Genomic DNA, 144,179 nt, shown 5'->3' with positions numbered 1-144,179 from the left:
TGTTTTATTTTTTAAATTGCTTTATCATTAACTGTACCGTTAAGAGCGGCATCTTTTGCTTTAGTTCAAATACTATCTCTGAATCGCTTTCTTTAGCAGGAACATGATACTAGCAGTAGTTTCATTTTACTTTTACAAGTTTCTTAAAACAATTGTTGAGTTGTCTAAAGTGCTTATTTCTAAATTCAATTTCTTGTTCTAGCTTTCTGTTATGTTTCGTAAAAAAGTAGTCTTGATTATCCCGACCTGTCAATCAGACGTAGAATGGTCGATAGACTGGTTAAGCGAGACTAATTTCAAAACAAGGGCACGTAACCTATCTTTTACTCTAAAGTGTCTGGATGTTATGGACGCAACTTGGAACCAGTTTTCAGTCTATTATTTATAGATGATTAATGGTCATAGCTTATTAAGTACAACATGATCGTTTATTTAGTGACTATAATTGTGTGAAACCGATTTGAGGCTTGGCATATATATAAATATTGTGGCGTAATTGTCGAGATATTTGGAGATATTTATTTATGGTAGGTCACCCTAAAAGTGGTTAATATTGATATGAAAAAGACTATAGTTTTAACACCATTGTTACCCTAATTAGTACTGGTCCAATGATTTTACCTGGAAAACAATAGCTGCTGGGAAAGTGAGAACACCCCAAAAAACACAACACAGTTCATAAAGAAAACAATCACTGGTTTGTACACGTATATCACAACGTTTCGGTAAGTGTTCTCGTATCGTTATCAAGCACAATTAACGACAATAGAACACTTGTCGAAACGTCGTGCTCTATTTTTTAAAAAAAATCCCAAAATCAACAGTGACTGTTTTCCATATAAATAATGTTGTACTTTTATTGTACTCATTCTCTAAATACTACTGAAGGATTAAAAATGGATATGAACCCTGTGTGTGTTGACCCAGTCTTTCATTGACTGACGTTCATGATCAGGTAAATAATATTAATGACTGATAGTTTTATCGTATTAACATGGCCTTATGTTGACATGCGATATTAAATCACAAATCATTTAAAGATACACTATGGGAGATTAGATAAAGAGCTGACAGTTCTCGCTATAATAGTTACAACATAGATAACATAAAGAGAATATGCTGAAAATTGCAGTCAAATTGCTTCACTCTGAACCGAGATACTAGCGATTGAATTTCAGGCTTAGCCCCGATCATCATTACTAAAGTCTGTACGATATAAACATAAAGTCTCGATTATCCATTTTGACGTTAAACCATCCATCACAAAATGTATTCAAATCCACTAAAGATCGCAGGCTAAAGATGCCATCGAGAGTTGATTATGGTCTGGATAGGTTAATAAATTTCTAATTAATAATTTATATAACATTTCAAACCTAAAGAAAGACCTGCAATAGACAGATTTACCGCTTTCATAATGCATGTTTAAAGATGGGTTCCCAGAAAAGTATTTATCGGGTGGTTATTTCCAATAAAAGTATGGCAATTTTGGTATATATGGAACGTAGAGATATACTAGAAAAATACTGGATTCCCCGAAAAACACTCATGGGGCGTATAGAGGACAAAAATGTAAAGGTTCCCCTAATCGACGGCCCGACGATTATGAATTTCTGCACGCGTGATGTCAAAGGTCACACGCGAACATTGAGCGCTTGATAAACATCATGAAGAGTTAGACGTACAACACGTTCAGAGATAAAAATGACGGAAAAAGACACGGGTTGTGGATAATCCGAGAATTTAATTAGGATTCGATATTTGTAATAAATAGTAAGCGATTAAAGACAACATCGTCTTATGTATGCAATAATTTCTCCTCTGACTTCCAAGAGAGGTAAGTCACGTGACGTAAACATGACCTGGTTCGATTGAATTTTTATAGCAGGGCATTCCTTCGCAATTACAATGTTTGACAAAGATATGAAACAAAATTATGACAAATCAATTAGTTTGAATATGTTTTTAGTCCATATATACCATTAAAATCACCCAGTTTGTACGCGGGATTGTTTCTTTAAACTAATGCACATAATTGTTTACGGTTGGCCCTGGATCGTGTTTGATAATCTGTGGTGCCGGATTTACCATTGTGCTTAGTTGTGCTTATGCACATGGCCCCGTTGATCGGGGGGGGGGGGGCACCTTCTCCGATAATTAAAAAAATTACCTAAAACGTGTTGAAGATTATGAATGATCATGTAACATGTAATAATTTTACTACTCCTAAATTTTCTGACCACGTATGTCGGACTGCCTGTGTAGGCATACCGGGCCTATCTCCTTCAGGGCCCAAGTAAGGAGCCCAGAACCTCATTTGTCCTTAATCCGGCACTGAAGATCCATTCTCCCACAATAATTATGAAGACCCTGTCGAAGAGGGGCGTGATTGTTGACAAACTTGTCGGTGATTGTATAAGGACTGTCTAGTCAAAATTTCAATTTTCCATATTTTTCAATCTGATTAAAGTACAGATCTATATTTCGTTTCGTTTTTTATACTTTCGATGGCCTACACTACATGAAGATCTGACCAGTTGTAGTGGAAAGTAGCGTCAGACATTTGATTAACCAATCAGCGTTGATGTTTCTAGTGGATTACCCACTGTTCCGTGCGCCGTACGCCATTTTACGACGGGACTAACGTGTTTTATTTCTAATAGATGACCTTAAACGGACACCTATGCAAATTTTAGTGCTTTTATTCAGATTTAAACGATTGTTACACTTATATGCTTCACAAATCGTCTGACTGGTGGGAAGAAAGGAACACTTGTAAGCACGCATGCACAACATCTCGAATATTGACAACTCTGTTCCTGTTCACGCAAATAAAAGTAATTACATTGGGCCAGTTTTTAAAGGCCAAATTTATTGTTTTGACAGCATGCTTAACTAATTACGTTCATTTATTTTCGGGTTTTATCAAGTAGGAAACGAAACCAGGATAAGACCAAACTAATTTAATTTTAGTTTAGTTTGATCGATAAATAATCCACTCAATTCATGTGTACGATGTTTTCCAAACTTAAATATTTGGAAATGAAATGAAATGGGGTTTAACGTCCTACTGTTCTACTCCGACTGGGCTAATAAAGACGGGCATACGCCTTACAGTGTGCTATGAGGGAAATTTTACCCGGGCAGGGGCACTATGGCCTACTCTTATATCGAATTCCAACTGCCAAGGGATCTTTTACGTGCACGCCAATGTATACAAGAGTCCTCGCTTTTTTGTTCCACCCGAATGACTAGACAGCTTTCCGTGTCAGGCCCTCCGTCCTGCACAACTGACAAAGGGAAACCACGTCAGGAAATCCCGATGAACTTTCCCGGCCAATGAAGGTATCGAACTAAATATATGGAATTTAATGTTTTCGAGAAGAGCGCCTACTTGTTTAAATATTTTCCTAAAGTAATATGAGGCAGCATTTTTCTGCTCGGACTGGGCTAATAAAAATGGGTATAAGCAATGCAGGGTTCTACTGTCAATGCATGCACGGGACTTGGGTTTTTCTTCCCACCCGAACGACTAGACAGCTGTCAGACAACCACACCCGCCATTCCTGCACCCTTGACAAGGTGGAACCACGACGGAAAATTCCGAAGAAATGACTCGGCCTACACCGGAGACTTCAAGACTAGCTTGTCAGCATCTTACACACTGAGCCACCGCGGACCCCTCAGTGCTAAATACATTTCGCCTAAAGGTTAGTTGTTTTGAAAATAAGCCGAATTTCTCTTACATTAGTTGGGAGTTGATTGACGGGGTCTTCCTACGAGCTACATTAATAAAGTTCGATCGATAACCCTGTTGATGTATTAACTGGTGAACATGTCACAGTTGTAGACAATATCAGGTTGGATTTCACAGACAGGCACACCAATATTACATAAAACAAACATCACATTACATAATATACATGGGGTTTAACGTCCTACTTTTCTGCACCGATTGGCCTTATAAAGAGTGAGGGGGTGCGCGTTGTAATATAATGTCTGTCATTGAGTCAACTGGCGTGGTTTTGATTCCCCGGTTGTACGTGACAAGAAGTAGGGTCGCCCTCCAACCTCGTGGGTTTTTTCTCCGGGTCATCCAGTTTCCTCCCACTGCTAAAGACCCCTACGCGCAAGCGAATTATTGAAAGAAAATTGAACCATGTGTTAGTCCCGAACTGATCTAGTTTGTGTCGAGTGGACGTTAAACCCTCTCTCTCTCTCTCTCTTTTATAAAGAGTGTGCTATTAGGGTAATTTTATATCGAATTCCAACGGTCAATAGTTCTTTGACGTACAAGGACGACTAGACATGGATGACCAGGCCCTTCATTCTACACCACTGACAAGGCGAAACCACACTGGACAATTCACAGGATGTTTCGCGACTAACACCGGGATCCAAAAGAGAAATTGGACATTAAAAGGTCCAACTGAAAATTCGATTAGGACTTCCATAGAAAAATTTTGTCAAGTTGCTGGCATTGTGGACTTCCACACTCCTGTGGTGCTTACAGGAACACCATACCCAGTTATGTGTCACAATACCCAGGTGTACCAGTGGAACTTTTGACAATTCAAAGATTCACAAATTCCACAAGTTTCTCGCACTTCATAGTAAAATATATTTGTTTATTCTCCAAAAGAACTCGTAATATGTCGATTAGACGAACCTCCTGCCATATTCCTTAAATGTATATCGGCTTATTGAAAGAAACAATTATTTCTTTTTATTAATGGGGGTCGTGATTGTCGAGGCATAAGGGCACTGGACCATCGACTACGTGCACTCCACCGTGTACATTGGAAACGTGTTTTGTCCTATACGAATGACTGGGCGATATTGTAAACGGGACCTCGTTTGTTCGTCCCATCCCAATGACTAGGCAACACTTTACAGTCCCGAAAGCGTTACCCCTGGAAAGTGGGACCCGGCTTAAAAAAAACGTGGAATTCCTTTCGGCCCCTATCGGGATTTCAAGTCCGCGACATTAAAGTCGAAATGTTCTAGAAAGATTAAAGTCGCAAAGCTAAATGGAAATAAAATAGGGCTTAACGTCCTACTGTTCTGCTCCAACTGCGTTCATGATAGTTACTATACTTGTAACGTTAAACTCTGTGTTTAACGCTACAATTGATACAGTCTAAGACTCCTTACGCAAGTTCAAATAGGTTCAAACGCACAATAGTCAACACAGATCATTACAGTTTCTATTGAAATAAGTAATTCTATGACAAATAGTGAAGACTGGACCACTAAAATAGTTACCGAACAGTTTTTCTTTGTGGTTATGCGTTCTACATTTGCATAGCGATGTTTCTTGTAATGACGTATTACGCAAGCCGCCATGACACCGGCCAGTTGAAATTTCGCGTAGCAGTTGGGTTTCATCAAATCATATAATTATGCGGTAAGGCTTCCCCTTTATTTCACAGGGAATTGATTTATTATATGTTAAGCTATGTGCAGTACTGTTTTGGGTCAGTTTATGTGTAAATTAAGGGAACTATAGGCCAGTAACCCTTTTGTAGTCATTTGACTAAAAAACTTGCGCAAAGGAACTCTGTAGGACGAGACACTACTGTGGCTGGAGTAAGGCGGAAGACATCAGTAGTGGAACCATTTCTAGATTCATGAAGGCGTATGCCATAGTGCGTGCTATGGTGGTAATTTTGCCCGAACAGTGGCACTAAGGCCTACTCTTCTATCTAATTCCAGCTGACAAGGGATCTTTTATGTGCACGCCAATGTGTACACGTGACCCATCCCAACAACTAGAAGCTGTTCTTGTCAGGAATCCCCGGTTGTACGTGACAAGAAGTAGGGTCGCCTGTCCAACCTCGTGGGTTTTCTCCGGTTCCTCCGGTTTCCTCCCACTGCTAAAGACCCCTATGCGCAAGCGAATTATTGAAATAAAATTAAACCATATGTTAGTCCCGAAATGACATAGTTGTGTCGAGTGGACGTTAAACCCAAGTTCTCTCTCTCTTTTGTTCTTGTCAGGCCCCTTACAGCTGTAAGGTGAGATAGTTTGGACATGAATTAAGGCATGGCACCACTGATACAATGCGGAAACCATATTGAGAAAGCCCGTAGACTCATGCCCAGATTCCCTGTTCCCGGTTCTGAAGTATATTCCCACCTGTAACGTTTGTCGCCTGTTGGACCAAGGATTGTAGTCTAGTCGTTCGATCGTTCGGTACGGAAAGTTGAACGTTCGTCTCAAACGTTTTGTTTTCGCGAGACGTTCAACTCCATGCCTGTTGGATACAGCCTGGCGGTCACCCACCCACTCATGAGAGAGCGAGAGAGAGCGAAGAGAGAGAGAGAGAGAGATGGGGTTTAACATCCACTCGACACAAACTAGGTTATTACGGGACTAACATATGGTTCAATTTTATTTCCATAATTCGCTTAAGCGTAGGGGTCTTTAGCAGTGGGAGGAAACCGGAAGACCCGGAAATACCCCACGAGGTTGGACAGGTGACCCTACTCCTTGTCACGTACAACCGCGGAATCCGCCCACTCATGATCAATCATTGCCAATAAATTCCATCATCCTTCTGTCGGGGGAGAAGTCACACGACATTGCTTAGAACTATCGGTAAACAATTTATCTAAATTGAACAACTTTCATTGTAAATAATATCGTTATTTCGAATTCACTTCAAAGGAGTTAAAAGGATTTTTTAAAACCCAGAAAAAAGGCAACTTTAGAAAAAGAGTCTGCTCGGTTTGTTTCCCTAAGAACCTTTGTTCCTGCACGAACCTTACGTCGGCAGTCATTGTATTACGTAAGGTTTATATATATTTCTGAGGTTGTCCGTCTCGACTTATTTATCAAACTGTATATCTAAAACAGAGGAACTCGTTACTCCCGGGATTAAACTCTGGAATACTTGTCAGAAATCGGATAGCGGGAGTAAAAATGTTCATTATGTAATAGACAGAAGACGGTTCCGTTTTAACCAAAATTCTGAAATCGAAGTTGATTGCATGTCTCTAGAAGAATGATTCCTGGAACTCTTGTATTTGATCCGATCGATATATCTTCTGAATGCGGTTTCAGGTAGCTTACAAGCATGATTCCAATCTGCGATTCAATTCACGACAACTTCTTTGACATACAGACAAAAAAGGCAAGAATCTAAAACCACGTTGATCTCTTGCTTCCCCCGCAATAATCAACTCGATATATAAATAGGCCTTTATATCATCCCAATCCCCCGAGGAGCATCTAAATCAAGCTAGGAGTCGGTGGCTGATAATTACAGTCTCTCGTTATAATAGTCTAGGATGTATCCATGACACGGAACGGCTCTCATAAGACTTGGATAAAATTCTACCAGTTTCAGCAAAATGCAATTAAAATGGAAATGTGGCGATAGAATATGGTAGTCTTTATTATTAACCACTGTTTCTGTATCCATGCTGGTGACTAGACCGATGTTACAAGTTGTTGAGAAGATAACATTGCTCAATTCGTGGCAACCCTTATGTCGTTGACTAATCAACGCTTACGAATGGGTTATCTTGCTGAAAACAATGTGGGTGTCATCATTGATAAAGAATAATTCTGAATAAGTTACTATATCTGTATTATTATGAATTCATTGAATAATGACAAATCACATTTTCAAGAGAGAGAGAAATAAGCAAGCTTGTTATTCTGTGTTCTGACAGATAACGCGTGTTGTTTTGTACAGCCAGTACAACCAGTGTGTCAAATGTATACGATAAACCATAGAGACATTGACAAAAATAATCTGAACGGCCAGTTGTTTGATTATAGGTGTTATTTGGTAACACGTGCCGTCATTCGAATCGGAAATCACATTGTGATTTTGAAACAGAATTATAAATTTTAATTTTAAAGTAATAATGTACTTTTAAAAAAAAGGAATTGTGGTAATTTTATCATCGGTTTTTATTGTATCTAAAATCTGATAATTGTGTTATCAGAGTAACGGATTAAAAGGTACAGTTATTATTGTGTTTTACCATAGTAACAGATGAAAAGGTACAGTTATTATTGTGTTTTACCATAGTAACAGATGAAAAGGTACAGTTATTATTGTGTTTTACCATAGTAACAGATGAAAAGGTACAGTAATTATTGCGTTTTACCATAGTAACAGATTAAAAGGTACAGTTATTATTGTGTTTTACCATAGTAACAAATTCAAAGGTACAGTTATTATTGTGTTTTACCGTAGTAACCAATTAAAAGGTACAGTTATTATTGTGTTTTACCATAGTAACAAATTAAAAGGTACAGTTATTACCATAGTAATGGATGTAAAAGGTACAATTATTATTTGTGTTTTGCCATAGTAACAGATTAAAAGGTACAGTTATTATTGTGTTTTACCATAGTAACAGATGATAAGGTTCAGTCATTATTGTGTTTTACCATAGTAACAGATGAAAAGCTACAATTATTATTGTGTTTTACCATAGTAACGGATGATAAGGTACTATAATTATTTTGTTTTACCATAGTAACGGATGGAAAGGTGCAATTATTATTTTCACGGAATTGCATTATGCTGCTGTGAAACGTACTTTTAGACCATTTTCAGAATTAATTGTGGCACCAAAGAATATTGCTTCCAATGATCTTATTAAGCACAACTGTTAGATAATTATATAAATGTACGGGCAGACGATAAACGATACTATTACGTTATTATGGTAAAGTCCACTATAAAAGTGCTGGTAAATAAGCCATATTTGTAGATATTGACCCCAAGTCAGACACGGTTGGCCATTACTTGTCAAGATAAGTGTGTCTAATCCCCCTGATAGCTCGAGACTATTTTATTTTTGTGCAATTCTCGTATTTCTCGTATTCTTGTTCTAATCATCTTGGTGTATATATATATATATATATATATATATATAATGCGCTCTTCTGTAATACCGGCGTGACTCATTCCTAGATCGGCCACTATTCCACTTTATCCCATTTATTCAATCAGATCTTCAAATGGCGGGAACATTGCGTCTAGTCTGCACTTAACAACCCCCTTGACCTTGCTGTCATGAAGGTCGGAATGACCTGTCGTCTGCTACTAGATGTTCGATTAGAAGATAGACGCATTTTATGAGAAATGGCGGGGAAATAAAACAGTTTGGAATGATATAAGAAATATGAATTTGTCTGTGATAGACCAGTGGACAGTGTTCACCAGTTACATATATTATTAACAAGTGTAGTTTGCCGTGTTAAGTTGAGTTGTATTAACACTCCAGGCGTCCATCAACTTATAAGGATTTATGTATTAAAAATTGGTTAGTATTTTGGGAAACGAAGCTGTCATTCCTGGGACAAGAGATATTCATTCAACTGGAAGTATAACAAGTCAGCTGTCATGTGAGAATAAGGTAAGACAACTATTGATATTAGCGAAATGGCATGGTTGATCTTCTAGATTACATGTTTAGAAGCATACATTTTATTTTTCCTTAAAGTTAAAGTACATTCAAGGATTGGAGCCACGGGGCTAACATATGGTTCAATTTTATTTCGATAATTCGCTAGCGCATAGGGATCTTTAGCAGTGGGAGGAAACCGGGGGAACCGGAGAAAGCCCACGAGGTTGGACAGGCGACCCTACTCCTTGTCACGTACAACCGGGGAATCGAAACCACGCCAGTTGATTCACTGACAGACCTTATGATACAACGCGCACGCACTAACCATTCGGCCATCTACCATCACCCCCCCCCCCCCCCTACCCTTACAACTACATTTTTAAGGATTGGAGCAACAATGATTCAGGGAGTAAGGCGCTGGTTCACTATCTGGGAGGATCTAGGTTTCAACCCACTGCCTGTCAAAGCGTGCTTTGTCCTTGCCAGTGGATCAGGATGGCGGCGGGTATGGGAAGGAATAACATCCAATCGTTCGGATGGGATGATGAACCGAGTTAAATCCTTATCATGTGCCGCTTGACACTGCGAACACGTTTTGTTGAAGTTTAGACTTAAAGGAAACCCACTTCTACCAGAAACATTAACGGATAGGAGCTAGGGTAAATACATGACTTGGATTATTCCGAGACTAACATATGGTCATTCTGACGGAAATATTTGGTAACAATAAAATACCTTACAACTCTCCTCTACCATGTTCTAGCATAAATTCGGTGTATTCGTATATAATAGGAGACGTAGACTCGTATGGGATATATTAAATGGATAATGGAATGGGGTTTAACGTCCTACTTTTCTGCACCGACTGGGCTAATGAAGACGGGCATAAGCCATACAGTGGGCTATGAGAGACATTTTGTCCCGGCAGCTGCACTACGTCCTACCCATATTTCGATTTTCAACTGTCAAGGGTTCTTTTACGTGCACGCCAATGTGTAAACGGGACCCCGGCGTTTCGTCGCACTCGAACTACTGGCCCTCCGTTCTGCACCACCGACAAGGGGGAAACAGGCCCTCCGTTGTGCACCACTGATAACGGGAAACCACGCCGAAAAAATCACGAGGGGATTTCTCGGCCAGTACCGGGATCGGACACGGACTTCCGGGTTAATGAGCAAACGTCTTACATACTGAGCCTCCTCCTAAGGAAACTTACTGCTACCAGAAATATAAAAGTACACCGTAATGCCAGGCTGAGTAAACATTGTTGGGGTATAATATTATATTGTTAGAGATAGTAATAGCTTTATGTACATTTTCCTCGCTCAGTTAATCACTCCACAGCGTCCTATCTTTTTTTCAAATTTTCAGATTAATGTTATAGTTCTGCATGATAACGATAATTGTTGTTGTGGTTTGGTTGTATAACTGCTTGCCATCACGCACCCGATTGCGTATATTGTATTTACCAAAGGGTGTGTGTGTGGAGCGAGATACGGAGAGAGAGAAATGGGATTTAACGTCCACTCAACACAAACAAGGTCATATCGGGACTAACATATGGTTTAATTTTATTTCAATAATTCGCTTTCACGTAGGGCCGGGTCTTTACCAGTGGGGGGAAACCGGAGGACTCGGAGAAAACCCACGAGATTGAAAAGGCGACCCTACTCCTTGTCACGTACAACCGGGGAATCGAAACCACGCCAGTTGACTCAATGACAGAACTTATGATACAGCGCGCACGTGCTAATCATTTGGCCATCCAACCCCCGGGATACGGAGAACTCATTGGCGTAGATAGGATTTCCGAAAGGGGTGTAAGTGTGGTGGGGGGAGGGGTGCACATAGGTTTTAAGTGATTTAAACTGATTGGCATGATAGCGGGTAAGGGGGATACAAGATCACCCTGTCCCATATTGAGGTTTGGGAGTGAAATGCTCCCAAAGCATAGGAACTACGTAGATTAGAACGTAAACTGATGTGGGGTCTTAATTTAAATTTAAAATATATACTACCGTATCTGAAGTCTAGGTCTTGCAACTTAGGTACCGGTTTCCAATTCCAATCCGAGATCCCGTGCCCGCATTACCGTGGACGTATAACACCCTTGATACATTGAATTCGAAATAAGAATCAGTCGTAACGCCGCTGTCCGGACAAACGCGTCCTCACAGCACACTGTATGGCGTATGCCTATCTCCATTAGAAAATCGGAAATGAAGTGGGGTTTATCGTCCTACCGAAGACGGACATACGCCATACAGTGTGCTATGAAGGACATTTGGCGAGGACAGGGGCGCTACAGCCTACTCTTATATCAAATTCCAACTGTCAAGGGATCTTTAACGTGCACGCCAATGTGTACACGGGGCCCCGGTTTTCCGTGCCATCCGAAGAACTATACGTTGTCCCTTGCCAGACCTGCACCACTGACAAGAGGGAACCACCCCAGAAAATCTCGATGAAGCTTCTCGGCCAACGCAGGGATCGAATACGGGACCTCCAGGCTAGCGAGCCAGCGTCTTATCCACTGAGTTAAATCGATGCCGAAAAGTGTGAAGTTAAAACGCATTTCATTTGTAACCATGCCTACCATACTGAATCATAAAATTTTACTTTTAACATATAATCTTTTGGTTTTTTAAAGTTCTAACCTCGATCTAAAGGTGGTAGCTTTTATAATTTGGTTCCAAATTAATCCATTTTTTTTTTCATCTACTATTAGCTACCACAAATTAAGACTTCAACCCGCGGCGTTGAATAACCATTCTATACGGAAGCAGCAAGATCCGTCTTGACTAGACTATAGAGATGTAGCCCAATGATATATGATGTAATTTGTCGATATATTGCCAATCCGCAGCCTATTGATCTGTTGACGGTCTGACCTCGATGACTTATTACCACATCTCCAAACAAGTGATTTGATTAAATCATCTGCTTCTCTTCTTCTCTAACAATATTTGACAGATGTCTAGTGATGTTAATACTTGTTAAGGCGGCCTGAGTTGGACGAAATGTGATATTACTACGCTACTGGCAGAAGGATGTAATGGGTCTAGGTCTATGATATTAATATTAATAAAGACGGAATGGGATGAGCTGGGTGTATGATATTAATACTAATATAAAATAGGATGAGCTGGGTGTAAGATATTAATATTAATAAAGGCGGAATGGGATGAGCTGGGTGTAAGATATTAATATTAATATACGCGGAATGGGATGGGCTGGGTGTAAGATATTCATTCTAATAAAGGCGGACTGGGATGAGCTGGATGTAAGATATTAATATTAATATACGCGGAATGGGATGGGCTGGGTGTAAGATATTAATATTAATATAAGCGGAATGTGATGGGCTGGGTGTAAGATATTAATACTAATAAAGGCGGAACGAAATGAGCTGGGTGTAAGATATTAATATTAATACAGAATGAATGGGATGAACTGGGTATAAGATATTAATAACAATAAAGGTGGATTGCGATGAGCCGGGTGAAAAATATTAATACTCATACAGAATCATTGGGATGAGCTTGGTGTAAGATATTAATATTAATACAGAATCATTGGGATGAGCTTGGTGTAAGATATTAATATTAATAAAGGTGGAATGGGATGAGCTGGGTGCAAGATATTAATATTAATATAGACGGAATGAGATGAGCTGGATGAAAGATATTAATACTAATAAAGGTAGAATGGGGTGGACTGGGTGTATGATACAAATACAGAATGGGATGAGCTGGGTGTAAGATATTCATACTGAATGAATGGAATGAGCTGGGTGTAAGATATCAATATTAATAAATACGGAATGGGGTGAGCTGGGTGTAAGATATTAATATAAATAAGGGGGTAATGGGATGAACCAGTAAGATGTATTTGTTTGTTCAAAGTACCCCCTCCTCCCTCCCAACTGGAATTTGGGGTATAAGGGCAAGCCAGGGCTTACATAGGCCTGGTGGCGTTGTACTACCACTTCCGGTTTCGGAGTTTTGCTACTTCCGGTTCAGGGTTCTATCCGTGCAATGTCGGGTAAACTACCAATAGTTCTAATAACACGGATGTGATGATCTATTTTATTGATTCTTGTCCACATGTGAATTTCTTGTATTTACATTGTTTGGTTCAATCACAATATACACCTACAGATCACGTATTAATAACAGCAAAAATATTTCATAATTAATTTTTGTAACAACCTTCTTATGAAGCTATGTCTAGGTGTTAAGTTTTATAATCGAGCCGCTGTGGTCGTCGAGCGGTTAGAAAATTGAGAAACTTGACAAGATTGGGATGAAATAAAGTGACCTTTAACTCCTACTCGTGTGTACAAACCAGAGGACACCATGACGAGCTGTGCGTCACGATTTTGAGTTTGTGCGGTCGCTTGGGATTTTGTGCCCCCTCTCAAATGGAAAACATCACGTGATTTCCAACGATATAATCACAACCAATGTTAAACATAGAGATAGAGAGAAATGGGGTTTAACGTCCACTCGACACAAACTAGGTCATTTCGGGACTAACATATGGTTCAATTTTACTTCATTAATTCGCTTGAGCATAGGGGTGTTTAGCAGTGGGAGGAAACCGGGAAACCCGGAGAAAAACCAAGAGGTTGGAAGGCGATCCTACTCCTTGTCACGTACAACGTGGAATCGAAACCACGCCACTTGACTCAATATACCATGACTTAGGTGCTACAAATCAACTTGGTCCAAACAACACGCAATGTTTCGCAATATAATATTAGGACAACAGAACGGCCATTGTAGTAGATGGCCGGCGATTATTTTGGAACGATGGAGTATATACAGATTCACAGGAAAACGTGAATCATAGAGTAATAATTCCCATAATTTCTCAACTTTCTAACTACAACTCTCTATATCATCCCCTAGTTTATTAAATATAATTGATTTGGCGGATAAATTCCAGATGGCCTCAAAAAAACAATAAATTTGATATGGAGTTTATTCTCTTAAGATAAAGTTGGGTCAAGGTCAAATCAATAAGGATGACATCAGCAAAGATGTTTGGCTTGATAAGAACAAGAGAAATGAAATGGAGTTTAACGTCCTACTGTTCTGCTCATAACCTGGGCTAATGAAGACGGGCATACGCCATACGATAAGAACAAATCAGGTCATTTCGGGACTAACATATTGTCCAATTTTATTTCAATAATTCGCTTGTGCGCATGAGTCTTTAGCAATGGGGGGGGGGGGAACCGGAGAAAACCAACGAGGATGGACAGGCGACTCTTCCCCTTGTCACGTACAAGCGGGAAATCGAAACCACGCCACTTGACTCAATGACTGACCTTATGATCCAATGCACACGCGTTCACCATTGCCCCCCCACCCCCCGCCAAAAAAAAGTTGGTTTGGGATATCCTAGTCGTCTAAAGTGTCGCGCTTTGCGCTCTCACTGGCCGTTCTACTCTGGCGTTCGATTGTTTGTTTCGATCTTAGATGTGAGTGTATATGGCTTCACAGTCTCGTGGGCTTACTCCGGGTACTCCGATTCCATCCCACGGGAAACACCTCTGCGCATGTGATGCCACCTTCAGAGAACATTTTGAAAAACCGGGTTATCATCGCCATTTATGGTTCAATTATCTCAGTTTGGACCGAATATAACATTTAATTTCATCAGCAGCTACATTCTTTATACAAATATAGAACAACAGGTGATATTTTATCATTTTATTTTAGGGGATGGGGGGGGGCGACTACATTATTTTGAGGAAGACCCATTATTGACACAAAATGTAAATAAATCTATCTGCGAAATGGGAGAAGGATAGGGTTTTTGATGCGCATGTCACCTTGATGTGAAATGGTGTGTTTCCGGGTCGTGGTAGAAAGGGTTTTATGATATTTGACGGAGTAGGGTGTATTAACGCTCTGTGTGGGTATACGGAGACAAGAGTTTATAATTGGTGAATGGACAGTTAACAGTATATCTTGCAGTGTGGGGATCTTTTGTTCGCTGGTATATTATACATTCTGAGTGTATGTGTCTCTTCACATATATTGTATGGGGTTTAAAAGATACCGATCGCGTACCGTCATCGCATCGTTTTGTCAACGGCCATAATTAAAGGTGACACACACCGTGTAGTATCTTATTGTCAATAGATCTGTAATATAGGTAACACATAACTCCACCTGATATATTCAGGGATTATGCAAGACTGTGGACAAGTCGTGAACTATTTTATGGTAATTAGTTGATGACGTAATTGTGTTGTGACTGGCGACCAGTGATGTGAAATGTATCCAGAATATTTATTCGGAACACCAACATAGTATCATCAAAATATTGGAAGATCGTTCAGATGATGTCGGCGTTACCATTTGGACTTTTGAAAGCTCCGTTGTACTACTCAACGCAAGGAAAAAACAGTAAAGATCAAAAATTTTAAAATGGCACTTAGCGACCTATCCAAGTTAGAAATTAATTTTGGAGTAAAATGAAATGAAATAGGGCTTTACTACACCGACTGGGTTAATGAAGACGGGGTTTTGGAGTGAAAAAGGAATACAAGACGTATTTGTTAATTATATATGTGTGGTTTGTTTTGCGTTCTCTGAAGAACTATTTTGTATTAATTATTGTTTGATTCAGATGAAAGCCGTCTCATTTTAAAAACAATTATCTAATCCGTTTCAAAAGTCAAATAGGATTAACAGATTCAATGAATATGTTCGGAGGTGGTTTTTGTCTGTTTTAGCATGTATTTCTTCTGCTGACATTTACTAACACTAGCGAAAATTATTTGAAATTAAGAAAGACAGACGGACAATGATTAACTTTATTTCATGGTAATTAATTGAATGCAAAAATAAGTGTTTCAATATAATAAACTATACCATTACAAAGAATAAATAATAATTCATTTAGATGAATAATGACGTCATTTGTGAGGGTAGTTCTTATATCCCCCAAATATAGGTAATTTTAATTTAGTTGCATTTAATACTGAAATAATCTTTCGGTTGGAAAAGTCCGCTGTATTCTCAATTATATAACATTATATATTATTTATTCAATTTAGTAAGTATGGATAATATAAATATATCTTTGTAAATTTAAATACTAAAGTTTCAATTAAATTAAATATTATTTATTCACTTAATTAAGTGATAATATAAATAAATCTTTGTATAATTAGATACTAAAGTTTGAATTAAATTAAATATTATTTATTCACTTAATTAAATATGGAAAATATAAATAAATCGTTGTATGATTAGATACTAAAGATTCAATTAAATTAAATATAAAATTAATTTTCCTCTAAAAACATGCAATTATTTAACAAAAAAATATTAAACGTTTTGAAAGCTGCTCGTGATGTGAATAACACCTTTTGGATCAACAACCGTTTTTTATATAAAAGAAAGTTTGTGAATAAGAATCGCATTATTCGCATACCTGTATCATTTGCTTAATAAAGATGAGAGTATCCTCGTCAAAACGTCGCTTAGTATTAAACTCAGTAATTGTGTATCCATAAAATTGTACCTTGTGGTAATGTGTTTAATTACTAAATACCAATCAAAGAAGAATGACAAAGTTAATGTGTAAAGATGACATGTTAGTAATAATTTGTCTGAAAGCTATAATTGTGACAAGGATTACTCACGTTAGATTGTTTTGGAATTTAATACAAACTTTCAGGTAAGTAAGAAATAATTTTAAATTAGAATATTTTTTATAATTTTATTTCAAAACATTATAGAATGGACCTTTTGGATATATATTTATCGATTTCTGTCTATAAAGAGAGAGAGAGAGAGAGAGAGAGAGAGAGAGAGATGTGTATTTTTGTTAAATGATATTTTTGCTGTATATATATAAGTAAAGGTCCAATAGAACTGAAAGCGCTAGTTTGCATACTACTGTTTGTATATATAAATACTATATTCGCTAGGTTTTTTTTTATAATTAAGTAATGCTTCAAAATCTTAACAATCAAAGCTAATAGTATCTCAATTTGAAGCCAAAGAACTGAAATAGTCTTTCATTTAATTTTGGGGGGTAAAATATTTCACAATATTAGAGTGTTGAAAGAATAGATTTTCGAATAACACACTATTTATTGATAACAATTACTATAGTTTATTTCACTGCTATATTTCAACAAGATTTCACAAGTCGTTATCAAGCATATAACACATTTCTTGTGTATATACTTAATGACGACTTGTGAAATCTTGTTGAAACGTCATAGTGAAATAAACCATAGTAATTGTTATTCCATAAATAGTGTGTTATTTGATTATGTTCCAATTACTAAATGTCATTCAAAGAAAAGTTTAGATTTACTTGAAATATTGAGGGGAAGCCATCCCACCGCCCGAACAAGTAAAGTAACGCCTTTTCCAATCATTCCCAGGGCACTACACAGCTGGTCCCAACAGACTTTTAGTTTAAAAAAAAGGTTTGCAAGATAGAACTGAAGTACAGAATGTTGCTTGTCCAAATGGTGAAAAAACATCCCACATGAGAAGTGGTATCAAGTGTTTTAAAAAGAGTAAAGGGACACTGTCCAATACAACTAAATATTGCCAAGTGCTATAGTGGCTGGGTGACTAAGGTGCTGCCCCACTCACTATGGGGTCCCCAGCTCGAACCCGTTATTTTCCCGCGTGGATTACTCTTGTCAGTGGTGCAGATCTCATGTACACGTTGGTGTACATGTATAAAAAGCCTTGGCAGTCGGAATTCGACGAAAGGGTGTTGTACGAGAGATGATGTATGTCCACATTCATTAGCCCAATGTTTAACCCAATTTGATTTATTTCATGCGTGCTGTATCATATGGTCTGGCATTGAGTCCACTGGCGTAGGGTCGCCTGTCCAACCTCGTGGGTTTTCTCCGGGTTCTCCGGTCTCCCCCCACTGCTAAAAGACCCCTACGTGCAAGCGAATTATTAAAATAAAATTAAACCATATGTTTGTCCCGAAATGACCTAGTTTGTGTCGAGTGGACGCTAAACCCCACTCTCTCTCTCTCTCTCTCTCTCTCTCTCTCTCTCTCTCATGTCCGCGTTCATTAGCCGGACGTTTAACCCCATTTCATTTCATTTTCCACGAGACAAAGTCTACTGTTATTCGAATACATTATCACAAGAATTCCTGCAATGCTAGAACATGGTGGAGGAGAATAGGGGGGTTTATTTCCTCCAAATAAAATAGATAATTATTTGGACAGTTTGGGGTAGCTAATTAATTGTAGATCTAAGTATGTATTTAAACCGCTTTATGATAACATTCATTCAAGATGGCCGCCATGCAAAAAATCACAATGCGATCACTGGACTGTTAAAACTATCTTTAGAAATATTGAAATGAACAGACGATATTTGAACCCCGTCAGTCGACGACTGTTAATGACGTGTCTCTGTCAATTAGGCACAAAATGTCAGTGTACATAATATATAATATATTTTACTACAAAAGACCTGATCCTTCAGAACACAAATTTAATCATTTACTGCGTAATTAAGTATTTGACAAGAATGCTAGTGATGGCTGACTGGAATTCCTTTCTGTTTTAGCTTGTTTTTCGGATAGTTTTCGGAAACTACCAAATGTAATTGGTTTTAATGTCCTGCACAAACCGGGACATTAAAACCAACCGGGATAATGAAGTCGGGTTATGCCCCCTGCCAGAGCGGAGTGGCGTCCTTACTGCGCTGCTGTGATCGTACGGCGACCAGAAAATGCACAATGTCGCCGGAAAACGTGAAAAATACGTGAGAAAATGTATCAAAAAATTAAAAACTTGAAAAAAGTCGCGTTCTCACAGCTTTCCATTTCAGATCACAGAACCTTGGCGTTTGTTTTGAACATGCTGAAAACAAACGCCGTGACTCGGCGATCATTTGCGACCATGGGGACCACAGCACGATATCTGGCGTTTCCACCACGCTTTTACCACGCTTATGGCGATCTTGACGCGCTCTTAGACCATTTTCAGTCGCCGTAGCAGCGCAGTAAGGACGCCACACCGGTCTGACAAGGGTATTCCAAAGAGTGCACGTCTCCCTTTAACACTCATGCATCAAATGAATATTTACTTTGCGTTGAAATATAGTTTGAAATAAACGCCCAGAAAGTTCTTTGATAAGTTTTGGGGTCATAGTATTTCGTAACAGTATCTCAATACACCTGCAGTCCAAGGGCTATGGTGGCTTAGTGAGTAGGACGTTGGCCGAGAAAGTTCATCAAAGATCTGTCAAATTGAGATTTCTTGATCTGATCGCTACGTAATAAATCCGCCGCCATTTTGTTGCGGGCGAACATAATTAATAGGCCTATTTTAAAGCCAATTGAATCCAAGTTGGGAGGTTATCTAGCGTTGGTAGTTTGATCTTGTTTTCTTAAGTAAATGTTAAGTAATCAATCAGGGTACATATTAATTGATATTTTGTCGAAAAATGCAAATGACGCACTTTTACTTTAACCCTTGTGCGGCAAGACTCCAGACACAAATAGGTTTTTCTATACATAATTTTATTGAAATACGATCAAACTAGAGCTTTATAAAGAGCCTGAGGAATAACCGAAGTTAAAACAAATATATTTGAGGTATTAACAGGGAACATATGAATTATAAGGTATTTTTGAACCCATCAAAATCCGCAAATAACTTAATTGTCATTTCCTTGTAGAATCATCTGTTGATTGGGTTGGTAGAGTACCTATATTTGGTTTCAGATCTAGATTACTAGAATGATCAACACAATATCATCAGTAAGAATGATTTCAAATGCAAAGCCTGCACTGAGCGCAGAACAGATTAGTCACTTGAAACCAGAAAAATGTTTAAAGGAGAGGGGGGGGGGGGTCTTGTGTTTCCGATAATGTGATACTTTTAGTTCCTTGTAAAATGGTGAATGTTGCCACTGCCTCACTTCCGTTCTATTTGTAGCATTATACCCGACCCGACATTAAGTAGCTGACAATGTATTAAATTCTCGCTAGCTAATTATGAACCTGGGCTCTGTTTCTCGAAATCTTAACTAAAGATAAAATCCCAATTTTGATTGGCTAAGCGCTAAAATCAATCTAATATTATCCAATCAAATTACTAAAATTTGAGTTTGATCTCAGTTAAAATTTCGTGAAATAGGCCCCAGTTCCCCACAAATGTTTATAAGGATATGGTCGTTGGGTCCCGAAATATCCCTTGTATCCACACAAGGGTTAAGGCTTAAACGACTGACATTACAGAGGTTAAAACCGACAATATGTTTTACATCGACATTGATCGTAAACTTGGGACATTCAAAATATGTAGGCCATAAAGTGTCAACATGGTACGGTAGGCTATGAAATTTAGGAATCTGTTTCAATGCGGTTTGATTTGAGGAGTTATTTATAGGCCTAATGAAATTTTCATTTGTTCAATCGCTACATGTAAGAAAAGGGTGGTGTTACACACATCAATTGTCTGACATGCGCGTCTCGGGTTTCGTCATTTTATTAGATTTAAATCCCACTATTAACAAGTCGATTCATTAACTGAAATAAAATGGGGAAGGTGTCAACTCAAGATAGGGATGTGTTTTTGTTTTTATCTGTCAAATAAAAAGAAAGTCATATAAAGTCCCGCGGTATGGTCGAATGATCTCCTTTCACACGAGAGTTTATAGTTTTGTACGGATGGCCACAGTACACTATTAATTTCCTCGTTGACTCTATGTTAATTCTCGTTTCTTTGGCCGGCTCTAAAAAAAAAAATGACAAAATTATGGAAAACGAAATTTTGACAAAAACGGTTTTACTGATCACGGAAATGAGCGTTTTTGGTTAATTTCACTTAGCCATAACTTTGTCATTTTTTTATGAAATCTTTTAACATTTATGAGAGATTAGCAACACTTTTCAATTATCCATAATTTTGTCATTTCGTTTTATAAAATCTTTTAAAATTTGGATATGACATTTAGAATATGCATAGCTATCATATGTCACTCAATTTTTTAAAATAATTTGGACGCCATTGACCAAATATCTCTCTTGTCGGAGATTAGTAGAAAAACACTTTAAATGAAACCTGTATCGGCTTAACCCACACAATTTTTTAAAAATAATTTGGACACCATTGATCAAAAATCTTGGAGATTAGTAGGAAAGATTTTAAAAGAAGTCTGTATCGACTGAATCGACATACTTCCAGATCTGTTTACTGATTGTCGATATGACGTCACAATTCCAAGATGTCCGCGATGACGTCAGGTCCGGGACCTGAGTTCACAAAACATTCTCAGACTTAAGTTCAGAATTTAGTCAAAATTATTCGCCTGGTTTTAACTAAAATATATCCCATTATAAAACTTTTGTTGTTTTAATGTATCAAATACATCAATAAGAAACTATATGCAAACGTTTTGTGTTTCTGGATCAAAGATATTTCTCATAAACAGCGATTGAAAGTTGACTAAATTCGTAACTTGAATCTGAGAATGTTTTGTGGACTAAGATCAAGATCTATTCACATGATTTAATAGTACTTTTATTGATTATTGCTTTGGTTCCCCTGTACTCGCTGTTGGGGCCAGTAGGGGCCATCTTAAACCCCATTTCATGTCGTGGGGGGATAGCCGAATGGTTAGAGCGTGCGCGTTGTATCATACGGTCTGTCATTGAGTCTACTGCCGTGGTTTCGATTCCCCGCTTGTACGTGACAAGGAGTAGAGTCGCTTGTGCAACCTCTTGGATTTTCTCCTGGTCGTCCGGTTCCTCCTACTGCTAAAGACCCCTACGCGCATGCGAATTATTGAAATAAAATTGAACCATGTGTTAGTCCCGAAATGACCTAGTTTGTGTCAAGTGGACGTTAAACCCAATTTCTATCCCTCTCTCATTCAATTATCAGTATCACCCAGTGTTTTAATATAGCCCCCCCACCCTTCATTAAACATACATTATGCAAGAGCTAAATCTGTCTATTGCAGGTCTTTCTTTAGACCTGAATGTTATCTAAATTATTAATTAGACATTTATTAACCTATCCAGACCATAATCAACTTTAGATGGCATCGCTAGCCTGCGATATTTAGTGGATTATGAGACGATTTACTGCACAACTTTCCTTCACGATTTAACGATTAAATGGATAATCGAGATTATGCTGTTTATCGTACTGACTTTCGTAATGATGATCGAGGCTAGGCGGAAATTTCAATCGCTTAGTTCTCGGCTCACAGTGGATCAATTTGAATAACATTTTCAGCAAATTGCCTTTACATTATCTAGTTTTTAATTATTATAATGAGAACTGCCAACTCGTTTTCGAATCTCCCATAATGTATCTTTAAACCAGTATCTGTTAAAATACCCCTTTTCATTTTCCATCTCTCTCTCTCCCTCTCTCTCTCTCTCTCATTTCATATCATATCATATCATAACCATTTTAAGTTACACTCTATAATAATTGTCAAGTACTCTTTGTATTAACACACCATATAGAATATTTCCCACCAAGTTATTCTGGTGAACAAACAATGGGAAAGAGATAAACTTAGATACCATACCCCTACCGATGATATAGATCAACGTCGCCATTGTTTTAACTTACATTTCTATATTAGGTACTTAGGTCGTGCTGTAAGTCAATTAGTCCTTGACCTTTGTTTGTAGAGGTCAAGTGAGAAGATAACACGTGGTATATGATGTGATTCAAGTGGTTTAAAAGTCAGGACAGGATATCACTGTAATTACCCTTTAACCTAGACTTGTCCACCTAACACGGAAATCGACGCCTCCTTGGACTAAAATACCAAAAAGATGAAAACAAGTTTCAGATGACATGGCGAATGGCTATTTCTAATACGGTACGGGTTAAAGATGACATGGCGAATATATTAATAGCTATTTCTATAATACAGTTCAAATTAAAGAACGATGAGAGAGAGAGAGAGAGAGAGAGAGAGAGAGAGCGAGAGAGAGAGAGTGAGAGAGAGAGAGAGAGGGGGACGGCTTTATGTCCACTCGACATAAACTAGGTCATTTCAGAAACAAGCATTTCAGAGCTAACATAATATGGTTCAATTTTATTTCAATAATTCGCTTGTGCATAGGGGTCTTTAGCAATGGGAGGAAACGTTAACGATGGGTCGCATTTAAAATACTGGATTTGACAAAAATGAAATGAGGTTTAACATCCTACTTTTCTGCACCAACCGGGATAATTATGACGGGCCAAGACCGTGAAGTGTGCTATGAGGGACATTTCCGCCTACTGTCAAGGGTTACACGGAACCTTGGTTTTTTATACCATCCGAACAACTAGATACTGTTCTGTACCAAGGATTCTGTACTGCACCTCTGACAACGGGGAACCACTATTATGCAAACAATCTAGGGGTTTTTCTCAAACAACAACGGAATCGAAACCTGGAACCCCTGGTCAGTGATCCAGTGCCTACCGTGGCTCTCCGGAACTGACAACGAAAGTGCTGCTAGTCGTCCGGATGATACGAAACCACCGAAGTCCCCCAAGTGTACAGATTGGCGTGCAGGTAAAAGACCCCATGGCACTGCACATGAAACCATTAGTCAAAATGGCAATATTTTAGGTTAAAAATGACCATGGCCATATTTTAGGCTGCATATTTTAGGCTACAAATGACTATATTTGAGGTTAGAAATGACAAGGAATGAGTTGACAATGCGTTAAACCACGCCCCATTCCATTCCATTTGAAAACCTAGAAGTAGTGTGATAACAGTCTTGGGTTTAAAGCCTGTATCATTACATTTTGTTTTAAGGCTCAGTACTGTGCAGCGCGGTGGACGCTTACCACCAGTAGCCATCAGTAGTCGTACGAAACTTATTATATTCTTTATTTCCTCCAGTTATGAAGAGTACAAACAATACGGCTTATAAGATATAAGATACACACAATGCAGATAATAAATACAGAAATATACATATACAATATACAAACTAATTTGAAGTAAGGACTTAAAGATCACAGTGACGTAAAGCAAAATATACAAACATTATTGCAGCTCTCTGATAGCTGGTATCATTATCTATCACTGGTTAGACTATAGGAACAGGTGGACCATCTCCTTTAATGTACTTGACAAACCATTAGACCCCCACCCCTCCCATAGATACAGGTGGGCCATCTTCTTTAATGTACTCGACAAACCATACCCATCTCGCACCCCAATAGAAAAAGGTGGGTTATCTCCTTTATTGTACTTGATAACCATGCCCACCCCCACAAACCCCAATAGAAACAGATGGGCCATCTCCTTTAATGTACTCGACAAACCATTAGCCCCCCCCCCCCACCTGCTCTCCTATAGAAACAGGTGGACCACCTCCTTTAAATGTACCCATGAAACGTTTCAAGGCAGCAATAAAAGAGCGACTTAAAACAGAGATCCAGTTGGCATGTTCATGTTTAAAGCTTCATCAGAAAGAGAAACAAAGGAGACATGAAAACCCTGAAAGTTACACGTACTTCCGACGAGGAAAAGGATTGATGTCATTTGATAAGTTCGCCAAGCCAATAAAGTGTGTTGTACTTTTTATATCCGAAACGCTCTTTAAAAGTTCTAAACCTATATTGTTAGTGAATGATTCGCAATTATCAGATTTTCACACGACTATAACGTTATATTCAGTACCAGATTTAGATAAAGAGAGGCTCCAGGCTATTCTATATAGTTAAAGGCTCATCCCAATCACACCCTCTCACTACTAGAGTAAGATGAAAGTATGTTTTAAGCACAATTGAGCAAAGCCGGGGATGAAGACGGATATTTTAGTTTTCAGAACACCATTATGTTACATTACAATGTATTATACTAGGATCAGTCGAGATAGCGCAGTTTTCAGAACACCACAGTGATAATTATATTACGTTCCCCTCAAGGATTAGTCGAATGACGTAGTTTTCAGAACACCACAATGTTGTATTACATTCGCCACTAGGATTAGTCGAATAGCGCAGTTTTCAGAACACCACAATGCTTTATTAGGTTCCCCTTTAGGATTATTCAGAACACCTCTATGCTGTATTACATTCCCCACTAGGATTAGTCGAATGACGTAGTTTTCAGAACACCGTAATATTATTGTCTTCTTGGATTAGTCGAATAAATTTGCTTTGAGAATACTATTATGTTACATTACAATGTATGCTAGAACGAGTCGAATAACGCAGTTTTCATAACTCCATTTTGTTATGGTAGGTTGGATGGTCAAGTGGTTAGCTCGTGGACGTTGTATCATAAGGTCTGTCATTTAGTCAACTGGCGTGGTTTCGATTCCCCGGTTGTACGTGACAAGGAATATGATCCATCCTCGTGGGTTTTTTTCCCGGTCCTCCGGTTTCCTTCCACTGCTAAAGATCCCTACGCGCTAGAGAATTATTGAAATAAAATTGAACCATGTGTTAGTTCCGAAATGACCTAGTTTGTGTCGAGTGGACGTTAAACCCCATCTCTCCCTCTCTCTCTCTCTCTCTCTCTCTCTCCATTTTGCTATAGTACAATCTCTACTGTGGTTAGTCTAATAACGCAGATTTTAAGTCTCGTACGGGATAAGAAACTTATTAACTGTGTTCAATTCTCTCATATTATGAAGACAACCATTTTTACCCAAATTTCATTTTCCAGACAAAATATTCATTAAATTGGGAATACAGAAATAAATAAATAAAACTAACTCTATGGAATAACAATTACTTAGCTTTTATTACAGTCAGTTTTTATTACACATACGTTTCAACTAGGCTTCTCTAATATACATTGTCTGACTGGAGAAGACTGGAGAAGACTGGTAGAAACGTAATTTTTACTCCATACAGCTAAACAGGGGACTATTAAAATGGGTCTGCCCGTCCGTCTGTCTGTCTGTCCGTCACACTTTTTGGGACACAATAACCCTCCTTCTAATTGAATTAGAATCTTCGAACTTGGTGTAGGTGTTTATTAGCTGAATACCGTGATGGAGTTCGAAGATGAGCATTTTCTGCTTAGGCTAAGCAGAGATGAGCAATTTGAGTGGTTGATGCTTTGGGACACGATAACTTTGATTCTAATTAAGTGAGAGTGATGGAACTTGGTGTATAGTTTCATTATATTAATTCTTTGACTAAGTTCAATAATGACCATTTTCGTCTTAGAGTAAACAGAGCTATAAGCAATTTGATTAGTTCGATAACTTTGATTCTAATTGAGTGAGAGTGGTGACACTTCGTGTATAGTTTCATTACATCAATACCTTGATTAAGTTCGATGATGAGCATTTTCTGCTTAGGCTAAGAATAGAAATCAATTTGATTGGCCGAGACTTTGGAACACAATAACTCTCCTTTTAATTGAGGTAGAATATTCAAACTTGGTGTAGGTGTTTATTAGGTGAATGCCTTGACAGTGTTCGGCGATGCGCATTTTCCACTAAGGCTAAGCAGAGATAAGCAATTTGATTGGTCAAGAATTTGGAACGTAACAACTCTGCTTTTAATTGAGGTAGAATGTTCATTAGGTGAATGTTTAGACTGAGTTCAATGATTAACATTTCCCACTAAATCTAAGCAGAGACAAGCAAGTCCATTGGTCAATGCTTTGGGACAAGATAACTTTGATTCTAACTGATGGAGGGTGATGCAACCTAGTGTATAGTTTAGTGTATAGCTCCCCCATATAATTGTTATCCATATAACTATATTATAGCGATTGTTATCCATATAACTATAATATAGTGATTGTTATCCATAATATAGTGATATAGAGATGTGGCAGTTTAATTAATCAATCAGATAGAGAATTTATATATCTGTATGCTTGATAACTACCAGTGAAATCTTGTGGAAACGTCGTGTATATAAAAAAGGTGATTTTTTATCCATAGAACTGTTTAATGTTATATTATTTCAATCTCTGAATGCCATTCAAAGATTAAATTATCATTTTATTATAGTTTTGTGCTCATTTGACTTTGTTTTTATCAATATCATTTGGTATCCTAAAATATCATGCCCAATCGGAGCAGAACAGTGGGGCGTTAAACCCCCTTTCATTTCATTTCATTTTTCTTTTAACATTTTGTTATCATCATTATCACTTAATTTGTTACAATATCAGTCCATTTAGCATTTAATTAACACAGAAGGCAGTTTATATGAATCTATAATAATCCACTTCATTTCATTTCATTTATTTTATTAAAGTTTTGTTATCATCAATATCATTTCGTTTATTATAATATCAGTCCATTTATCATTTAATTAACACACAATAAAGTTTACGTAAATGCAATGCGGATACCAAGTATTGCTATTATGAATCTATAATAAGTGGTATTTTGTGAATGTAAGTAGGGGTGGGTGGTCTAATAACTGATGTAAATGATAAATTATATACTACTTAGAAACCGCTGGTGCTGATCAAGTGCTGTTTCCGATATGTATTTATTTATATAACAACACAGTTGAAATTTGCGCTATAAAAAGACACCCACGACAATGTGTTGCGTCATCTTTCAAAGAGAGTTGTACAAGTTACTTGGAGTTATCTGATCTTAGATTTAGAGGGGAAAAGAACGGTAGATATCAGATCCGTCCGATGGCTATCCATTGAATGGTATAAATAAATTTAGAACAATAATTGGCCCAATTATAATGAGGTAAATCTATAATCAATTGAAATTTGTTCAGAATTGGGATGGAGGTGGTGTGGTCTAGTGGTCTAGATCATGTGATTTGTCACTGAGTCGAGTGGCGTGGTTTCCATTCCCAGCTTGTATATGACAAGGAGTAGGGTTTCTTGCCCAACCTTGTTGAGTTTCTCGGGTTTATCCAGCTTCTTCTCACCGCTAAGGACCCCTTTAATAAAACTGGACCATATGTTAGTCCCGAAATGACCTAGTTTGTGTCGAGTGGACGTTAAACCCAAATTCTCTCTCTGCTCAAAATATATATTTTTACACAAGTTTTTGTGGAATAATTTAACGGCTTTGTATCGAATATTTACAGAGCCACGGTGACTCACAGATTACGAAGTCCTGGTGATGGCGAATAAGTTGCCAGGGGGTTTCAAGCCTTGTTCCCATTATAAGTGGTACATGACGGAGGACCTGGCTAGGAGAAGTGTCTAGTAGTTAAGAAGGGGCGAAAAACGGTTCAATGTATACCATTGATAGCACGTTAAAGATCCCGTGTCAGTTGGAAATCGGGATTACATTGCTCTCATTGTATGGCATATGCCCGTCTTCATTAGCTTATTTATGGTTGAAAAGTACGACGTAAAACCCCCTCTTGAGTCTCATTTCATAGAATGTTTAAAATATTTATGTAATAAAAAATGGTAACAATATCCCTTTTTGTTCTTTTTCAATTTCAGTGCTATTAAACTTTTAACTAACAAATTTAAAAAGAATTTAAACATACATTATGCTCATTGAAGGTCTTTCTTTAGGCCTGAAATGTTATCTAAATTATTAATTAGACATTAATTCACTTATCCAGACCATAATCAACTGTCATCGCTAACCTGCGATATTTATTGGATTAGGTTTTGATTTGCTGTTCGTCTTCCATTCATGATTTAATCATAAAATGGATAATCGAGACTGTGTTGTTTATCACACCGACTTTAGTAATGATGATCGATGCTATGCGGAAAATTCAATCGCTAAATTCTCGGTTCAGAGTGGATGAATTTGACTGAAATTTCCAGCATATTCCCTTTACATCATCTAGTTTTTAACTATTATAGTGCGAATTGCCAGCTCTCTCATAATATATCTTTAAATATTTAACTCACAAACTTAAAAAGCAATTAAACTTTTAACTCACAAATTTAAAAAGCAATTAAACTTTTAACTTACAAATTTAAAAAGCAATAAAACCTTTAACTCACAAACTTAAAAAGCAATTAAACTTTTAACTCACAAATTTAAAAAGCAATTAAACTTTTAACTTACAAATTTAAAAAGCAATTAAACCTTTAACTCACAAACTCACAAATTTAAAAAGCAATTAAACCTTTAACTCACAAATTTAAAAAGCAATTAAACTTTTAACTCACAAATTTAAAAAGCAATTAAACTTTTAACTTACAAATTTAAAAAGCAATTAAACTTTTAACTTACAAACTTAAAAAGCAATTAAACCTTTAACTCACAAATTTAAAAAGCAATTAAACTTTTAACTCACAAATTTAAAAAAATATTCTCGGATTACCTCTGCACATATCTTATGCACATATCTTACAAGTTGAAAGGTTATCAACAAGCCGTATTATTTTGCAATATAAAGATATATCTGATTGTGATCATTTTATGAAATTTATCCGTGAAGAATTCCTGTGTCATTATAGAATAATTTAGGGATAAAGTGTGAAATATCGGATACCTTTTTTGATATGAATATTAAAATATATCTTTGCATCTCGAGCCAGGCAAAACGTTGAGTCGATGAAATTATCACTATAAAGGGGGATTAGGGGAAAGTTATAAAAGATCCTTAGGAACACAAATCCTACAAAAACCTTTTAAATATGGAGATTATAATCAGATTTTTAAATTTTAACTTGATTAAGCTGGAGGGTGTCTCGTGTTGTGACCGATCTCTGGATATGGTCTGGTTCATTTCTCGATCTTGATATTATGTTAACTGTCTCTGAGTTTGAAAATCCATGGTAATGAGAGAGAGAGAGAGAGAGGGAGAGAGAAAAAGAGAGAGAGAGAGGAGTAACGTGCACTCGACACAAACTATGTCATTTCGGGACTAACATATGGTTCTATTTTATTTTAATAATTCGATTTGCGCGTGGGGGTCTTTAGAAGTGGGAGGAAACCGAAAGACCCGGAGAAAACCAACGAGGTTGGACAGGCAACCCCACTCCTTGTCATGTACAACCGTTAAATCGAAACCTGAAAGACCATGAAGTTGTTTCTAAAGTATATGTCCACGGATATTTTGCCTGAATTTTTCAACTTTCATCGAATAAAACTTGTATTTGTCTGGGTGTTAAATGAAATAGGGTTTAGCGTACTTCTTTTCTGCACCGGATGGACCGTACGCCATACAGTCTCCTATGAAATGTTGCCCAGACAGCGGCGCTATGCCTTACATCTATTTCGAATTTATACTGTCAAGGGTTCTTTTACGTGCACGCCAATGTGTAAACGGAACAACCAGGAGCTGCTCTTGTCCCCCGCCCTACATCCCCTGTCAAGGAGAAGCCACGTCACATTAACTAGGCCACTTTCCTGGACATACTCCAAAGTCCCTCAGCCACTCCCTGGACATACGCCAAACTTCAAAACCGAGGGATAATTAGTTTGAATGTTTCAGCTTGTTTCTTAAACAGAACAGGGCCGCCTCATCTAACAGAACTGATAAAATTAGTAGAGCACATTAAAGATCGAAATATTGTTGGGTAAAATTTCGCCATTGCTCACTTCACAGCTTACGCACGTCTTCATCAGCCCGGTTGGTGCAAAAATTGGGACCTTAAATTCTCTTTCATGTGCTTGTCGTAAATGGCTATACAAATGTAATGCCATCCGATCATACAACGAAAAAAACGTTCACGCTGACGAAACAATAATGTTCAATAATGATTGGAGGGGGGGGGGCGTCTCGGTAGGTAAGACGCTGGTTCGCTGGCCTGAAGGTCGGGTGTTCGATCCCTGCATTGGCCGCGAAAGTTCATCCAGATTTCCCGGCAGTGATGCTGTCTAGTCGTTCGGATGGGACGAAAAACCAAGGTCCCGTGTACACATTGGCGTGCACGTAAAAGATCCCTTGACAGTGGGAATTCGATATAATGGTAAGCCGTAGTGCCGCTGCAAAATTCCCCTCATAGCACACTGTATGGCGTATGCACGTCTCCATTAGCCCAGTTCGGAGCAGAACAGTAGGACGTTAAACCCCGTTTCATTTCATTTCATTTCAATAATAATGGAAACCCCCACTTTTTAATTGTTACTATAAATAAAAACACTACTCCAATTTGAAGTGTGACTAGAGCTGTCAGTTAGTGATATTATTCATTGGGGGAGACAACGTGTACAAGTCCTATCATATCCACTTGGGTATTGATAAAGTTGAACTTACCGCTATGAAGTGTTTATATTTCAAAATATCTGGCGTTGTGTTGTATGGAATATAGAAATAGGCAATGATACCTATTCGTACAAACTATTTATTTAACAAAAAATGATTTTATTCGTCGAACTATTTGAATTGGAACATAGAATTTGCTTAAGATAATGTCAAGAACTGGTGTTCTTTTAAAACGTCAAATTTGAGTGACAGCCTGACTATAATGAAGACTTTTTTTTGTGCCCGAAAGATTATTGTGAACAAAAATTCGATTCAGAAGATTAAATACCAAAGAATGTGTGTACTATAAGAAATACTAGAAAACTACAAAAGAAATAAAAAATTGGATACATATCCGTGACACGATTTAGATCATGTTTGTTTAATATTTACAGATAAATGCATAGGAAAAAAAAGGCTTGTTACATTTTCGTATTTTGATACATGTATATATGTTAACGATATACTGGTTACAAACTTCTGACTTGTTGGATATAAATAGTAATAGTATATTGTTGCACGGATTACTGTAGGATCACCACCAAAGGGGGATAAGGTAAGGTTACGTACTTTGTTAAATCTTCTTTTGAACTCTGATAGAAAACCTTGAAATACATAATAACATATAATATGCACCCCCTCCCCCCGCCTTGTCAGTGATGCAGAACTGAGAGTCTAACAAGGACAGCTGTCTAGTCGTTCGCATGGGACGAAAAACCGAGGTCCCTTGTACACATTGGCGTGCACGTAAAAGATCCCTTGACAGATGGAATTTGATAGTAGACCGTAGTGCCGCTGTCCGTCAAAATTTCCCTGATAGCACACTGTATGGCGCATGCCCGACTTCATTAGCCCAGTTCGGAGCAGAGCAGTAGGACGTTAAACCTCATTTCATTTTCATTTATAATATCCCCCCGCCCCTTATCAATGGAGCATGAAGGGGTGCTGGCAATGAACGGCCTCTATAATGGTTCAGATGGTATTGAAACCAAGGGCCCATGTACACAAAGAACCCTTGACAGTTGGAATTCGATATAAGAGTAGGCCGGGCTAAATTTCTCTCATAGCACACTGTATGACTTATATCCTTCATTATAAGATTAAATGAATTCATCGTTTAAAACCTTTAAAGGGGGAGGGGGGGGCGAATGGTTAGCGCGTGCGCGTTGTATCATAAGGTCTGTCATTGAGTCAACTGGCGTGGTTTAAATTCCCCGGTTGTACGCGACAAGGAGTAGGGTTGCCTGTCCGACCTCGTGGGTTTTCTCCGGGTCTTCCGGTTTCCTCCCACTGCTAATGACCCCTACGTTAAACTCATCTCTCTCTCTCTCTCTCTCTCTCTCTCTCCTCCTCTCTCTCTCTCTCTCTCTCTCTCCTCCTCTCTCTCTCTCTCTCTCTCTCCTCCTCCTCTCTCTCTCTCTCTCTCTCTCTCCTCCTCTCTCTCTCTCTCTCTCTCTCTCCTCCTCTCTCTCTCTCTCTCTCTCTCTCTCTCTCTCTCTCTCTCTCTCTCTCTCTCTCTCTCCATCTTTCTCTCTCTCTCTCTCTCCTCCTCCTCCTCCTCCTCTCTCTCTCTCCGCCTCTCTCTCTCTCTCCGCCTCTCTCTCTCTCGGTTCGGATGGTATGAAAACCGAGTGTATGTAAAAGAACCCTTGACAGTTGTAATTCGAAATAAGGTCGTAGCGCCACTGTCCGGGCAATATTTCTCTCATAAAACACTGTATGGCTTATGTCCGTCTATATGGCCCAGTCCCCCCCTCTCTCTCTCTCTCTCTCTCTGCCTCTCTCTCTATATCTATGATATTATATGTATATCTAGGTATAATGTATTTATAATGTTGCCTGTCAATCTAGATTTAGTAGATTAAGTAGATTGGCCCGGGTCTTCAAGAGATTAATCTCTATAGTCAATATTATAACATAACTAATGTCAACATCTAACTCGCGTAGCCTGGTTATCCTTAAAGTCAATTTAGATAAGATCAACACAATTATAATAATATACCTCGGTATTCGTATGGATGGTGAAATAAAATGAAATGGGGTTTAGCGTCCTACTCCTATACTGGGCTAATGACGAAATGAAATGGGGTTTAACGTCCTATACTGTTCTGCTCTTATACTGGGCTAATGAAGGAATGAAATGAAATGGGGTTTAACGTCCAATTGTTCTGCTCCTATACTGGGCTAATGAAGAAATGAAATGGGGTTTAATGGGGTGAAATAAAATGCAATGGGGTTTAACGTCCTACTCCTATACCGGGCTAATGAAGAAATGAAATAAAATGAAATGGGGTTTAAGGTCATACTGTTCTGCTCTTATACTGGGCTAAAGAAGACGGGCATACGCCATACAGTGTACTATATCGAATTCCAACTGTCAAGGGATATTTTACATGCATTCCAATGTATACACGGGGCCTCGATTTTTCGTCCCATCCGAACAACTAGACAGCACCACTGACACTAAGAAACCACGTCGGAAAATCCCGATGAACCGTATGAATGGTAGACCTCATTCTATCATAGATATTTGTTTCAATGGCATTCGGTAATGGAAATACACAAGGCACGCCTTTTGTTGTCCATGAGAGTTTGGATTTCTAACACCGTTGCTCTTGGTATCCTGTAGGCGCTAGGTGTTCATGTGATATCAGCCATTATGGCACTGCATTGGTAAAATTCTCCACTCTCCACTGAAGCAAATATCTTTTAAAAGAAAAGAGAGAAACAAACTAAAGCCAAAACACACCCAATGAAACAAAAAAACAAAACAAAAACAATCCCACACCTCACAAACAACCCAAGCCAGGATCAGAGAGAGAGAGAGAAATGGGGTTTAACGTCCACTCGACACAAACTAGGTCATTTCGGGACTAACATATGGTTTAATTTTATTTACATAATTCGCTTGCGCGTAGGGGTCTTTAGCAGTGGGAGGAAACCGGAGGACCCGGAGAAAACCCACGAGGTTGGACAGGCGACCCTACTCCTTGCCACGTAAGCCAGGATCAAGTAAGTTGTTTCAATGGCATTTATTATTAGAAATACAACAGGTCTCAATTCGATGGGATACTATTACTGGGTATTATTGTGTCAATTCTATGGGATACTAATTATTACTGAGCGATGTTTCAACTGACATGTTGTAGTCTTTCTGTTATCTCAATCAAATACATAGGACATAGTTCTGTGGAATACAATATTATTGTTTGTTAATGAGCGGTGTTTCAACTCGTCTTCTCAAGTCATTATCAAACATTTACTATATACTACTAGGCTTCTCTAGTCATTATCAAGCATTGTACAGATTGTACAGTTACTATTAGGCTTCTCTAGTCATTCTCAAGCAGTTAAGATTAAAATGTTTACTACTAGGCTTCTCTAGTCATTTTCAAAGCATTGTACAGTTACTGTTTACTACTAGGATGCCTGGTTTATACCAAGTATTGTGCCTTTACTACTAGGATGTTCTAGTCTATATCAAGCATTGTAGAGTTACTGTTTATTACTAGTATTCTCTAGTCATTATCAAACGTCATGAATCAAGTAGGAGATAAGGAAGACTAATATATAACACTTGATGTAAAATTTATTTACATGTATATAAATTATAACCGCCTTATCTTACAGAAAACATTTTTCTTTGGATTTTTTTTTTTATTGTTTGCATTTCGGGCACTTATTATTATTTTTTTTTTAAACCAAAATGAATAAAACATGTGTTGTTACAAGCATCATGCACTGTCTATCCTTACAAGTAGTCTAATCCTGAACACAATTGAAATAGTGTTTAACGTCCTACTTCTCTGCAGTAGGGGGGCTTGTATGGCTCTGTCCAACCTCGTGGATTTTCTACGGGTCCTCCGGTTTCCTCCCACTGCTAAAGACCCCTACGCGCAAGCGAATTATTGAAATAAAATTAAACCATATGTAAGTCCCGAAATGACCTAGTTTGTGTCGAGTGGACGTTAAACCCCATCTCTCTCTCTCTCTCTCTCTCTCTCTCTCTCTGCAGTAACATAAATGAAATGGGGTTTAACGTCCTACAGTTCTGTCCCGACTGCAGTAAAATGGATTAGGAGGTCGGGTATACGCCAGACACTGTGCAAAGGGCGGGGGGCAATTTTTCCCGGTCTACCCTTTTTCCGAATTTCATCTGTCAAAGGTTCATTTACGTGAACGCCAATGTGTACACGGGACATCCGTTTTTGACGCATCGGAATCATTAGACACTGTTCCTTGCCAGGACCTCCGTCCCGTACCACTGAAAACGACAAATCATGCCGGAATTTGATTTTAGGTTCATTTGGTATTACATTTATTCGATATTACTTTAACTTGATATTACATTTATTTGATATTAAGTTCATTTGGTATTACATTTATTTGATATTACATTCTTTTGGTATTACTTTTATTTGATATTACGCTCATTTGGTATTACTTTTATTTGATATTAAGTTCATTTTGCATTACATTTATTTGATATTAAGTTCATTTGGCATTACATTTATTTGATATTAAGTTCATTTGGCATTACATTTATTTGATATTAAGTTCATTTGGTATTACTTTTATTTGATATTACGCTCATTTGGTATACATTTATTTGATATTACGTTCATTTGATATTTCTTTCATTTGACGTTCATTTGTTATTACATTTCATGTGATATTACGTTCCAATTGATATTAAGTCTAATTGATATGACGTTCATTTTGTTTTACAGTAATTTAGTATTATTACATTCATTTGGTATTATATTTCATGTGATATTACGTTAATATGATTTTACGTTCCAATTGATATTACGTGCAATTGATATTTTACCTTGGGTGTGATATGATGTTCAATTGATATTACGTTCAATTGATATAGTTCATATAATAGCTGACATTTATTTGATAGCTGACATGACGTCCATGTGAAGGATGGCACTACTTTCATTTTGATACCTGTCTTGTTGCACCTGTACGTTCATTTCATACTTACGTCTATTTTGACCGGGTTAATTGTGGTATTTAATCATTGGATATATCTTTATTTTGAGTTGTACTGTTTGATTCACAGGTGCAAATAATATAATAATCTAATCTATAAAAACTCGTTAAAAAAGAATTTGGAACAGTTTTTATAGAAATATTACATGCACAATTTCTCGGATAGCCTACTGCATCACGTATGGCCGTCTTGGTTATCACAGCTGATGCAGTAATATGAGACGTTAATGAACTCCTTTATGTTACATTGTACTGTAAACATTAGACAAGGAAAAGAATGTAACGAAAATAAAATCTAAATTAACTTGAATGTTGATAAGAGAAACATAAACACCTAGCGCGGGCAACAAAAGGTGTGCCTTGTGTATTTCTATTACCGAATGCGATTGAAACAAATATCTATGATAGAATAAGGTCTTTCATTCATACTGTTCATCGGGATTTTCCGACGTGGTTTCTTCTTGTCAGTGGTGCTGTCTAGTCGTTCGGATGGGACGAAAAAGGTATTTTTGTACAGGTGGGATTTAAGGTCCACTCGAAACAAACTAGGTCATTTTGCAACTAACATATGGTTCAATTTTATTTCAATAATTCGTTTGTGTTTTTACTTAGCTGTGGGATTAAACCGGAGGATCGGGAGAAAACCGACAAGGTTGCACAGGCGAACCTCAATGACTCGGCTTGCAATCTAAAGGGCACGCGTCAAACCTATTGACCACCCTGTGATTGAGAATACGGTTATTAAATGAATGAAATGAATTGAAATGGGGTTTAACGTCCTACTGGTCTGCTCCTATACTGGGCTAATGAAGACGGATATACGCCATACAGTGTGCTATGGGGGAAATTTTGCCCTACGGTCTACTCTTATATCGAATTCCAACTGTCAAGGAACTTTTACGTGCACGCCAATGTGTCAGACCCTCCGTCCTGCATCACTGACAAGGGGGAACCACGCCGGAAAATCTGGATCAACTTTCTCGGCCAATGCCAGGGATCGAACACCCGACCTCCAAGCTAGCGAGCCAGCGTCTTACCCACTTAGCCACGCCCACCGTGACCCCCAAATACGGTTACGAATGATTAATACGGGAATATATCGTACACGGAAACACCTGTATAAAGTCGTGTATGAGTAATTCACGAATTATTGATAACGACTGAGCTTATGTCATTAAAACTAGCCAGGTGCGTATGATCTTGATTTTATCTCCTACCTGTAATCTACTCCTATATTTGTTGAATTAGTAATAAAAAAAAAAACAGGACATCAGAGATAATCTGATTGAAATACAGATCTATATTTCGTTTCGGTTTTTTTATATTTTTGATCAAAATGAAATGAAATGGGGTTAAACGTCCTATTGTTCTGCTCAGACAGGGCTAATGAAGACGGGCATACGCCATGCAGTGTGCTACGGGGTAAATTTTGCCCGTGCAGCTGGACTATGGTCTACTCTTATAGTGAATTACAGCTGCTAAGGGATCTTTTACGTGCATGCCAATGTATACACGGGACCTCAGTTTTCCGTCCCATCCGAACGACTAGACAGGTTCCCTTGTCAGGTCCTGCGTCCTGCACCACTGACACGGGGAAACCACGCCGGAAAATCCAGACGAACTTTCTCGACCAATGCAGGGATCGAACACGCGACCTCTAGCGTGCCAGCGCCTTACCCCCTTAGCCACCGTGGCTCCTACTTTCGAAGGCATCCATTACATGAAGATCTGAACGGTTGTAATGAGGAGCACGTAAGGGGTCATACTAGTGACTTTTGACCTTATGGCGTCAGTTATTCGATAAACCAATTAGAATCGGTGTTAAAAGCGGCTGTTCGGTAAAAACAACTTTGGCTTTGTTTTGTTTTCTAACGCTGCGAATATCCACCTACAGGATCCGTGCATCGCATAGTAAAATCTCGACGTAACAGAACCGACGATTGGCTAATCCCTCAAATCACCCAGAACGCGAGTTATTTAACTATCTTTCCACATCCTAGTGAAGTGAAGACAATTCTAAAATTATGAACTATAAAAAACGAAACGAAATAGGATCTGTGTTTTAACCATATTGAACATTGGATTGAGGAAATGAAATTACCTGATTTGATATTCTAAGGTTCTAGGCTAACCGGATTGATAAAGACGGTCATACGCCATGTTGGGGCGTTGGAGAAACAACACGAGATTGGACAGGCGATCCTACTCCTTGTCAACGTACAAACGCGTGATCAAAACCACGCCAGTTGACTCAATACCAGACCTTATGATACAACGCACACGCGCTAACCATTCTGCCATCCAACCCCCTAATTTCGGACGGATCAGAGTCAGCGAACCAGGGCCCTGTTTCACGAAATTTAACTAAAGATAAAATCCCAATTTTAGTTAGTGGGTACTTCAATTTTGGTTGGCTATACACTAAACCAATCTAATATTATTCAATCAAATTACTTAAATTTGGATTTTATCTTAGTTAAAATTTCGTGAAACAGGCCCCAGATTAATAATAATTAATTAATTAATAATATTGTATTTCTTGACCGGGTTGATCTGTTTTTAACAATGTAATCTATACTACGTATATCATGTAAACAAGAAAAAGGATTTCCTTCGCTTATCATTCTATATCTATATCTATGACAAGCCTATTTGTTTGAAATCGAACGCCAACACCACCACCTACACACATTCCAGATATTGGGAGTTCGAGCAATTTCTCTTTGGGGGGAAGGGGGTATTTAACAATCAGTTGCGCACTTGCATTTTCCAGAACAGGAAGAGGACAGACATTTTCTAGAACAGGAGGAGGATAGACATTTTCTAGAACAGGGGAGAACAGACATTTTCTAGAACGGGGAGGGGGGGGGGGCAGTAGGACGGACATTTTCTATAACAGGAGGACAGACATGTTCTAGAACAGGAGGAGGACAGACATTTTTCAGAAACTGCGATTTGATGTAATTCCTGGATAAAAAAAATGAAATGGGGTTTAACGTCCTACTTTCCTGCACTAACCGGCCTACACCATGCAGTATTGTTTTCGGACAGCGGCGTTTCTGTCTACGCCTCGTTAAATTCAAACGTGTACCCGGACGGCTTAGTGAGTAAGGCGCTGGCTCACTAACCTTTTCCAGGGGTGTAGGACAACGGGCCTGACAAGGAATCGCGTATAGTTGTTCGTATGGGATGAAAACCCGAGGCCCCGTGTACACATTGGCGTGCAGGCTTAACAGGGGATATAAAATAAATCGAGGTCCCGTGTACACATTGGCGTTGATCCTTGACAGTTGGAATTCGATATAAGAGTAGGACGTAGCACCGCTGTTCTGGCAAAATTGCCCTCATAGCACACTGTATGACGTATGCCCGTCTTCATTAGCTCAGAAGGTGTCGAAAAGTAGAGCGTTATGTTTTTTTTAACTGAAGATTCTGGTTCAACATACTAATATTTATTACGATAACTCGACTAATCTGTGTCTAGATTTAACACGCCATCTTGTTTATTTACTTCCTGTGATTTAGTGACGTATAAGACGCGAGTCGTGGATCTGTTTACATTTTATCGTGCATTTATCACAGTAAATCTTATCGTCCGACATAACACTACGATTGTTCATTATTTATGTTTATAGACTGTACCGTGTTTAGATTTAAAGCTGGATTACCTCGATCGTTAAAAACACTTACACGGCTCAGAAAAATTAAAACTTGGACGTGTTTAGATTTAAAGCTGGATTACCTCGATCGTTTTAAACGGTTATAAAGCTCAGAAAAATATAAAATTGAGCGTGTTTAGATTTAAAGCTGGATTACCTCGGCCGTTTAAAAGCTGTGGAAAACTGTGACGTGTTTAGATTTAAAGCTGGACTACCTCTACCATCCAGAGCTCTGACAAACTGTGCCCAAAAGCGCGAAGTCGTAGAAACCAGGCATATAAGGAAGTGACAAAATGAAACGAAAGGAAATGTGGCTTGACGTTCGGGGGATCACGGTGGCTAAGTGGGTAAGGCGCTGGCTCGCTAGCCTGGAGGTCGGGTGTTCGATCCCTGCATTGGCCGAGAAAGTTCATCCAGATTTTCCGTCGTGGTTTCCCCTTGTCAGTGATGCAGGACGGAGGGCCTGACAAGGACAGCTGTCTAGTCATTCGGATGAGACGAAAAAACCGAGGTCCCGTGTACACATTGGCGTGCACGTAAAAGATCCCTAGACAGTTGGAATTCGATATAAGAGTAGGCCGTAGTGCCGCTGTCCGGGCAAAATGTCCCTCATAGCACACTGTATGGCGTATGCCCGTCTTCATTAGCCCAGTTCGGAGCAAAACAGTAGGACGTTAAACCCCATTTCATGTCATGTCTTCACGGCTTGACGTTCTAATTTTCTACACCAAACCGGATAATGAATTCGGGTAATCTCGGTGCAGTGCGCCATGAGGGAAATTTTGCCCCGACAGTGGCACTAGGGTCTACTCTTATTTCGGTTTCCAAATGTCAGATGATCTTTAACATGCAGCCAGTAGTATAGACAGGTCCCCGGGTTTTCATAACATTCAAACAACTGAACACCCTTTATTGCCAGGAACACCAACGGTTAGACGCTGTTCCGTACCATGCCCTCCACCCTACACCACTGACTAGACGCTGTTCTGTACCACTGACAATCGGAAAACCTGGTTGGACAAGCCATGGAAACCTTCTCGAATAACACCGGAATCGAACCTGGGCCACCTGGTTTGTGAGCCAGTTGCCATACACAAAGAACCATAGTGACACCCAAATGTTTACAAACAAAATAGAAATGAAATGGGTTTTATCGTCTTAGATTTCTGCACCGACAGGTCTGATGAAGACTAGGGAAATTTTTCCCGGACAGTGGCACTACGGCCCATTCTTATTTCAAATTCCAACTGTCAAGGGATCTTTTACACAGACGCCAATGTGTACACGGGGATACTGTGGTGTTTCATCCCATTCGAAGGATTAGACACTGTTCGCTGTCAGGCCTTCCATCCCGCACCACTGACAAACGAAAGTCCCGAAGAACCAAATAAAATAGAAATCTAACTTTAATGTGAGGCTGTTGTTTACTACCATAAATATAAAATGAAATGAAATGAAATGAAATGAAATGGGGTTAAAGTTCTACTGTTCTGTTCCAAGACTGGGCTAATGAAGACGGGTATACTCCATACATTGTGCTATGAGGAAAATTGTGCCCGGGCAGTGGCACTATGGCCTACCCTTATATCGAATTTCAACTGCCAAGGGATCTTTTAGGTGCCCGCCAATGGATACATGGGATCTCGGTTTTTCTTACACCACTGACAAGGGAAAACTACGTCGGAAAATTCCGATGAACTTTCTCGGCCAATGCAGGGATCGAACTAAATATTTGGAGAAGAGTAACTAAGTACTTTTGAAAATATTATCCTGAAGAAATATGAGGCAGCATTTTTCTGCTCCGACTGGGCTAATGAAAACGGGTATACGCCATACAGGATGCTATGAGGGAAATTTTGCCCGGACAGCCAATGCAGGGATTGAACACGCGAGTAGCGTCTCACCCACTTAGCCTCCTTGACTTCCCTGATAAAATAGAAATCTAGCTTTAATGTGAAGCTGTTGTTTACTACCATAAACCCCAGGTCGTAACATAAACACCAGAAATAACTCAATACCTGATTACTGCAAGAAAAAAAACCCACAATCACGTGAATAAAAATGTCAAAAAGTTATAACTCTAACAATGGCTGCATCTTTGTACAATAAACGGAGGGGGGACGTGAGGCAATTCTATCCATCATCAAAGCCTCCCCTGTAATTTGACCCCGCCCCCATGTATTCTTTATGTGCTGTTTAAATAGAGGATTATTTCCAACCAAATGTTATAATCCGAGTGATCATGGTTGTTTGAGATTCTATTAAGATAAGGTATGGCTTGTATTTAACGGTAAATCTTGACCTTGTTAAAATTCACAACTGTGTATGAACTGGAATGTTTCGTTATTAAATGGTGGCCAATTATTTTTATGATTAGAATGTCGTCACACTGTTTTCCGGGTGTACCAGGTTCGAATCACAGCGTGGGCTTAGAAGGACCTTCGGTACCTTTCAAATTCGGTTCGCGCTGTGGAAAGGAATAGGGGAGAGAGAGAGAGAGAGAGAGAGGGGGGGGGGGGGTCTTAAGCAGTTGTAGGAAACCGGACCGGCGACCCTACTCCTTGTCACGTAGAACCGGGGAATCGAAGCCGATTCTCTTTTGGCCCACCGATTTCCTTACACTGCTAAGGACACCTACACGCAAGCGAATTATTGAATTAAAATTGAACCATATGTTAGTCCCGAAATGATCTAATTTGTGTCGAGTGGACGTTAAACTCCATATATCTCACTCTGCTCAATAAACAACCGACCAGTAAAAACCTGAGTAAATAATGATTCTAATATTAGAACTTTTTGTGAATAATACACCACGGAAAATTGGCCAGGTTATGAATGAATAATAGTCTTAGAAAAATAATAAATAAAAAATTCATCGACACAAACTGATAGTTAATCCCGCCATTTTTCTCCCGATAACTGCATCTGATTTCTGGTTGATTTGATTACGTAGGAATAATGTCAGAATCAGGCTAAAATCACCATAAATCTACGCCATATTGTATGGAAATAGAAATGACAGGTGACTGTAACAATAATTATTGAAATATTCTATCGACTAGAAAGACACCAGTCTTAGGGTGTGGGTGGTTTTAAACACCCACTCGACACAAACTAGGTCATTTCGCGACTAACTTAATAATACAATTTTATTCCAATAATTCACTCTAACAGTGGGGACCCGGAGAATACCCACGAGGTTGGGTAGGCGATCCTACTCATTGTCACGTACAAACGGGGTTTAACGTCCACTCGACACAGGCTAGTTCATTTCGGGACAAACATATGGTTCAATTTTATTTCAATAATTCGCGTATATATACGTAGGGGTCTTTAGCAGAGGGAGGAAACCGGAGGAGCCGGAGAATACCCACGAGATTGGGTAGGCGATCCTACTCCTTGTCAATTACAAGCGGGGAATTGAGACCACGTCAATTGGCAGATCTTGTGATCTAAAGCGTTAGACCACTCGACCACTTGTACATCTCGCTAGCTGATAATTCATCACCAACAAAAGGAGATTATTACTTGTCTCCCGCCTTTAGAAATGAAATGAAATGAAACAGGGTTTAACGTCCTACTGTTCTGCTTCGACTGGGCTAATAAGGACGGGCATACGCCATACAGTGTGCTATGGGGGAAAATTTGCCCGGACAGCGGCACTATGGCCTACTCTTATATCGAATTTCAAATGCTAGGGGATCTTTTACGTGCACGCCAATGTATGAACGGTACCTAGGTTGTTCGTCCCATCCGAACGACTAGTCATCTGTCCCTGTCAGGCCCTCCGTCCTGCACAATTGACAAGGGGAAACCACGTCGGAAAATTCCGATGAACTTTCTCGGCCAAAGCAGGGATCGAACATGCGACCTCCAGGCTAGCGACCCAGCGCCTTACCCACTTAACCATCGTGGTCCCCCACGCTTTTAGAAGGAAGCCAACCGATCGCCCGTCCGTCCGTCTGTCATACATTTTGGAACACCATAACTTGGCTTCTGATTGAGCTAGAATGTTCCGAGATGGCGCTGATGTTTATTAGGTGACTGTCTTGATGGATGTCATTGTAGAGCTAACGAGGTACAGGAAGAGAGAGAGGGAGGGAGAGAGAGAGGGAGAGGGAGAGGGAGATAGAGAGCGAGAGAGAGCGAGAGAGAGAGGCGTGCACACACACAAACTAGGTCGTGGTTCAATTTTAGTTAAAAAATAATTCTATGGATCTTTAGCAGTAGGAGGAAACCGGAGAACCCGGAGAAAACACACGAGGACGACTTACCCTACTCTTTGTCACGTACAAACAGGGAATCGAAACCACTCCACTTGACTCAATGACAATCTTTGTCATCTAACGCGCACGCGTTAAACCATTCGGCCATCCAACCCCCGGTTGGTGCATAAACGTAGGTCGTCGATCTTCATCCTGTTCATTTCATTATCATTTTATTAGCCCGGTTGGTGCAGAAAATTAGGACGTTAAACCCCATTTCATTTTAAACTTTTGTATTTATAAAGTACTAGAAGAATGCCCGGAACCGGAAGTGGTAGACTAACGCCACCTGGCCTATGTTACTCCCCGGTCCGAGCTACCCCTATACCCCAAATTTCAGACTCGGGGCAGACCTAGTGTAGCCGCCAACCCCGAACAGACAGACAGACAGACAAACGACAGTCACAAATACTAGTATACATTATATACTTCTGCTTGTGGCTATAACAATTTTTTCTCGTGAGATTCGTTTATAATACGTCAGTGCCCTACTGGGTTTCCCTTTATTGGTCTATAGTGGATAAGACTGGACAGAGAGAGAGAAATGGGGTTTAACGTCCACTCGACGCAAACTAGGTCATTTCGAGACTAACATATAGTTCAATTTTATTTCAGTAATTCGCTTGCGTATAGGTTTCCTTAGCAGTGGAAGGAAATCGGAGGGCCAAAAGGGAGAGAGAGAGAGAGAGAGAGAGAGAGAGAGAGGGGTGGGGTGGGTAACGTCTACTCGACACAAACTAGGTCATTTCGGGACTAACTTATTGTACAATTTTATTTCAATAATCCGCTTGCGTGTAGGTGTCCTTAGTACTGAAATAATTCGCTTGCGCGTATAGTGGTCTTTAGCAGTGGGGTAAAACCGGAGGACCTGGAGAAAATTCACGAGGTTGTCACGTACAACCGGGGAATCGAAACCCCGCTAGTTGACTCAATAACAGACCTTATGATACAACACGCACGCGCTAATCTTTCGGCTGTCCAACCCCTAAAAGACTGTACAGGCAATGATTATAATGTTGAGACTATTGTGGCTGTATTGTGTGTGATATACTAAACGAAGGGTAAAGTTCATATTATACAGGGAAACTATTTCACGAGTATTTCCGGATGGACATTGTGCTTTGAGTGATGTTGTTCTGTTGAGGTAGGAGTTTTATATTACATTATTTGTATATTAACTACAGGCATGTTTTACATCATGTTGGGGGCCACAGCGGATCAGGTGGCTCAGTGGTTAGGGTGCTGTTTCAGTAACCATGAGGTCCCGGGTTAGATCCTATTACGGTCGAAAAAGTTACTCGGAATTTTCCAGCTTGAATACACAAACTAGGTCATTTCGGGACTAAAATATGGTTCAATTTTATTTATATAATTCACTTGTGCGTAGGGGTCTTAAGCAGTGGGAGGAAACCGGAGAACCCGGAGAAAACCCACGAGATTAGACAGGCGAGCATACTCCTTGTCGAGAGTTTAGCTACCGTTGATACTTTGTTGTTTTTTGTTTTTCTTAATTAAATGTTAAGTTATCAGTTTAAGTGAATATTAAAGTGATTTTAATAAATAAAATTCTCAATTATAAAGAAAATTGTCACTAACTCTACGAGAGTTGTCTCCCTTTAATTAACGGCCACCGGTTTCTTGATTTGAAAGATATTGTGTTACGTTGATGGACAGGACAAAGGGTAAAGAACTGCCCCGTGTTATTAAACGGTCTGCTGATTAACTATAGTATCAGATGACAGACTGACGACAGTCCAACTACTTACCGTAATAAAACTAGATTAACACATAGTTATTACAGCTAGAAAAACTTACTCTAGCAAAACTTAGGCCCGTTTTCCATGTACGCAATTTCGTGGCGTTCGGGTTAATGAAAATGTAATGGGATCGTTTTCATTTAAGCGGAGAAAACGTATATATGGGAAACTTACTCGAAAAAAAAATATAAATTAAAGAACAAGGAGTGACATAATGTAAGAAAAGTATATAAAATAAATGTGCAATGATAAACTTAAAATGTGTGGTGAGTGATCATTTTTTCATATTTTATAGCCTGTGAAGGAATTTGTGCTGCAGAGACAATACATAAATTGCAACGTGATACAGTACCGAATTTATTTATTTATTTGAAAATACAAAATTTATTTATTTAAAAATACATAATTCATTTAATTTATTTAATTTATTTAATTTATTTAATTTATTTAAATATGTATTTTTTTATTTACTTATTTAAATCTATAATTTATTTACAGATTTATTTAAATTTATTATTTTTCTATTTATTTAAATATATAATCGATTTATCTATTTATTTTTTTTCTATTTATTTAAATATATAATCGATTTATCTATTTATTATTCTATTTATTTAAATATATAATCGATTTATCTATTTATTATTTTTCTATTTATTTAAATATATAATCGATTTATCTATTTATTATTTTTCTATTTATTTAAATATATAATCGATTTATCTATTTATTAAAACATATAATTTATTTATTTAAATACATAATATATTTACCAATTCATTTAAATCTATAATTTATTTATCTATTTATTTAAATACATAATTTATTTATTAAAATATACAATTCATTTATCTAAACAAAATATCATTTATTGCGAATTAAAAGCTTATTGAAAACACAACTGAGAAATAAAAACTGTCATAGCATGTAAACCATAATGTCATTAAACCATCTTCATTAGTCTAGTCCGGGTAGAACAGTAGGACGCTAAACCTCATTTTATTTCATGTATCTATACATGTATCTATAAAATTGGTTTAAACAGTATTTATTTCGAGAATATTATACAATATAAAAGCATAAAGAATAGGATTTAAAAAAACCCAAACCAAGTAGGTTTCTATTAATTTGTTTCCGTCTGGTTTGGGTGTATAATATATGTACAATGTCAAATTATAAATATGATACAGACAAAAAAACTAATTACATTATTCTAGTTATGGTACAAATAAGCAGATAAGTCATTTTGAATAAATTAATAAATAGGAAATAGATCAATAAAAATTTGTGACCCTGTCATGAGTCTGCCTATTGCACGTGATCCGCCATTACATATTAATAACCTAGATAGAACTATGGCATATGTGTAATTTGTGACGCAGAAGTCACTAAACATCCTGCCAAGCTCAAGATACTGAGTATTCCATATTTTCTAAGTGACGTCATCTTTGTTTTACACGGTGGGAGTCACGGTGGCTTTCTTGAGTATGACGTTGGCTCGCTATCAGCGCTAACCATTCGTCCACCCTATCCCCCTCAAATGGTGGGGCATAAATGAAGTGAAATGGAGTTTAACGTCCTACTGTTCTGCCCCGAACTGGCCTAATGAAGACGGACATACGCCATACAGTGTGCTACGAAATGGTGGGGTAAATTTGGTAATAGCAATACGGTGTCAAATAAAAACCCCGATACATATCTTAGTCTGGTATAAGACAACTTCTTACTAGACCGTCACAATGAGTCGGACATGAATGTCAAAAGGTATTGGACCCTAAAGGGTTGTAAAACGGAGACTGATCCAGAACAATATTTTACATCAAAGTCGATCGGTCGAGTCCAGGTGTCAATTTTAGAACCAACTCGTGAAAAGCGCCACTGTCTGGTCGTCGTTTTGTGGAAATAAAACGTCTTGTCCTGGCCTCGTCATCAAGTTGTCAGCCATATGTAATTTAAAACCAGATAAAATATTATCGCGGCCCTTTTTCTTTTCTCTCCTTTATTTTAGTGTCGTCACCTTATCGGTTTTATTAAAATAATTCTGTTTTAAGTTAGATTATGAAAGTAAAAATGGAGATACCATGCTGGGACGATATCAAAGAATACATGTTTGGAACGGTGTTCAGTTTCCTTTGGCGATTGTAGAAATTAAAAGTAGCCAAGATTCTGTCTACTGTCCTTGATCGTCTGACAATTTACAGAAAGAACCACGGTGGCTAAGTGGGTAAGACGCTGGCTCGCTAGCCTGGAGGTCGCGAGTTCGATCCCTGCATTGGCCGAGAAAGTTCATCGGGATGTTCCGACGTGGTTTCCCCTTGTCAGTGGTGCAGGACAGAGTGGGACGGAAAAACGAGGTCCCGTGTACACATTGACGTACACGTAAACAATTCATTGGCAGTTGGAATTCGATATAAGAGTAGGCCATAGTGCCGCTGCCCGGGCAAAATGTCCTCCATAGCAATAGCCCAGTTAAACCCCAATTCATTTCTGACAATTTACAAGAGTTGTCTTCCGCGCCGATGTCCGGGCAAAATTTCCCTCATAGCACACTATGGCGTATGCCTGTCTTCATTAGCCCTGTCGGTATAGAACAGTAGGACGTTAAACCCCATTTCATTTGTGTGAAAATCAATTTCTCTCACAGCCGAATATACAACGAAAAAAGATATTGTAATTATGTTCACATTCTTAATGGGCCTGGGGGTAATTTATGAAATTTGACCACAAGACACCAGTCAGTAAAGAAAACCTTTTCATGTTGGACAAATTTTGCTAACTTTCAATCGTGTCATATTGAAGTCGTGTTGTGAAGTTATAATTATATAATATTATGCTAACATTTAATCTGGGAGTTTTTTTTACGCTCAGTTTACGAGTAATAATCAGTTTATTAGGTAAATATCACGCATATCAGTTTCCTTAATTACTTATAGCCGACAGGTAAAAATAACAAACATATGTAGGCTACAACAGTTTCATTTTCTGATCTTCGAGAACACCTGTAAAAATTGTCCTGCGTATTTCTTCAGGTGAAAGAACTTGGTTGTGCTGATTAAAAGCGGGGAGTTGGATGGCCGAATGGCTAGCGCGTGCGCTTGGTATCATAAGGCCTGTCATTGAGTCAACTGGCGTGATTTCTTTTCGATTCGGTTGTACGTGACAAGAAGTAGGGTCGCCTGTCCAACCTCGTGGGTTTTCTCCGGGTCCTCCCACTGCTAAAGACCCCGACGCGCAATCGAATTATTGACATAAAATGGAACCATATGTTAGTCCCGAAATGACCTAGTCTGTGTCGAGTGGACGTTACCCCACTCTCTCTCTCTCTCTCTCTCTCTCTTAAATTAGTATGGCCTCAAGGATTTTAGATTAAGCGTTTCTAAAATTCGTACAATATTTCTACTTATTTTTAGGAAATGACATCTACATGTTGGCTTATGTATTTTAAAGACTTTTGTTGAAGATAGACAGTCTCAAATTGTTCGTGGTATTTCACAAAGGGAAACAATATAACGCAGGAAAATGTAGGCATAAGGCATGGGCTTTTGGGGCTATTAAACCCTGTAATTTTTGAATTTAAAAACATACTATACGGCAACTAGAAACACTGTACCTGTATGTCAGGGTGTGGGTATAATCAACACTGTTCAGCATAGCTAAAGGTTAGGACACGTGATTGTTGGCGAGATTGTAGGTTAGGGTTAGGGTAAGCATTAGGACTAGGTCCAAGGTTAGGGTTAGGATCGAGATTAGCCTTAGGCCTGCTTATATCTAGTGACCTTTGACCAAACCTAAAGTTGGCCTTATCAAATAGCTCTAACTGTGTTTAGAAGATACACTGTTCTGTATACCAGTAGGCCTAACGCCTGGCTTTGAGTCAGGCAAGAGAGAGAGAGAGAAATGGGGTTTAACGTCCACTCGACACAGACTAGGTCATTTCGGGACTAACACATGGTTCAATTTTATTTCAATAATTCGCTTGCGCGTAGGGGTCTTTAGCAGTGGGAGGAAACCGGAGGACCCGGAGAAAACCCACGAGGTTGGACAGGCGACCCTACTCCTTGCCACGTACAACCGGGGAATCGAAACCCCGCCAGTTGACTCAATGACCGTATGATACAGCCCGCGCGTGCTAACTATTCGGCCATCCAACCCCCCTTTGAGTCAGGCAAGCCAAATAATGAAATACAAATCATACCATCTGTTAGTACCAAAATGGCTTAGTTTTTGTTGAGTGGGCGTTACCCCGACCCACCCCACCCCTTCCCTCCCTGAAGCGAATTAGGCGATTGCATTTGATTAAGTACTATTTGAATAAGTGCACTAATACACGTCTGTTTGTCGATTTTATAAGAAATCAAGGCTTTGTTTTGGGGTGTTTTTTTTTTATCTTTACATTTGATTTCAACGATCGAAATAACAGACCCGACGACGTATGCTGGAGCATGTTTACATTGTATTATCCAGACATAAAATACAATAGACATTTATCGTAAATTATGAGTTATCACGTCTAGCCCCGTCTTACCAGGCAATTATCAGCCCATTTATAAATATGAAAGTATTTAAATGAATTACTGGAATAAAGCCGTTTATAAACAAAAATACTACCAATAGAAAAACTTGTCAATTTATCTTTTGATAAATGGACAAAATATATCTATACCTATTCAGTTTGTTATTTTCTTATCTATAGAACTCGGACTGTGACGCACCGATTTAAAGAACGGACAATCGACGAAGGGTATGACCATGTATATATAATCTATATTAAAAGTCTGTGCTGGACAATAAAAACAACACTTGTGTCGCTTGTGTGTTTGGAAAACATATTTAATCTGCGAGACAATTAAAAGGGGATTGAACACGTCCTTCTACTTAATCATGCTTTCCCACACTATAGTGATCCTAAGAGAGAGAGAGAGAGAGAGAGAGAGGGGTTTACCGTCAACTCGACACAAACTAGGTCATTTCGGGACTACCACATGGTTCAATTTTATTTCAATAATTCGCTTGTGCGTAGGGGTCTTTAGCGGTGGGAGGAAACCGGAGGATCCAAAGAAAACCCACGAGGTTGGACAGGCGACCCTACTCCTTGTTAATAACAACCGGGAAATCGAAACCACGCCAGTTGACTCAATGGCAGACCTTATGATACAGCGCGCAAGTACTAACCATTCGGCCATCCAACACCCATACAACGAGAGAGAGAGAGAGAGAGGGGGGGAGACTGGCCCAATAAAGACGGACATAAGCCATACAGTGTGTTATAAGAGAAATATTGCCCGGACAGTGGCGATACGGCCTACTCTTACTTCGAATTACAACTGGCAAGGGTTCTTTTACATACACGTGTACGTGGGACCTCGGTTTTTATCCCATCCGAACGACTAGACGCTATCCTTGCCAGACCCTCTGTCCCTCACCACCGAAGAGGGGAAGCCACGCTGGAAAATTCAGGAAAACTTTAGGATAGAACCACGAACCCCTGGGTTAACGAGAAAGCGCGTTACTCACTGATCTGCCGCGGCTCCCTTAACTTGCCATGCCATCCCGAGAGAGAGAGAGAGAGATGGGGGGACTATATCATTTTGGGACTAACCTAATGGCAATTTTATTTCAATAATTTGCTCAAGGAGGATGATGGACGGACGTACATGTGTGGATGGAATCAACGCCCCCACCCCACCCCTCCACCAGTAACAGACTATGCGTTAAGCTACATTTATTTAAGATGCCTGAGTAGTTTCCCCTTGACAGTGGTGCAGGACGTCGGGCATGACAAGGACAGGTGTCTAGTCGTTCGGATGGGACGAAAAACAGATGTCCCGTGTAGATATTGGCATGCACGTAAGATCCCTTGCCCAGGCACCAATTCCCCTCATAGCACACTGTATGGCGTATACCCGTCTTCATTAGCCAAGTATAGTAGCAGAACAGTAGGACGTTAAACCCCATTTCATTTGATTTATTTAAGAAGGGTACAATTACATTAGCCATAATAACACAACAACACTTTAATAATAGCTTATCACCTGAGAATGCTACCTACTCGCACCTGTTGATTACAATAAACAAGTTTACCTTCTCTCTGGGACCATCTTGCCTGGTTTTCATATCATTGTCTTCAGACAATTTGATTCTGATCTCTGTCTGGATTGGTTATTCCGGAAAAGTTGTTCAATTGGATTCTGATCTCTGCCTGGATTGGTTATTCTAGAAAAGTTGTTCAATTTGATTCTGATCTCTGTTTGGTTATTCTATAAAAGTTGTTCAATTTGATTCTGATTTCTGTCTGGATTGGTTGTTCTGAAAAAGTTGTCCAATTTTGTTTTTAATCTGTGCCTAAATTGGTTATTCTAGAAAAGTTGTTCAATTTGATTAAGTAATGTACACATTACGGGAAGTGGTATTAGATGTTCTGTTTAAAGCACATCCTGTCACATGCTGGAAACTAGTTAAAGATACAATATTAATCGGTAGCAGTACGTAAATTTGTCGGTCTACTGGATTAAGACTTTAGAAGCCCGGTCACTTAACAAATGTGTGGATCTTTTCTGGAGTAAGACTGGTTTGAGACTTTAGAAGACCGGGCACTTGCCAAATTTGTCGGTCATCTACGGAGTAAGACTTTATGAATTTTATTAGCCGTTTATGTTATAAATATTTATATACACCAGTTAGTGTATTTATAATTTGGTATTTACGGTACGTGGTCTATTATCCGCCATCTTGTATATCTGGGTACTGGTCAAACGGAAGTAAGGTGTGGTAATAACACTACATGCTTGTGTTTTGTTGGACGTTGTTGTACCAGTTGATGCCTTGTAACACGGTAATCAGGCTTCGAATTTGGACGTTAAATAACGGTAAATTAAAGGCTAGCCCAGAGAGACGTATAGGTAAGATTAGTTTTGAAATATACTTGTTCATTTACTGTAAACGCCCTACATAGTACATGTGTGTGTTTCGATCTCATCGTTGACGTTAAACGTCGAGCCTTGAACTGTCTTTGGTTACAAATGTATTAGTTGCAATGCTCAGACAATCAGCTGATCTGACATAGTAAATTGTGAATTAATAGATTTGATTTGAAATATTTAATAAATTAATAGGTTTGGAATCTAATCAATATAACTGGATTAATTTATCAAACTACTTCCATGTAGAATTGTCACACGGTGATCCACGTCACGATTTGTTATTAGATAAACATGTAACAAATGTATACACATTGTTGCAATTTGTGTCGATATGGACGGAATATCCTCGGAACTAGATTATCTCATCACAGGGTCTTGTATTTTAAATCAATATTTCTTGGTATTTTTAAACGGAGATTTATAGTGGCAGCATGCTTTCAACTATACTGGGGGTTCTTTAGAGCATAACATTACAGGCCCCCTGTGATTTTACAAGGAAGTTACTGTAAACTCCCAATCTGTCAGCCTATGGTTTTGCCAGGAAGTTATAAACATATTGTTGTCTAGAATCGCCCAATCGGAGCGGAACACTATGGCGTTAAACCCTGTTTCATTTGATTTACAAACGCACTGTAAACTCCCAGTCGGTAAGCAGCACTCGCCACAAACAAATATAAAACGATAAGTAAGTATACTGTTTTTTTAAATTATTTTAACCCTTTTTGAGAAAGTAATTTGATATTTGTTTATTTGGTGCAATATCTATTTTCTCTCTTGTCCGCAGGTTTATCTTGTAGATTTTTGTTTTGCGTGTAGTGCGGTCCTCCTGCACTTAATATTAGCCTATACCAAATTTATCTATTCGACTTTTTATTATGAGTGTATAGCCGAAATAAGCAGGGTGTGGGAAGGGGGTGGCCGAATGGTAGCGGGTGCTGAGCCAGCTGGCGTGGTTTCAATTCTCCGGTTGTGCGTGACAAGGAGCAGGGTTGCCTGACCATCCTCGTGGGTTTTCTCCGGGTCCTCCGGTTAACCCTCACTGCTAAAGACTCCCACACGTAAGTGAATTATTGACCATGTGTTAGTTCCGAAATGGCCTTGTTTTTGCCGAGTGGACGTTAAACCACGTAGCTAAGTGGGTAAGACGCTGGCTCGCTAGCCTGGAGGTCGGGTGTTCGATCCCTGCATTGGCCGAGAAAGTTCATCCAGATTTTCCGGCGTGGTTTCCCCTTGTCAGTGATGCAGGACGGAGGGCCTGACAAGGACAGCTGTCTAGTCGTTCGGATGGGACGAAAAACCGAGGTCCCGTGTACACATTGGCGTGCACGTAAAAAATCCCTTGACAGTTGAAATTCGATATAAGACTAGGCCGTAGTGCCGCCTCTCGGACAAAATTTCCCTCATAGCAACCGAGGTCTCGTGTACACATTGGCGTGCACGTAAAAGATCCCTTGGCAGTAGGCCGTAGTGCCGCTGTCCGGGCAAACTTCCCCTCATAGCACACTGTATGGCGTATGCCCGTCATCATTAGCCCAGTTTGGAGTAAAACAGTAGGACGTTAAACCCCATTTCATTTCATTTCATTTCATAGCACACTGTATGGCGTATGCCCGTCTTCATTAGCCCAGTCGGAGCAGAACAATATAACGTTACACCCTATTTCATTTCATTTCATTTCTCTCTCTGAACTAATCAGTTTTTAAGTTTAAGTTTGGTGATGGACCTATCAATTAATTTTATTTTATTTATTTTTTTTTGGGGGGGGGGGGCAGTAGCGCAAAATATTGCAAAAATCATAAGCAAGAAACGATATGTTATAATATAGACATGCACATTCTACACAACAATTCATAAAAAAAATTGACAAAATTATTGATAATTGAAATATACTGACAAAAATGGTCTTGTTGCTCGTCAACCACTACAGCGGATTTCGACCGGTAGCGCCCAATGTATTGTACATATCATGCCCACAATTGAAATGAATTCAATATTATGCATGATTGAAATTTTTTACAAAACAAAACTGCATTGCCAATCACCGACAACAACAAACAGGAATGATTTTTTTGTTACTTTTACTTATCCACTTTATTCGAATTTTGGACAGTGGCAAGAACAGTGTCTAGTCGTTCGGATGGGGCAAAATAAAACGAGGTTCCGTGTACATATTGCTGTGCACGTAAAAGAATCCTTGACCGTATCATACGGTCTGTCATTGAGTCAACTGGCGTGGTTTCGACTCCCCGGTTGTACGTGACAAGGAGTAGGGTCGCGTGTCTAACCTCGTGGGTTTTCTCCAGGTCCTACGGTTACCTCCTACTGCCAAAGACCCCTACGCGCAAGCGAATTGTTGAAATAAAATTGAACCATGTGTTAGTCCCGAGTGGACGTTAAATCCCATCTCTCTCTCTCTCTCTCTCTCTCTCTCTCTGGGGGGTGGATGGCTTAGTGGTTAGCACGTGGGTTTTCTCCGGGTCCTCCGGTTTCCTCCCACTGCTAAAGACCCCTACGCGCAAGCGAATTATGGAAATAAAATTGAACCATATGTTAGTCCCGAAATTACCTAGTTTGTGCCGAGTGGACGTTAAACCCCATCTCTCTCTCTCTCTCTCTCTCCAATCAGCAGCGGGTATGACGAATGTGACGACAAATTTTGGTAACGTGCTAGACCATTGAATACTTTAAGTACATTTTCCGTAGCGTGTCGATGTTTTTGCTGTGTTTTATTTGAGTTTTTAGGTTCTAGCATATCGTTTGTCTGACATGGCGTGTTGATCGTGGCGTGATCTTCTGTTTTCTCTCAAAACAAACCTATTAAGATGTTTGGAGTGGTTTCTTACAATTTATGTTCTGTGAAAACAAGCGAAACGAAAAGAGACGGTGGTATATTTCACCAAATTAACTAAACAACTACTAAAATGCTTGTTCTGGACGGCCAGTAATAACAATAACGCGATTTTCTTTTGTATTAGCAGGTTTACCTCCCTTGAGGAGAAGAAAATATAAACAAGACTTCATTCCGAAGCTATTGTCGATAAAATGGCGTATTTATTGACGGATTATGTCTAAGAGGCATCTTTTGTCATATTTTATTGGCCAAATTTATTAAAATCTGTTCAGTTCACCTGGTAAAACATCTCCGTTTCGTTTTTTATTAATTCCGATTTTTACACACAACCTGGGACTGGCGAATAATATAGCTTGTATTTGTTTTGGTACGTGAGTGGAATATTATGAGGTGTGTTTTTTAATATTATTTCGTGGGAACTAATAGTGAGGTGTTATTAAACATGCGCGAATATGTGTTCAGTTATTATACGGCCCCACTACTCACAAACAAGATCCCATAAGAGCGTTTTATTGACAGTATTTCGATTATTCATAACATTTTTTTTTTTTTATGAAATATAAATTTTGGATATGATATGTTCGGATATTATGAAACTAAGGAAACATACCAACTTTCTCACGAATATAAAGCTATATTTCCACTAAATAATGTCCCTCATAGCACATTGTATGGCGTACGTTGCACGAATATAAAGCTATATTTCCACTAAATAATTTCCCACATAGCACATTGTACGGCGTACGTCCGTTTTAATTACCCCAGTCGGAGCAAAGGAGTAGGACGTTGAACCCCCGTCCATCTTATTTTGTTATTCCTCTCTCTCCATATGTCCCCAGCTTGTACGTGACAAGGAGTAGTGTCGCCTGTCTAACCTCGTGGGTTTTCTCCGGGTCCTCCCGTTTCCGCCCACTGCTAAAGCCCCTACGCACAAGCGAATTATTAAAATAAAATTCAACACATGTTAGTCCCGAAATAACCTAGTTTGTGTCGAGTGGGCGTTACCCCACTCTCTCTCTCTCTCTCTCTCTCTCTCTCCATTTTTAAGGTCATACATTTTATGAATATACTCTAGGCCATGTTTGTAGGAAACAAATTTCATTACTTGGTGCAAAAACATGTGCAAGTGTCGTATCATATTACTGTTCAATTGACGTGATATCGTTTTACTCATGTCGTCAAATTCTTCACTCCAGACAACCAAGTGTCATCTTCTTCATTTTTCTTTTGAAAATGTCAAACGACGATCATTGAGTGGAGAAATTTTTTATGTGGAGTTCAGCGAGTTTATTGTCATTCATTGACGAAGAGCGGCAACTAACTAAAGGTCAAAACTAGAGACAACTTTAATGAGTAGGCAGTTACTGTGACAGTAGTTCGTCATGAAAAACTATCTTCACATTCTCTTATAAATTGGCAATATGATTTACCCAAGCGTCTAGTCGCGGTATGATTTAACCAAACGACTAATCGCGGTATGATTTACCCAAAACGTTAGGTCACGTTATGATTTACCCAAACGACTGGTCGCGGTATGATTTACCCAAAACTTTAGGTCGCGGTATGATGTACCCAAACGTTAGGTCGCGGTATGATTTACCCAAATCTTTAGGTCGCGGTATGATGTACCCAAACGTTAGGTCGCGGTATGATTTACCCAAAACGTTAGGTCGCGGTATGATTTACCCAAACGTTAGGTCACGGTATGATTTACCCAAACGACTAGTCGCGGTATGATTTACCCAAACGACTGGTCGCGGTATGATTTACCCAAACGTCTGGTCACGATATGATTTACCCGAACGACTGGTCGCGATATGATTTACCCAAACGTTGGGTCGCGGTATGATTTACCCAAACGACTGGTCGCAATACGATTTACCCAAACGACAGGTCGCGGCAATATTATTTTCGTACAAACATGTGAAGCACTTGCCGTTTTGCTTCCACTCAACATGTGAAGCACTATTGCCATTTTGCTTCCACCCAACTCTAATCCTAAACATATAGGCATCTACATGAGCAGAAATATTGTCTGAGTTTCTGATTTTATAAAATCCCACATCCCCTACTCCTGCTCAAATTCCGGAACACGTCCCTGGTGCATACGAAGCCCTTCTAAAAATAATATCGTCATTTTATATCGTAATTTGTTTACACTCTGTGGTAATTTACCTAATATTGACTGTCGGTCGCATCTCATATAGTACGATGGTGTTAATCCGCATTTTAACTCCCGGCCTATATTCTGATTAACTAAACAAACAGGTGTATAACGAGGTATCACTGTACATAGAGATTACTACGCCACTGTTTAGTTGAACCAGAGTCTTAACATCTTCCACTTACACCACGACCCGTTCATTTTAAACCAAGTATCATCATCACAGACCACAAGGGTGTAGAAGTCATCTAGACCGTCAATGTACACAACACAACTAAACCAAATTCTTCAAAGACAAAAAATAGTACCTTCCCGACGAGGGTAAAGGTCACTGTCTTGCTAGACATTTGGTGCGAAGGGATATCTTGGTACAACGTAATGTATGTTCGGTTATTTTATATACCGTAGTCTTGGCTTTTGAAATACTCTTTAAATCTATCGTTCCAAATGAAATTGAAGAGAGAGAGAGAGAGAGAGAGAGAGATGGGGTTAAACGACCACTCGACACAAACTAGGTCATTTCGGGACTAACATATGGTTTAATTTTATTTCAATAATTCGCTTGTGCAGAGGGGTCTTTAGCAGTGGGAAGAAACCGGAGGACCCGGAGAAAACCCACGAGGTTGGAATGAAATTGGAGGTTAGGTGGTCGAGTGGTCTAACGCGCGCGCTTTAGATCATAATGTCTGTCAGTGAGTCAATCGGCGTGACAGAAAGGGTGGCCTTCTTAAAGAGAGAGAAATGGGGTTTAACGTCCACTCGACACAAACTAGGTCATTTCGGGACTAACATATGGTTTACTTTTATTTCAATAATTCGCTTGCGCGTAGGGGTCTTTAGCAGTGGGAGGAAACCGGAGGACCCAGAGAAAACCCACGAGGTTGGACAGGCGACCCTAATCCTTGTCACGTACAACCGGGGATTCGAAACCACGCCAGTAGACTCAATGACAGGCTTTATGATACAGCGCGCACGTGCTAACCATTCAGCCATCCAACCCCCCGTGGCCTTCTTAACCTTCCTGGGTTTTCTCTTTGTCTACCGATTGCCCGCACAGCTAAAGAATCCTACTCGCATTATTGAAATAAAATAGAACCATATGTTAGTCCCGAAACCACCTAGTTTGTGTCGATCCCCCCATCTCTCTCCCCATGTGTTAGTTTTGAAATGACCTAGCTTAGGTCGAGTGGGCGTTAAGCCCCATCTCTCTCTCTCTCTCTCTCTCTCGCTCTCTGGTATTTAATTGTCAGTCATGCTGGCGCTGCCTTTGCAAATGATATCGGGCTTTTAATTTTAAAGTCCCGTGGTTCTGCCCCCCCCCCTCTCCCCACATCACTCAATGCTAGCAGGAAGAATCGTTCCAATTCTTTTATTTTTTTCAACTAGACAGACAGTCGTTTCATGTAGCTTACTGTATGTTTAGACTACACGAATCTAGATTCTAGACCAATATTTGTGTAAAGAAAAATCGAGAGAAAAATCCAGTTGTTGGTTTACACCCCAAAATCTGTTTTCTCTTGTAATTATTATTCGCCATTTCTATTTTTAAAAACAATGATTTCTCCCGGCGTGAAACAAAATGGCGGCTTAATTAAGATTAACGGTGACACTTATTACGTTACCGATTTAGCTCTTCTGTTGATATGTTTTGTGAACTTTGGTGCATATTGTTTCCCCATTAAGCGTGTCTGCGTATTTTAGTTATGTTGATCAATATAAGTTTTTTGTCAATATTTGGGTTTATAATGGCGAAGTTTGAATCTGAGATAAACCCCGTTGAATTAGTACAGTATTAACGTCACATGATTCTATAGGACATTCAACAGGTGACTACAAATATTTCCTGTAGTGGCTGTAGGTGTCGTGTTTGAGGCAGGGTATGCTTACTGTTTGGCATCTTAATTCAGAATTTTAATGTGCTTTAATTAGGGTCGATATGGTATTGCTAACTTCATATATGGAATAAAATCTTCGCCTGTATAGAATAATATCACTGTCTCTGTAGAGTAAGATCATTGTCTCTGTAGAATAAGATCACTGTCTCTGTAGAGTAAGATCATTGTCTCTGTAGAATAAGATCACTGTCTCTGTAGAATAAGTTCATTGCCTCTGTAGAATAAGATCATTGTCTCTGTAGAGTAAGATCATTGTCTCTATAGAATACGATAATTGTCTCTGTAGAATAAGATCATTGTCTGTGTTGTAGAAGATCGCTGTCTTTGTGTTACTGCTTTAAAAACATAATTTAAGCCATGTGTTTTACAGTTATCCTAAATATCCTAGCGGGTGCGCGTTGTATCATAAGGTCTATCATTGAGTCAACTGACGTGGTTTCGATTTCCCGGCTGTAGGGTCGCCTGTCCAACCTCGTGGGTTTTCTCCTGGTCCTCCCACTGCTAAAGACCCCTACGTGCAAGCGAATTATTGAAATAAAATTGAACCATATGTTAGTTCCGGACTGACCTAGTTTGTGTCGAGTGGACGTTAAACCCCATCTCTCTCTCTCTCTCTCTTTCTCTCTCTCTCTCTCTCTTTAACAGAACGCCTCAAATACAGTTGTACAATGATAATATGTGCTCTGCTTCTGTTATTACTCTAATCGCCAAACGTTTGTCCATCCTATTTTGAATTAATAGGTTTGGCAGATTATTCCACTTTAAAATATATCAGTATCTGCTCGTGAATTAACTGTTTATTTCATGTCTGGGATATTGGCGGTTACTTCTGTAAATTACACAGACGTCTGAGGTGTTTTAACTAAATACTCAACACCGGTTGTAAAAAAAAAAAAAAAACTCCCTGCAGATTTTAATTGTTTCAACTTTTTCATTACATCACTCTGTTTTGTCTAGAAATTTTTTTTTTTGTCGGACATTTTGTCATTAGCTGCATCATTTACTATTGCTTGTGTTTATTGATCTTTTTGTCTGACGAGCTAGTAAAGGGAGATAATATGTAGATTTTGTCCTCCTTGACCTGTAGTAATTACTAGTTTGTTAATTCTAGTCTCTTTGTTTATCGACTGTTTATATCTATAGGCTGCAAGGGATGGGGTGTTTATATTTCTGGAATTCTCAGTGCCAATAACTCAAGACGGTTTCGTCTATAAAATGAGGCTGATGGTCAATCGACGGGAACGGCTTAATTACTCTTAATTTACGACCAACAATTGAAATGGAATTTACCGTAGCGACGTTTAGATGTTGGGGTATATTCCACGCCTTGAATAAAACTGTTTGAAACATTAAAGGAGGGAATGTCTTTACATCTCTCCATAAATGAAGATTCGGTTATCCAGTCTACTAAACTATAGCTGCATTGATGTATAGCCTACGCGATGGCATGTATGGCGTAAGGTGAATAGGGGGGCTTCTTGAACACCGGGTATCACTTCTTATTACATAAACAAAATGAGGTTTCACTTTCTGTTCTTCTGTCCAGAAGACGGATAGTCATACTGTGGGCTTTGGGAAAAATTTTCCCAGGTCAACGGCGGTACGACCTACTCATATTTTGAATTCCAACTGTAAAGGGTTAGCCAACGTGTACACGGGACCTCAGTTTTTCGTCCCATCCGAACGACTAAGCACTGTTTCTTGCCAGGCTCGCCGTCCTACAACACTAACAAGGGGAAATCACTCTGGAAAACTTTCTTATTAAATAGGTAGACATAACTAACATTTGATTTTTTAGACAAAAGGCAAGCTTTGCCAATTTTATCATAACTTTATGGATTATGGCTCCTGATTGTACGAAAAATTGCTTTTGTTTTTAGCTTTTTCTCTATCCATCTCTTGCAAAATGTGGGCGTATCTTGCCTGGCAACCCTTGGTTTAGACAAAAAGCAAGCTTTGCCAATTTGTAGTCTAGCAAATTTACAATTGTGGAATATGATGCTTGTTCGTGACGTCGACATTAATGGGAGAGAGAGAGAGAGAGAGAGAGAGAGAGAGATGGGGTTTAAGGCCACTCAACTAGGTCATTTCGATACTAATATATGGTTCAATTTTTACTTCTATAATTTGCTTTCTCGTAGGGTTCCTTAACAGTGGTAGATAACCGGAGGACCCGGAGAAAACCAACGAGATTGAACAGGCGACCGGGGGAATCGAAACCACGCCAGTTGACTCAATGACAAACCTTATGATACAACGCGCACACGCTAACCATTCGGCCATCCAACCCCCCTAAGTATGTTATATTATGGTGGTACCACCTGTTAGTTTCTAGTAGAACAGAAGATTAGAGGATAATTTGATATATTTATTTAACCTAGACACTATTAATGAGTTCACTTAATGGCTTCTAAAGAAATCTTCTGTAACAATAACACACTTAATGTTTTTACAACCAAGTTTTCATAACGTGGTAAGAACTATACCCGAGCTTTGTTTTAATAAAATGAGAAAGGGAAGGTGGAAGATAAATGTACAGTCAGTAAATATTGACAATATTGACCACCTGATTAAGAAATGAAACGTAATGTTTAACGTCCGATCAACCGGGTTATTGGGAGAAGGGGGGGGGGGGTAACGTCCACTCGACACAAACTAGGTCATTTTTGGGACTATCATATGGTTCGATTTTATTTCAATAGTTCACTTGCGCTTAGGGGTCTTTAGCGGCGGGAGGAAACCGGGGGACCGGGAGAAAACCCACGAGTGCTATGTGCTATATGCCGTGTGCTACGAGGGCAATTTTGTCCGGGCAGGGGCTTTACGGCCTACTTATATTGTCAGGGGTTTTTTTCTCAACAACATCGGGTTTGTCTGTCTATCCGATTGAATGGAAGCTGTTCATTACCTGGGCCAATACCAGGATCGAACCCTCGCCTTCCCGGTTTATGAGTCAGCGCCTTACCCACTGAACTAAAATGACGTCATACTCTTCTGCCCCGGCTGGGCTAATGGAGACGGGCATACGCCATACAGTGTGCTATGGGGGAAATTTTGCCCAGGCAGCGCAATATGGCCTACTCTTATATCGAATTCCAACTGTCAAGGGATCTTTTCCGTGCTCGCCAATATATACACGGGACCTCGGTTTTTCGTCTCATCCGAATAACTAGACAGCTATCCTTGCCAGACCCTCCGTCCTGCACCACTGACAAGGGGAAACCACTTCGGAAAATACCCACTGAACTCTTCCGCGCACCACATGTGCAAATATCATTTGTAGGCTAATATTAATTTTGAAAACAAAACATCTTAAGAATGATCCTATTTTAGGATTCTGCTCATTTCTTAATATTTCAATGATTGACGCCATTTTTATCGCAAGTAATAAACCCCACCCACGTGACTTAATTTGGGTATTTAAACGAAATTTAATAATTTACATAGGTGTTTTCACCTGGCACATTATCCATGACAACAAAATCATATCGAAATTAAATTAGGATAAAAAAAAAAACATTTCTGATAATGTAAACAAAAATTTCTAAAAAAAAAATCAAAAAATGTCTTCCAAGATAATGAGAAAATCATATTTGACAACTGATTCGTTTCAGAATAGAGACTTTATTGCCACATGTCTGTTCGATTCATTTAAACGATTTTAAACACTCGTCTAAAGTGTAGTTAAAAAGCGAGTGGGTACAGAATAGACATTTTTATGTTGATTTGATAAAATAAACTTAGCGCCCTATTTCCATTTTCGTGCACGTACACGACCCTTGACATTAGAACTTCGATATAAGAGTAGGCCGTAGCATTTAACAGAACCGGTGTTGGGGGGGGGGATGTCACGGTGGCTAAGTTGGTAAGACGCTGGCTCGCTAGCCTGGAGGTCGGGTATTCGATCCCTGCATTGGCCGAGAAAGTTCATCCAGATTTTCCGCCGTGGTTCCCCCTTGTCAGTGATGCAGGACGGAGGGTCTGACAAGGACAGCTGTGTAGTCGTTCGGATGGGACGAAAAACCAAGGTACCGTGTACACATTGGCGTGCACGTAAAAGATCCTTTGACAGTTGGAATTCGATGTAAGAGTAGGCCATAGTACCGCTGTCCGGGCAAATTTCTCTCGTAGCACACGGTATGGCGCATGCCCGTCTTTATTAGCCCAGTTCGGAGCAGAACAGTAGGACGTTAAACCCCATTTCATTTTATTTCATTTTATTTCTTAAAGGAACGCTTGACCGGGAAAAATTTCCCTTATGGCACACTGCATGGCGTATGCCCGTCTTCATTACCCCAGTCATAACATTTTGATTTCATTTTCGTTTCCTTTGAAATTCAAGTTCATTGACTGATGGATCGTCTGTGCGTGTCATTTTCAAACGAACAAGGGAGGTAATTTATTTACAAGCCTACACAACTATAAGGCCCAATAACGTTACGCATGTAACGAGTTGTGTGGTCGACGTTAACTGTTTTTCCATCTTGTAAGCGGCGATTTAATTGGTTGATAGTTAACGAGGTGAAACAACGATAATAAACACACACCACGTGATAGGAGAAACACGTGTTTGTAAGAAAGTGTAAATAATGTATATATATAGTTTTTCATGAATTACTTGTGTATTAAGTCCTTGATTCCAGGTAGGGCCTAATTTTTATTTTTATGATTAATTCTGTGATTCTGTATAGACCTAAAATATAATTCTTATACCGGACGTTATTGAAATAATACGTCCGTCCTTCTGTCCATGTTTTTTTAGGAAGCATACCCCCGTTCAAGGTATCTTTATGAAATTATTCCCTTGGCAGTTGGAGTAGGCGATAGTGCCGCTGCCCGGGCAAAATTTCCCTCATAGCACACTGTATGGCGTATGCCCGTCTTCATTAGCCCAGTATAGGAGCAGAACAGTAGGACGTTAAACCCCATTTCATTAATTCATTTCATTTTCAACCTATTATGTATCTGTTTGCATTGCCTTTTGCCTATAAGAAATTTCCCCGGTGAATACATTGTGTTAGTTCTTGTGCTAGGGCTGGAGATTTTGTGTTAGTTTTTGCGCTAGGGCTCGAGATTTTGTGCGCTGGAGATTTTGTGTTAGTTTTTGCGCTAGGGCTCGAGATTTTGTGCGCTGGAGATTTTGTATTAGATCTTGTGCTGTGGCTAGAGAATTTTTTTTAGTTCTTGTGCGAGAGATTTTATGTTAATTTTTGAGCTATTCCTGGAGATTTTGATGATCAAGTTTTCAGAGAAATATAAGTTTGATTTTGTTTAGCATATTTAATCACGTTATCATTAATAGCTTTGGTTATTGAGATCACATTTGATATTTAATCGTTTGTTATTTATTATCTTAAAGATACATTATGTAAGATTTATATAAAGAACTAGCCATTCTTACTGTAATAGTTTGAAAATATATAATGTAAAATGAATAATTTGAAACCATTCATATTACTCTATTGCGAGCGGAGATATTAGCCTTTGAAGGTTTGACAAGACGTGTGCAATTATTTCAACCACCGTACCGGTTGTTCGAAGCTAAGTCTCGCTCCTCCAGTTTTAGCTTAAATCAAAATATGGCTGAACTGTTCTAATCTATTTAATATCGGAGAAATCCGATGTCATCGAGAGTTGATTATGGCCTGGATAGGTTAATTAATGTTTAATTAATAATTTAGATAACATTTCAGGCCTAAAGAAAGACCTGCAATAGGCAGATTTAACTCTTGCATAATGTATGTTTAAAGCCGCCAATAGACATTTAATTGAAGTATTGTTTATCCCATGTAAACTATAATACTGAATCTATAAATGAATATGGTTCAATTTCTTTCCGTGTTTACAAAGATATGACTAGAATTATTTTTTTTCGCAAAATTCAGCACTCTTCGCAGATCATATAAATCAGTCAGCGCCACCTATAATTGATGGATGAAATCCTTGGATTTGGGTCCCCTTTTGAAGATACATTAAGTATGATTTCGATAAATAGCTGGCAGTTCTTGTTATAATAGTTCGAAAATAGATAATGTAAAATGAATATATTGAAAATGTCGTTCAAATTACTTTATTCTAAGCCAAGTTATTACTGCTTGTAGTTTTGACAAGATGTGTACATTGATTGTTTATTATCGTAACAACGGTATTGTTGTTTTTTATATTTATTAAATTGTATGGTAAATAATCAATCAGTCCATTATAACGTGTGTCTAGCCTTGGATAATTACATTATCGTCTGAAATGATTTTTTAAAGGAATTTTAAATAGAAAATTTAAATAGAATTGACTATCGTTTGTCCAGAATACACTAAAAATATAATATGCCGAAAGATATGAAAATACTATGGTCTATATGCCTGTAATTTTATATTTATATAGGCGTATCAAATATCCCTTTCTGTCAATGAATTTTTTATTGCTTCGTGATATTAGATATCATACGTCAGACTACATCGCGCTAACAAACTTTCTTCTAGAAAATTTTATCACTAAAAAGATAAAAACAGTTTTATTTATTTATTTTATACGATTCTAACTTATTGATCGATGTAACATATTTACCATTAATTTCTTCTTTTTTTTTCATCCTGTCCGGGCAACATTTCCCCTCATAGCAAACTCTATGGCGTATACCCGTCTTCTTTAGCCCAGTCTGAGCAGAACAGTAAGACGTTACCCCATTTCATTTCATTTGATTTCCTTTTTCGTCAATATAAAAAACAATTCTGGATCCTCTCAATATATAATAAGTTGTAATTTTTAAAAAAGAAAACGAAAAGAATATTTTTTTGAAAAATAATCCGAATATTAAAATACTCGACAAAGTGGATATAGCGGATTTCCAGAAATAAAAAAATATAAAGTTTTAATTTTAAATATTGTTTGAAAATAATACGGCAAGATGAAGCCATGGTTATAATTGTATTCATCAAATAATAACTTTATGTAAGTAAATATATACTGATGTCCAAAAGAAAGTATACACACTAAAAATATGACTAAGTTTTGTTTAGATTAAAAACATTTGATAAAACATTACTGAGTTTGTCTCTTGAGTCCAAACTCAACATTTCTAAGCAAAATAAAAATGTGAAACAAATTAACATTCTACCCAAATACCGTATACCATGGAAAAACGACTTAGGTTGATGCAGCACAAAATGCACAGTGTATACTTTCTTTTGGACATTAGTATACTTATATTATGCATACTAAATAGTTGTTTGGATGGGACGAAAAACAGATGTCCATGTACACATTGGCGTGAACGTAAAAGAACCCCTGACAGTTGGAATTTGAAATAAGCGTAGTCTGTACCGCCACTCTCCGGTCAAAATTCCCCTCATGGCACACTGTATGCTATATGCCCGTCTTCGTTACCCGCTATATAGGCCTATATAATGAATACATAGACGCGTGATTTCCAGCGTTTGTGGGCGGTTTTATTTACAGACCTTCGGGGAAATGAAGTTCACAATGTTTGTTGTTTATTATTAGCAATGTCTGTGTAGATGGTTTGTCTTGTCTGCTGGTTTGTGTTTTGGGTTGTGTTTATCTGTGATGTGGTCATCCCGCACTTATTTCTAGCTATGGCCTCAATGTTAATATGACATGAATATTACAATGACGTCATTATTTATGTAACGTCATTATAATAAAAATGCTTAAAATACAAATATTGATATTATTAAAATTCATGAATAAATAAAAACAATAACATTAATTATATCAAATTTTATACAAATATTAATCCATTTAATATATAAATATTTTCTTTAAAAAGTAAAATGACTATATATATATACAAATAACAAAACGCCCTTTTAAAAACTATAATCTATGACTAATAATAGCATGTTAATTTTTTTTTCACATTAAAGTGACAGAGATTAAAAACATTTTTAACCTTTTTTCACTCTCTAAAATCGTTTAATAATACACACATAATATTTTCGTATACCAACCAAACTTTACACAAGTTTAGAACTGTAATCTCCGGTCGTGTTTGAAACTATTTATTTTGATAATCCGTCCAAGTTTAACCAGGATTAACCTAATCCTCGCCAAACACAGTAGTCGGGATGATATAAACAATAGTTTAAATTTTATCTTTGTCTAGTTCATAATTTATCTTATAAATTAAAATAATAAATTTAAAATTTTTAGACATTTTTCATCCCTATTTGATCCTTTATTTCATAGAGTTATGCTTTTATTATATATACTTAAATTGTTGAAATATTTTAGATGTATGTGTCGTATCCGTGGCAGGATATGTTTATTGTATTGTAATTTATTATTCTAAGAAACAGACCCATGACAAAACCAGAAATGGGGATAAAAAAAAGAAATATGAAAATGAATTAAAGTGCGGGTTTAAACTTTTCTACCAGTGCTATGGGCTACTCTTATTTTGAATTCCGACTGACATGCGTTCTTTTACGGATATACAGGACCTCGGTTTTTGATTCCATTCGAAAAACTTGACACTGTTTCCCGACAGATCCCCCGTCCCGCAATTCTGTCAAGTAGGCCGGTATATCAAGAGGAACTTAGTCACTGAGTCAACGCGGCTCCGAGAGAGAGAGAGAGAGAGATAGAGGGAGAGATGGGGTTTAGCCTCCACTCGACACAGACTAGGTCATTTCGGGAATAACATTTGGTTTAATTTTATTTCAATAATTCGCTTGCGCGTAGGGGTCTTTAGCAGTGGGAGAAAACCGGACAACCCAGAGAAAACCTACGAGGTTGGACAGGCGACCCTACTCCTTGTCACGTACACACACCACCTGACTCAATGACAGGCCTTATGATACATTATGATACAGCGCACACGTCCTAACCATTCGGTCATCCAACCTACCACCGCATCCCCAAAGAAATATGGGAAATAATGACAATAGTGCACGATGATTGAATTAACCCTGGTTAACACGGTGGCTAAGCGAGTAACACTCTGGCTTGCTAGACAGGAGGTTGCGGGTTAGATCCCCGTCTTGGCTGAGAAAGGTCATCGCGATTTTCCGGCGTGGTTTTCCCTATGTCAGTGATGCAGGACGGAGGGTCTGACAAGGACAGCTGTCTAGTCGTTCATTTCATATTAATGTGCTTTTAGAACTATTTTCCTCTATTTTATGATTCCAAAGAATAGAGCTATTCGCCCTTTAAAATAAAGAATGGCTACAGAAAAAGATTAGAGCTATTCGCCCTTTAAAGTAAAGATTAGCGAGAGAAAAAGTCAACTTATGTCCAAAACATAACTATATGTATTATGCTGTCATTTGGCAGGGATTGGTGGTGGTGTTGGTGGGGGGTGGGGGGTGGATGGCCGAATGGTAGAACGTGCGCGCTGTATCATAGGGCCTGTCATTGAGTCAGCTGGCGTGGTTTCGAATCCGCTGTTGTGCGTGACAAGGAGTAGGATCGCCTGTCCAACCTCGTGGGTTTTCTCCGGGTCCTCCGGTTTCCTCCAACTGCTAAAGACCAATGCGGGCAAGCGAATTATTTAAAATAAAATAAAACCATATGGTATTCCCGAAATGACCTAGTTTGTGTCGAGTGGACGTTAAACCCCATTTCTATCTCTCTCTCTCTCTCTCTCTCTCTGTCTCTCTCTCTGCCTCTGGTGTGGTGGTGATTTCATGATATAATTTGGTCTAAATGACTAATTTATGTAAAGTGTCAAATTATACAAACACAACATTTTTTCTTTGATAAAAATAAATCGGCTTGAATTAATGATTAAGTTAAAATCATGTCTGATTCTGTGTTGATCTAAAATTAAAACAAGTCAATTTCTTGTCGAAAAGGGAAAATGGTGGGTGGGTTAAAATCACAAACAACCATCTTCAAACTGTGAAATAAAAATTAACAACATTTTACAGTTAGCAGGCGTGAGACGGTGTCTTCTCTAAGGGTCCTCAACACTCCGCGTTTTCCAATTAAATGACGAAGTTTTCTCACTGCGTGTATTTATGATACTCCTTGTAACAGGTCGTCTGTGGGAGGAACAAACATTGCTCAAGCAATCCCAGGTTTTAAAACTCTCATAAAGTTTTTAGGGTTTGCGCATACATTTGATGTTTAGTCAGTGGTCATCAGGCCAAGTCAAAACGATTGCCATTCTTTGTATCGGTACAATAGGAGTTCTACTGACGATTACTAATGTGCGTGGGCGATCTGGCCATACGGGCATTTGGGCAATACTCTGTGGGCAGGGACATCTGAGTAAACAATGGACCGAAAACAATTAATAAATAGACCTGGATCGATCGAGTAGATAAAGAATGTCTCGATCGGTTTTATGACTAAGTACTGCCTTACACTCAATATATTGTAATATCTTAAGTAGTTTCAAACATAGTTCTCATAGATTTTAGGCTCAGATTGTGAAGTTTTAAAACGATTTAAAAGTCAACTATAAATAGCAAAATAGATGGTAAAATATAACGTCAGGAGTATGTATACCGTTTAGACCATGGTGTATATACTGTTTATACCATGGTTTATATACTGTTTATACCATGGTTTATATACTGTTTATACCATGGTTTATATACTGTTTCTACCATGGTTTATATACTGTTTATACCATGGTTTATATACTGTTTATACCATGGTTTATATACTGTTTATACCATGGTTTATATGCTGTTTATACCATGGTTTATATACTGTTTATACCATGGTTCATGTGATGTCCCGTATACTGTTGAAATTAGTAATGATGCCCCCCGCCCCCGGCATCCCCAACTCCCCTTCATCAGCCAGGTTAGTGGATATGTAGGATATTAAACCCCTTTTTATGTATTTCTATAATTAGAGGTAAATACGCCTAACTGATGAACTTGTATATTGTGCTTTCACCATAGTGGGACAGTCGTGTACCTTTTATTTGTGTTCAAACGTTAAACCAATGGTCGCTGTATTTGACAAATTGGTTTCTCATATCTCACCTTTTCGTCGCTAATTACCTTTCTTTCTGTTGACCCGTTGTCTCTCGTTCAGGTTTAAACCCTAAACAAATCATTTCTATTGTATTCGTCGCTTTTACACTATTGTTGGTTGTGTATATTCAGGGTTGGCCTTTTGGCTCAGAGTGAATAGAAATGTTTGGGCAATTTGTTTTGAGTTTTTATAGGAGATGAAATGGAAAGGGGCTCTGGTTGACACCCCGGTTTTACTTTTACCTCCTTGACTGGCTAATTATTTCCTTGCGGAGGTTTTGACATCGTCACTACGATATATGATATCCCCGCCATTGTTACGGCCATTCCCGAAATACCACTCGAGACGTCTTCCAAACTAGCCATTATAAATTATAAGAACGTCGTCTTCCGGATCATAATATGGAGGAGACCACGGTGGATCATAATATGGAGGGGATCATTGTGGACTAGTGAGTAAGGACGAGAAAATACCGGGATTTTACATCGAAGTTTCCCTTTGGGAGTGGTGAAGGAAGGGGATGGGGTTTAGCAAGGAATATCGTTTCTAGTCCCTCAGATGGGACGAAAACGATGGGTTAAGGTGTGCAAGTTGGTGTGCACTTGCTAAGCTGGAGTTCGCGAGTTCGATCCCTGCATTGGCCGAAAACGTTCATCGGGTTTTTCCGTGTGCCCCCCCCCCCTTTATCAGGAAGGAGGGCCTCGCAAGGGACAACGTTAAACTCATTTCATTCCATCCCAGTACAAATTTAAAGAGAAAAGTAACTAGAGTTACTGTGTAACCAATATAAAACCGTGTTAAGTCGTCAATGTTTGCTATTATGAAATGAGACTTGAGCAATAATCTAAGGGGCGTGGGGGGTGGGGGTGGCCGAATGGTTAGCACGTGCGCGCTGTATCATAAGGTCTGTCATTGAGTCAACTGACGTGGTTTCGAATCCCCGGTTGTACGTGACAAGGAGTAGGGTCGCCTGTCTAACGTCGTGGTTTTTCTCCGGGACCCCCGGTTTCCCCCCACTGCTATCCCTACGCGCAAGCGAATTATTGAAATAAAATTGAACCATATGTTTGTGTCGAGTGGACGTTAAACCTCACCTCTCTCTTTCTCTCTCTCTCTCCCTCTCTCTCTCTCTCTCTCTCTCTCTCTCTCTCTCTTTGAGCAATAATCTGAAATGTGAGTTTTATTATCGTGAAATATAGAAACATAAATATCCGGATTAGCGGATTTCTATGGGAGTAGCTGACAATTATATTATGGTCTTAACCCTTGTGAATCTCCGCCCGAGAATACGGATTAACTTAGCGGAGGATTTAAAAGATTAAGGTTTATTTACATATTAAAATAGACCAAGGTTTAAAAATCACTTAGTCAAATTTTATAGTCGTAAAGATTGACGGGATCATTGACATATCTTTGTCCAAATCGAATGAATAAAGTTCGGATGATAAATAAGATCCGTGCGTGCTTCAAGAGTTGCGTTCTTATTACTTCGGCCATGCTTTGCCCAGATCACCAAATAATCCCCTTTGTCACATAACAACAGGCACTTGATAACAAAGGCTTAATACTTGAGATTGGGCATTCCAGACATACATAACACTCGACTGTTACTTACAAACGTATTGAATGATGTTATACCACTTTACGACTGTTTTGTTCTTTAATAGCAATATCGATTGCGTCTATAAAATGGACCTGGACTAGCGTTATATCAGAATTAACACGGCGGCATAGCCGAGATTTTCAACACTTATACTCCGGTTCTGATTCTAAAATACTGAAAAAAACAAGAATGATAATATTTTGATGCATTTTCAGGATTTTGTTTGTTTTTTTTTCAAGAGATACGCGGGGGTGGTTTCTTATTTAGGCTACTGTATATGACCCAGGGCATTGGTACCTGTGGGGGTTATCGTCCACCTCCACCAAGTGTAATGTCACAGACAACTGTTCTCTTGGAAACTGTCCAGACCAGAGTGGGAATGGGAGGTGGAGTAAGGACATTCACCGCCCCCATAGCCTAGTTGCCTTGCATACAATATAATTTGAGAGAGAGAGAAAGAGAGAGAGGGGGGGGGGGGAGAGAAATGGGGTTTAACGTCCACTCGACACAAACAAGGTCATTTCGGGACTAACACATTGTTCAATTTTATTTCAATAATTCGCTTGCGCGTAGGGATCTTTAGCAGTAAGAGGACTCAATGACATACCTTATGATACAGCGCGCACGTGCTAACCATTCGGCCACCCCCCCCCCCCAATCTAATTTGAACAACCCGAATATAACTGCAGATTCAAATCACGTCAAATCAAAAAGGTTTTTTTTTCTTTTTCTGTTACAAATCAGTGACGACCCCGAAAACGCCAATGTCCCTTGAAATAATATGAAATTAGAAATTTTAATAACTTAAGCTTTGATACTTGTAATACTCTTAATAATGTCCATTTCTATTTCTCTGCGATGCCACCGCCTCATGAACATTATTTTTTCCGAACTGTGACTCATTGGAGGGCATGTTGCACCATCCCAGATTAAGCAGCCCTGGGTGTATGTTCCCAATCCAAATGGAAAAATCAAACTGGCTCTCTATTTGTCCAGATGGGTTAGGGTTAGAATTAAAAACCTCTGTATCTGAAATGTCGTTGGCTGTACCTCACATGTTTGGTGGTCCTGTTGATATATGGTTTAGCCCCTGGCTGAGACGATATGCTTTCACACAAAACCACATGGTCCATCATATACATCAGATATCACATGGTCAGTTTGTGTTTAAAATGGCGACTGACAGACAGGTTTTTAAATATTATTGTGAAATATGCAGACTTAGTTTTATTTGTAGCGGCGATAGCTGTAATAACTCAATGTAGTTTTTTCCTCTGATTCTGTTGGTTGCTGTAGATGTTGGTTTATTGTTATTGTTATTCTGTTGGTGTAGATATTAGTTAATTGTTATTCTGTCGGTGTAGATGTTAGTTAATTGTTATTGAATATTTGTAAATTTGTAATGGACGTAATTTTTCTCCCAATGGCGTACATAGTGGTTGCCCTCAAGGATGAAAACATGAGAAGCTCAATTTAAGCTGTTTCCCAACATGTATTGCCAACTTCCAGTTTCGATTAGTTTCGTAAAAGTTGAAAGAAAATGGGATTTAACGTCACACTTTTTTACACCAGCGGGCGTACCACATCCGGTGGATGACAGGGATTGAACCCACAACTTTTGTCTAAATGACTGTATGACAGACCTTGAGATCACTCGATATACCACGCGGCCAACCAACGACAAATCTATAACATCTGATTACTGTATTATATCTTTCTCAAAACTTACCTGTCACAGAATGGCACCGCCTTGCGAACCAACAGGTACCGGATTCGATCCCAGAGTTTGTCGTATCTCGTGATTTTCCAGTGTGGTTTCTCTTTGTCAGTAGTGCAGACCTCCGGGAGCGGGAGGGGGGGGGGGTAACAAATATCGTCTAGTTGTTCGGATGGGATAAAAAAAACCGAGGTCCCGTGTACGTAAAAGAGCCCCGGACAATTAAAATTCCTTGTATAGTAGTTAGAAACGTTAGGGTCCGGCTAAAATGCCCCTCATAGCATATTTCATGGCGTATGTCGGTTTTCATAAACCCGGTTTTTTTTAGAAAAAAAGTAAGACGTTAAACCCCATTTTACTTCATTTCATTTTAAAATTAACCAATACACCTTTACACAGAGTGGTTAATTACAACAAACGTACCTTTACACAGGTAGATGTATTTATACAATGCTGCTGTGAACTATTAAACAAGCCGACAGGTATGTCTAAATGCAGGTAAAAATAGTTTTACTAAAAGTCAAAACTCAAACAGAGGGAAAAATGACCGCCCTTTCGACGACCTAGCACTTCAAAATTGGGACGTACGTACGTAATCCATGAAAACTCGCCATTAGCGCGTGCCGCGGTCAATAACGAACGTTGACGACCGTATAAACAGCGGTCATCTTAAAGTGTCGACTCAGTCTCACAAATTTGTCCGAATGGCTCTAAGCCTTTAGTTGTGTTCTAATCAACATTGATATACCTATAGACATCATGACAGGATTGATAGTTATTCTCTCTGCTGGTTTCTGTAGCTAGTCAAGTAGCTCAAGCATGTTACAAACTGTTCGCGAGGTTCGTTTTTATTTTTCTCTTTTGTTAAAAAATCTCTTATTTTGCCTCTCCCATTTCTTAATTCTCTATGTTTTTAACTGTAAATAGTAGCTCAAGCATGTTACAAACTGTTCGCGAGGTTCGTTTTTACTTTTTTCTCCTTTTTTTTAAATTTCTCCTATTTTCTCCTCTCCCATTTCTTCATTCTCTATGTTTTTAACTGTAAATAGTAGCTCAAAGCATTTTACAAACTGTTCGCGAGTTTCGTTTTTGTTTTTCTTTCTCTTTCTTTTTAATTTCTCTTATTTTCGCTCTCCCGTTTCTTGAATCTCTGTGTTTTTAACTGTAAATATAATTATCACTCGTGTATTTTATTGAGAAGGAGTTGATATTTTTATTGATCTAGAAGACAAGTCCAGACTAGGTATGAGATTTCTTTAACTTTATTCTGGCATTCCTCGTGTAGTCGACTATTTCTGACGCTTTTATTTTCATGTTTTCGGAAACCTTCGCAAGTACACATCATAGTGTTTTGCACTTTTGTGTACCTCAAGTTGTATATCCATATTATTCAAATACTTGATATACTGCGTTGTTGAAAAGGTTTTTAACTCAATTTCATGTTTTTGCTAAGGCTTTGTAAAGTACAAAAGGAGAGAGAGAGAGAGAGAGAGAGAGAGGGGGGGAGAGAGATGGGGTTTAACCTCTACTCCACACGAACTAGGTCAGTCCGGAACAATAATTCGCTTGCGTATACGGGTATTTAGCAGTGGGATGTAACCGGAGAGATGGGGTTTAACGTCCACTCGACACAGACTATTGGTCATTTTGGGACTACCATATGGTTTAATTTTATTTCAATAATTCTTTAGCAGTGGGATGTAACTGGAGAGATGGGGTTTAACGTCCACTCGATACAGACTATAGGTCATTTTGGGACTACCATATGGTTTAATTTTATTTCAATAATTCTTTAGCAGTGGGAGGAAACCGGGGGATCCCAGAGAAAACCCACGAGGTTGGACAGGCAACCCTACTCCTTGTTACGTACAACCGGGGATTCAAAACCACGCCAGTTGACTCAATGACAGGCCTTATGATACAGCGCGCACGTGCCAACCATTCGGCCATCCAACCCCCAGTACAAAAGGTGTTTTGCACTTTGTGTAGCTCAGGCTAAACGTTATACCAATATATTAAAGGAGCTTTATGTAAGATTTAGATAAAGAGCTGGCTGTTCTCGCTATAATATTTCAAAAATAGATAATGCAAAATGAATATATTGAAAATTTCATTCAAATTACTTTATTTTGAGCAAAGTTATCAGTGGGTGTAGTTTTGACAAGATTTATCGTTACCACGTACTGGTCATTCGAGTCTTAGCCTAGCTTCTCCATTTTTCAATTAAATCATTAAATGACCGAACCGGTCTAATCTATTTAAAATCGAGTACATCCGATTGTATCGAAAGTTGAATATAATCTTGTCATGTGAATAAATGTCTTAATAATAATTTCTATAACATTTAAAGGCCTAAAGAAAGACATGAAATAGGCAGATTTAGCTTTTACATAATGCATTGCAGGTGAAAATGGCGTTTTGCAATTTTTTGGTTAAAGTAGCTAAGTCTCTATCTCAATATCATCCAAAATCTTCAACATTGAAAACACAAATTATTTGTCAATTTAAATCAACAGTGATGCTGTGATCTTACCGGAAAAAGATGTGGCTTCTGATATCCAATATTTAAGACAAAATAAACATTTTACCATTGGTACACGAATCGTGTACCATAATGCGTTTCAGCCCCAGTTCTAGCAAGAGACTCGAGGAACGAGGCTAGACATATTGCACCAAACCAAACGGCATATGTAGACTGGAATAACCAGGCGCTAGAAATTTGCATTCGATTGAGACTGCTGGCTTATTTCGCGGAACGTAACTGATTTGAAATTTAGAGTAAAAACGGAAACCATTGAATGTATATCAGTTTATATACATTCATACTACAGTATTATATGTGTTACGACCTACTTTTGTCAATTTCTAGGTCTAAAATGTTAGCGATTTAGCTCCTTCAAATAAAATGAGATTAAGTAAGCTGTAGATGAATTCCAGATATAATTGTTATCAACTTTTTTGCAGGATGGAGAGCCTGGCAAGGGCAGCCGTCTAGTCGTTCGGATGGTACTAAAATCGAGGTCACGTATATACATTGGCAGTTGGAATTCGATATAAGAGTAGGCCATAGTGCGCCTGCCCGGGCATACGTCCCTCATAGCACACTGTATGACGTATGCCCGTCTTCATTTGCCCAGTCAGGAGCAGAACAGTAGGACGTTAAACTCCATTTCATTTCGACATACAATATTATAACCATCATTTCCCCTGTTTCGAGATGAAATAGAATAAAACAAATCTAGGTTCGTGATAGAAAGATAAAGTGTGGGGGGGGGGGGTAACATCCACTCGACACAAACATATGGTTCAATTTTATTTCAATAATTCGCTTGCGCGTAGGGATCTTTAGCAGTGGGAGGAAACCGACGGATCCGGAGAAAACCCACGAGGTTGGATCCAGTATATGATGCTCTAAGATAAAGAACAAGGATTATTGTATCTATAACTGTTTCCTTCTATGGATACTACTAGACTTCTTTATACAAGGATGGGTTGGATAAGGTCTGTCATTGAGTCAACTGGCGTGGTTTCGATTCCCCGGTTGTACGTGACAAGGAGTAGGGTCGCATGTCCAACCTCGTGGGTTTTCTCCGGGTCTTCCGCTATAATAATTTGGATGCTTGTTTTAAAAAGTTTTATTGATATTGATTGTTTATGGACATGTTCAATTCTGGTTTATTGATGCAAATAATGTCAGAGTGATCCTGGAAGTTAAAGGATTTTTCGAGCAGGGAGAGCAGCAGTATACTATGGTTATTTTGAAAATAAATGAAACCTTTCAGGGACCATAAGGAAAACTTTCAGAGCACATGGGAAAACTTTCAGACAACATGGGAAAACTTTTAGACAACATGGGAAAACTTTCAGAAGATGCTGTGTTTCAGAGGGGGTGTATATATTACCAATCTGATTAAAACACAAATCCTAATTCGTTTCGTTTTTTATAGTTCAAAATTACGTTTTACTACGCTAGGATCTGAAAAAATTGTTATCATTGACGTGTTCTGGATGATGTGATGGATTATCCAATGACATGGTCTGTTACGGCGAGCTTTGGGCGTGAGGTGCACGGAACTGTGGGTAATCCACTAGAAACCACAATACTGATTGGTTAATCAAATGTCTGACGTCATAGTCAAAAGTCGCTCGTATGACCCTTGACGCGATCTCCCAAAACAACTGGTCAGATCTTCATGAAGTGTAGGCCAGCGAAAGTATAAAAAAACGAAACGAAATATAGATCTGTACTTTAATCAGATTGTATATACTATATACAATACCGGTTATAAAAGGGCTGTCAATCTGTATTCTGTCATTAAATATTAATCAAAAAGCGGAGACACCCAGAGACAGAAAGTAATCTGCACTTCAGACAGAGAGGTGGTGGGGGTTATATTCATTGTATCGTTACGAAATGGATTGCTGCTGTCAATCTGTGATTCCATTTAATATTATAAATTGTATTTGTTTTGTTTTTTGCAGATAACATTAGTGGATTACATGATACAGGATTTTCGAAAACCCCGAGAAATCACAAGAAAAAGAACGAACTCCTGAAATAAGCGGAGAAGTCTGAAACTCGACTATTGGTAATCAAGAAGCGATTCAGAATGCGTTGCGCGTTGTTGATGACCACTTAGCTTAACGATCAATGAAAAGGGAATAAAGACGAAGAAGATTTCATTGCGCTTTTATAGATTGGATTTTGGATTTATACGTAAGTGTTATAAGAAATTTATGTAGCAAAGATATCAAAAAACTTTATGACCAGTATCGAGGTACACCTTTTACACCTTTAAGAAAATCGACCAATCAAATTCACGGAACTGATTAACAAGCCAACCAATGAGAGGACGATGTATACGATTGACAGACCATTAATACAATATATAGAAAAGATTTCACTTAAAACAGATTTTCGTTGGTGTCAATGAAAGACGATATCTCTACGTAACCAACACAATGTGATTTGATGTCGTGTATACAGGATTCTAAATATCAACTCGAGTGATCTTGCGTTTAAATTAATTTACATAGTTTGTGATTTTTGTTTTTGAAAACAACAGTTCTTGGAATATTTTTCGGATTTATTATAAATCGGCCATGAAGCTTCTTCCACCCTTTAGTTCAATCTGTTCGTTTGCTTTTATAATTCTTTTTATAACCTCTCTAACGCACGCCTGCGGCCCGGGGAGAGGGTCCGGGAGTCGCCGGAAAGCCAAGAAACACACTCCTCTTGTTTTTAAACAGAATGTTCCGAACGTTTCGGAGAATTCCCTTGGTGCAAGTGGGATGAGTGAGGGTAGGATTAAACGCGATGATGCCAAGTTCAAAGATTTAGTTAGAAATCATAATGCCGATATAGTGTTTAAAAACGAAGAAGGCGACGGTTCTGATTACTATATGACAAGGGTAAGTATAACATGTTATCTATTTTACATATCTTGAAATCAGTGGGTCGCATATTTATTAGTATGTTATCTCTATCTATGTACGACATTGCACGGGTTTTCTACAAGATGTTTCAGGTTGACTCTATTTATGTACCCGCAGTGTATTTAACTTAACGTTTGAATAATTTAAGATTACATAAATTTTGTTATTATTTGTTAAAGTGTAAACGGGGTTTTAAGGTTATATTTCTTTCAGGTTTTAATAGATATATCATGTCAAAAATATCATAATTCGATTATTTCAAATTATTACTTCATTAATGGCTTTTTAATTAATAAATTAATTTTAATTTCTAAGATTATCTAGTTTAAGATTTTCTAAAAAAATTGGGAAAATGTCCTATGTCGGTATTAATCTATGTCATATGAAAAATATTATGATTCGGCTATTTGTATTAAGGTTCAAAATTAGCTCTATCACCTTTATTAATGGCTTGTTAATTAATTAATTTTAATTCTAAAGTCTCTGTTTAAAGATGTTAATTATTGGTTCTAAATTGTTAATAGATCGATATTATCGTTATTAATGGCGAGCTGGTTAAATAATTCATTGATTTTAAAAACTAGTATTTATTTAACTTATTTAAAATCCAAGAAGAAAATTTAAAAAAAAAAAAGAAACCAAATTTAAATAAAATATTTAAAAAAATTTTAAGTTTGAAATCAAAGTTCTACATTTTCACCCATATATGTATATGAGAAAATCCAAGAAAAAAAATTAGAAAAAAAAGAAACAAAATTAAAGTTCTATATTTTCTGCCATATATTATATGTATAGAATCTATGCTATAGATATGTATACCTGGAAGTCGAAGAATAAAATATAAAATAAAATTTCAAAATGAAAGTCCTACATTTTCAGTCCTATATATATATTATATACCTGTATTTAATTGATGGGCTTATCTATGTATTTACCTGTATACACATGTTTCCAGGTATTTATAATATTTGGGTCTCGTAATCTGCACGAGCTAGTAGTGAATGAATAGTAATAATTGATAATGACCGTTTTTTAAAAGTCGTCTATTCCATATTGAAGCCAATAACAGATTATAAAGATAATGTCTATATGTGTAGGGTTAATGTAGGGATATTTGTAGTTATATCTGCACTATAGAAGTATAAACTCTACAACGTGATCTTTAAAATAACTGTCAAGCAATTCTTGAAATTATCCAGTTACTTCAAGATTATAATATCTATATCTGAAGGGATAATGTGGCGATATTTGTAGTAATATCTGCACTATAGAAGTATAAACTCTACATCGTGATTTTTTAAGTAACTGTCAAGCAATTCTGGAAATTATCCTGTTACTTAAGAAAGTTTAAAATTTTATAGCCGTTTTGAAATAATGTACCTAATTGAACAAGATATCCATGGCGGACACTGGGGAGTATGGGACTCTCTTGTACGGGGGGGGGGGGGGTATTGTCTACTCGACAAAACAAGATCATCTTGGAATTGACCACATATTATGGACAATTTCTTTTCTTGTCAATAATCCGCTTGCGCGTAGAGGTCTTTAACTGCGGGTGGGTAGGAGAGGGAACCTCCAAACCCCATGAGGATGGATAAGCGACCCTTCCCCTTGGTACGTATAATCTTGGAATCGAAACCAATGTCAGATCTTATGATCTAAAGGACACGCTTTAGACGACTCGACCACCTGGAGAACCCATATACCAAAATACAAAATATTGAGATATCAATGCTAATCGAACCGAAAAATCTTCTGTTGAAAATTAATGCATATATATGAACCATCTGGAAATATTCAATGTCTTCCGTAGATGATAAAGTGACAAGAATCCGCCTTATGATTCTATCTATGTATATATAGACGAAATTCGTACCTTTCCAGAAAAAAAGATGACGTGCATTTGCGTTAAATATTTCAAGTTATAGACGTTTGATTTGTAGAGCGATGTTACTATTTAATCAGTAACGAGGTTAAACCGTATATATGTAATAATGGAATATTGACCTTCACATGTAACCCTCGTCTTCATTATAAGGCAACGTTGGACGCCATTGAGAGAGAGAGAGTGTTACGTAACATCACGAGCTGTGAAGACTCGCCGTTAACGAAGCGTTCATAAAGAGCAATAAATTGATTCGTTTCAGCCGCTATTCCTAACAACGAGAGATTAATCACCATGAAAAGTTAATGAAATAATATAAGAATCGGTAATATCTTATCCTAACAACGCTATTGAGTGATCGCATACCTTTTAGTTGGGGGGTAATCGCTTGGAAAGAGGAACAGAACAGCTCATGATTTGGAATAGATACTTATCGTATTGTTATTTTACAGTTAAGTAAATTGAAAGTAGTGCTACGGTTTTCGCTTAACTGTAAGTTAATTATATTAGGCCTAAGGTTATTTATTAGTTGTATATCCCTAAGTTAAATAATTTGAAAGTAGTGATATGACTTTCGTTTAACTGTAAGTTAAGGATTCGTAGAAAAGTCAATGTATTAGGCTAATATCTTACCCTAACAAAGCTATTGAGTGATCGCATACCTTTTAGTTGGGGGGTAATCGCTTGGAAAGAGGAACAGAGCCCCTTATGATTTGAAATAGATACTTACTTAATTGTTATTTTACGGTTTCAGACCAGGGTTGATTGTAGTTGTATATCGCTAAGTTAAATAAACTGAAAGTAGTAATATGATTTCCGTTTTACTGTAAGTTAATGTATCCGTAGAAAAGTAAGTTTATTAGGCCTAAACTATTTTATTAGAAGAGCTTTTTACATTTTAAATTGTGAATTCAAGGTAAGGTTTCAGACCACCGTTGATTTTTGCTCAAAGGTTAGAAGACCATTTGACGTTTTGTATAATTTACAAAATGCTAGATACGGTTTCAGACCATTGAATGATTTGTAGTTCTATATCCCCAAATTGAAAGTACAAATGAAATGAAATAAAATGGGTTTTAACGTCCTACTGTTCTGCTCCGACTGGGCTACTGAAAAATTGAAAGTACAAGATATGATTTGTTTGTTATGTGTCCGTTAAATAATCTTAAAAGTTTTTAGCAATAGGTTTACAATGTTTTAATATTAATAAGGAGAGCTTGTCATATCTAAAAACAAATCCTTCATAAAATTGTAGAAATCTGCTTTAAAAAACAATTCGTCCTTTCGCAAACATCTGATTCCACATCTGAAATCGGGTTTAACGTGTTTGTTCTTTCTTGTTTCTTTTTTTTTTTGCATCAACCGGGATAATGAAGATTAGTTGGTATAGACAGGGCGTTCAGTCCCATTTCATTTACTCACTCTAACGAAAACGAGCATACGCCATGCAGTGTTCTATGAGGGAAATTATACCCGTCTTCATTTGACCGGGGGATGGATGGCCATATGGTTAGCGCGTGCGCGTTGTCTCATAAGGTCTTTCAATTCCCCAGTTGTACGTGACAAGAAGTAGGGTCCTGTCCAACCTCGTGGGTTTTCTCCAGGTCCCCCAGTTTCCTCCCACTGCTAACGACCCACACGCGCAAGTGAACTGAAATAAATTGAACCGTATGTTAGTCCCGAAATGACCTAGTTTGTGTCGAGTGGGCGCTAAGCCCCATTTCTCTCTCTCTCTCTCCCTGTTTCTCTGTCTCTCTTCGTTAGCCCGGTCGGTGCAGAACCGTGGAACGTAATACCCCATTATTTATTTTTCTTCGGGAGAATGACTGGAGTATGAATCGGGTTGGAGCGTAGACAAGGCCTTATTCCAAGACAAAATTAATGTTATAGCTTCCGAGAAATGAATCGACGATGTTTGGAGTCCGCCAGGGAACAGCTGTATGACCCTATCTATTTATTAATATTGGTATGTTTTATTCTAATTTTACTAAACTTATTAAATTATCAGTACTAAGCAATTTCAGAATATTATGATAGAGTTTAACCTCTACCAAAGCCAACTTGGCCATTTTGGGACCAACATGCAACTCCGGAACGCTCCGGCGTGCTCCCGCGTTCTATTCACTTAGACAAGCATTATACAAGAGTTAAATCTGCCTATTGCACGTCTTTCTTTAGGCCTGAAATGTTATCTAAATTATTAATTAGACATTAACATGAAAAGACCTCAATCGACTCTAGATGCCATAGGATGACTATGATATAAGTAGATTTTAATACGTTTTGTGCTCGATGCGGTTATCGTAAAAATGGATAATCGAGACATTGTTTATTATCTAACAGCGGTAATAATGATAATCGAGGCTAGGTTATAATTGTATCGCCGATATTTAGACTCAGAGTAAAGTAATTTGACAGAAATTTTCAGCATATTCTCTTTTCATTATTTTACTGCTTACAATGTCCGTGTGTGTTGTGTCTTGTCCACGGGTTTGTCTCCTTGGTTGTTGTGTATTTGTGTGTGTGGTGGGATGCTCCTGAATATGTTAATAGGTTGATTTTGGTAATTAATGAATAGGGGAGCCGATGGTCATAAATTGTTCAATAGATCTTTCTTCAAAATTAATAGGTCTAATGATTTTGAGTTCGGAATATTATAAATAGGTTTATATATTATATACCATATGTTTTTAACAACTCAGAACGTCATTGAGAAGTATTTCGCAAACTGTAAATGTTGAATATTCAAACGGAAATGAAATGAAATAAAATGGGGTTTAACGTCCTACTGTTCTTCTACGAACTGGGCTAATGAAGATGGGCATACGCCATACAGTGTGCTATGAGGGAAATTTTGCCCGGACAGCGGCACTACGGCCTACTCTAACTGTCTACTCTAATATCGAATTCTAACTGTCAAGGGATCTTTTACACGGGACCTCGGTTTTTCGTCCCATTCGAACGACTAGACAACTGTTCTTGTCAGGCCCTCCGGCATGCATCACTGACAAGGGGGAACCATGCCGGAAAATTTGGATGAACTTTCTCGGCCAATGCAGGGATCGAACATGCGACCTCAAGGTTAGCGAGTCAGCGTCTTACCCACTTAGCCATCATTACCCTCATATCCAAACGGAATATCACTCTAAAATGGTTTAATTTTAATCAGTATTTGGCAATATTCTGTATTCACTGAAGACGAAATATAGGATATAGTCAACACAAGCCAGGATCACATTGTAATATTTGCAAGACACATTTGATCGGCCTTTATCTAATCCGATTCAATCCGTGTCAGGAGATTATCTACCGTTGATAGCAACCTCCCACTGCTAAAGAGCCCTACGAGCAAGCGAATTACTGAAATAAAATTAAACCATATGTTAGTCCCGAAATGACCTAGTTTGTGTCAAATGGACGTTAAACCCCATTCCCCCCCCCCCCAAATTCATATTTTATTATTGAGTTTTTAGAGTTTTTATATTGTCTAAAAGTCTGTATTTAGCCTATATTCTAGCGTGTTGGGGTTTTTCAGAAATATTTCCTATAGTATTTAAAATATATAACCACTGACTATTCACCTGTGCATGCCCTAACATCAAACACAAATCCACAAAATTCATATTTTATTGCTGCGGTTTAGGATTTCACATAATGTTATTAAAAACACACAAAAAAACTCCACATTTTATGTCAGACAGAATGTTATATAGTATGTTTTGAAATCATGTATAGGAGTCTTCATAGTGACATAACGTAATTAACATACAGCATTCACCGTTATCTTAAGCGTTAATCTAAACCCGGAGATTTCACGGCATATTCAAGAGCACTTCATTCAAACCGTGTAAAAACCCATTATTCCATGCTTAGGTGATCTGCCCCATTAGAAACGCTTTCATCTAATTGATAACAAATTTACAAAGGCCAAAATGATTTATAATTTTCAAATTTTGGGCTTAAAAAGCGTGACATGTACGTTATACAAACATATATCTGGCGAATGACTAGAGGAATGCGGCGAACGAGCCTAGATTGTACATATTTTAAAACTTGATTTATTAGAAAAGCAAGCTGTATATCATTAGATAATAATGTTATTAACAAATCAGACATACGGAGGAGTTAAATTGTATTAAAGTGATAGTGAGAGACATAGGTTTAACGTCCACTCGATACAAACTAGGTTATTTTGGGACTAACATGTGGTTCAATTTTATTTCAATAATTCGCTTGCGCGTAGGGTCGTTAGCAGTTGGAGGAAACCTGAGAAAAATCACTGGCGACCCTACTCCTTTTCACGTATAAGCGAAACCACTTGACTCAGTGACAGACCTTATAATCTAAAGCGCATGCTTGTATCTCAAAGGGTCATACAAATAACGATCATTTAGAGGCATTTTGTAATTTAGTAACTGGATAGAGCAATAAACTATAACACATACATATGTAAGAACAATTACTGGTTTATTTAGGCGACGTTTCGAAGAGTATTCTCTCAACGTTTTCAAGCAAGTAACCTTATTTTTCCGAGGGACGTTTCCCAGGTAAAAAATATGGTTGAGCGAATTTTATGGATAGACTTTCCGAACTGAAACTGTACGTATGTCGTTTTGTTTGCTTTGTGTATTGTAAATGGAAACTTGAGAAATTCAATTTTAAAAATCCTCTTGAAATTCGATAGCTTATAAAACAACCTTTGTTGAACGCTGATATCGCGGTCAATCAATCTTTTTTAAAGGAGCCTTTAAACAAATAAGATTGTAGAATTTCGCCACAGCAGTTATGATCGATAGATTAAAAGACAATTATAAAACATAGATATTGAGATGTAAAGGCCTTGTGCGCCATTTGCAATTTCGGAAAATATCAAAGTTTCCATGACTGTGATGATGGTAAAATGTATGTACTCAAAATGTTTACTTAACATTTAATGAAAAGAACAAATTAAAATAGGCTTGCGGACACAATTCTATATAATACAATTACACGTACTGTTTATTACTGATCGACGTTTCGACTTAGATGTTCTAGTCTTTATCTAGCAACGATACAATTATATAAGAGAGAGAGAGAAGAGAGAGAGAGAGAGAGAGAGAGAGAGAGAGATTTAACGTCTACTCGACTCGACACAACCTAGGGCATTTCGGGACTAACACATGGTTCAATTATATTTAAATAATTCTCTTGCCCGTAGGGTTCTTTAGCAGTTGGAGTAAACCGGAGTACCCAGAGAAAATCCACGCGGATGGACAGTCGACCCTACTCCTTGTCACGTACAACCGGGGAAACGAAACCACGACAGTTGACTCAATGGCAGACCTTATGATACAACGCGCACGCGCTAACCAAATGCCCCCCCCCCTCCTTAAATTCGTTTGGCACGGGATAAAAATAAATCAGTTGAACTAGATAGCGCATGTAATGAAAAACCAAACAAATTGGGTTTAACGTCCTATACACTTCAGCACCATAGGGACTAAAGTCGGACCTTTTGCGGTTTGTTTATTGTCTAATAAAAAAAAACATCGAAGAGCTCTAACCAGTACATGCATCGCCTAGGTCGGCTTTTATACGATTCATTAATAATCAAGTTACACGCTGTACTAAAATATGCCCACAAAATATAGTTCATACAAGTTTTCTCAATGATATCAAGTTTCACGGGTTTTGCTTCAAAAACTATATAAATATTTAAGATCTGTTAGATTACAATGATGGGGGCGTACACCGCGCAGTTTATTTTATTATCAGATTACGAGGAGTGTCATGGATCTTAGGCGTTGTTAATCAAAGATGTGTAGGGGGCATCGTGGATCAGGGCGTAAGACGCTGGCTCACTAACCCAGCTCAAGGTGTGGATAGAGACAGTCTCTCTGGGGGTCTTCAGTGTGCAGTTGTGCAGGGCAGAAAGCGTTTCAAGGAACATGGTTTCGGTGTTCCAATATAATGTACAATGTGTACTCGATAATGTGCACGTGAAAAATCCCTTGTCAGTTGTGCAGGGCAGAAAGCGTTTCTAGGAACATGGTTCCAGTGTTCCAATATGACGAACAATGTGTACTCGATAATGTGCACGTGAAAGATCCCTTGACAGTTGTGCAGGGCAGAAGGCGTTTCAAGATACATGGTCCATTGTTCCAATAGGACGATCATAGTGTACTCGTTGATGTGCATGTAAAAGATCCGCTTGCAGACGGAATTCGACGAAGATCAGGCGGAAACTCCGCTATCCGGGCAATATAACCCCTATAGCCCGCCTTGATTAACCCATTGGAGTAAAATTAAATCGCCATTTTGGTCTCAAAATGACTGAATCCTTGCTTTAACGAATTGTTCAACTCCGTCCCTCGAAACGATCTGATGAAGACAAACTTCGTCTAAACAAAATTATCTATCCATTTCAAGACTCGTGTCTGTATAACCGCTATACAATCAAAATAATTCAACAGAATTCATGAGAACCGCGGCCCACACTGTTGATAAAAATTAACGGTTTATTGAATGGAGTAATGCTGTACCAACAAAAATTTATTATTTTGATTAACGAATATCCATAAAAGATTAATTTAATTATTAAGAAAAATAATAGAACGGACAAGATTATCTGGCTTGAGTAACTCTGTCGTGGGTATCTATGGATCTAAATTGGTTTAGTTGTTGATGTTAGAAATGAAGCTATGGTTGTATTAACGGAAGGCCTACAGACAGTTCGATGTAGGCTAATATTATTGGGTATTAGTCGAGCTTGTTAAACATGAGAATTCTTGTAGTCGAGTTGATACGGACTAATATTATTGGTATTGATTAGGCTTGACACCGGTGCTATATTTCTCTCTGGTTTTCATCACCCTGTTATTTCATGTTTGTGTAAAGAGTTTGATGGAGATTAGGGCCGTGATTAATCGAATTATTCAATAGATCGAAACACTTGGACTATTTAAAGGGGTGTGGGTAGGTGGTTTGTTACAGTTTGACATAAAAAAGGACCGCGAACCTCTATCATGGGGAGGGGGCTAGAGGGAGGGGCAATGGGGCCCCGGGGGGGGCTGTGAGTGGGCGTCAATTTGCTATTTTCTATTCAAGGGTGGATCAAGGGGGTTGGATGGCCGAATGGTTAGCACGTGCGCGTTGTATCATAAGATGTCATTTAGTCAACTGGCATTGTTTCGATTTCCCCGGTTGTACGTGACAAGGAATAGGGTCGCCTGTCCAACTTCAAGGGCTTTCTCCGGTTCATCCGGTTTCCTCCCACTGCTAAATAACACTACGCGCTGGCAAATTACTGAAATAAAATTGAACCATGTTTGTCCCGAAATGACCTAGTTTGTGTCGAGAGGGTGGAGTGAAGGGGTCTTGGAATCAACAAGCGAATTACTGAAATAACACCCACCCACCCGATATTGTCCGATGATGTGAATATGGTGCTAGCTCACCAGCCGGGAGATCCAGGTGCTCGCTGAGAAAGTTCCAGTCTGGTCCGCATTGCTAGTGGTGCAGCACGGATGGTCTTGGAAGGAAAAGCTTCTAGTCCTTGGACGAGAAATCAGATCTACCAGTGTACACATTGGCGTGCACGTAAAAGATCTCCTGGCGAGGAGTATGTGGAAACTCCACTGCCCGGACAAAATTCCCCCTTTTATCCCGATTGGGGCAAAAAAGCTGAAAGTTAAACCCCAGTTAAGTTCAGTGCATTTGAATAACACAGAGAACGATGCAATATGAACAAATTGTCTTGTCGTACAACCACCATAATCTTCTTATAGAAATGAGTTATTGAGGTCAAGCGCTTACCACAGACAGAATAACGATAAACGAATCTCAAGGATCCGCAGTAAATGACGAGCCGTAAAGATAAAAGAAATAAACATTATTTATGATTGTAAAGTTTTATAATTATTAGTATTGTAGCTAATGTGTCAATGATCACCATTTTAAAAGACACATTCTTATTTCGGTTATTTGTCCTATAAATTATTGCGAATCCAATAAATCGAGTATTTGTCGTATCAATTATTGCGAATCCAATAATGTTCAGTTCGATTTAATAAATCAATTTATCTCATTGAAGTTACAAATTAACTGTAAAAGTTGACAAGCGTATGTCAGATATATCTAACTTTGGTATGGTGAATTTGATGTTCTATCCACTAACATCGACGCCCATTCTTTACCTCCAATTTTTCAATGATGCTTTTTATATCTATATATTTTGAGGGGATTTTATCATTCTTTATTGAGTGGGGGGTGAGGATTGGTGTATAAGTAGCCCAGCTGGGTTTTTTTTTCCATTCCGTGTGGCGTATATGGTGGGGTTTCAAGTATACTATTCCATGCGTTTTGTTCTTACCCGTCATTGGGTGTGGGGAGAGTTAAAGTATATTTTTTTCTATTTTTGCCCCATTCGTTGTTGAGAGTTAAGTGTGGGGGGATAGTTAGAGTATAAATTTCCTTTTTTTTTTGAGTTGGGTGTAGGGAGAGTTAGGGTATAAATCCTCTTTTTTTTGCCCCATTCTTTGTTGAGATTTGGGTGTGGTAAGAGTGTGGGTATAAATTTTCTTTGCCCCATTCTTTGTTGAGACTTGGGTGAAAGTTATATTATATGTATTTCAAGTGTTTCGTTCCCATTCGGTATTGGATGTTGGGAGGGTGAGAATAAAAAAATATTTCAGAGGTTTTGTGCCATCCTGTGGCAATTAAATACAATTCGGTCTACCAGGACTCCTTACCCCGCTCCCCCTCAAATTGCCGGCAATTGAATACAGTCAGGCCAAGTAGAACATCTTACACCCCCTCACCACCTTCAATCACAGGCAATGAATACCGTCAAGCGTAGTAGAAGTTTATACACTCACCCTTCAAGTCACCTCACCATCACCATCATTGAATCCAGTCAGGATAATTAATTTGATCTGCTGTTTATTAGTCTATAATTGTCATGTCGAGTACGATCTGGTCAGATCTTTTATCATGCTAAATACCCGACCACCGTCTTGTATGTAACATTGCTAATTTCATTCCTCCCTCGTCTTCATTACCACATTTGGTGCACAACAGTGGGAAGCTAAAACCTTGTTTCATTTCATTTCATCGATTCCTCCCACAATTTATATAGCAGCCATTTATTGATACCCAATTTGTATTTTCTTGTCTTTATTCCAGGCCTGGAAATAACAGTTTTAGATGTACCTGACAAAATGTCAGACACTAATGAAATATTACCTGCCATTTTACACTTAGTGTCGGACATGTATTAATAATATCAATTAATAAGACAAATCAGTGCCGGACAAAATGACAGGCACCAGAGGTTTTGTGCCTGACAAAGCCTGATTCTGTGCCTGACATTGTCTGTGACAGGTGCCTTATTTCCAAGCTTGTCTTTATTCTATTTTATTAAATTATCATGAAAAATTCGGAAACCCCTCGCTTGGTATGTGTTTTGCTCTTTGCAACTTCTCCGATAAAGCTCAGCTGTGACTTTTTATGATCATTCTTCAATGCCGTAGTTGGTATCATTTACAAAATAACAGTTACACATGATTTTGCAATTCTGTGTTGTCAAGCTCATATACCCATCTCCCACACAAACTGACCGTCCTTTGATTATTCTGATTCATTATGATTGTACCGGAAGTTATTGATTCATTATGATTGTACCGGAAGTTAATCATCCATTATGATTGTGCCGGAAGTTAATCATCCATTATGATTGTACCGGACGTATTTTAAGTAGTGACGACAGAGGATGCTTAGTCTACTATTTCTAGATGCATTTTGGAAGAAGATCACGTAGTTAAAATCATGTTGGATGTATCTTAGGTATTTTAATGCCAAAAGTGAAAGCAATTTCTGCATTTTCCATTAAAGTGATGCGCCGTGCCCTTGTACTCTGATGCACGAGACCCCCCGCTATTTGATATCTGTAACTGTGTTTGCATAGATCAGTCACAAGGCATTGATCGGCTACATAACGTGACATTGGGTAATATTAGTTAGTGGTCTTAATCCATTACTTAACGATAAAATAATGTGATTTTAATGTGAGAGCCGCCATATTGTAGACAAGTTGTGTTATACGAGCAGGTGGCCTCATAATTAATAACATGTAATACATGTGGAATTGTTTGCATTTAGAATAGGATTGATAGAGTAGTTTTCATACCCAATCTGATAACAATCAGAGCTCAATTTCGTTCCGTTTCATTTCTGGTGTTTGACAAATTTGAAAGGTCAAAAACATCAGAAATGAAAAGAAACGAAATTGTGATTTAATTTAATGTACATTTTATTTATATTCGTTTCTGGGGATAGGGGTTAGTGGTTTAACTTGTGCGCATGAAATCATAAGGCCTATTGGCGTTTTACAAATTGAAAAGATCAGAAAAAATCCCAAAAAAAATTGTGATTGAATTTAATGTAGATTTTATTTATATTCGGTTCCGTGGGTGAGTGGTGCGTGTGAAATCATAAGGTCTGTCATTGAATCAAGTGGCGTAGTTTCGATTCCTCGCTTGTGCGTAACAACCTCGTTGGTTTCCTCCCACTGCTAAAGATCCCTACGCGCAAGCGAATTATTGAAATAAAATTGAACCATACGTTAGTCTCGGACTGACCTAGTCTCTCTCTCTCTCTCTCTCTCTCTCTCTCTCTCTCTCCCTCCCCCTCCCCCTCTCTCCCCCCCCCCCCACCTCGCCCCGATATACGGTTCCGGGGTTTAACGGCCTGCATTTCAACACATTACGGACCAATGAAGACCGATATAAGCAATTTTTCTCTGGTTGTTATTTCGATTTACTACTGTCGGGGGCTCTCTATAATTGTGTATGGAATATAATGCATGCCAAATATCGAAAGATTTCGTTTGTGGCTATTACATGTAGGTTTCGCTCACCGGGGTTAAACAGGCGTCCTATCACTATTACAAAGGTCGAACCCACATTGACCTAGCGTTATAGTGAGATATCGTTTTGGCTTCCTCTACTAAGCCAAACTAACGCAGTAGGGATGGGGGCGTTTGTATGTCCCCTGCAGATTATATCAAATGGAACCATAATCTAAGCTTCACTCGCCCTTAATAAATACCAACGGATAGCCAAGGCAAAGAAAAGTAAATGTTATGGAAGACAGCTAACAAGTGAAATAAGCTATAATTTACAATCTGTGTGGAGTCGATGTTGATTTAACCGCCATTGTATAACTAAAACACATGTTAAATGATAAATATACTGTTTATAACAAATACACCCAATTCTCTCTTTAACTTTCACACTCAAACACATAACATACTTATTTCTCTGTTTATTCGTTATACAGCTTCTTGGGGAGAGGGGGAGTGATGGCTGAATGGTTAGCGTGCGCGCGCTGTATCATAAAGTCTGTCATTAAGTCGACTGGCGTGGTTTCGATTCCCCGGTTGTACGTGACAAGGAGTAGGGTCGCCTGTCCAACCTCGTGGGTTTTCTCTGGGTCCTCCGGTTTCCTCCCACTGCTAAAAACCCCTATGCGCAAGCGAATTATGGAAATGAAATTGAACCATATGTTAGTCCCGAAATGACCTAGTTTGTGTCGAGTGGACGTTAAACCCCATTTCTCGCTCTCTTTCTATACAGCGTCTGATTTGTACGTAAAAACCGAGGTACCGTGTCAGTGGTGCAGGACGGAGGACCTAATAAGGGATAACGTGTGGCTTGCACATAAAAGAGTCCACCACAGTTGGAATTAGAAATAGGAGTAGACGGTAGTGCCGCTGTCCAAGCAAAATGTCCCTCATAGCACACTGCATGTCCGTCCTGAATTACTCAGTCGGAGCAGAACGCCAGGACGTTAAACCCCATTTCATTTTATTTCATTTATTCTTTTTACAGCGTCTGATTTCGCCTACACTTTTAGATCATCGGTGTTTACTATTTTAATAGGTAATAAATAATATAGGGTTACATTATTCTATTGATGGTTTAGGTTGCCGACTGGCATGGTTACGATCCCATGCCGGTACGTGACAACAGTGGGATCCACTGTTGAACCTCGCGGGTTTTTCCATGGTCCTCAGTAAAGTTGAGTATACAATATGTCGATCTCGAATTGAAATGACATAGTTTGTGACGAGAGGACATTAAATGTCACAATCGCTGTCTGTTTGAGTATAGCAAGGACTCGTAGTCATCCATTTGGTTTTCTTGGAGAGAGAGAGAGGGAGAGAGAGAGAGAGAGAGATATGAGGTTTAACGTCAACTCAACACAAGGCATTTTCGGGACTAACATGGTTCAATTTTATTTCAATACATTGCTTGCGTGTAGGGGTCTGTAGCAGTCGCAAGAAACCGGAGGACCCGGAGAAAGCCCACGAGATTGGACATGAGACCCTACTCCTTATCACGTACAAGGGGGGGGGGGGGGAGAAACCACACCACTTGACCCAATGACAGACCTTCTGATCCAATGATCTAACCTGTTGGAGTATTTGTGAAGCTAATGGAATGGGGTTTAACACCTTACTTGCCAACACAATACTGCGGTCATTTTCGAACCAATGGTTATGTGTGTAACGTATGTCTAATACAGCGGCGTTTCCGCAAGACTTTACTTTTCGTCTCCACGGGCATGACCCATGACAAGTGAGACCAGGGCTTTAAAAATCCCGACCCGCGCTGTGATAAAAACTAATTAGATTGGAATGAATGAAATATTTCCTAGTTATATTATCTACATAGTTTGTTATTTCTGTTATTCTATCCCGCCTCCATTTCACACCCGACCTAAACCTAACAGAGGAGCGGTGACGAGAATCATCTTGACGGGTCGCCATTTTCCTCAATTCATTTGACGACATTTTGATTGGCACCTTAGCATGACGTCGATTTTTACACGCGGTCGTGAATTAAACTAATCAAAGCGACGGATACAAAAAGCCGTGGCCTTTTATCTCGAGCTATCTGCATTATACATCTATATAGGCACGATATGTAATCATGGCTTTGATAAAGTAGCCATCTTGAAATGTTGTTTCGCTGGTAAGTGATAATTGTGTGGACTCCTTCTGTTGTTGTTTGATATATGTTTATGCCCATTTAAACACGTCCCCGGGCCTTTTGTATTTACAACAAAAGCAATACTGAATCAAATATAGTATTATCAGTCCTTAAAGGGTTATTAAAAAAAACAGGCCCTTTTTATTTATCCCAAGGAAAATAAATGTAATCAAAACTCAATACCGAATCAAATATTATCAGTCTTTAAAGCAATGATTCTGAACCAGTGTGCGCGAGATCTTCCTAAGTGTTCCGCGAAATTTTGAACGGTACACTAAAAATAATTTATTTATTTTGAATCATTCTTTGTGTCTTTGACTAGTCTGTGTCTACGATTTTATGCCGTCTATGACTTGCCATGTTTTTATTTTGCAAAATTCAAATATTTTCCATATATCTTTAGCCAGGTATGCCGCCTTTTTTTTTATGTGTTCCATGGTGGCAAAAAAGATTGAGAACTACTAAAATTTGGATTTTTATCTTAGTTAAAATTTCGTGAAACAACCCCCTGATTCGTCACAGTCTTGACTTTATTTTAACTTTTAATTTGGATCAGTGAAGATTTCTTCTAAACAAACAATAAACAAACTAATCGCTTCCCTTTACGACTTAAAATCTAAAAGGAATACTAATGAGCCTTGAACATAAACAAAATGGCGGAGAAATAAACATGGCGGCTGAAGGGTTTAATTGACCGGATATTGTAAATATACAATATGGGTGTTGAAGTGAATGTCATAAATTAATCGGACATTTTAAGTATTGTACAGTACGAGGACAAACACTGTCTCATCTAGAGCTAAAGACAAGAACTTTTATTGGTGAGAACAAGTCAATACGTTTATTCATCTCACCTACTATAAGCTTGTCAAAATCTAACAGGTTTTCTTGTAGAGTTTTTATTTATGCTGTTTTGTCATATGTCATTTCACACAATGACTAAAATATCAATTTGCTGTATCACTGTAATGATGTCATATTTCGCTAGCGACGTTGGTCACGTTGATATTTTTCGGACGAGAACGTTTAAAGGAGATTAATCGCTAATATTTGGAACCTAGAAATTGACACAAATGGGTAGCAACGCATAATATAATACTGTAATATGAATGTATATAAACTGATTTACATTCAATCGTTTACCAATGATAAAATGTATATTTTGTCTTAAATATTGGATATCAGAGGCCCATGTTTTCCCGGTAAGATCCCAACATCAATGTTAATTTAAATTGACACTTAATCCGTGTTTTCAATGTCGAAGGCTTGGGATGATATTGAGTTAAAGACTTGGCTACTTTAAAGTGAACGTATTCTTGTCAAAAGGGAATTGAACCATATGTTAGCCCCGAAATGACCTTGTTTATGTCGAGTGGACCACACCATATGATACCATCCTATATGATCATTCCCTAAATGAAATATGTGTACGTATAGTAAAACAAATTCTGAGAATTTTACTTTCTTAATTCGACAAGTTTTTTGTGATCAACTACAATTTACTAAACTAAATCTAAATCCACTGTGTAATTTATAAATCTTACCGACAGACTTCATGCTAACAGATAAATCTGGATTCACAAACAGAAAAAAACTGCACCAGCCAGGCCTATATGAGAAACTGACCTCATCAAAGGCAATACTTTGTATTTAACGTCTACATGTTATCGAAAGCCATAATTCAAATTTATTTAAAATTGCAATCTAGTGGACTATAGTAAATCTATTTCCATGTCATTTTTTATGGCAATAAAAGGATTTATATTTAAAAAGAAGAAACAAATATTTTTAATTTGTTATATAGGCCTATTTCATTTGATTTATCATGGAAGTTCAAAGAGAGTTAACTCATTATAAATTGTTTTAAAAAATAATTATTGTTTATTGCATGTTGACATTCTTAAGAAACCAAATAGCCGAATATAAACAAAGCATATAGAGGCCAAAACAAAAGTCATGCGTTAATATAAAATGGGTGTGTTTTTCATACGCCTATATTGAAATTTGGTCCTATATTGTCGCCATTCCCGTCGTCTACAATGACCCATGGACGTTTCATGGGCTAAAATCATCAGTCGATTGACTTGTAATGTAAACACAGTTTTTCTATGCATGAGCCGAAATGGACGATCAATTTTCACCGATTTCCGGTAGTTCGAACATCTGATTGCCGGTACATGTTATGTTTATGAAAGCGCTAAAAAGAACATGAAATCTATCAATTTCTTCGTTAATGTTTTTTTCTTCTGAAAATTAATGCGAATGCTCCCATCAACCAACATGTTTAGGTTAGCACTAGAAGTCCATCAATTTCTAAAATTATTTCTGATAATTAATGCGAATGCTCCCATTGTCGACAAGAATATTTAAATGAATCGGTCCTTATAAACTGCTTGGACGACGTAGCTGCCGCGGACGTATCTTTCGTTGCCTTGCAAACTATTTTTGTTTTGCCCATATTATCAGCTTACTACTACCCAAATTATTTGCCCGCTTCTGCATTGCAAATCATAGTGTGGGTAACACACTAGAAACATCAACACCGATTGGTTAATCAAATGTATGACGTCATAGAGTCAAAAGCCGCTGGTATGACTCCTGACGCCGACCTTCCACTACAACCGATCAGATCTTCATGTAGTGTAGGCCATCGAAAGTATAAAAAAAACGAAACGAAATATAGATCTGTATATTAATCAGACTGAAAGTTCAACCCATTTCATTTCATTCTAAAAGTTTTGGAATGTTTTTTTAATAAAAAAAAACGAAACGAAATATAGATATGTATTTGAATCAGATTGAAACGTTCAGCCCATTTCATTTCGTTTTATAGTTTTGGGAATGTTTTCTGAATATAAAAAAAAACGAAACGAAATATAGATATGTATTTTAATCAGATAGAAACGTTCAGCCCATTTCATTTAATTTTATAGGTATTGAAATGTTTTTGAACAGTGTGCATGATTATATACACACATGAAGTAATTTAATCCACTCCAACCTTACTGGTACTAATCACCGGGATTTCTAGCTATATTAATACATTAGGATTAAGCAAAACTTTAAATTTTTCATCATTCATGTTCCAATTTAAACATGGATAAAGTTACTCTAATGTAAACACGGTTAAGAGGTCCTCTTTACAGCATTTGTATTTCGCTTGAGAGTCACCTGGTCAACTTTTTGTTCAACCTTCGTCCCCCTTTCTTCAATAAGAGTTATTTTATTTGCTAAACATGCTCGGTATCTGTTGACTGTAAAATTTGACATTACGCGTATCCTGAATTGAAATAACAGAAATTGACTCCGGGTGACATTTTAGATTTAAATTACGATGTTTGTACTTTGTAGGTCGACAGCAGCGAACAGAAAACACTGTCATTATAAGCGTTCGTTTTTGGTTTGGTTTTTTTTGGTTTGGTTTTTTTTTTACTTTTAGTGAACAGAATGAAAAAAAATATATTTCGCTAAAATCGCCTTTTAAATAGAGGGGAGTGATATATAGCTGTTCCTAGATTTTATGCGTTTGTAAATTTTGACTTTTATTTGTATTCCTTGATCCAACCTCGTGGGTTTTCTCCGGGGCCTCCGGTTTCCCCCCACTGCTAAAGACCCCTACGCGCTAGCGAATTATTGAAATAAAATTACACCATATGTTAGTCCCGAAATGAACAAGTGTGGTTCCTCCGCACTTATTAATAGTACAATGTATACTGTTTTGCGCTTTGTGAATTCGAATTTAGGCCAGCACTAAAATTCAAAAACCTTATATCTCGGTTCAGGGTGGATCAATTGGATTGAAATTTTCAGCAAATTCCCTTTACATTATGTAGTTTTTAACTTTTATTGTGAGAACTGCAAGCTGTTTATCTAATCTCCCATAATGTATCTTTAATATACATTATTTTTTTTATTAGAATGGCTCTTATTATAATTTATCAAATCTTTTATGTGGAAGTTATGGGAAATGTGACACAGTAAACGCATTCTAGACGAGCGCTAATGACGTGCACTTGAAAGATCCCTTGACAGTTGGAGGATACGCTATCTGGGCAAAATGTTCATCACCGTATCCCGCATTGTGCGGAAAAATATAGGATGTTGAACACATTGCCTTTGGAATTCGATATAAAAGTAGTTCATAGTGCCTCATAGCACACTGTATGGTGTATGCCCGTCTTCATTAACCCAGTCGGAGCAGAACAGTGGGACGTTAAACCCCATTTCATTTCATTTCATTTCTTTTCTCTTCACACTTAAGAAATCTGAAGTAATGTAGAGAATGGCAATGGATATTGTCGTATAAACTTGTAAACATAAGTATTTTTTTTCTCGCGACAATATGACACAAAGTTAAAATATTTGACCTTATGTCTATTGTGTTTAGTGTTTATTAGAATCATTTTTTTTCTGTCCACCTTAAATAATATAGATTAAAAGCTAGCGTTAAATACTACAATTACTGCCTGACATTTCCTGTTAATATTACTTTTTATATTAAAATATCTCCGGTAAACATCGGTCATTTCCGTATTCGTCAACCGGAAGTTGATTGTATATAGTATGGAGTCTGAAACCAGACTTGTTGCGTCTTCGTTTGCGGTCCCTAGAACTTTCTTGGTCAACTCCGGTCGAACCGGGACCGTCAGGTTAACAAGCCATTACCTTATTCACTGAGTCACCGCGGCTCCCTCCCCCCTTCAGGCCCAAAGAAAAAGCACACAACAATTCAGACTAATGAACCAATTCTTCTTTATCCATCGATTATGGACTACGATACAGTAATGCCGAATGGACCGATTCTATAAGGCAGTCCGACCCAATATCCTTAAATGTGAAAAAGGCACAATTGTTTAATACAACCTGGACCTTATCCAGTTTAACAAACCAAAGTAATTGGCGTTGCGCATGACAAGTAATATTAGATGCCTGGAAAAGAGTAAGCCTACGTTGCCTTGTGCACAACACCAACCACATCTATCATAACACATAATTGGGTATAAAGACAATCATAGAATATACAGTGTTTGGCCATTCATTCATTTTATGTTAAGTTTTAAGATGGAATTAGGAGTTTATTTTTTTATTCTTAAAGGTATATATTTATATATTGTTTCAATAGCATTTAGTAATTGAACTGGAATACACAGGTCCCAATTCTATGGAATACAATTGCTGCTTATTACTGAACGACGTTTCGACTAAGTTAGATTCCCTTTAAGTACATGTAATTAAGGTGTATCTCTGGTTGGTCAGTATTAACCAAGTATTATTGTGTACATGTATATATATATTGTCTTGCTTTTTTCATATTAGACATTGCTAGATAATGACTAGAGAAGCCTAGTCGAAACGTTGTCGCTCAGTAATAAACAGTAATTTGATTCCATAGAATTGGGACCTGTATATATTTATAATATGTTATTGTTAAATACTGTTATATATTGCTATGGTCATCTTCCATCTTACTAGTCACAAATTCATGACATTGTACACCATCGGTTCCTTAGTTTGTTCTTGTTTGTGCTGGGGAAATGGCATTAGTATATAATGAAGAACACGAATGTATTTCAACAATTTTACGATGATAAATGTATATTTTATTGCAGCGTTTATGTTTGAATGTTATGGATCCTTGTCGCGGTAATGTAGGTGAATCGTCATTAAACAAGGCTATAATTCGTTGAGCCAAATATTTATAAAATAAATTTGTTTGTTGTTCTTATGTGAAGATATAAAAATGTCGTGTAGATTTATAACCTCTACTTGTAACAAGGGATTTTATATTTATAACATAGGTTTAATTAACTCTTGGAGTGGTTGGATGGCTGAATGGTTAGCGTGCGCGCTGTATCATACGGTCTGTCAACTGGCGGGGTTTCGAATCCCTGGTTGTACGTGACAAGGAGTAGGGTCGCCTGTCCAACCTCGTGGGTTTTCTCCGGGTCCTCCGGTTTCCTCCCACTGCTAAAGACCCCTACGCGCAAGCGAATTATGTAAATAAAATTAAACCATATGTTAGTCCCGAAATGACCTAATTTGTGTCGAGTGGACGTTAAACCCCATTTCTCTCTCTCTCTCTCTCTCTCTCTCTCTCTCTCTCTCTCTCTCTTATATTAACTCTTACATTGGTTATTGTACCGTCATTTGCTGTTTAAGGCGATTGTCGTCGATTCATTTGGAAATTGGGTGTAATAGTGTGTGGCGCGATAAGTAAGTGACTGTAATAGTATGTGGAATGATAAGAAAATGGGTGTAATAGTGTGTAGTATGGCAAGGAAATAGGTGTAATAGTGTGTGGAATGATGAGAAATTGGGTGTAATAGTTTGTGGAATAAGAAAATGGGTATAATAGTGTGTGGAATGATCAGAAAATGGGTGTAATAATTTGTGGAATAATAAGAAAATGGGTGTAATAGTGTATGCAACGATAAGAAAATGTACCTGAATTATTTGGCAACAACACTCTACGCAACATGGAGCCCCCTTACGAAGTGTCGGCATTTTAAAAATATGTATTTGTAACTTTGTAACTTTTGGTGAATATTCATGTCACAGTTATTTTTGTAAAAGAAATGGCCGAATGCGTTTCGGTTGTGGTCATCTATTTTGAAAATCAAACACACCAGCATCAGGTTTTGTTAAAACGAACAATTATCAAAAAGACCCCCCTTTTCTGAAACGCATTTCATCATGTTTATTTCAATGTAATTTGTTGGGGGAGGGGGGGGGTAAAGTTACCATAGATGGCCGAATGTGTTTCAATGGTGGTCATGTATTTTGAAAAGCAAACCCACCAGCATCAAATTTTGTTAAAACGAACAATTATCAAAAAGAACCACCTTTTCTAAAACACATTTCACCATGTTTATTTCAATGTAATTTGTGGGGGTTTTTTTAAGTTACCATAGATCTATGCCCAAAGTATTAGCGACTTTCAGGAAATAATTAATATATTGCTTTAAAAAAGGTGGTCTTCTGTATTGTTTCTTCCTGTTTGTTACCGTGAGAGAAAAGAACAAAGTTTCATGAATCCAGGTTCCAACTATAAGTATTGAATTCGAATTGTCAAATTCTTTTACGTGCACGTCAATGCGTAAACGGGACCTGTATTGTTCGTTCCATCCGAACGACTAGGCACTGTCTTTTGCCAGAAACTATATCCTGCGCAGCTGAAAAGCGGATACGATACTGGAAAATCACTGAGACGTTCTCGACCATCTGGTTAATGAACCAGTGACTTCAATCACTGGACCACTTTTCACAGAATATTGTATAGGATGAAGACATTTGGTGAACCTTAGCCAAAGAAATAAAACGAACGGACTTATTGTGCTTCTGAGATAAGCGACGGAGAGGAGATGTTCCGTTTTCCTGTAATATAAAATCTAACAGTTAATGGACTCCAATAGTGAATCAAAGTTTATTTAATTATCAGAAAGAAAGTTTGCTAAGATTGTGTCCAATCTTGTTTACTTTGGTCAACGAGTTTCTGAGTTCCAATGATTCCAATGGTCAGATAGTGAATATTTGTTCTGGGTGTCGATGACACATCATGTATTAAAAGAAATCCAATAAAGACAAGAGAAGGTTATAAAACCACGGTCTAACCTAAAGATGCGAGGTCTTTATTATTATACGTAGTTTATAGACTGGGGTAAGATGATGGCGACTAGACGTAGTTTATGGACTGTGGTAATATACTTGATAGATTTTAAATTAGAGATCGTGATTTGTTCTGAACCCGGGTCAAATTACATAGACAAAAGCTATAAAAGTTTTGACCACCTTTCGACAAGAGTTGATATTAATTTAGGATAAACAGGGTTTTATTACAGCGTGAAGATATTGAACATTGAAACGTAATCACCATAATATTAATACACTGTAAAGAATGATGAGTCATGACCAATTATTTCAGTCGTCGATAGGCATGGCTCTCTGGCCTACTCCCAAATCGCAGCTCAACTGTCAAGGGTTCTTTTGCGTGCACACCAATGTGAACACGGAACTTGGTTTTTCCCCATATCTGAACGACTAGACATCCTTGTGTATTTGTCACTTATGGCAGAGTTTATTCCCAGAAATCTGTATTTTGTCTTACACGAGGCAGAAAATATTTTTTTGTCATGGCTACCCGATATATCTCCGCACGTTTCACTGACCATATCCATGTGCTATTTATTACGCTACTTTGTAAATGTGTCTTTATGACCTTTAAATTTGAATGACCTCTAGGATCATCGGTGCTATATTTTCTTTGGTTGTCCAATAATATGATTTTTATGAAATGAAATAGTTTTGGTTTTTTTCATTTTTATTGTATGTTTTGTTGAACTTAGTTATATATCTATTTTGTGGTCGGTTTGATGTTTTTCTCTGTTGCTGGTAGTGTTTTTTTATAGTTTTATTGTGGCGGGGGGGGGGTGGTATGTAGTGTTTTTGGGGGGAGCTGGGAGGTCCTTTTTTTAGGTGTGAGTTGGTTGGGTGGGGGGCTCTTGTTTGTTTACTACAGTGTTAACTCTGACTACTTGGGGGGGGGGGGGGGGGATGGCTGAATGGTTAGTGTGTGCACGCTGTATCATAAAGTCTGTCACTGAGTCAACTGGCGTGGTTTCGAATCCCCGGTTGTACGTGACAAGGAGTAGGGTCGCCTGTCCAACCTCGTGGGTTTTCTCCGGGTCCTCCGGTTTCCCCCACTGCTAAAGACCCCTACGCGGAAGCGATTTATTGAAATAAAATTAAACCATATGTTAGTCCAGAAATGACCTAGTTTGTGTCGAGTGGACGTTAAACTCCATTTCTCTCTCTCTCTCTCTCTCTCTCTCTCTCCCCCTCCTCTCTCTCTCTCTCTCTCTCTCTCTGACTACTTAGGAATAACACGCCATTAAATCAAAACTTGCACCAAATGACCATTTCTCTTACAGACAAAAAAAAAACCCTTCTCTCTAGAGACATTTATATCAATCATTTAAACATCGGATTTCAGCAACTTTTTATATCTTTCAATCCACTTTTATTGGCACAATTTGTCAAATGGAATTAAAACCCCTTATCTTGGCGGGTTGGAGAGGCCATTGAGCTGTTCAGACGCTGGAACATTGCTGGGAAAAACTACAACTTGATGACGACTCAGCGATAAAATAAATCATCCACTGCATTTCTCCAAATAAAACTGTAGATAATTCTTGTGTATTTGACAATTTAGCGATTTTATCAACTCGTCAATAATCGATGAATTTATACTGGATGGTGTTTTATGCTCAAATCAGTAAAGTTGTCAGACGTTAAGTGCAAGTTTTCTTGCTTGGATTCCTTGTCCGTCTTAAAAGATGTAATGTTGTCTAATGAATATATTTTAATTGTAAAATCTGTAGTCATTAATATCGATAGGGCATTGAGGTTGTTCATTCTGAACGTCATAAAACAATCCCTATGATAAAATCTGGTCCAATATCCGTCTTCATCGGTGCAGCAAACTAGGACGTTAAACCCCATTTCATACCATTTCTGGTCCAATATTGTGTATGATCAGTCTGCCAAAAGATAACAAAAATTACAAATGTCGGTACCATTGACCTGCTCTAGGTAAAAGAAGTAAATGAAATGAAATGGAACTTAACGGGCCACGTTTGTCCCCTACTGGAGTAATTAAGACGGGAATAATCCATACAATGTAATGTGAGTGACCTTTGTGGTTTCTCGTGTAGGAATCTTTAGCAATGGGGAAACCAGGAGAACCCGGAGGTATTCATCGTTCGCATAGAGAGGGGGGGGGGGTATTGTCCACTCAACATAAACTAGGTCATTTCTGGACCAATATACGGTTCAATTGTATTTCAATAATTCGCTTGCGCGTAGCGGTCTTATGGGAGGAAACTGGAGGACCCTGAGAAAACCCACGAGGTTGGACTCTACTCCTTGTCACGTACAACTGGAAATCAAAACCACGCCAGTTGACTCAATGAAAGACCTAATGATACAAAGCGCACGCGCTAACCATTCGCCCCCCCCCCCCCCCGATAGATGAAATGGTATGAGGTTTAGCGTCCTAAGGACCTGGGACGAAAGGCGTTGGCGAACACGTTAACAGAATCCTTGGCAAAGTGTGCGGACAAAATGTTCTTCATAGCCCAATTCATGGCGTATACCCGTCTTCAATAGCCCGGAGAGTCGAGAACAACTCTCCCGCCAAAAGTCAAAACATAGTAACTCACTTTTTTATCAAAATTTAGTTCGTACCAAAATTGTAGTTACTAGGGTATATGTGCTTCCTGTTGTTGTACTAGATATTCCAATCTTTTGATTTTGTAAGCAGTTACACCCATGACACAACCTAGCAATTTTCTTCATTTGCGAAGTATGCCACAGAAAAACCTAGTAACTCAATAGTCAAATCAATGGATAAGCTGGAGTTTAATATGCATTCATTACGTTTTCCTTTGTTTTCTCAAAATAAGAAAAATGTGAGTTACTAGGTCTTGCCTTTTGACGGGAGATTATAGGACGTTAAACACCATTTCGTTTCAGTTTGTTAGATTCTTCACCAAGGAAGTATTGCGAGAATCTGTCGTTGTTCTCAGATTTGTTAACTCTAAGATTGAATAATCAGTGAAGGATATAGACAATAACTGCTGATCAGGGCTGTTAATTCTGATGGATAGACGTTGATAGAGGAAATAAAATAAATATTGCTTTTTATTCCCGCATTATCGATTCTATAGTTCCGACCTAAGACAAGAGATTGTTGACCCAATCACAAGGCGTGTTAAATACCTCTATGACCCAATCAAAACGAGTGTTATATACTGTCTAGACCGATTAGTTTTGCTTGGTTTGTTAGATCATGGTAACCCAGGTGACCGTAGTAGGCCATCGTAGATATATTCATGTAGATGTATGGATATTGTCTTTGGGAAACTAATATAAATACAGATGATATTGTAATAGTAAAATACATGTTATATAATAATGGTGTTCTGGAACGAGACTGGAACGAGCTAAAAACAAATCTGGAATCTGGAAGGTGTTACGGGTGGGACAAAAAAAACACAATGCCAGTAAAACAAATCATCACAATTTTAATTTAGAAAAGAAATAAAAAGCGGAAGTGGCGTTCTCGGATCACGTTTACCCATCAAAATCGATAGCATAGAATCCACGTGCATGTCCCGTCTCTCTCTCTCTCTCTCTCTCTCTCTTACTCTCTCTCTTACTCTCTCTCTCGCTTTCTCTCGTTATTGGCGGATAGACTCACGGAGACTGTTTTAAATCCGATTCAATCCGAAATCGGGAGATGAGCTATCGTTGAAATCTTGATTTTGTTTTCATAATTAAATGCAATCTGTTTTACAGAGTATTACGAAAGTTTTCTAATATCTCTGTAAAAGATAACTGCCTTCAACACATGACGTCATATCACGCGGCGTCAATCATTGGCTCGATGGTGCGTGCATTGTTTACATAAAACGTTACTGTTTCGAGCAGAATGGCGCCTTTTACTCATTTCAGTACCCATTTACACTAAAATACGAAATCATTTTTACCTACAAATACTTCAAACGTCTTTATTTATTTTTCTAATACATAACAAACATGTTTTAGAATTTAATTTGTCGGAGGAAAAAAGTTAATATTTCTGGCTCATTAAGTCGCATCGATGTCATCCTTATCAGTGATTGTCGCGGCCTAGCGAATATTCACTGCGGATCAGTGTGAATTAACGTCATAACGAACATTTTGGTATAAGCGGTTACCAATAAAAAATTCAATATACATAACCCTACAGACTAATATATTTTTCGTGGATTAATCCCTCGAAAATTTGATATATTTTAGCGAAAATTACAAATGGCTAATCATTACTGTAATCTGTGTTTTTGTTTTCCAGCGATGCCAAGATAAACTCAATTCCTTGGCTGTCAGTGTGATGAACAACTGGAAAGGAGTTATGTTACGAGTGACGGAAGCGTGGGATGATAACAATTCCCATGCTAAAGATTCCCTCCATTACGAGGGACGAGCTGTTGACATAACAACGTCAGATAAAGACAGGGCTAAATATGGTATGTTAGCACGTCTGGCAGTAGAAGCCGGTTTTGATTGGGTGTATTATGAATCACGTGGTCATATACACTGTTCAGTAAAATCAGGTAAATATGGCTTTTTTTATAATTATGGAAATATTAATTACAGTTGTTTACCTTAAGATTCCAGTGGCGTATAGAATAAAACTACCTCAAGACCAAACATAACCACGCCCCTTTGACAGCATCTTTCGCCGACATTGCAGTTTTCAGTGACATTTCATATATTCACCTGGCGGAATTTCTTAACATTAATGCCATCTTGTTCATTCTAAGGACGTAGAGGGCGTCCAGGTATTAAGGCAATGGCGAGTTAAAGTATAAGTACCCTAAATTATCTATTTTAAAAAAGGGTTCAATTAATATATTTAAAATTTGTACGAAACATACTATGGCAAAATGAAACACTGCAGTATACAGGTGTGTACGGTGGGGGCGGGGGCTATAAACAAGAATTCTAACATATAACAGCCCTTATGTTACCTTCAGGACCCTATGAGATCATAATCCTGTTCTTGCACAGTAAAAAAAATCAAGAAGAGTAGGAAACATATTATGGCAAAATGAAACATTGTATACGAGTGGGGGCGGGTGTGACTATAAAAACGAATTCTAACATATAACAGCCCTTATGTTACCCTCAAGACCCTACAAGATATTAATCCCACTCTTGCGCAATAAAAAAGTATCAGAGGTGATACATCCGACGTAATAGCTTGCTCGTGCTCTTTAAATATGAATATGTCTTTCAATCATTGAAAAACAAACCATGTCTGCGGTTAAAAGGTACCCAGAGTTCAAAAGGTGCTATTCACGCACTGCCTGTGAAAAAGCCCAAGCCCAGGTGTGTCAGTTATAAACTTTAACACCGTTAGATGTCGCTTCAACACGTGACAGCGCCACTGTCGGCAGTTAATATTAAAAGGTACGGTGATTGGGCGATAATGGGCGATATGAAGGCTATTAAACATGGGATTATTTGGGTATTATTTGATTTTCTTTAGGGGTCAAATTTGCGACCTCCGTTACAATTAGTTTATTGACAGTGTGTCTCATGTTTCTGCGCAAGAGTTGACGATTAATTCGGCATAAAGAGATTGAAAGGGCGTGTTGAGGGGGCCCTGCCGTTACTTGTTGACACAGGGATCCGATATCTGTGGCGAGTAAACAATATGGCCGATCGAATAAAGAACATGTTTTATTTTTCTTTATATCCCAGTTTTTACCTCCGTAAATATACAATAACTGTTAAATACGTGAAATAATAATATCATCTCCGCTTGATTGTCAAGGTGGTTCGCTAAAACGCCTTCTAGAACACGCCTTCATTTTCTTTTTCCTTTTAGACTCTATATTGTACACTTTGCTTAAAATACAGATCTATATTTCGTTTCGTTTTTTTATACTTTCGATGGCCTACACTACATGAAGATTTGACCGGTTGTAACGATAGGTCGCGTCTAAAGTCATACAAGCGGCTTTTGACCCTATGACTCTAGACATTTGGTTAACCAATCAGCGTTGATGTTTCTAGTGTTACTCGCCGTAACAGTGAGACTAATCCCTCACTTCAACCAGAACGCAGGTTATATAACAACTGTTCCAGATCATAGTGTAGTAAAGACAAGTAAAACAAAAATTTGATCTATAAAAAACGAAACGAAATAGGATCTGTGCTTTAATCAGATTGCATGATTAAATGAGGTTTAACGTCCACTCGACACAAACTAGGTCATTTCGGGACTAACCCTTGGTTCAATTTTATTTCAATAATTCGCTTGCACGTAGGTGTATTTAGCAGTGGGGGAAACCAGAGGACCCGGAGAAAACCCACGAGGTTGAACAGGCGACCCCACTTCTTGTCACGTACAACCGGGGAATCGAAACCATAAAACTTACATAATGCACCTGTAATGTAAAGATTGGTGCTGTTATTTAATTAAGACCTCCATGGAAAATGCGTTGGATTGTCCGAAAAGATTGTGATGGCCATAGTTGTCGTAGATAAATTAACATGGCGTTGCGAAGTCGTTAGTAACCTATGTCAACTTAAATTGATCATAAATAAAAAAATTTAAAAATGTTTGAATCAATGTTTCGTTTGAGTGTGCGTCGTCTTCATTCTGTCATTGAGTCAATTGGCGTGGTTTCGAGTGGACGTTAAACACCATTGACTATTTTTCTCACGCGTCGGCTTAAACGCTGTATTCTGGCCTTGCTCGTGGCATGTTGGGGTTTTAAAGAACGACCAGTTGGTGCAGAAAAGTAGGACATTAAACTCCGCTTCATTTAAAGAGCGAGAACGCGAACAGCCCGTTTAAATTTGCTGCTCATATTGATTGAAATTATATTCTGATTATGATAACCATCAACGAAAACAAGCAGTGTTGTTAATTAATTACTTAATTAACGAAGATCGCTAATCATTCATCAACACCTGATATGTAAACGATTTAGAAGCTGATCTGGACAGAATCCTTTGTATTTTTTCTGATTCAAATTGAAATCTAAACCGAAACATCTTGAATGTAAATGAAAGATTCCGGATTCAAATACCAAGCTACGAAACCATCTATAAGGTTACATGTTTGTATGGCAAACAGAAAAGACAAAGAAACACGCGCGGGTCTAGCGGTCGTCCAGGGAGTCCCGACCATCCCTGTCCAGACTCAATTTGGGGATCTGGGCACCGAAATGGCATCTGCCGTGTTCCAATTTTTTCAAATTTCCTGAGGGGGGCCCCGTCACCAAATCACGATAATATGGATATCTGAAATTTCGGGCCCCCAACCTGCTTAAAATCCTGGATCAGGTCCTGAGGAATGTTCTCCCTGTACTCTTCGTAATGCACAGTACCATGTCTACAAAACTGTAATCTTTTTTCTGTACTCGCATTTTAATATGGCAATGTTTTTAATGCATAGTGCCATGTCTACAAAATTGTAATATTTTGTCTGTGTTCGCATTTTAAAAGGGCGATTTTTCTTCATAATGTTCAGAACAGTCAAAAACACCATCTGCATTAGCCGAATCGGTGCAGACAAGAAATACGTTAAACCCCATTTCATTTTCGTACAAAATATAAATAAAACATTCATTATTCAAAAGCTACTCTGCTTATTGCATGTCTTTCTTTAGGCCTTAAATGTTATAGAAACTATTAATTAGACATTAATTAACATGACAAAACCATAATCTACACTCAGTGTCATCTGATGGGTCCGATTTTTAACAGATTTGAATCCGATCTGCGATTTAACGGCCGTTGATGGTTAACCGTAAAAATGGATAATCGAGACTTTGTTTATTATCGTAATAACGGTAGTAATGACAACTGAGGCTACCATGTTTTTAAAATGAGGATTTCTTGGCTCACAGTGAAGTAATTTGACTGAAAGTTTCAGCATATTCGCTTTACATTATCTATTTTTTTAACTGTTATAGTGCGAACTGCCAGCTCTTTATCCAATCATCCATAACACCACTTTAAACTATCTTGTCCAAGCTACAGTCGGTTATCTGTTGGGGCTTTTTTTACTTTTAATTCGGACATAGTGGTACGTCAATGGATGTTCCAACTACAACAAAGTTCAAACATTTCACGTAATGTTAATTAAAGTCTGAAACCATGTTGGGTGAATATTTCAGTAATTGAATAATTTAAAAAATGAAAAAGATCTGGAGCAACCTACAGATTTAATTTAAATACCTGAACAGGTAAAACACCCCTTTGGTGTAATGACATGAAATTGAAACGTCTACAATAATTTGTTGCATCGGTATTTTCAGTCCTACTGATCCCCAGTCTTCTGTAAATATCGCCTAAAAAGTAATGGTCAAAATGAATTGGGGTTTAACTTCCGACTGTTCTGCTCCGACTGGGCTAATGAAGACGGAGTAATGGCCAAGGAAAGATATGTTATGGATATGCACATGCTACAAATCGTGTCCAAAATTTAAATGATTTTATAACAAAGTGGCAAAATCATGGATAATTGACATTTTAACAAAACTCAATCTGATTAAAACACAGATCCTATTTCGTTTCGTATTTTATAGTTCAAAATTTCGTTTTATTTGTCTTTACTACATTAGGATCTGGAAGAGTTGTTATATAACCTGCGTTCTGGGTGGCGTGAGGGATTAGCCAATGAAACCATCTATTGCGGCGACTCCTTGGCGTGCGATGGACGGAACTGTGGGTAAACCACTAGAAACGTCATCGCTGATTGATTAATCAATGTCTGATGTCATAGGGTCAAACGCCGTTCGTACGACCTCTGACGCGACCTTTTACTACAACCGGTCAGATTTTCATGTAGTGTAGGCCATCGAAAGTATAAAAAAAAACGAAACGAAATATAGATCTGTATTTTTATCAGATTATAGGTTCTTGTTGTTGGTAACGCTTAAAGTATTTTTCGATACTGGGCGACGTTGACAAAATAAATCCACTCATGTCGGAGATCAGTAGACCACGATATTTTAGTCGCAGTAGTTCTAGAAGGCACGGAATTGCACTGTAAAAGTATATACGCAATATCGCAGTTTTTCTACACTCGGTTTAAAGTCGCTGGTCGTTAGTTGCATTTTTCGGACAATATTAAAATTCATTATTTAACATTTAATTAAGACATCTATAAAAAAAAATTCTGACATCGTCTGCAGATGACGCCGAATGTTCACAAATTTTCAATTTATCATAGCTTTGTCAATACGGAACGGAATTGAACCAGTTTGTACTGATATTCCTTTCAGAGATTCAACTTTCATAGAGGGACGACTGGTTAAATTGAAATGAAATGAAATGGGGCTTAACGTCCTACTGTTCTGCCCCAAACTGGGCTAATGAAGACGGGCATACGCCAAACAGTGTGCTATGAGGGAAATTTTGCCCGGACAGCGGCACTACGGCCTACTCTTATATCGAATTCCAACTGTCAAGGGATCTTTTACGTGCACGCCAATGTGTACACGGGACCTCGGTTTTTCGTCCCATCCGAACGACTAGACAGCTGTCCTTGTCAGGCCCTCGGTCCTGTATCGCTGACAAGGGGGAACCACGCCGGAAAATCTGGATGAACTTTATCGGCCAATGCAGGGATCGAACATGGTTAAATTGAATTTTTCCGAAAACCTTGTGGACTCGGTAAAGGCTATAGTTTGAACTTATTTCTGTCCAGTGTGGTTTTAAGCACTACGGTCATGAGAGGGCGAACCCTATCGATATTCCCAGCGTTCTTCGATACTCCGTTCCAGAGTATCTCAAATGATGATAAGAGTCTATACATAGAGGGGGACTGGATGGTCAAGGCTTGTTTTGGTGAGCATTGTCGTGTTTAGGTCGTGTAGGGATACATAATTGTAGGTTTCTCGGGATTGTTCCGCGCAGTTTCTCCTTTGTCGGTAGTACATGGGGCTGGAAAGAAACGCGTGTGCACGTTGGCAATTGGAATTCGACGAGGAGTAGACAGAATCGCCACTGTCTGGGCAAAATTCCCCTCATACCACACTGTCGGTTTGCCTTAGGTCGGCTAGTACAGAAAAGTAGTACGTTAAATTTTATTTCATTTCTATTACCGAGTTTGTTTACACGAATTATATTTTTTGAGTAATTCGACAAATTACACAAATGTCAGGTTAGATTTACAAATAATGAAATTGGCCATTTTTAACATTCTAAATGAACAATGAAAATACGCCGATTGAGAGGGCTGTCATTCTGATACCGTCAGTTATTTGGTAATTTAGCATAGATAAAAGAGACCGACATGTCCAAGGTATGCTATCGGTATGTGAGGTTCCACGCGGTGCAGCGGTCGCTTATTTAAGGTAAACACAGCCCAATATACCTACCGACAGGTAAAACTCATTAACACCACCTACCTACGTAAACCTATTCCCAGACAAAAAAAAAACACCACCACATTGTATTGTACAGGTTGATCAAAATATGGTATTTTGTGGGAAACGAAAAACGAAATGTTGCGCCAACATGCGTTAAATAGTTTTTAAAGGTGCGAAAAGGTAAATTAATTAGAAAGATTAAACGAATTACTGGAATATATGACGAACCCTGTCCAAACAAAGGTGCAAAAGTTAACTAAAATAGTTTTCATTATATTAGACGGAATATTACCTTTCATGGTAGTACGAAAATAAAACTCGTGTGTAATTTATTTTTTGATTTATTTAAACAATATTTTATTCATGAGAGGGAGAAATGGGGTTTAACGTTCACTCGACACAAACTAGGCCATTTCGGGACTAACATATGGTTTAATTTTATTTCAATAATTCGCTTGCGCGTAGGGGTCTTTAGCAGTGGTGAAATGAAATGAAATGTAATGAAATGGGGTTTAACGTCCTACTGTTCTGCTCCTATACTGGGCTAATGAAAACGGGCATACGCCATACAGTGTGCTATGAGGGAAATTTTGCCCGGGCAGCGGCACTATCGCCTATTCTTATATCGAATTCCAACTGCCAAGGGATCTCTTACGTGCATTCCAGTGTATACACGCGACCTCGGTTTTTCGTATCACTGACAAGGGGGAACCACGCCGGAAAATCTGGATGAACTTTCTCGGCCAATGCAGGGATCGAACACCCGACCTCCAGGCTAGCGAGCCAGCGTCTTACCCACTTAGCCACGTGATCCCCCCATTTTATAAGGAATTTGAAGACATACGAATATATCTTTTGGCCTTGTGTGGTCCTGCTCGTTTTTCTTATCTCGGAGATTGTGATGCCATTGTTCTTCTGAATCTGTAATTTACGATACCTTTACTGTTCATAGGAAAAATTGTCCAACTTCGTGGGTTTCCTCTAGGTCCTCCGGTTTCCTCCCACTGCTAAAGACCCCTACGCGCAAGCAAATTATTAAAATAAAAATTGAACCATATGTTAGTCCCGAAATGACCAAGTTTGTGTCGAGTGGACGTTAAACTCTCTCTCTCTTTCTCTCTCTCTCTCTTAGAAAAAAAATATATATACGAATACAGTGACCATAGAAGGGAGTGGACTGGGTAACTAGAAAACGTAACTAGCCTGATTCACCTTTTCCGCACCCCTCACAGATCATTGTTTTCCGCTTATTTAGACCATTTAGCCGATGAACAGAGGATGTGTTAGCTCCTGGGACCACGTCCTACGGTCCGAGGTCAGTCCGCCCCTATCCATAGATATTTTATTTATTTCTTGACCGTGTAAATGTCCTGGTGTAATATTTGGGGAAAGGCTGGTTTTTACACAAATAATTGGCCAGTTATCGTACTTAATACAGACCGACTAATTTCATCGTTTTATAAGGGAATCAATAGAATAAGATATAACCATTGAAACATGTGTGCTAAAACTTGTAATCGGGCTCACTCATCATAAATAGACACAATTATCACTTCGATGAAGTCGATACGGGTGGTAAATTTGGCCATTTATCGTTTCCGAATTGTACTATAAGTAGCCGCGAAGCGTCTAAAAATAGGATAGAAATTGAGTGCTAAGAATCGGCTTGATATTTTTAAGATAAAGAGACGATAATATCGGAAACTAGACATTTTCTATCAATCTCACGCGAGATCTATATCTCACGGTAACATGATTGACCCCTAGCAACCGTTGTTCAAATCAAATATGGCGGCCAATTATTTGTATACCTTCTTGCAATTATCACCAATTTCCTGTCATTGTTCACCCCAGATTTGGAGAAAGAAAAAAGTTATATAAGCAAATCTCTTCTCAAACAATAGTCGACATTTTAGTATTTACTCGTTGCTTTGTGTTTGAAAACAAGTTAACAACCGGGGACAATAGTTAACAATGACGGACGATACATCATTGTGGTATTGTCATGGCGGCTTGAACGGTTACATAGGTATTAAACAGTCAATTCGACAAAATGACGCATTCGTTTTCAACTTTTATCTTTATTAGCCGCCTATGTCATCAAAAACTCAATCTCGACATATATCAATATTTGTTCAAAGAGATTATTTGGTCATGCGTTTCGCTGCCCGGTCTTGTTTGTTTTCCCGTCCATGTTTTTGTTCCAACCACAAACGGTCAGCGATATTGTACAAATGTCGGATTTTTTTTTATATAGAAAGAAACGAAATTGGTATGCAGACCACGGTATAGATTCATTAGTAGAGTAACTGTATACACTCGCACAAATAGCACATATTCAAATAGATACAGGCTTTAGTCAAATCCATGAGTCAATTTTGTGTTTTATAAACGAGATTTGAGGGGACACCTTTTAAGTATGGAGGCCAGAAACGAAGGCTTGACATTTTAGAAAAGCAAGAAAAGAAAACCAAACACGGATAATAAAAAAAAGGGCTTTTCAAATAACCTACATATTTTAATGGCGCGTCGAGATATAGACTCGATTGTGTGTTGTATCAACATAGTGTTTTCTCCTTCTTTGACAGCGAGGCTTGTTTGAGCTAATGGCGATGAAGATGGCGGAGTTTTATTTTATATACAGTTTATTTTACTTGTCCCTTGAAAAACCAAGAGCGTGTGAAGTGGGCACTTATGATGACCCTGTTTACTTAGCCTCACTCTTATTCTGGTGGTAACAGGGATGAAAAAGCGAATACCATCATGCTCTCTACATATGTATATATTTTTTGTTGTTGTTGTATTAAGACCGAAAGGGTTAAGATTAAAGAATTAAAACGTATCTCAGGATCGCATATTAATAAAATCCCGAATCCGTAACCTCTTTTTTGTTTGCGTCTACCCACAACTTCTGACTTAGATTAAAATTTTGAAAAACAGCTCTCTACATATGTATATATGACCGAATTAAAGCATTAAAAAATATCTCAGGATCGCATATTAATAAATTTCGTAACCTCCTTTTTGCGCCTACCCACAACTTCTGTATTAAATTAAAAAATTTGAAAAACATCTCAAAATCACATTTTAATACATTCCGTAACCTTTATTTTTTTGCCTATACCCAGAATATCTGTTGGGATTGAGGTGTCCAAACAATTGAAGCGGTTCCTGGACAATGTTCAATAATATTATCTTTACTTGGATGGTTAAACATACATTATGACGTCACATTAATAATGACGTCATTGTATAAATCATATTAAACATACATTATCCAAGAGCTAAATCTGCCTATTGCAGGTCTTTATTTAGGCCTTAAATGTTTTCTAAATTATTAATTAGACATTAAATAACTTATTCAGACCATAATCAACTCTCGATGTCATCGCTAGCCTGCGATATTTACTAGATCTCATTCATGATTAAATCAAAAAATGAATAATCGAAACTATATTTTTTTTATCGTACCGCTAAATTCTCGGTTCAGAGTGGATCAGTTTGCATAAGCGGACGTAAATTAAAGCTATTTCACACACAATTGCTACACAAATCACAAAATCACAGAGCCTTAACGTCCCCAAACTCTAATAAGGTTGCCGAAATTTAAAAACATTTCGCGTGTTTGCCCCGGTGATTTTGATTCATTAAAAATGTCATGATTCCATATAAATGCTTTTTGTGTGTTAAATGAAATGAAATGAAATGGAGTTTAACGTCCTACTTTTTTTTTGTGTGTTAAAGCCGAATGGAATACAAATGGAACCAGATTTGATATAGTTATTTAATGCGGGGAATGGCTTTGATATTCGTTTGTTTCCTCGTGTTGCCAGAAGAAGTTACCTTCGTGACTTTCCGCCGAACTCAAGACGAAAGTTTCTCGACTTTACGTGTCAGAAAGCACGTCATGACTGCGACAACTTGGTGGATGCACTGAAGCAACCTTTGACGATTCGTTCAACCTGTAAAAAAATATATGACTGAGTAACTTTTGGTATTTGGTTCAAGCGGTGCGAATGCCATAAATAGACGAATCGGTCGTTGGGCAGGAGTTTTTGTGAATGGGCGACTTTAAGAGCATTTCGTCTATTTTGCCGCTTGTATAATCCCGACCAAAAGGTGGAAAAGGGGTTTGAATACGTTTGACCTTTGAACGTCGCTAAAACTTCCCAAACATGAGAGAATGATGGGAAGATAGGAGGGGTTAATCGGCAGCAGTTAGCAGGTACATGCCAACAGGTTGCTACTCTCTCTGATCTCATCTCAACTGCACATTCTATTGGTCCCTAACTCAGGTTCATCTCGACTCCTTTAAATCCATGTTGATTTTCACCAACAGACAAAGTCACGAAAATCGCTACTTGGACAAACAGAGATCTCAGGCGCTACTTCTCCTGCTCAAGTTGACTTTTGTTTCGCTTAATTAGCCCAGTGTTTTCCGTTTCAAGTTTTTTGTTAACCTGTAAAGACAGAAAAGTCACGAGTGCCGAGAGAAGGGAAAGCGTGACGAATGTTTCATGTTGTAGCGCCATAGACAATCACATGGGCGTGTTAAAATGCCGACGTCCGACGAGAAAATTTTTGTCTGGTCCTAGTTAAGAAGCTTTGTGTTTTGCGAGTTTGGTTGTCAATAGTTACAGATAATGAGACGACAAATGTTTGAATGAGGGGTTGTGTTTTTCCCTTCATTTTCCCCTGGGAGTGCGAAAGAGTACTGGAATTAAATGTCAAGGTTTGGTGTGCCTCGATTATCAACGTGATTAGGGAATGATATGGAAATTAAAGTAGCTAAGTCTCTAACTCAATATCATCCAAAGTCTTCGACATTGAAAACACGAATTATTTGTCAATTTAAATCAACATTGATGCTGTGATCTTACCGGGAAAAGATGGGCTTCTGTTATCCAATATTTAAACAAAATAAATTTTTACCATTAGTACACGAATCGTGTACCATAATGCGTTTCAGCGCCATTTGTGACAAGGGACTCGAAGAATGAGTTAAGACATATTCCACAAGTCATGTCCAACGCTGACGTCATATTCTTGTCTGGAGAGCATGTGCAATAAATACTATCGGTGTGGACTGGAATAACCAGACGCTAGAGTTTGCCATTCGTTGGAGACTTCTGGCGTACTTCGACCATCATAACTGATGAGAAATTACAGTAAAACAGAAACGATTGAATATAAATCAATTTATATACATTCATATTACATTATTATATGCGTTGCGACCCATCTGTGTCAATTTCTAGGTCCCAAATATTAGCAATCTATATAGAGCTCCTTTAAATGGAGTTTTGTGGCACGTCAGCACCAACTCGTCAATATTGCGACAAATGAAATGAAATAGGGTTTAACGTCCTACTGTTCTGCTCCGAACTGGGCTAATGAAGACGGGCATACGCCATACTGTGTGCTATGAGGGAAATTTGGCCCGGACGACTATACGTTGTTCCTTGTCAGGCCCTCTGTTCTGCATCTCTGACAAAGGGGAACCACATCGGAAAATGGTGATGACCTTTCTCGGCCAACACAGGGATCGGGGCGCGCGACATTCACCCACTGAACTACCGTGGCTCCCAAGGGCTTGGTAAGTGACAACATTTAGTCGTTAGGGTGGGACAAAAAACGAGATACCATTTACACATTGACGTGCACGTAAAAGAACCTTTGACAGTTGGAATTCAATATAAGAGTATGCCATAGTGCCACTGTCCGGATACAATTCATACCACTTTCTTTCTACATGTATTTTCAGATGCATCGGTTGTCATGGACCATAGGGTCTTAGTTTGGGCATATTTTCTAGAACGTTAAATTGATACCACTTCCTTTCTCTTTTCAGATTCATCGGTTGCCATTAAAATAGGGGGATGTTTCCCAGGTACGGGAGTTTTACAGACAGAAACAGGCTGGAAAACCATGTCACAAGTAGTAGCCGGGGACAGTGTTTTAAGTATGAATAGCAATGGGAAATTAGAATACAGTCCAGTTATAGCGTTTATAGACAGAAATGAACGGGAGTTGGAACGGTATATCACTCTTCATACGGAAGATAAAAAAGACATTACGTTAACATCTAAACACCTCATTTACATGTCGACATCAAACGTCACAACCGATGACGTAACAGACTCTTTTAATGTGGTGTATGCCGATGATGTCATAGAAGGCGATTACGTCTTAGTTACGTCAGATCCGGTAGGGGAGGTAATTAAACCCACGAGGGTTTTGACAATAAGTGAACATACTATACAGGGTGTGTATGCACCTCTAACTTTGAACGGCAATATAGTTGTCGACGGTGTGGTGGTTTCCTGTTACGCCGTGGTTTCCAACGCTAATTTAGCCCACGTTGTGTTCGCGCCAGTGAGAGGACTCCACGTTTTATCTCAATACGTACCCTGGCTAGCGCCATCAACGCACCACCAAAATTTTACACAGAATGGAGTACATTGGTACGCTAAGCTTCTTTACAACATAGGTTCAACGTTTTTAAGCGCAGAGACGCTGCATGTACCCTGAGGAATAAACCATTACCTCAAATTGTAAAATCGGACTTGTCTACGAGGTGGACGCAAAGGGCTAGTCACATATCGTCTGAATAATAAACCAAGGGCGACACAAGGGATTATCTCCCTTTCTTGTTACCTCATCAAAAAGCTTTAACTTTTTATTCCCTTATTTGGGAGTTATGTAAAATTGTAAATCTCTGTTGCTTTCGTATATTTGACGTAATCGAGATCCGTGGACAGATTTACTGTTGCGTTGGAAAGATATTTGTTTATCTCTGTGATGAGTGCTAAGATGAAAACGATGATATTTCATGGACACGAGACAAGGAACGACAATCAAATTGATTGGCTATAACCCAAAAAGAATAAATGACGTCACAAAGTATGTGAAATTCAAATGTGCAAAAGGACGCCATTTTGTTTTTTATTAGTGTATAGAGATGATACTGTGAATAATGAACCAGATATTTACTCTAATAGTCTCAACAACCTATGATACAACAATTAACATGCGATAGAGATATCAAGATATTATAAAACTTGCTATATTCTTGATATCATTAATAATCTATAGCTACATAATATGTGTATTTTTGTAAGTGGAAATTTGAGTGTAAATGCTTTGTTAAATATTACATAATATCTATAATTATTCGTTAAAATATTATCATGTTCATTTTAAGCTTCAAATGATCTGATAAGGAAAATCAGTGATCTGAAATTAATTAACCCTGGATTTTAAAAAATATAGGGATTTCAAATTAAAGTTTGACGGATTTAAGGCGTTGTTGCATTTCACGCATAATAGGAAATGCTTTTCTTTTTTAAATTATGAAAACCCTTTAAAATATTCTATAGAAATTTGTTGATCGGCTATTGATTTGTGTTTGTTATTGAAAATGATAATTAATTTGAGCTATTTTGAATTGGCCCCCTAAAAATATTACTTTTTCTAAGGTTCATATTTAACAGAAGCCATGGCTGTTTTTTCCTCGCACAATAACACGCGTTATCCTGTATGGCTTTAAGTGTTTTCGGGTAGAATTTGTCTACAATTATATGTCGTTTTATTTTTCGATTCTTGGATCTTGGTTTTTATTTTTGTAAAGCTCATAAACCGAAGCTACAATTGTGATTTCTACATGTTGCATGTTTCTTTTGATTTTCTCGGTCATCAAGTAACAGGTTACTAACATATCCCATAATTATCTTCTTTTTTTAAAAAAAAAAAAAAACCCAAACAAACACAAAACACACAGTAATCTCCCTTACTTGTGAACATATAGAAAAACACAGCGGTTGTGATTACGTCATACTATTAGGTTTCGCTTTATTTGTTGGATGAAAGTTTATGTTGGTGTATTTTGTGCGAGTCTGTGATTATAGCTGCTTTGTGCGCATGCGCGGACTCACAACAACGTCCAAACTCTGGAGGCCTTTAGATGTATCGTTGTCGAGCTTTTGTAATCGCTGTAAATAGTTTATGACGTCATTTGCCCATCCTAGTGCTGTTTGATGTAATCAAAGTCTTGGTCAATTTGTCACACTTATGTATCTATATACATATATATAGTCCATCGGCCAAGCGCCTCACATTTCGAAAGTACTGTTCTTTAGCTTCCAGAAAATGTATGTATTGGGGTCTTTTCACATGTATATAGTACCTAATGGAAACGGTTGTACGAAATTAAAGATACATTATATAAGATTTAGAAAATAGATAATGCAAAATCAATCTATTGAAAATTTCATTCAAATTGCTCCATTGCGAGAGCAGATATTAGCTTTTGAAGGTTTGACAAGACGTGTGCGTAGCCTCGCTTCACCATTTTTAGATTAAATCAAAATATGGCCGAATCGTTCTAATTTACTTAATATCGGAGATATCCGATGGCATCGGGAGTTGATTATGATCTTGTCATGTTAATAAAAGTTTAATTAATAGTTTATATGACATTTCAGGCCTAAAGAAAGACCTGCAATAGGCAGATTTGACCCTTGCATAATGTATGTTTAAGCAGTATACATGTATCGAGATTCAATAGTATCCCATTTTCCATTCCAAATCAGGTAAAATTCCCAGACGATTGGGGCATCTGTAATATTGCTTCAATCTCGGGGCCTTGGTCAGTTTTGTTTACAGGACAATTCTCATTATTTTAATTACATATTGCCACTACTCTGACCTGATTTGGAATTGAAAGTTTTGTAATATTTAGTTTATGTTTAATTTATCTTTACTGTTGCATTTTCTTCAATAATTTCCATATAAGGCGATATTGCTATATATGTATGTGATAAGTCTCCCAGTACGACCACGCCCCCCCCCCCCCCCCCAAATCAAACCATATAATTACAGAAAGCTGGGGAAAATAACTTTCTGATGAAACCACACGAAAGCTAAAACTCTTTTGAGAAATGGCTGGCGAACAATCTGATAATCGGATTAAAACACAGACAGATCCTATTTCGTTTCGTTTTATATAGTTCAAAATTTCGTTTTACTTGTGGTTACTACACTAAGATTTGGAAGAGTTGTTATATTACCTGTGTTCTGGTTGAAGTGAGGGATTAGTCAATGAAATGGTCTGTCACGGCGAGTTCTTGGCGTTTGATGCACGGAACTATGGGTAAACCACTAGAAACGTCAACGCTGATTGGTTAATCAATGTGTAACGTCATAGGGCCAAAAGCCGCTCGTAGGACCCCTGAAGCGACCTTCTAGTACAACTGGTCAGATCTTCATGTGGTAGAGGCTATCGAAACTATAAAAAAACGAAACGGAATATAGATTTTTATTTTATTCAGATTGGCTGATGGACTAATATTAATATTTGGAATATTATGTTAAAAGAGGCTTATATTTGGTGTTTATGAATATATAATATTTAATAGCATTCTCTGGGCAGAAAGCTTCGAGAATATTGTTTAATTGTTAGATTCTTTATTGACTCCTTTAAAAAATATCGCATTCTGATGTTAAATATTTTTAATTCAATTATATAGAAATAGTATTCCCGTTGATTTTGTAAAGTTCGATTTTTCCCCCTACGTACTGACCACTGTTTTAGTTTTAAATAAAGTCTATGAAATGTTAAATAAATATTTTCAACCGTGAAAATATTACAATTTCATCTTGCCAAAATACTAATATAATAATATACGTGCATGTTCTTTGTAAATTATTCTTTGCCAATGGTCCAAACATCCGGTATCACTGTTTGTGACGTTCTGCCTTTCTGTGCTTGTTTTTTTCTAATGCTTATATATATATACCCCCCTCCAGTACATTGCTCTTGATTAAACCAAAGATATTATTATTGAATGTAAAAAACAAAACTTTTATGTGTTTCCATAATCATTTCAAGAATAACCATGTGAACTCAGTTAGCACTCAATTTCAAATAAGAAACTTATTACATTAGTAAACTCAGTGAAAACTCAATTGCAACTAAGTAACCAAGTAAACTCAATGAACACTCAAGTTCAATTAAGTAAACAGTAACCAAGTAAACTCAATGAATACTCAAGTTCAATTAAGTAAACAGTAACCAAGTAAACTCAATGAACACTCAAGTTCAATTAAGCAAACAGTAACCAAGTAAACTCAATGAACACTCAAGTTCAATTAAGTAAACTCAATGAACATTCAAGTTCAATTAAGAAATTTATTACATTACTAAACAGTAAACCAATTAAAATCAGTCAGCACTCAATTTCAAGTAAACTCGGTCAGAACTCAATTTCAAGTAAACTCAGTCAGAACTCAATTTCAAGTAATCTCAGTAAGGAACTTATTGCATTACAGAATCTGCATGATTTCAAATAAAGGACTATTCATAGTGCATGTTACAATGGTATTTTCCATTTAGATAGTGCATGTTGGAATGGTATCTAAAACGTTCATATTATAATATCTATGAATCTTTAACTAACATTGAAGTAGTGGCGGGTGCCGTGTGCCAAGCAGAGTATCGTTATGCTACATTTTCTTCAACACTTATTGTATATGATTTAAAACGACACAAACACAAAGTATTGTTAGCCATGGGAATGCCCAATTGAACGAGCAGCGGTATCAACAAATTTGTTCAGTGCAACTACTTGAACACCTCGAATGAGAAGTAGTACCAGGTGTTTTAGAACGAGTAAGCATACCGTACCTCGTACATGTCACCCGTCAGTATAAACTAATATGTGTTAAGTCTCAGTCTTTGTCTTACAATCTTACAAGCTAACCAGTAAATTCAAATGTTTTAGAAACATAATATAATGGCCAGTTATGGACTGTCAAATTCAATGCAATTTTTATATAAAACTTGTTATGTAAAATTATTCTTTTTTTTTTAAGTTTGAGTTGCTCTTTTCATATTGTTTTAAGTGTCCGAAAAGCGATTTAATAAATGGGATTTATATTGTGGGCGTTGCCGATTCTTATTTAACGACATTTCGGTGACAAACTTATGAAAGAATAAAACTATGAAATAATCCAAAAGTAATCGAATTGCGTCAAGTTCATGTGTCATATTTAGCGCCAGTATGTATCCAAAACGGTCACATCTTTTCTGTGTACTTATAAATATTTTATGCGGATATAAGATCGCACATGGTTTTATTGCAGTAGAGATCGGAAATGACGTAAAATGTCTAAGTTACGATGAAAGTGCGCAAACTCATAATTGTTTTTAACATGTCATGTGCGTTTTTGTTGAAAGATCTGCTATGTTACGGTGGAACTGCGCAAACTCGATAGTGTAATTTAAGTTGTCATGCGCGTTTTTTGTTGAAAGATCTGCTAATGTTAATAATAATACACGTTTAATTAGACAGTTAGGCCACAACAATTTGAGTTTCTGTTCTTCGGGAAAACCTTTAAAAAAAATTACTTCTTATTTTAAAACTAATTTAAAAACCAAGAGTACTTGGTTGCACTGTTCAAAAGCTTTCAGTTCCAAAGATTGAAGTTTTAAACAAAACAACTTTCATGTTAAATTATTTCAATGGCATTTAGTAATTGAACTGGAATATACAGGTCACAATTCTATGGAATACAATTATCAAGATTGATAATGACTAGAGAAGCCTACACTGTAACAAAAATTTCCGTGAAAAAACGTAAAAAATTCCGGAAACAAAGATTACCAGGAAAATTTTATCCGTATTTGGTTTTCCTGTAATTTACAGAAATTCCCTCAATTAACATAATTCCATTTTCAAATACAGAAAAAATAATCCCAATAAATTTTGTTTCCTGACGATGAAGGTGATAAAAATTTCATTTAATTAACCATTGACTTTAGACGCGTGCGTGAAATAGCTTTATTTAACGTCCGCTTCCACCGAAGTGATACCGCAGATAATCTTTAAACGTAACCTCTTTTCGCAATTTTAAGAATCGAGAGCAAGGTATCTCAACCCGCTACTCGTCAATGGTTGAAGGGCTTTCAGATGTAAGTTTGCGGTATTATCAATTCGCAGGTATTTCGACTCTGCCATAGAGACAAACCGACTTACACTGGCCAACGGGTTGTACTATCCGGATCTAAGCATGCTTGATCACCAGATATTACAAACTTAATGCACGCAGCATTAAAACATATTTTTATATATTTCTGAAAATACTTACAATCTGATTTCCGTATGATGAATAACAATACACTTTATAGATCTTATAAATAATGGAAACTAGATATACATGACAATTAATATACCAAACTTTACAAAATATGATTCTTCATATTATGGTTAATAAATTGAAATGAATACTATAACATGATGATTATTCGGAATGATTATATATGTATACGATTACTTATCGTTGCACCGTTTATCCCGTAAAATAACAGACTTAAGTCCATTACAGAACGGAATAAAACATTTTATCCCTAAATTTCAAGGAACTTCCTTGTCATTCTACCGTTTATTCCGTAAAATAACAGAATTAAGTCCATTATAGAAGGGAATAAAACATTTTATCCCTAAATTTCACGGAAATTTCCTGTTTAATACTGAATATTCCACAGAAATACATAAAACACGTAATTTGAAGAAATAATTCACACTATTAACACAATTTCGCCAAAAAATCCATCGATTAACAGAAAAAAAGTGTTAAATTACGGAATTCGGCCACATAAAAAATGGATATTTTTTACAGTATAGTCGAAACGTCGCTCAGTAATACGCAGTAATTGTTGTATTCCATAGAATTGTGACCTGTATATCTGTCATGTGATTCAAAGTCAATTTATTTAATAAAATCCCGAAGAACAGAAAAAATAATTGGTTTGGCCTAATGTAATATGTTTTTTTTTTATGTTTTTCTTTGTTTATAACATGTCTAGACCTCGACGAACAGAACATAGAATTGGTTTGGCCTAATGTAATATGTTTTTTTATGTTTTTTGTTTATACCATGTGTTTATGTATATACTATAACGACTGTATTTAAGTTACTTATTTCTCTAACAAATGTTCTGATCCAAAGAGAAACGGAAACATTTTTTTTACTATGAGAGCCGGGGCTCGATTTATTGCTTATATTTTATTTATTTCGTTATTGTAAAAAGAATACAATAAACTCTTAAATTTAAATATTGTTTGTTTTTTGGGGGTTTTTTTATAAAAAAACAAAAAAAATTTACTGAGCTCAGAGGTTGGGTGGGTTGTTGTTGTTAGTTGAAGATTTGACGTCCGCGTAAGACGCTGGCTCGCTATCCTGGAGGTCAGGTGTTCAATCCCTGCATTGGCCGAAAAAGTTGATCGGGATTTTCCGACGTGGTTTCCCAGGAAGAAGGGCCTGACAAGGACAGCTATCTAGTCGTTCGAATGGGACGAAAAACCGAGGTCCCGTGTATACTTTGACGTGCACGTAAGATATCCCTTGGCAGTTGGAATTCGATATGAGTAGGCCATAGTGCCGCTGCCCGGGCAAAACTTACCTCATAGCACACTGTATGGCGTATGCCCGTTTTCATTAACCAAGTCCTAGCAGAACAGTAGGACGTTAAAACCCCGTTTCATTTCATTTCATTTCCACTCCATCCTGTATTTTAGTGTGGGATGTCCTGACAAAACTTGTCATACAGCACTCTGTATAGCATACCGTCTTCATTAGCCCAGTTGGTGCAGAAAGGTAAGACGTTTTATTTCCTGTGGGAGGAACCCGGAGAATCCCCGTCTCACCCCCTCACCCCCCCCCCCCCCTCATTATAACGCCGGGTACAGATAGATAAACATTCCGCAGACAGTGATTCGTCTACTTCACACTTCGAGAATAGATCTCTGTCCTAAATGGCCGCCATATCCAACAATTAGAATACTGTTTTGTAATGCCGTCCTACTCTCGTTCACATCTGTTATACACAAAAAGACTAATTATACCTTTTCAATTTTATTAAATAGAAGCAGAATGTATACTTCTCAAAATTCTCGAAATATACTTAGTGTTATCGACTAAAATCGTCGATTCAGGACATGAAATGTAAGTCAACTAACTTAGTGTCTATTCTCAGGCGCAGCTAACTGTAGACAGATCGCGTAGTTTAGTATGATAGATAGGGGACTGAATCGTTAGCGTGTGCACGCTGTATCATAATGTCTGTCATTGAGTCAGCTGGCGTGGTTTCGAATCTCCGATTGTACGTGACAAGGAGTAGGGTCGCCTCTCCAACTTCGTGGGTTTTCTCCAGGTCCGCCAGTTTCCTCCCACTGCTAAAGATCCCTACGCGCACGCGAATTATTGAAATAAAATTAAACCATATGTTAGTCCCGAAATGACCTAGTTTGTGTCGAGTGGACGTTAAACCTCTCTCTTTCTCTCTCTCTCTCTCTCTCTCTCTCTCTCTCTCTCTCTCTCTCTCTTACGTATAAGTAAAATTAAATGGGGTTTAACGTCCTACTTTTCGAGTGGCATAATGCATGCGCTTCAGATCATTAGATGAAAAGGAGAAGGGTTTTCTTCGTGTCCCCCCACAGTTAAAGGCCCCTCTCTCTCCCCCCCCCCCTCTCTCTCTCTCTCTCTCTCTCTCTCTTTCTTACGTATAAGTAAAATTAAATGGGGTTTAACGTCCTACTTTTCGAGTGGCATAATGCATGCGCTTCAGATCATTAGATGAAAAGGAGAAGGGTTTTCTTCGTGTCCCCCCACAGTTAAAGGCCCCTCTCCCTCTCCCCCCCCTCTCTCTCTCTCTCTCTCTCTCTCTCTGTATCTTAATTACACAATCAATCTGATTACCTCGTCTAGACACGGATTAACAAAGTTTACACGATGTCACGTGAAAGACGAGAAGAGAAATCAATCGTTCAACCGAGATCAATATCATGGCGTTTTCTTGCTGTCACATTCGGTTAGTCAACTGACCAGTCCAGCTACTGAGACCAATAATTACTCTTTAGTATTGAATACTGACTAGTTAGGAATCTTGGAGGGTGGGGGGGGGGGGAATGCGAGGCAGTGGGGATCCGCACAGTAAATCAGACCATGCTTGTTTTTCTGCACAATTGCAGTAATTCTGATCCTCAATCTGTTTAAAATACAGATGTATATTTCGTTTCGGATTTTTATACGTTTGATGGCCTCCATTATATGACGATCTGACCGGTTGTAGTGGAAGGTTGCGTAAGAGGTCATATGAGCAGCCTTTGGCCCTATGACGTCAGACATCAGCGCTGATGTTTCTAGTGGGTTACCCACAGTTCCGTGCACCTCACCGTGCACAGTTTCATTGGCTAATCCCTCACATTATCCAGAATGCGCCTTATATAACAACTCTTCCAGTTCCTAGTGCAGTAAAGACAAATAAAACGAAATTTTAAACTATAAAAAACGAAACGAAATAAGATCTGTGTTTTAATCAGATTGTCTGATGCTTGAAATGGCATCCATTTTGGTAACGTATCATATTTAATTCAGTTATAAAACCGCTTTCAAACCGGAAATTAACACATACACTATTTACCGTTAGAGCATGGCTAACAGATTTTGACAATATAAAGCAGTTTTATTTTATTTTGAAACGATGTTAGTCACCGTCACAATAAGCTCCACTCATCGTGTTTCGCACGGATAAAAAGGGAAAAGTCTTCATTAATGGAAGAATCTGATGATTAGTATTTTATAAAACTTTTTGGGGGGGATCACGGTAACTAAGTGGGTAAGACGCTGGCTCGCTAGCCTAGAGGTCGGGTGTTCGATCCCTGCATTGGCCGAGAAAGTTCATCCAGATTTTCCGGCGTGGTTCCCCTTTGTCAGTGATGCAGAACGGAGGGCCTGACAAGGGCAGCTGTCTAGTCGTTCGGATGGTAAGAAAGACCGAGCTCCTGTGTACACATTGGCGTGCACGTAAAAGATCCATTGACAGTTGGAATTCGATATACGATTAGGCCGTAGTGTCCGGGCAAAATTTCCCTCATAGCACACTCTTTGGCGTATGCCCGTCTTCATTAGCCCAGTTCGGAGCAGAACAGTAGGACGTTAAACCCCATTTCACCATGTATGAGATTCAATATGAAAATCTTGAGATACAAACTGAAAGTAGTATAGAGACACGTGTAATTATCCGCCCTACATTTCAACACAGGCAACCATTTAACTTCCGCCTCAAAAACACGACATAACACCAAATCTGACATAACATGAAAATTCAAAATTCGATTCTAAACCAAAACGTGAACAGAAAAGATAGCGAAAGACTATAGATGGTAGAAACTCGAGGGGGAAGTAATAGTGGTCTGTGTCCTGTGTAATGGCGGTTTGTGTCCTGTGTAATGCCGGTCTTTTTCCTGTGTAATGGCGGTCTGTGTCCTGTTTAATAGTGGTCTGTGTCCTGTGTGATGGCGGTCGATGTCCTCTGTAATGGCGGTCTGTATCCTCTGTAATGTTTCCGATACTATCTTCAATCGAATGTAAACCTTTCGCTAAAACTGGAACACAAAGACAACCCCCCAAACTGAATGATCGTATCACTATATACATATCTCTCAGCTTAAGAATCACCCTTCAATCGCATTAACTCTGTGTAAATGACAATAGGGCGATGAAATCACAATGTCGTTCTCTTTACATATCTGTTGCGTTAATTCATTTTTCCGTGAATTATGACTTAATGATGCGAGTTGTGCTGACAATCGATGAAGCTGTTAAACTTATCTTGTTGAAATAAAACTCTAACTGAGGCTGTTTAATCTTATTGTTGTCCATAAACAAGACATTTCATTCCAATATCAGCTCCACAAATCTTTCTAACTCACCAGTTCACCATTATTATCGAGAATTTTAAATGGAATCTTATAATTCAATACAAATTAAGGTCTTCCAAATTATCCTCAAATCATCTCTTGTAATCTGTAGGAAAGTTTCGAAATTCTAAAACGTACGCGTTAATTTTCTCGTAAATTTGTATTTAAGTACCTGCCTAATGCCTCAAGGAATGCTAGAAGCAATAAGAAAGTTTAAAGGAATACAGAAAGATCACCATTAAAGCTCTGATTTATATACATCGTGTTGCATAGACCAGACTATACGTGGTTAAAGAAATAGCGGATGGTGTGCACGAAGTAGGCAATACTTACCCTTTATAACTACTGCTACTGCTACTAACTACTACGACTGCGCCTACTACTACTACTACTACTACTGCTACTACTACTAGTGCTACTACTACTGGTACCAGTACTACTACCTACTACTTACTACTAACTACTACTACTACTACTACTACTACAGCTATTACTACTACTACTACTACTACTTCTACTACTACTGGTACTACTACTACTACTACTACTACTACTACTACTACTACTACTACTACTACTACTACTACTACTGCTATTACTGCTACTAAGTACTACTACTACTATTACTGCAGCTACTACTGCTACTAACTACTACTACTACTAACTACTACTACTACTACTACTACAGCTATTACTGCTACTAACTACTACTACTACTACTACTACTACTACTAATTACGACTACTACTACTAACTACTATACTACTACTACTACTACTACTATCAATACTACTATCACTTCTACTACTACTACTAGTGGTTTGGAAGTAAACGAATGTCTTAACGCGTGCGTTTTAGACCATACGGTATGACATTGAGTCAAGTGGCGCTGTTGCGATTCCCCCAGTTTGTATGTGACAAGGGGAAGGGTCGTCTGTACAAATTCATGGGGCTCCACCTGCTTGTACGTAACAAGAAGTAGGATCGCCTGTCGCCTGTCTTTTAATGACGTTAGCTATTCGTTGACGTGTTGAGTGGACGTTAAACCTCATCTCTGTCTCTCTCTCTCTCTCTGTCCAAAGGTGGGTTTTCAATGACGTTGGCTATTCGCTGACTTGTTGAGTGGATCTTAAACTCTATTTCTCTCTCTCTCTCTTTCTCTTTCTCTGACTCTCTGAAAACTCTCTCTCTCTCTCTCTGAAAACTGGGGGATAAATAAAAAGGCCCAAATGGCGTAAACTTGACAGGCCTACCTGTTACTAGAATAGTAGTTTGTCTTATTCTATTTAATATCGATTTCATTCGGTTATCAGAAAGTGGGGAAAACAAGACGAATTATACGCTAGTAAGATTTTCAGTTCGTCCTCAACAACTAATGCCTTAATCAAGACGGACTACCAAGCGATAAATCCTGCATTAACACCCCCTTATCTACCTCGAGACGTGAAAGCCGGCAAATAACCAGGTTTTATGAATAGTTCATTTTACCCTTATCTTAAATGGCAGTTAATAAGGAATGAACACACTTGGTTAATAGTGATGGAACGGCGGATCGCTGACTCAACAATCCTCCTAAGATTAATTCTAAGAAATGTTGACCACACAAATTAGGATTTGTTGCCAATATGATAAGATCCGAATTTGGTCTTAATCACCCGTCAATAAACACGCAATTGTGTTAAATTGCAAATTACGGTGATCTATCGAGATTGTCGTCTGCTTGGTCTGAGTCAGACGACCTAACTATCTACGCAGACGCCGACCATTCTGACCGCGCTCTGCAAACTATAGTCCTTCAAACCCTCCTTATTGTACTCTTAGAATAGAGACGTTCGATTTGATACAAATTGCTGGACGATTAATTCAGAAATGGTATATTATTACCCTGGCAACTCTTGCGGTTAACGACCCGCCATTTGCAAAGAAATTCAGAAATTCAGTCCTCGGAGAATCGGTCGGCGAAATGAACAGACTTGATTTCATTGTCGTCTTTATCGGTATTTGATATCGGCTTGATTACTTATAGTTTTAGAAGTCACAACCCAATTTCTTTCGCTTGATATGCTGTCAAGGTTTTGCGTGTGGTCATCACCCCTCCTCTCATCTCGTCAACTTCACAATGCAGATGACTAAAAGATGGAGACGCGTGTCGTCCATTGAATTCACTTTGATTAGTTGTTTTGCAACGTGAATTTCACCCGTACGTATGACCTTGTTCGCCAAAATATCTTTGACTTTGCTGTATGAATCGGAAGGTTACGGATCGACAGACAATGTGACATACGCGCTACGGGACGGGAACCACGGTGACTGATAGAAAAGGGCACCGGCTTACTAGCCAGGAGGTCCAGGGTTTCCCTTTGTCAGTGGTGCACGGGAAGCTGTCTTGTATTTCGGGTGGCACGAACAACCGCGGCTGCCCGTTGGCTTTCATTTAAAAGATGCCTTGGCCGTTGGAGTCCGAGCAACAGTTGTCCCAGAGCAATTTTGCTTATAGTAACTAGTAGCTGTTAGTAGCAGTAGTAGTAGTAGACGTCTTAACAGTAGTAGTAATAGTAGTGGTAATAGTAGTAGCAGTAGTAGTAGTCTTAACAGTAGTAGTAGTAGTAGTAGTCTTAATAGTAGTGGCAGTAGTAGTAGTAGCTGCAGTAGTAGTACTAGTACCAGTAGTAGTACTACTAGTAGTAGTAGTACCAGTAGTAGTACTAGTAGTAGTAGTAGTAGTAGTAGTAGTATACGTCATACCTGTAGTGGTCTAAATTATGATCTTAATAAATCAAACATCGTTCAAAATCCATACTGTAAATGCGATAATATAAGCATTGAAAATTCATTTCACTACTTCTTTGATTGCTCAAAATATGTGTTACAACGCCATCACTTACTTGATAAACTTGGCTTTATAGGCCATCTACCACGACCTGAGTTGCATAAAATTTATTTAGATGGTTCTACTCTATTTCCTAAATCTTTTAATATCCATATTTGTCTCACCGTACAGAATTACATTAAAGAAACGAAAAGATTAACATGTAATCTGTAGCTATTATTGTAATTCTCCAGTGGTTTATCACTGTTAATACTCATTGAGCATGTAACGAAATGGACTTATTTATTATCCTAAGGTAGCATGTATATATATATGTATATAACTATGTATTAAATTAAATTTCAGTGGCAATTGTAAATATTTTAGATTATACTGGGAGAAGATTCGTAAATTGTTCAATTTGTTCTGAACCCGTTTCTATTATACGCATATACTTATATGTATGTATTTGCAAATAAACTACATTATATTAAAAAGAAAAAAAGTAGTAGTAGTAGTAGTAGTAGTAGTAGTAGTAGTAGTAGTAGTAGTATTAGCAGCAGCAGTAGCAGTAGTAGCAGTAGTAGTAGTTCGAAGTAAGTAGTAGTAGTAGTAGTAGTAGTAATAGTGGTAGTAGTAGTTGTAGTAGTAGTAGTAGTAGTAGTAGTAGTAGTAGTAGTACCAGTAGTAGTAGCACTAGGAGTAGGAGTAGTCTTGGCAGTAGTAGTAGTAGCAGTAGCAGTAGTAGTAGTAGTGGTGGTAGTAGTAGAAGTATTAGTAGTAGTAGTAGTTCGAAGTAAGTAGTAGTAGTAGTAGTAGTAGTAGTAGTAGTAGCAGTAGCAGTAGCAGCAGCAGTAGTAGTAGTAGTAGTAGTAGTAGTAGTAGTTGTAGTTGTAGTAGTAGTAGTAATGGTAGTAGTACCAGTAGTAGTACCAGTAGTAGTAGCACTAGGAGTAGGAGTAGTCTTGGCAGTAGTAGTAGTAGCAGTAGCAGTAGTAGTAGTAGTGGTGGTAGTAGTAGTAGTAGTTGTAATAGTAGTAGTAGTAGTGGTAGTAGTAGTAGTGGTAGTGGTAGTTGTAGTTGTAGTAGTAGCAGTAGTAGTAGTAGTAGCAGTAACAGTAGTAGTATCGAAAGTAGCAGCGTGATCGTAGTTCTGTTATAGATACGTAGAAATATATAATTGTGTTTAATTGACTAAGTTAATACCATCTGAGTTAATGTAACGATATATATTATAGAATTATTGTTAATACGTGTTCTATCATACTCTGTATTTATATAATTGTTTTAATGGTAAGCTTTTATAAATGTTTCTATATTTTAGGGGTCGGAGGTGAGGTGGAGTGGAGGTGGGGGGCGAATGGTTTGCGCGTGTGCGTTGCATCATGAGGTCTGTCATTGATTCCCCGGTTGTACATGACGAGGAGTAGGGTAGCCTGTCCAACCTCGTGGTTTTTTTTCGGTACCAGCGGTTTCCTCCCACTGCTAAAGACCTCTACGCGCAAGCGAATTATTGAAGTAAAGTAGAAAGATATGTTAGTCCCGAAATGACCTAGTTTGTGTCGAGCTGACGTTAAACTCTCCCCTCCTCTCTCTCTCTCTCTCTCTCTCTCTCTCTGTAACTTTAGTCTGGTGACTAACTCGTTCTACCGATATCGTGACACGAACGTTTAGTAAGAGAAGCTCATAAATTTTATGCTAATGTTAAAGATGCCTTATGCGTAAGATTGAGATAAAGAGCTGATCGTTCTTGCTATAATAGCTCAAAAACATATAATGAAATATGAATATATTGAACATTTATTGAAATTACTGTATTCAGAGCGAAGTTATGCGTGAATTGTTAACAAGATATTCTGGGCTGCAGGGCGGAGGACCTCCCGTTTGAATGTGACGAAATAAGAGTAGATCGTTGTGCCTCTGGGCGGGCAATATTTCCCTCATTGCATTTCATTGTGTAAGACCGTTTTCATTATCCCGCATGGAGTAGAACGGTCGGACGTTAAACCGAATTTCATTTTAACACTAGTATCACTGTGATTTAGCAGCAGTTCAAGGGAGACAACTCTATCGTGAAAGGTGGAGTAAGACCACTAGTTATTTTTAAATATCATAAGAAAGCACTCGGCAAACCTTAGCAGATTCCAGTACCCTACATCTAGCCTCGGCTGTATGCCGAAGTCCGCCATTGGAACTACTTTCAAGTTCCCGGATTACAAGTGGCGTTGCCCATGACGACGCCTTTGAAGAATGTTTTTATCATACAAATATTTCAAAGTCTGAAGCTGTTTTTCTTTCAAGTTTATCCGATTTTTTTCAAAAAAGGACAACTTTGCACTGAAAATTCTACACCCGCTTCGAACGACGCAATTTTGATAACTTCCTTTTAAAAGCGGCAAGTTTTCCTAATATGTAAACCGGTGCCACATGGCAATTGTATAGGCGTAGGTACATATCACTTACCGTCATACAGCCGAGGATGTAGAGTAACGGAAGCTGCCGAGGTTTGCCGAGTGATAAGAAAGTACAGTAGTCTTGTCTGCGATATCTCCTCGGTGGAAGCAGACGTTAAATAGAGCTATTTCGTTTGATACCGGTAATTCTAACCCTAAAATGGCAGTATTGAAGCATACGTTTTGTGTACGAGTGTAGTCTACCTGCTCATTCAATCACTATAGTCTGCTTCTTGTTCAGGGGGAAATAACTTTCATATCTATCCGTACGAGTCACTTTCGTGTGCGAATTGCCTAATAATTGATGCTTGTTTCATGTCCACCCCAAAATCATGAATATTCGCTAAAACCTGGCATAAAATGGACATTTAAAGATACATTCCCGATGACAAAATGTGTGATTTGATGATCTATAAGTAAGATTTTGTTAGACGCAACGTCTGTCAACTTAGCTTCATTGTGGGAGGGTCCAATTTTCAGAATATATTTATCATTACTTACTGTACATTTACCATACATATTGAGGCCTCAGTAAATTCTTAATTATTTTCTGTCAACTTCTTTTTCCGTTGTTTATTTGCAGAGTCTTTTGTTCGTTGACACATCTCAATGTTCCCAAAACCGCCTAACCGCCTAACTGACACACAATAAGCTAGTAGATAACAGTCGGGTTGCCAGTTAGTGATACCCTGACAATTTTGCTCAGTGCTTGCCCCATGGGCGTTATTCGGGTAATCCAGTATTTTTCTAGTAAGATTGGGTGTCTATACTTTCCATATATACCAAATTTGACATACTTTTATTGGAAAGAACCACCCGATAAATACTTTTCTGGGAAAGTATCTTTAAACACTTTTCGTCAACAAAAAAAGAAAGAGAGAAATGGGGTTTTAACGTCCACTCGACACAAGCTAGGTCATTTCGGGACTAACATATGGTTTAATTTTATTTACATAATTCGCTTGCGCGTAGGGGTCTTTAGCAGTGGGAGGAAACCGGAGGACCGGGAAAAAACCCACGAGGTTGGGGTATTAACTATACGACCCCAGCTGACGTGGGGGGGGGGGGGTATAAACTTGTTAGGTATTGGACTGTTTTTCATGGCATTTGTTGTTAACATATTTGTCTGAATGTATATTTACTGACAGGTTTTGGTCAATATAGTCATGATTTTAAGACAGTTGAGCGGAGAATTACCGGTCTGAGCCCATAAACATGTAACCGAATAATGGTGTTATCTCCCCTTTAATACACGCATCTATCTCTATAGGCCGGTGGTTCTCAACCTTTTTTTGGCAACGGCACACCTTGGAACACTTGAAAACATAGCGGCACACCTGGCTAAATATATATGAAAACTATTTGAATTTTGCAAAATAAAAACATGGCAAGTCATAGACGGCATACAACCGTAGACAGAGACTAGTCATAGACACATAAAGTGACTCAAACTGAATAAAGAAAAACACAGCTATGAACTTACAGTAGACACCAGTGAATAATTAATTTGGATCATGTAGTTTTTCGCATTTTCTTCGTGTGCTGTTCAAAATTAAAAAGATTTTGCGGCACCCATGTGTGCCGCGGCACACTGGTAGAGAACCACTGCTATAGGCGAAGGGTTGTTTCAAACTATTTGGTGGGTTCGCACTGCTCCTTGTATATATATATATATATATATATATATATATATATATATCAATATTTCTTTTCATTTTTTTTATTTGTGTTATATGATTGATAACGACTTGTAGAATCTTGTTGAAACGTCGCTGTGAAATAAAAGATAGTATTAGTAAATTAGTAATTGTTATCCATAAATAATGCATTATTTGATGTATGACCATTGTTTGGGTTGCTTAGGATTTCGCACCTTTATTAAAACATAATAAGTCCAGCCTACCAAATTGCCCTGGTAGGTAGGTCTTTTAAAGGAGGCGCAGTCTTCGACATTGAAACACGAATTATTTGTCAATATAAATCAACATTGATGTTGTGATCTTACCGTGAAACAATGGACTTCTGATATCCAATATTTAAGACAAAATGAAATTTTTAAAATTGGCACACGAATCGCGTACCAGAATGCTTTCGAGCGCCTTTCGTTGGGCTGTATCAAAATCTAATTATTGTATATTCAAATGGATGCATAAAGAAGAAACTTCAAGATACATTTTGGGAGATTAGATAAAGAGCTGACAGTACTCACTATAATAGCTAAAAACTAGATAATGTAAAGAGGATTTGCTGAAAATTTCAGTCAAATTGATCCACTCTGAACCGAGAATTTAGCGATTGAATTTTGGGCCTAGCCTCGATCATCATTACTAAAGTCGGTACGATAAAAAAAACATAGTCTCGATTAATTATCAATGAGCGTTGAGCAGCAGTTTGGATTCTAATCCAGTTAACATCGCAGGCTAGCGATGCCATCGAGAGTTGATTATGGTTTGAATAAGTTAATTAATGTCTAATTAATAATTTAGATAACATTTCAGGCTTAAAAAATACCTGCAATAGGCAGAATTAGCTCTTGCATAATGTATGTTTAAAGGCTCAATACCACTCTTGTTGTAACTGAATAATATGTCCCAATCTTTATTCTGGCCAACAAATTGTACTTTTTTTACAATATTCCAATTAATTGATGATACAAATTTCATCTTAACACACCTAATTTAAACTAAATGATTTGAAAAGCCTGACGTATTTTCGAACCCTCTGCACAAGTAAAATAGGATGTAATGGATAATTTACACTACAGGTAAGACACTAACACATCTAGTACTTAGAATAAGGCTATTTTTTATTTTCTGGAGCTGTCAAGCCAGCAAGAGTGTTAATGTTTCTTTAAGCAATTGATGAATTGTAAAGCAAAATGTCCTAATATTATTTCACATGGATCGGAATTGGCACAACGCTTGTTTTGCTTTTTTAATCAACGAACATGAAAGTAACTTGGTGAAATTCGAGATGTACGTGACTGTCACAGAAGATACACCAGCTCATTCTAAATGTTCTTTTCTACAATTAGATTCATCTAAGAAAGTATGTTCATTTGCTATGACAATGGCCTGATAGTATTATTGTTCCGACAATTAGACGACTTCGTGCGAACAAATAACATTGTCTATGTCATATTTTATTTTATTCAAATCAGACTGACTTTATTCGGGCAAAGGTTTTGTGATGGGGAGGATATAACTATGGGCTGGGTAGTCTGAAGCCTAGCGTCTTAAGATTAAGGGGCCTCCAGTCAGGGTGTATAATATTTCTGAAACTGTCATAAGCCTTTGTGGCATGGGGATCACGTGGCTGAGTGGGTAAGATGCTGGCTCGCTAGCCTGGAGGTCGAGTGTTCGATCCCTGCACTGGCCGAGAAAGTCCATTCAGATTTTCCGGCGTGGTTTCCCCTTGTCAGTGATGCAGGATGGAGGGCCTGACAAGGACAGCTGTCTAGTCGTTCGGATGGGACGAAAAACCGAGGTCCCGTGTACACATTGAGGTCCCGTGTACACATTGGCGTGCACGTAAAAGATCCCTTGGCAGTTGGAATTCGAGGCAAAATTTCCCTCATAGCACACTGTATGGCGTCTACCCGTCTTCATTAGCCCAGGTTAGGAGCAGAACAGTAGGACGTTAAACCCCATTTCATTTCATTTCATTTCCTTTGTGGCACGCACTGTAATCTTAAACACCCGTCATCATCGGTTTGGTTCTATTGTGTTTAAACCACACCTCATCTTCCTCTATTCGTGAGGGCGGGGGATTGGGAGGGCCTCTCTTCCTCAAATATTTTTATCCACACGATGCAGTTTTTATTGCCAATGCAGATTTACCAAAGAAATCGTAGACGGGTAAATTTAGCTTAAAGGGAGGGAATCTAGACATATACCAAAATATAAAATATGTCCAGATGTCTTAATTGTGATTTGTATCCATTGTGTCGTCTACATTTCACTGTAAAGTTTTTATGGTGTCGGATATTTTTAAAGCCCATAAAAGTCCCAAAAACATTTCAGCTGCAGTATGTCTCTTTTACTCTAATGTGAAATGCGTTAATTACCGTCCGCTTCCACAGAGGATATCGCGGTAAATGACAGGGGGTAGGAACTTAAAACAAAGTTACGCTCTTCGATACTTTAAAGTGGGCGTCTATTACACGCGAAAGTGTTAGTAGACCGGGAGCCCAAGGGGGGAAACATAGCTGAAAAGTGTACCAATTTTTTCCTATATGTTATCAATGCATGTATATCTGGTATAATCAGAATGTAAGTCTGCCGGGTTTCCGGTGGTGGGTGTGGTATTCCACGCCCAAAATGTCATGCACCCCAACTAGGCTAGATTAGCTCAAAAGTGTACCACATGAAAATCGTACAGCAGTGTACCGTACATCTTCAGGTGTTACAAAAACACTCTAACAGACATTTCTAGTGGTGGGTTACCCCTGACAGAGCTATGTAATTGTCAGACATTTGTAGTGGTAGAGTATTCCTGACAAGAGTTATCTAATTTCCAGTCCACAGCTAGGCTAGATTAGCTGAAATCTGTACCACCTAAAACAGCTTTGGAGTTGTTCAGTACCACCACAGGAATCAACCAGCACTTGAGAACTGGAATTAGCAATCAATCAGTTCATATATAAACCCTAGAAATGGTCTCTGAATCTGGCACAAAAACAACAAGTTTCATAACATTTAGCCTCTCTGAGGAGTCTGGCTAAACCTAATAAAGCTCCAATAGGTGGGATACGGTTGTTTTGTGCCGCTCTTGCATTGGTCATACTTTTCTAACTCATATTTTCATCTTAAAGCGAGGACCTCAACCAGAATGTGAACACTGCCAAGTTCCCCTGGCAGTTAAACACATTTTGGTCGAGTGCCAATTTGTCACGTATATATCATTATTTTGCTCAACTGGAAGTATATCGTAAGAAGTTCTAACTGGGTCCCAAGTGCTATTCGGTTAAATCTATTTGTTAAGGCCAGCTCAATTTTTGTCAACAAGGAGAGAGAGAAATGGGGTTTAACGTCCACTCGACACAAACTAGGTCATTTCGGGACTAACATATGGTTTAATTTTATTTCAATAATTCGCTTGCGCATAGGGGTCTTTAGCAGTGGGAGGAAACCGGAGAAAACCCACTAGCTTGGAGAGGCGACCCTACTCCTTGTCACGTACAACCGGGGATTCGAAACCACGCGAGTCGACTCAATGACAGACTTTATGATACAGCGCGCACACGGTAACCATTCAGCCATCCAACCCCCTTGTCAACAAGGTTAGGGCACGTGATTGTTTGCGTGATTCTAGGTTACTTTTAAGAATTTGGGGAAGAGGTCAAGTCTCCACATAAGAACTGACCTAGGATGATGAAAAATTAGTTCGTGATATTTTCTAGTTTTATTAAAAATACATACAATACATTAGATTTACATGTTTATACAAAGGTGCTTTCACTGTGTTTTGGTGTTGGTGGCGCTGATGGTCTTCCTTGGATGGTGCTTCTGGTATTCTGGTATTTTTGTTTCTGAAGAAAAAAGAATAAATTTGAGGCTCTCGGGGGAGAGCCACATTAGTGTGTTTCCTACTACGAATTGGATTTTCTAAAAAATCGTGTTTGTTCCACATCACCGGGTTAGGGCTAGGGATTCTTATATCTAGTTGATTTTATTTACTAACGGTTAGGGATAGGATTTGATATATGGTTTGTTTTGGGTTAGGGTGGAGACTGGTTTTATTTAATTTAATTTACTGTTCACTAGGATGTCGTTCAGATTTTTTTTATTTTTAGAATATGCAATAAGTTTATGTGTGAATATTTTCGGGTGATTTTCTTGGAGATCTGTATAGTGTTTTCTGATGATTTTGAATGCACTTGCTGCTGTTGCGCTAAATGGAACTACAAAGGGGGCTATTGCGCAAGCCGTATGAATATTCAAACCTAGGGGCGGGAGGGGGGCTGTTGTTTTCAATTTGTCAATCCAGAATTTTTCTCTTGTTAGCCTAAACGTTTTAATTTCTTCTGTAGTTTCAAAGTCGCTCTTGGTCTTTCTATTGGCGTGACAATGAGATAAGAAATGTCATGATTTGGTTGTTTGAAATGAATTGAGACCGGTTTATCTTTTTTGGTGACTATGTCTGATCGATGACCGTTAATTCTTTCCCTAGGGTAAACATTGGGGCTAGGTCCAGGGTTAGGTTTAAGAAGTGGCGTGGTTTCGATTCTCAGGTTGTACGTGACAAGGAATATGGTCGCGCTGCTAAAAACCACTGCTAAAGCGAATCGTTGAAATAAAATTTAACTATATGTTAGTCCCGAAATGACCTAGTTTGTGTCGAGTGGACGTTAAACCCCATCTCTCTCTCTTATCTACATACAGGAATTGTTTTTATTTATGAGTTAAAATAAATATACTTCTTTGATATTGTTTAGTTTGTCTCGTTGAAATGTTCGGCGCCGACATACTCGAAAACCCTATTTCAATCATTTTTAAACGTTGTCTGTAATATAATCGATAAGAGAATCAGACGTTGATTACTCGAGGGGAAATATAAATATCGGAACACAAATAACCTATGTTCGAAACCTGTCGTCATCGGAGATATCATCAGAAACAAAAATAGAACATCAAGCCTATAGTCTAGTTCGTATTGTCCAGTTTTAGCATCCGTGTAAACGTAGTAACTTAACTAACGGAAGAGTTCCACGAAAACGATCAATCCACAAAGAAGCCGAGTTTCTTCCTCAATAATGAAGTTTTCTCTCCAATTAACATGGCGTTGGCCTCTGGTATATTCGTGCTTGAAGAGGTAACAGTCATTTAGTGAGTAAATCAGCCTCATTACTGCAAAGGTTAAGATTAGAAACTTTATTACCGTTAGTATAAATTATAGCTGATATGATAAACTTCCAATGCCCCCAAGACGCCATTGAACGATCCGAGGTTTATAAATAATACTTTCGGGACGGATCTTATTGTTCAAAGCATGTCGTTTAAGAATGGTGCAGTTCCCGTTTTGTATTGAGCTGACGGCGGGACGATTTACCCAATACTACCCAATCCAATACCGAGAGAGAGAGAGAGATAGAGGGAGAGAGAGAGAGAGAGAGAGAGAGAGAAATGGGGTTTAACGTCCACTCGACACAAACTAGGTCATTTCGGGACTAACATATGGTTTTTAATTTTATTTCAATAATTCGCTTGCGCGTAGGGGCCTTTAGCAGTGGGAGGAAACCGGGGGACCCGGAGAAAACCCACGAGGTTGGACAGGCGACCCTACTCCTTGTCACGTACAACCGGGGATTCAAAACCACGCCAGTCGACTCAATGACAGACTTTATGATACCTACCCAATACCACCTAATACATCACCCCAATATCATCACATACTACCCAATACTTGGCTTATTTCATCTAATTAGTTAAATATTATGTACCTGATCAGACATAATTAATTGTGTAGCAATAATATTTTTAGTAAGCTGATAGTAGTGATTGATAGTAAAAAAAACGTCAATCAGTCAGGAGATAATTGGTAGTTGACTAGCTAACCGGATGTGCACACTTTGCTTGACACGTCATAATACTCGATGTGGGCGTGGCCTACCTGTGTTTATGTTACCTCTAAGCGATCGCGATGTTTGTTTTACAAATTGAAAACAAGTGTGGCGGTTGTTTGGGGGGGGGGGGGGGTTATTTAATTATTTCTGTAGTTTTGTAATTGGAGTTCAGCTTTAATGACTACTGCCTGATTACTAAAAACAATTTCTTTTCTCCGGGTCCTCCGGTTTCCCTCCACTGCTAAAGACCCCTATGCGCAAGCGAATTATTGAAATAAAATTGAACCATATGTTAGTCCCGAAATGACCTAGTTTGTGTCGAGTGGACGTTAAACCCCACCTCTCTCTCTCTCTCTCTCTCTCTCTCTCTCTAACAATTGTAACTAACTGGTACAATCTGATTAAAATACAGATCTATATTTCGTTTCGTTTTGTTTTTTTATACTTTCGATGGCCTGCACTACATGAAGATCTGACCGGTTGTTGCGATTGGTCACGTCAGAGGTCATACGAGCGGCCTTTGACTCTATGACGTACGACATTTGATTAACCGATCAGCATTGAAGTCACTAGTGGATTACCCACAGTTCCGTGAAAAACACGCCGAAAGCTCGCCATGACAGATCGTTTCATTGGCTAATCACTCACATCATTCAGAACACGTCAATGATAACAACTCTTCCAGATCCTAGTGTAGTAAAGACAAGTAAAACGAAATTTTGAACTATAAAAACAAACGAAATAGGATCTGTGTTTTAATCAGATTTCTAACTAATACACATTATGTATATAAACTGATGACTTTGATCTATTAGTGTCGTATATTTTCATTTATAACAGTTATTTCTTAGTCAACGATATCAACGTTACAATGCTGATAAGAAAAAAACACTCCGGAAATACCCGAGGAACTTTCTCGACCAAACCGGGGAGCGAACCCGAGTGAAAGCGATTAAATTACCTCCTAGATGTATATTACTGTTCGTGTATGTGTAAAATCCAATCTATCTATATCAATAGTATGTGATGAATGATAAAGTGGTTTATTCTGGTTGGGTTGCGCTCTATCGATTCTTACTAACAATTGTCTTTAATAGACATGTAGTCGATTGACTAAAGTGGCTTACTATAATAACTGTATCTAATCACAGTTTTCTACTTGGAAAGTTTGCAGATGATTGTTTACTCCTTACGTTAGTCCAAAATGTTTGATTGTTTTTAGACCCAATCTTTTCATGTGGGCGTTCGTCCGTTCACATTTTGTTTGTGGGCACTCTAGAGGTCACAATGTTTATCCGGGTTTTGATGCAACTTAAGATATATATTTATATCCCTAAGATTTCGGTTGCTTTTGATATACGCGCATACCGGACCGTACCTTCCTGGAGTATGGTCCCCGAGTGTACAAAAAATCATGTATTTAGCATGTGGAATCTCTAAAGGTCACAATTTTTATCCAAATTTAAAAACCGTTTCAATATATCCACCATTACACCATAATGATGGTTGAGTTTGAATTTCGTGAAAATCGGACCAACACATTCCGTCAAAATGACCGCTCCCCATAAGCAAATAGCGTAAAACCAAGGTTATGGAAACTCTACGGGTCACTATTTTTATCCAATTTTGACGAGGGGTGTTGGATGGCTGAATGGTTAGCGTGCGCGCGCTGTATCATAAAGTCTGTCATTGAGTCAACTGGCGTGGTTTCGAATCCCCGGTTGACGTGACAAGGAGTAGGGTTGCCTGTCCAACCTCGAGGGTTTTCTCCGGGGCCTCTGGTTTCCTCCCACTGCTATAGACCCCTACGCGCAAGCGAATTATGTAAATAAAATTAAACCATATGTTAGTCCCGAAATGACCTAGTTTGTGTCGAGTGGACGTTAAACCCCATTTCTCTCTCTCTCTCTCTCTCTCTCTCTCTCTCTCCAATTTTGACGAAACTTAAAATAGGTTTATATTCTTGCGATATTGGCATGTATCGAAAACAATCGTGACATTAGCTTGTGGACCCTCTAGAGGTCACAATTTTTATCCGGTTTT

At 38.2% G+C, this 144,179-nt stretch overlaps 1 protein-coding gene across 2 annotated transcripts; it reads left to right on the top strand.

The window, feature by feature from the left end:
• The first annotated feature begins 78,941 nt into the window (after positions 1 to 78,941).
• On the top strand, positions 78,942 to 123,300 carry LOC126822451 (tiggy-winkle hedgehog protein). 2 transcript variants are annotated; one of them, XM_050551382.2, is made up of 3 exons: positions 78,942 to 79,677; positions 106,508 to 106,769; positions 118,402 to 123,300. In XM_050551382.2, the coding sequence occupies exons 1-3, from the start codon at positions 79,369 to 79,371 to the stop codon at positions 119,079 to 119,081; spliced, it is 1,251 nt and encodes a 416-aa protein (XP_050407339.1). In that variant the 5' UTR covers positions 78,942 to 79,368; the 3' UTR covers positions 119,082 to 123,300. The 2 variants fall into 2 exon arrangements, with proteins under 2 accessions (XP_050407339.1, XP_050407340.1); XM_050551383.2 differs by lacking the exon at positions 78,942 to 79,677 and adding an exon at positions 95,390 to 95,438.
• Positions 123,301 to 144,179: the final 20,879 nt, after the last annotated feature.

This window comes from Patella vulgata, chromosome 5 (assembly GCF_932274485.2).
Source record: "Patella vulgata chromosome 5, xgPatVulg1.2, whole genome shotgun sequence".
Taxonomy (NCBI): Eukaryota; Metazoa; Mollusca; class Gastropoda; family Patellidae; genus Patella; species Patella vulgata.
The sequence above is the reverse complement of the archived record's forward strand: the minus strand, read 5'-3'. Positions and strand labels throughout refer to the sequence as shown.

Excerpts from the sequence above, each read along its gene's own strand:
- LOC126822451 (XM_050551382.2), top strand. The coding sequence starts at position 79,369 with ATGAAGCTTCTTCCACCCTTTAGTTCAATCTGTTCGTTTGCTTTTATA. Across the intron at positions 79,678-106,507 it reads CTGATTACTATATGACAAGG|CGATGCCAAGATAAACTCAA; the intron begins GTAAGTATAACA and ends TTTGTTTTCCAG. Across the intron at positions 106,770-118,401 it reads ACACTGTTCAGTAAAATCAG|ATTCATCGGTTGCCATTAAA; the intron begins GTAAATATGGCT and ends TTCTCTTTTCAG.